This window comes from Nesoenas mayeri (assembly GCF_963082525.1).
Source record: "Nesoenas mayeri genome assembly, chromosome: 2".
Classification (NCBI taxonomy): Eukaryota; Metazoa; Chordata; class Aves; order Columbiformes; family Columbidae; genus Nesoenas; species Nesoenas mayeri.
The window spans coordinates 132,380,718-132,524,896 of record NC_137543.1 but is presented as its reverse complement, the minus strand read 5'-3'; the positions used below and the strand labels follow the sequence as shown (position 1 = coordinate 132,524,896).

The window sequence follows — 144,179 nt, the reverse complement described above, 5'->3', positions numbered from 1 at the left end:
CTACACTTCTACACCTACCTGTACTGCTACTGCCAGCGCGTCTGAAGTCCTGGGCTGCCCATCACACAGACACACAAATAACATGTACCTAAAGCTGGATTTGACAATAACAGTCTTTTATCCAACAGCCAAAGGGCTAAATCACTCCCCCATGTTACTGCTCTCCCTGCTCTGTCAGAAAGGCAACCTTCTGAGCAAGGACTGTAGCATCCTGAATACAAGTCTTCCTTACATGGTTTTCTCAGTCCCTGTTCTTGAACCTATGCCATCTTGTAGGATTATCTAAATGATTTGTGACAGAGAGAATGAAATCCAGATTTCCACTTTCTCAGAGTTTTGTGATGAGCATCATTACAGCACTTTCATGAGACAACAAGCATTTAATTAAAATATAACAGCCCCAATGAGATGGATATATTCCTTCCAGTTGTCTGTCCCTTCCTCTGTAGTTATACAAACCAATAGAATTATTATCAAGCTTATTGCATTTGTATGCAAGATGGCAAAGACTCAAAATTCAGCAACCAGTAGAAGGAAATGAATTTCATTATCTCACATTTGCATGAGTGTCCAAATCACTGAATTATTGAACTAAAGATGGGGAGTGTAGTACCAGCACAGCCACTACATAGGAAACAGGTAAGCAAGAAACATTATCCAATAGCAATCCCCCAGCAAAACAAGGTGTTTCCCTCACACCATATTAAGCATCTATCTTCATAGGAGTTTCCTCCTGTCTAGAATAGTCAGGTTTCCACTGCAAGTTTACTCCAGGTTCCACAGTTCCACTACTCCAGGTGCTAAATCCAACCTAATAAAGGTTTTTCAGATTTTCTTTTAGATTTTTCTATAGTCTATGATGTAGAGGTACCTAGAGAAGAGACACACATCTCTTAGAAAACTTAGATCTTTTAGTAAGATCTTTTAGTAAAACTTTAAAAACTAAAAGTTAAAACTTTTTAAAACTTTTAGTAAAGAGCAGGTGTCCAAAAAGTTATACCTTCAAAGAAAGCAAAGACAGATCCATCATTGCCTCAACCCAGTCTTGAGGTTAATTAGTCTAGGTATCATACAATGTTTATTTAGCTACATTTCTGCTGAAGCCCAAGATAGTTACTATTGATTGAGCAAGATATAGTATTATGCCACATAAATATAACTAGTTTGGTTATAGTTTCAGTTTTCTAACATGCCATTAAATTATTTCAGCCTAGCCCTAACCTTGCTAAAGTAATCAAATATCAGAGACTGTGGTATTTGAGACTCTTTTTATCAAATTCACCATCTTCTGAGCAAGTTCCCAGAGCGAAAGTTTGATAACATCACTGTTAATACCACACTACCTGACTGAAAAATTGCATTTGGCTCCTGCATCATAAGGAATCACCTTCAATCAGCATAAGTAACAGTCCATCTTAGAATAAGATCACTGCAAAAATCAAACAAGAAATCACTCCTCAGGATATAACTATTTCAGACAAATGCTGGAGATCTAAATTCCATACTTACAGAAGTTAGAGTATTAAATTTTTGAGCCATACAATTCTATTTCTTTAGAAATCAGCCTTAAAAACATAAAGATACTGCACAGATTTGTAGAATGACATGGAGCAATTTTTAAGTTAAAGGAGAACATGCTGAATATCAAGTCTGATCTCCTGCAGGTTTTTGGGGGGAAGATTTTTTTTTTTTTTAATAAAAGGATTCTTGAAGCAATCTCAAGCAAATTCAACTTTTTGTTTCACACAGGGATATTAAAATCCAAGAATAAAGCTAAGAAAATTCATGGTTATAGTTTACAGAATTACATCTTGTGGTTCACAGAAGACCAGAATGATAGCTCTCATGTAAGCTTTTTACATTTTTCCCAATTAAAATAGGTCTAGCTTTCTCATAACTCTCTGCTGGTGGTCTGGTTATGTGACCACAAACTCATCTCATTCTCTTACCTCATTGCTGTGAGTGCCAAGTAAAACTAGTTTGTAGGTCTCTTGGAATGCATATTACATTTACTGCTGGACTGCATAGTTTTTTAGTAATTAAATAGCTCTCTCAAAGCTCACTAAAACTGGCTTTTCAGCCAGAGGGAAAGTGAGTGAATGGCATGTAGCAGAAAATTAGAATGGCATGCAGCAGCCCAAGGAGAACTATTTAGAGCAGGAATGGGAATAGGAGAGATGTTAGATATAGAAAGAATATGAAATCAGTTAGGAGAGGGACTGGTCCCAGGAGGCACAGAGTTGGCTGAAGGTGATGGAGAAACAAGTTTCCCCTGTTTTAAAGGATGTGTAAGCAGATCAGATAGACCAAAACCACCTCCTAGATCATCCCAGTAGGTGTCTAAAACATACAAGTTTAAAAGAAGTGGAGTAGTTAGAGATTTCTAAAAAGGACAGAGAAAAGTTTAAATCTAAAAACCATTAGTTGTGACAGAAAGGAGCAAGTTGGCTTCAGCTTATTCTATACAAGCTCTCAAATACAACACAATACATAGAAAATTAAAATTCATTATTGTCAACGTAATGAGGGATAGTTCCCTTTCCAATTTGGATTTTTTTTTCTCCCTCTTTTTTGTTTTTCATTTTCTTAAGCCACAGGTTTAAAAACATGCAAAGCTGAAAAAAAGAAAGACAAATATAAAAAGTTAAAGATTATTAATATAATAAAGATTATTAAGAAAATAAAGTGAAACATAACCAAACATTGGGGGCATAAAAAGCATACATACTTTCAGATTAAAAAAAAAAAAAAAAAATCAATATAAAATGCTTTATTTCTACCAGTCCATTATTTTTTTCCCCTTTTTTTTTTTTTTTTTTGAGTGGTGTATGAAACCTCAGAAGAGCAATTATAAAACATAAAATAACTGTATGAGGGTGAAAACATTACATTTCTATGATTTACTATGTATTTGTAGACAGAACTGTTGAATATTTTTGAGCTTATAGCAATAGGTGCAGATACTGCAAAAAGCTCTTTCAAGAGCTCGTCAGGGAGGAATTTTCAGATTCAGCAGGTGAGATTCTAGTCAGCTTATTTCTAACATCCAAATCCAAGCCATGGGGGAGCTGCTCTCCAAGGTTCTCTTGGCAGCTGAAAAGCAGCTGTATTAAAAATATTAATGTGATGGACATTCCTTCTCCTGTACTGTCACCAGTGACAGAAGTTTTTGCAGCCAGGCTGTGTAATGCCATCCAGCTAAGTAAATCCATAATAGTTCATGTTTTCAATGGCTTCTATTCAATGTCATTGACAATTCCAAGTGATTTTGCAGTTCTCACTTAAAGCAGAACACCCTGCTATAGAGAAATAATAGTTTAATTCAGTAAGTTTGTGCCAGGGAAATAAAATAAATAACAGAAGACAACAGCTACTTTTAAGTCGCTGTGATTTAGACCATGGCTGTTGCAGAGTATAGCAAAAAGTCCATACTTGTTTGATAACAGGATTTGAAATAACTACAAAATGCTCTGATACTGAGAAGAGATTGCAGGAATATATCTGAGTTTTGAAAAGGCAGTTTGTATCTTGTTGAATGTCACCTCCTAAGCAGAGTTCTAAAACTGGCAAGAAGAAATTTTTCAGGAAGAAGCAGCAAATGAGTTCCCAGGTCTGATCACCTCTGCCACCCTTACGCTTTCTCAGATGGCATTTCTCCCAGAAGTCTCTCAACAAAATTCTCTCTGACATATATTTTAGCACTTCCAACCAATCTCAGGATCTTTGCACCTTAAAAATGTGGTGCTCCTTTTTTACGTTAGAAAACGAGAAGAAAGCTTCAACGGCAAAACCAGAAGAAAAATACAGACCTATGTATTTTTAGACTTCTGCTATTATTATAGCGAAGCACAGCAGCACAGCTTGCAGTACTTTATAGGCTTGATCTCCTCAAGGGCTTCTGGCTGTTTCCTGGATCTGGAATTCTGGGTGCTCAGCCTCTCTCAAAACAAGATCTATTTTTATGCCTTGGAGTCCTCCAAATCAAAACCTTATCTCAGCTCTCTGTGTCCTGACCTCCTTCACTGCTTTGTGTTGTCACCACTCAAGAAATGGCTTCTTGCTTTTGTGCTTAAAATCATTTAAAATTAATTGGGCTTTCATGGAGTGCCTTGATTCTGTGCTGACACTCTGGGCTCAGTTACCTCATGGACATACTAAATCCCAAACAAAAGCACAAATCTTACTCTCTTTAGTTGCTTAAACAAAACCACTCCCAGAGGAATTTTGAAGATGTTCACAGCCTTTGCAACTGGGAAGGATGGACCTCCCATGAGCTTTTCTCAAGCCTGAATCTCTGGCTTGAGCACATGGGGGCCAGCTGGCTGTCATTGATAGCAGGAGTTAGTTTTGCATCCACTTTCTATAATATTGGGTTAGATATTTTTCTGAAGGACATCTTGGCATTTGCAAATAAATACCACATTCAAGAAAGTCTGTGTGTACACAGTCATTTATAGAAGAGCAGGATGCTTCTGAAAAAGGTGTTAAATTTAGACTGAAAATTCTCATTCACAAAAAAATCTATTCAAAATATTTTTTTTCTTTTTTTCCCAATAATTTTTACATCTCTCCTTTTGAGTTTACCAAACATATATGATCTTCTCCTTGAGTATATTAGCACAAAGTTTTCATCCAGAACCAAAGAGAAGGTAAGCAACAAATAGATACTTATTCAAATGATTTTTTTTCAGCCGAGATGTGTCTTCTGTTAAGTACTTTGAAGTTTTCTACTGAATACTAAGGTGTTCAGTGTTCTTTGAACTAACATTCGTGTAACTTTGGGAGCAATTAAATGTTTGCTTGCTAAACAGGTCTTTCTAATGCCAGACTATAAAAATTAAGAAACAAGTCATTAAATGTACTAGAAGATATACATAGCCAACAAAGCAAAAAAACTACTTTATTTGAAGTGAGCTTGTGTTTTTCGTTTCTCTGTCACACTGAAAGCTTGTATTTTCTCACAAAAAGACCTTCCCAGTTGATGTAGCACTATAACTGGTTATTATACTTTTATGTGTTTATATTATTATTATTGGATATATTAGAGCATATAAGCATAAATTGCAGACAGATTTTCTGAGGAGAAACAGATGTTGGAGTGACAGGGACGGAAGGGGACTAGGTAGGTGGAAATAATCTCTATAGTATTTGTGCAGAGAGTGCTGTGTGGAATCAGACTGTTCCATCAGGAACATTGGCGTTGCAAAGGCATTGATTTTAAAATCATGCAAAATATGACATACCATTGGCAGTTTTGAAGTCTTAGCCTCTCTTACTAGAATGTAGCCCCACAGAAAGAAGTTTTCAGTTCCTGTATGCTAGTAGTGAGTTTAAGCACATATATGTTTTGAAAAGCAGAAGACAACAAAGACGTGTGTAGTGCATTGCATGGAAAACATCAGCCCTGAAACTGTGATGTGGGGAGATCTGCGTGTATCCACTATGATCAGGTTGTGCTAATGCTACTGTACAATCTTCTCCCCTTCACCTGCTTCTCAGACAGAGCACATCCTACTTCCCAACACGAAGCTCCTTTGTGCTCCCTACACAAGCTTACAAAGCAGAATAGAATAAAATAAAGGTATTTTTTGGACCTGGAAACAGAAGGTATCAGTGCTGAGAGGGTTCCAAGATAAGATTTTTTTTTCATCCTATTGCAGGTATCACTGAAATTTCATGTATGTATTGTAAAGCAAGATTCTATCAAGTCTGACTCCAAGAAAAGAAACCATAGTAGAAAATAAAAATAATATTCCTCTGTTACAATGTTTCTTTTTAAAGATAATTTGATCTAAATATAAATAATAAGATCAGTCAGCAGCTGATGTGGCATTTCACTTCAGAACAGTCAAGCCATCTGTATATCAATGCCCCAGGCAGCAGCTGTAATTTCATTAGGCAAAAAATAATTTGGGTTTACTGTCACTGATAGCTGAGAATAATTCTAAAGAAAGTAAACGGACAAGCTGTCCTTTAATGAATGTATTTGTGTGGCAAAGAGGGTAGAATTTAGCTGACAGATGACATGAAAAATACACTGATTCTTTTTGGTTGTAAATAGTGACTCTGCAACTTCTGTAACAACATTTCTGGAGTGAAACTTTGCATGTTTGGTGGCAAATGAATAGGTAGGATGGTGCCCATCTTTGCGTCCAAGACACAGAGATACAGGTACTGGCAGTGCTTTGTGCCAGAGCTGTGGGGAGGGAAGGGCAGCAGATTTTTCTCTACAGCTACACTGTGTTATTGGCTGGTGTGGCCATAGCTTGTTCAAATCCCCATGACTTTGATCTCAGAGGAGAGGAGTCAGGGCTGCACTGGATCTGGCTTTGTGGAGTGATGAGCCAACCAAGAAGAACCCCTTTACCTTTGCCTTTCCATTTCCATTTCTTAAACAGAGAGCCTGGAAATAATCTTATTTCTTCCAGGTTTTGTTCCCTTCCTCATCCTAATCAGCCATTGTAATTGAGATCTGCTGTTGTGTTCTTGAAGATGATGAACAGAAATCTCAACTCATTCAAGAACCCATTCACTTTCCTCATAACACCTCTAGAGTCTAGATAGCTTCTCATGAAAAAGAATTTGACTTACTAAATCTAAGGTATGAAAATATAAAGAAAAAGAGTCTTGAAAATAATTCTCTTAATGCTTATATCACCTATTTATATTATTAAGCGTAATACAAAATTTCACAAAGTTTTTTTCTTCTGGTGTATAGGCATAATTCCAGTCCTTGAAGAAATGCTGCACTGTTTGTAGTTAGGGATGCCAGACTTTTAGGAAAGCCATTGCATGCAGGAGAGTTTGCTTTCTGCTTTCATGTCTGTAATAGGAATTTAACTCTTGAGGCAGAAAAGCTCACCGTAAGGCAGACATTGCAAAACAGGATGACATTCCTGGGGAAAAAACTCTAAGTCCTAGCCTGTTTGTGCACAAAATAGATGGGGCTGAAATATTCATGCTCTGTAACTCTTGCAGTGGAGGATGGGCATTTAGGCCCTTTATAATCTGGTGCTACTCAGGAAAGGGGGCCTAACGTAAAGTTTAGTTGTGAGTAAAGCCTACAGTAAATATTTGCAATGTTCTTCAACTCCCTTCCCACAGTTCTGTGCAACAAACAAAACCGTAGCAACATCAAGTTTCAAACCAAAATACAGAAACACTGTTTCAGAGATAACTTAAATGTTTATGTACCTAATATAGTCTCACCACGGTGTTTTCTGTTTTAGACAGAGATGGCAAACTTACGGCTTACTCCTCTGCTACCTGAGTTCTAGTATGCTTTCCCAGTGACTTTGAAGAAAGGAGAGTCCAGCTGTCATGACTTGATTTTGCATTATCTTGACACCTGGTAACATTATTTTCCTCAACATTTCATAGAGATGCTTCAAACCTTGAAGAAACTGCTCAACACCTCTTAGAGTCAAACACAGGCATGTTTTTTGGCAGCTAGATGGAGAAGCAACACATGAGTTAGGAACATATGGCGTTGACGGGTGCATATTTAGCCATTTTTACTTCCTTGAAATATGAGATTGTATCTGAGCTGATAAAATAGTGAGTTGTTCTCTTACTTTTTTTATTTTTGGGACACCAGGAGATATCCATGGTCTTTACAGTCTGATGATATTTGTAGTAACACCTGGAAGCCCCAGATAACACATAAGTCTTACTCTAATACAATACATACAGATCGATGTCGAAAAGGATATTCATGTAATAGTCAAGGCTTGTAATCCCACATCTGCAGTCTGAAAACTTGTGCCTTGCCATACTGAACTTATTGAGATAGCTTACCTAAGCAATGTCATGAACATGCATGTGAGCATGACTCACTCCTCTGATAGACATGTAGGTGGAAAAAAAAATGTTCTGAATAAATAAGACAAAGGCGTAACAGCCAAAGGCTGTAGACCAGCCCATTCTCCAGGCACTCCTTCTCTTTGAAAAATCATCATTATTGATTATAGCGGAGCACGTGGAGCTCTTTTTGAACAGGCACCATCACTGGCATTGTGGGAGAATGACTGACACCTATTAGGACAAAGCAGAGATGTCGTAGCTGTGTCAGTCATCAGGAATGAATCAGTAAATGGTAAAGATAAGAGCAGCAAGAAGGCTTTTTATGCTATGTGTTTTGGACACAGGCACAACTCTTTCAGTACATCAGCTAAAATGTATGCTCAGATTGTAATGTCACCTTTGTGACCTCAAATTCCTTTTAGGCTGAAACTTCACTGAATGCATTTCATTTAATAAATTCACCAGTAAGTATTCATTTCTTATAGCGGTTTTGCAAGCTTTCCTAAATACAAGGAATGTGCTTGAAAATTCTCACAAAAAAGAAGTTTTAGATACATTTGCACAAAAGCTTCCTTTGTTCATCAAATATGCCTAACAAAAAAAGCATATTGTGTAAGACTTTTTTGTAGGGGAAGATGTGAAATAATTCTGAAGTAATTCATTTATGGAGCCATAATTTTCCTTTAAGTAAAGAAACCCAATTTAAAGAGGCCCCTGTGCTGGTTTATATACACTGTCCAGGAGCAGGAGATTCCCATGGTTGTGTGTGCTGAGCGGATTCTCATTTCACAAGTGTTTGTGTGGACACAATGGAGAAAACAAAGCTGTGGTGATTTATTAAATGTTTTCAGGGTATACAGAAAACATCCCTCCCTTCCTCTCTTTCCTCTGGTCAGGCAAAGGTCAGGAGGAAAACAGGCATGGTGTGGAAGGAGGAACTGTGTCAAGAGCAGCTAGATCCTCAAGCAAAGGCAGAAACACTATGGTTTGCCTCAAAAGCCTCAACCAAAGCCAAAACCCCCTCAGATACGCCTCCTCAACATCCTCCACACTAAGGGGTCGGGCTGGAGGATGGCTGTCCAGCCTTGGTTCTCTGGGCAGGAAGGGCACTCCATGAACAAGAAGCTTATTTGCTTGCGAGAGGAGAGCTACTAAAAACAAAAGCACAGTTTCGCCATGGAGACCGAGAGACTGTAATCCTTCCCACACCCAGTTTGCCCAGGTACTTACTCATACATATGTACACTCACCTCTGTCCTGGAATATTACTTAAAGAAGGATGAAAAAAACCCAAACCCATACAAATCCCAGTTCAGCAAAGTGACAAGCATTTAATGCTCTGATGATTAAGCCTTCAAAATAAAAAGAGTGAGCTGAACAGCATTCTGCATGGCACAGACAAAAGGTTTTGGTAAAAACTATTAATTTCAATCAAAACCCACATAATTCTTATCATGAAACAAAACAGCAGACAGTGATCCTACATTTGAGACATGGGAAATTTAAAAAACCCAACCTGTAGGTAATCTTCCCTGTTGCCTTCTGGCAGTTCACCAGGGAGCAAAGCACGTTGCTTCCCCAGACCAATGAGCAGTCCCTCGTGCATTTGCTGTACTGGGAGGTCACATAGCAGTGCCGAGAGGGAGTAAACTGTGCTGAGATGTGGCAAGCTTTCAGTGATGAACATTTTCCATACAGTCCTGTTGGTGTCTATAGGGAGCTTAGGTTACTGCATTCTCATTTTGATAGGATACATGACACCGTTCCTGCTTTCACTGATATGTTGCACGTACCCACGCACTTGGAAGCTCTCCTGAGCTGTCAGTTTGAAGAAAAATGGAAAGTTCACCAATGGTCCAAAAATGCTTTTTGTGGGCCATTGTTGTTTATGTTGGGCTGTTCACTCCAAGGGTTATTTTGGAATGTACTTGAGTTTGGGTTTGAGGTTTTTCAGAAGAAAAACTGCAGTTTCTATTTACATTTAAAATACTCTTTTTTAGAAGAAAGGGCAAAATAATTTGTTTTGTATATTTATCCAAGATGTACTTTATTGTCATATTTTCAATTCTTTATCCTGCTATGCTATATCTTTTTGTTTAAGTCATTGTTTTAAGACGATATAGGCCACCAAAGGATTTTATTTGTCCTTTTCCCACCTCACTCACACCTCCACACAAAAAAAAAAAAAAAAAAAAATAAAAAAAGGAAGTTGTATTATTGTGAATGAAGGTCATAATCTCAAGGGAATTAAATGATAGTGTGATATCACTTCCACCACCTACAGAACTGTTTTGGATCAGAAGACTTTAGAAAACAGTGAATTCAACAATCAAAATAGCTTTCTTAGGAAAAATAAATTATTTTAAATATCATGAAAATGTTTGTAACATTTAGAATTATAACGTCATTTACCCAAGAGATTATACATCCCACTTCTGCACTGTTTAACCCATGGACTGGAGAGGTAAATACAGTTCTTCTGGTGAGTAGCAAGGAAGTCAGTGGGCTGTGAATCAATACAGATTTGTGGTCTTGTCTAGCAACAATAAATAAAAGACATCTTAGTCATTCCACAGTTTCTGATTCCCTGTGAAACAATTTTATGCATGAATAACTTTCATTTACCAATGTATACAAACTTTTAAGTCTAATATTCATGAGTTAATGTATCTAACTACTGTAAGTAGAAACAAAAATACAGATTTCAGGCAATCAGAACTATATAAGTAGTCTAAAGAGTCATTGTTAAGTAATTACAGAAAATTTATGACTAAATAACATCTCTACTTGAAAGCAAATGCTTCAAATTTTCACTTAAAGGATTAGAACTTAGAAAATGTGAGGATTAAACCCACTATACTAACTTCTCTGGCATTTCTGGTGGAACAAAATCCCAGAAAAATAAGAAGGAGCACAATATCTCTGTGTTGTCCACTTTGCAACCGCTGTATAGAAGACCTGCAGTAACCACGCTTACGGCAGACACAAAGTGTGAGGGGTATTTCTCTGCTTTAATGTCTTCTAGAGAAGACCCAGCTAAGCAAAATTTAGCAAAGCCCTGAATAAGGTTGTTCTTACCTATACAACAGAAAAAAAAAAAACCACCAAAAAACGGAAGTAGACTGAAATATTCTTGCTTTCTGCTTTCTCCTGCACTTCTGGGCAGAAAATGGCTTGGCCAGAGCAGTGGGTCAGGGTCAGTGTATGCTTTTATTTTGACATGAAACACCATGACCCATGTAAGCTTAGGGGAAATACATTGCATTCAGACTGATTTTCAGCAGAGACCACAGAGAGGCTATTCTGTACTTAAATTAACAAGCACATGCCTTCCAAATTGTGCTCTGAATGGGATCTGGTTTTGGTGAGGAGGAGAGGTTTGTTGCTCCCACACCAAGGACTTATGAAACATTTTAATAAACAATAAGGCTTTGTTTGAAGAGGGAGTCTTGACAGCCAGTACGCAGAACTCAGATATATGCACAATATGTTCAAACTGAACCACTGTTGTATTCAGAGAAACCATGGCAGACTAGTGGATGAAGTCCTTATTCGCACAATTGCACGCTTATTGAAGTGGCCTTTCCCATAGTACTTTCACAGGGGATTTAACTCCATGCCAGCCATGTTTCCTCCTATGTTCTATCCTGATGTGAGCATTTTTTAGCCTTTAAGTAACAGGCAATCTTGTGTGGGAAAACGTTTTCTTATTATACCTTTCAAAGAAAGGATCTCTCACTCTGAAAGATGTTGTCATTAATTGCTCTAATCCCATGTTCTATGTGTATGCTTATTCCGAATATACTTATTCTAGATAATTGTGCCCAGCAGAGGTGGAGAGTCAAACTCGCAAAAGTTTATGAACCACAGTTTTTCTTTGCTCAGCTTGCTGAAAAATCTCTTAGGAAAACATTTACAGTATAAAAACTGTAAAATTTGTTCCTAGCTATATTAATACAAGACAGATACAATGGGGACCATTCCAGGCTTCAAATACCCACATCCGTGGCCATACAAGCGATATATCAGGCTCAAAAAGGCTGGAATACAGAATCGGAGATCTGGATACAACGGTGTGGGCATTTACTTAATGGTTCACATATGAAGACGTAGTATGAATATGTCAGAAGACACTGCTCTCTGTCTCAGCATTCTCCTAGAAAAGGAGTAAAAAAATTCTGTTTCATACACTCACATGGAGACTGAGGGATATGGAGACTCCCTTGGAGTTTGATTCTAGATTTCATGACTCACCAATGGCAACTTTTTCATTTTGTTTTCCAAACTATCTCATTGTTTACTTCCACTGAAGTTGCAGGCAAAATTTCCATTGACTTCAGAGGAAGTCAAATGGCGCCAGTGAGGTTCTTGTAGTTTAATAATACTATCCAAATTTGTCACTAGCTTCAAGAATTTGGTCTGAAAAGTCCTTTTATATGTGGGTTAATTACTGTGGTAATAAATACAGCCACTTGAATGTACCAAGATTTTTTAGCTTCTCTTCATACTGCAATTATATGTATTATCTTACATCACTAATTAAGTTCAAATGCTCTCTTCTTAACCCTGTAATTAATAAACTGTAAAAGAATGTCCAGAACAAAACTAAAGAAAAAAATCCACTGTAAAGACCACTTGTGAGAGCATAATCTATTTTTTTTGCAGCTGGCTTTCAGATACTGCCTCAGGGACTTCATTTGGGTGGTCAAGTAATTCTGCCTGATGAGTAATAAACAAATAATTCTACACCCAATTCTGTTTTATTCCCACTGAGCAGTAGTTCCTTATGCAAGTAGTTCCACTTCAGTATTTAGGCATGCAGTTAATCCTAGCTATTTATATGGCTGGATACCACTCCCTGAAACAAGGGATACAGTATTAGGCCATGTGTAAAAAAGTAGTAAATTGCCCAATAAAATGCAAAAAAATCCTACGTTGAAAAGATAGACATTATGTTCAGGACTCAGACACCAAAGTAATTACAATTTTCAGTTAAAAATAAAACTTCTGAATATCATGTCTTCATATTTTTTTTTGTCTAAAATTAAGAGGGGCATTCATGAGATTCACATACCTGTTTTTTGATTAACTGGATTATCACTGCTGTCCAGAGCTTTCACATAGTCAGATACTAATGTTAACAAGAGCTTTTTTTCATGCTACAAATATTTCACTGAATGTTAACTGTTGTTTTACATTATATTTCAGTAGTAACTATTTAGTAATTTTAACCAGATCTGCATTACTCTTTTGTTGGTTGGTTGGTTTGGTTTTGTTTTCCTGCAAAAATCATTCATCAATAACTGCATTACATCTGCTGCCAACATCCACCATAGGAACCGTAGGACACACAGAGCTTCAGGACACAGTGGTGCTGCAGGAACTGAATTTCTTAAAGACCTATCAGGCTTTGCAATTTCATGGAAACAATATTGTTTATTTGTGGGAGAAAAAAAAAAGAGAAGGAGAAAAAGAGAAGGAGAAAAGGAGAAGGAGAAGGAGAAGGAGAAGGAGAAGGAGAAGGAGAAGGAGAAGGAGAAGGAGAAGGAGAAGGAGAAGGAGAAGGAGAAGGAGAAGGAGAAGGAGAAGGAGAAGGAGAAGGGGAAGGGGAAGGGGAAGGAGAAGAGGAAGGAGAAGGGGAAGGGGAAGGGGAAGGGAAAGGGGAAGGGAAAGGGGAAAGGGAAGGGGAAGGGGAAGGGAAAGGGGAAGGTGAAGAAGGAGGAGAAGGAACAGGAAGAGGAAAATTAAGAGGAAGAGGAAAAGGAAGAGGAAGAGGAAAAAAAGGAAATTACTGTACCTTCTGGCACTCATTCCAAAACACTTTGGTGGAAAATCTAGAAAACATTCCTTTATTAATGGTTTAACTAAAAACAGAGTTTGGCATCTAATCTTCTAAACATCTTAGCATAATCAACTACTTTCCTCCTCCTTTGGAGCAAAATGTGTACCATAATTTGGAGACCAAAATTAAGGATGTGAAATACCTATTAATACATTTTGATATATACGTACTCTTGTAAGGTTTTTTTAGACAAATATCACTGCAGTTCAAGTTCTATAAAAAAAATGAACAGTTCAGTCTAGGAGTTTTATCTGCTAGTCTTTAGGGGGGAAAAATTGACTCCCTTGTTGAAGTTAATCCATCAGAATTATCAGTGAGGTTTAGTCAGCATCAGTGAAAGCTGGAGCAGGCAACAGAGGCCCCTGCATCAAAGCACCATTGAAAACAAATTGTTTGTGAGTTTGGTTACCCCTGTAGCCTAGTTGGGTTATAACTGCAGGTAGAAAACACAGTCAGCCTCACTTTACTTTATGAATCATAAAAATTTCTACATCTGAAGATTATTTCCAAACACTGCCCCATTTCGCAGTGCATGCAAGTACACACTCGTATACAGTTACATGCCTGTATACACTGACAGACAGCACAGTCTCAAAGGGTCCTGCTGCAAATTTCCTTTTATTTGGAACATTCTTATCATTATTTTTTTCAGATATTGGCTCACTTTAATCAGTTTACTTAAGAAACAAAGATCCTTACTGCCACTGCGGGCAAATGAGATAACAGCATCTTAACCTCTGATTGCAAAACCAGCATAAAGAATTTTGGTTTAGGCAACTGCCTGTCTTGTTGAATTTCAGCAACTACATTCTGCTCTGCCTCTTCTCAAGTGCTATAAAAATCAAATTTGGTAAAGCTCATGCAGCTGTGTCTGGCACAGTTTTGGCTCTGCATTGTGAGACTGCTACCATCTTGTATTGGTTACTTCTAATAAAAAAAATCCCAGAATAAATCTCAAGGACGACTAGCAAATGTGATCTAAAAGCAAAATATGACAACATAAAAGGAAATGAAGTGTGTTTTCTTGTACCTTAAGATAACTTTCCATCAGAGTAAATTTTTTAATAGTCTTTAGTGTTTCAGGGCAGCAGCAACTTTGAAAAATATGTTGTTCACACTCTTAATAATCATAATAACATAAATATTAGGAATGAAGTTTAGGAATGACAGCTTTATGTCAAACAGGATAGGGATAATTCACAGTAGGTACATGCATTTGATGACTACTGTAGTAACTGGCACCTCTGCATTAGCTCTAGAGATGCCATCCTCAGCCACAGAAAATACACATTAAAGAGATAATGAAGATCCTGTGTAATATATCAGTAATAAAGGAAGATAGAGTAAACCAATGACTCTCCACATTTGCTGGGCAGGCAATGTCTTTCTACAGCATGATTCTCTAGAAGGGCCCCTTCTTTGTCATCTAATGAATTGTCTCTGTGGAATGGGGAACAGCACAGCTACCAACCTCTGACACCTGCAAGATATATTCTTTGGTTTGGGATCTACCCAACAGTCTGTTAAGCTCTTGTTCTGAAGCTTTAGTAGTCTGGTTTATCCAGTGGGAGCCCTATCCAATATTTTGAAGGTTTAAAGCACAGACTGTGATTTATCTGTGGGTTTGGGTTTTTTTTTTGCTCTCAAGTATGAACTGAGGCTGGGTGTGGGAAAAATCTTTCCTTTTCTAGTGCTCTGTTTTCTTGCTGAATTAACTGGGAACAGCATAAGTTCAGAAACTCTGAAAACGAGCCTCTGTTATTTAAGCCCCTTAAACTGTTGCAACTCTGAATTTTGTTGTCAAAGTGCATTAACTCAAATTAGCATAATAAATTGTACATTTTGGGGTTTAGCCCAAGAGACCCTTTAAAGTCTATTTTGCATATGGATTCCTCAGATGCTTACTATTACAGTTTGTTTTCCTGTAAAGTAGTCTATGAATAGAACAGGAATGAAGAGCACTTGACAAGAAACAGAAGTATATCATACAAAACACCAAAATGCTCACATTCTCCCTCACCTCCACTAAGGGTTTCATCTTACTATTTTTTTCCCCCAGCCAAGAAAGCAGAATTCTGGAGCCAGCACCCACAGTCCTTTATAAGCCTGTTTATAAGGGTAGCTCTTGCTTCATTTAGGACAGAGAACAGAAAGACTTCTTTTTTTTTTTCCCCAGATATAAACATGAATCTCAATAGAAGGCATCAGTTCCAGTTGACTGTGCCACAAGGCTGACTTATGCTTTTCGTTGGTTTCTTTGAAGTGATCTGGGACATAGCTGTGCCCTGTGATGAAACCCATTTTTTAGAGCTCTGAAGGCATCCTTGTAGAGCGTGTGAACCAGTTACACCACTCATCTGTTTATTTTAGACAGTTGTTCTTTTTTATAAGATGCTACTAATGTCTTGAGTGATCTATTCTGAACACCTTTTTTCCTAAAGAAAAAGTTTCAATGTGTGAAATAATTTGAATTTTGATGTCCACACCTATTATACAGGGCTGCTGTCAGCTCCAATGGGAGTAGAGCTGTTATAACCACACTGCTCTGTGAAAGAAAGGCAACTCTACTTTAAGGTCTCTATACAGGATCACCAAAGCATGGCTGTACTAAAGAAATAATTATATATAAACTAACCAAAACAACACAGTTGAAGGACAGGTACCACACAGTAGTTTTATTTCCTGGAGATTCACTTGGGTGCTGTGGAAACTAAAACATCACATGACATGTTTACTAACAGAACAAAACAAATGAGGCTGGGAGAGATGCACAGATCCTGAACAAACAGGGGTAAAATCCATAAATAGGCACCCAGCAAGCCAGGTGCTATGTCCTAATGTCCTTCTTTAATAAACAGTGGAAGTACAAGATGCAGTCCATTACTAAGAACAATCCTGCTATTTTATCTGTCCTGGGAAATGTATGATGTTGAAAGACCCATGTAACTACAAATACAGCTTTTAACACAAGAGAGTATTCTCACATAGAAACATCCAAAAAGAAAGATGAAGGGAATATTTGTTCAGCCACTCAGACTATCTGTATCCTTGATAAGGAAGAAAGCTCTGCCCTCCTTCACATAAATAAATAACCATCCTGATCTGGTGCTCAAAATTCTGTCAAAAAAATAAATATTTTATATTAAAATGTTTCAAGACAGCTGGTGTTTCATCTAAAAGTATAAAATAAACGTGATTTTATTTCAATGGACACAAAAACATAACAGAACATTAAAATGAAATTTAGAAAATTATTTGGCGAAGCTGCTTCATTTAGAATGACATCAAAGAGCTCATTATTGTATCTCAAGTTAAGTAAGCATGCTGTTGCTCTAACAGACTGGTTTTAATTTGTTCATACTACTCTGTTGGGATGATTTATATTCCAATATTTCTGGAAAACACATTTCAGAGAGTTAATTGTCTTTCCTGAAAAGCCCGACAAGTTTTCATTGACTGAACTGAGGTGCAGAGTATCTTCATATATGTTCAATAACTTTGAACAGGCTATTTAAATTTGATGTTTTAATTAAGCACCCCAAACACAAATCAGAATCTACCATTTCAGTTTTAAAAAGACCTTTTAGCTTTCTTTTTTTCTGATCTTGCAAGTTCCTTTCACTGCTTAGTTCTGGAAGAAGTTTGTGGGATAGACTGAGAGTTTCAGTGAACCCACAGGAACAAATACTCCACCATAGTTTGTTGCCCCTTCAGCTGCACCAATTCAACCCTTTACAAGAAGAGGTTTTTTTGTTGTTTTTGTTTGTTTGTGTGTTTTTTGTTTGTTGTTTTTTTGTTGGCAGTTTGTGTTTTTGTTTGTTGGCTTGTTGTTTTGTTTGTTTGTTTTCTTTTCAATGTAGATGATTTCAGTAATTCAGCTGAGTAGCCCCACATGTTGCTGTTCTTGTGCAATGAGGATGAGGTTTCTCTACAGTTTAAACCCATCTAAACTGGCTTTGCCACCATCCTCTCTCCCTTTTTCTTGCAATCTCCACCCCTCTTACACTAACACTGATGGTTCCCAGTGACTCGGAGCTGGTACAAAGAGCTTTACAGAAAGCTATCAGGGCTTTGTGGAGGGTTTCCTGGCACTCTCAGTGCCAGGGGTAGTACAAGAAAGGCTTTGGGCAAGTTAGAGCGAAATATTGAGATGAGACCACAGCTGTGCTGACTCAGATTGGTTTAATTTGTCACAGAACTGCAACCTGAGGGTATGGTAAACACTAGCGAGGGGATACAAGGCACCAGGGCAGAGCGGGAGACTGGAAACTTCTGAAGCCAGCTTTTCCAGCAATGTCAATGTCTTGAGTAATTCCAGCCACAGGGCTAAGACTGGCATAGGTGGAGCCTGAAGCTCACAGTGTGTCCCGTCACAGCTAGGCCTCCTGCATGTCCCCACACTGCTTATTGCAGTAGGGGAGGCAGTGGTGGGAGGCAGAGGACTGGTGGACTTGCCACAGCTAGGAGACTATCCTCTGAAGGAAAACTCTACCGACCATGTTCAGACTGTTTAGATTCTTTCCCACTCTTAAGTAACAAACTGCCTATTATACCACTTCATGAGTTGGGTTGCTGCTTGTCTTTCTACTCTTCCACCCATTGCATCTGCAGTGTATTAATGGCTAACTCTAATATTTAGATTCTTTGGGTGATTTCTGACTTGGGTCATTTTTGTTCCTTTTTCAAGCAGAACTGCAGATCAAAGTGAATATTCAGGATCCACATTTACCCAGTAAAGGGTAATCATGTTCAAGCAGAGAAAATGCAGTCAAACCTGTAAGGATAATGTCATGTCTGGTCAGTGGAAGAGGATCACAAATTCCCTTTACAGACACAGTACTGTTTGAAGTGTTTCACAATGAAGTTTTTAAACGCTCTTATAAGCACCACATTTAAAAGACGGGTTGCCCCATACTCTGTGTTTATGCCTTCAGGGAATAGTGATTTGAGAAGCATTTCAGGATTGGAAGGGATTCTCAGAAATTTCCTAGACAAGTCACCAGTGACAAAAACAACAGTATCATGGACAAATTCAATTATGTTCCATACAAATTAATCTAAAAACATAGGGAAGAATAAAAAGAAAATTTAAAAAAAGACACCGGTATTAGTTGTTTGTTTTGACAAACAACCTGCTCTATGCAATTCCATAGGAGCTACCAGAGAGTTTATGGAAGGTTCAACATTTTTGTTTCAATCTTTTTGGCCCATTTCAGAGTTCAGTGACCTGTGGGAAGTACTATGGATGCTTACTCAGAAAAATGCCTGAAATACCACTGTATGCTCTGATTGTTCAAATGACAAGGAAGAATGGCTTAACTGCTGGCCATGACCAAACGTGAATTACAATAGTTAATGTGGGATTCTCATCTCAGTAGAAATTTATTTCAGCATCTCCAAAATACAACAATAGAAGGAAATAGTGGAAACCAATAGCAGGATTTCCTTTGATAATTCACTTTTATTCTTTCTTCCCTTAAATTCCTTTATTCTTGCCTAGTAAAAATTGTATACATCAGTAGCAGCTGGAGGGAATGCAACTTCAGGCCCAAAAACACCTCAATCCATCAGCAAAGAGGCGTGGCAGCTTGTCAGTTTACTGTCACATAGGAAGGAAGTCATAGCCTTTGCTTTGAGTCATGAGAAACAGCTAAGGAGGGAAATATCAATAGTGGGTAGATGGTGGATACAGTAGGGTCAAGCTCTGGAGGAAACTTGTGCATAGAAGATACCATCATGCAAAGCTGCTCAGTCACCAAGTTCCATCAAACACCAAAGTATATCTATGTTCACAACAAGAATCTGAGATACTGTCTGCATCTGCATTAGCAAGTGGTAGATTGTAATAGGATCATATCTTTAGACAGAAAAAGTTTTCCCGGGTACTCAGCTTCTGCATGTTGCTCATTACGAGGATTTTATGGCAGACTTGTTCTAGTCTGGTCCGATGGGTCAGAAGTGGTATGAGGGCACGAGGACCCTGTCTACATTTCATCTCTTAATTTGGAAGCTCTTCAGTTTGGTTCACATTGTAATGTGGTCTTGGAGCAAAACGCAAAAAGTGGGCATAACAGGCAACTTGTTTCAGAAGTTAACTCCTGATGTAAACTAAAATGATAATGCTGATGGTCTTATAGCAGCTGGTTTTCCCCTACTTCACTAGCGAACAAGTTGAGAGATCAACATCATGATAACAGGAAGAAAGGAGATATACTGACCTTGGAAAGGAGCTACCAGCAATGATCCTTAGAAGGACAGATCCTATCATTGCCCCTGGGGTCACATCAGAGGGGTGACTTCCGCTCATGAGTTGTGAGATCACAGCAAATTACTGCTGAGAATACCCAGGCAGCTATGAGATGACACAAGCTCTCCGTGACAACCTGTGTGAGAGGATATAAGCTTAAAACACATAATACATCTCCAAAGAAAATCTTCCCTATCCATCACCTTTACAAGCTTTTTTGAAGTTTCTAAAGAATGAAGGCTAAAAAAATTTTCACCAGACAAGAATATAGTGTTCAGACCAGGTGAAAACAAATACTCTCTTTCTGTTCCTTTCTTGTGCAGAGATCATTGTGGTGCGTCATAGTAGTAGAAGCACAACCAACAGCACTTGGTTGTACAGGGAAGCTGAAGGATACTGGATCAGCTCTTTGTTGGCTGCCTTGGCTCCCTCTGAGTTAGCGGCAGGCTCCAGAGAAAACACTCTGAAGAGCTGAGAAAGACTACTGTGAAGAAACAGATCATATTCAACAGCATCTTCTACCCACTGTCAAATAGTAATAAACACAAATCATTGGAAATGCAGGTCATTTATCTTCAAAGGACTACAGGAGAAGATGTGCTTTTTGGAGCAAACATGAAAAAGCAACTTGGGAAAACTCATGCTGTGCCTATTGTGCTGACACAGGCCATACAAGAAATAAAAAGAGAGTCTGATCTTCTTACATTCTGACCTGGCTATGTTTGATTATGTGCTGTGCAAAACATAGCCAAATACCCAGAAATGTTACAAAAACACTGTTAGCATTCTTGCTTCTATATACATAGGCAGAAGAAATCTAGAATTATCACTGAAACTCCAGTCTCAACACATATTCATAGACTTCTTTTAAAACACTTCTGATGCTTATATACTTAGCAATATGTGAGCCTAGTTAATTTTAAGAAATCCATCCAAATCTGCAAGCTCCTAAAGTTGCTGGGTGTTTTAAATTTCTTTTTTTTTGTTTTGTTTGGTTGGTTGGTTTTTGTGTGTGTGTTTTGTTTTGTTTTTTTCCACACAGATGATCAGCTGACTAATCAACATCAGGGGGTTAGCTACTGTTGTTATTTCTTCACTGAATGAATGTAAAGATACAGATTTAAGTTCTTCCTGCATCGTACATTGCAAACAAACAAACCAGGATCAACTGAATTCAGTATGAAACCCCACTGATTTTCCTAGAGCTGAGATTTTCCTGTGGTCTAACAGCAGAACAGGGAATGAGACCTGTTTTTCAGTGTTTTTTTTCTCTTGCTTACCAATGTCTTGGTATTTGACTGTTCTGTTAGGGTCTAATGTGTTTCAACTACTAAGAGTTTCACTTAATAATTTTTTTTTTTTTTTTTTTAAGAGGGAATTATTATTATTATTAAATTACTATCATTGTTATTATTTTAGTAGAAATCAATTTTACAACATCTATGAAATTGCATCACGGTTCTCTGGCCCTTCAGAACTGAATGTTATTAAGGTAATACTTGAATGACCATTCTCATTCATTTTAATCAAAAAATCTTTCTCTATAATGCTACAGCTCTTGCTTTTGATCACTTCCAGAACTGATGGCTTCTGAAAATTTCCAAAGTAGAATTTAGTAACAAAAACGGTGAACCTGTGTTCAATATCTATTGATATTCATAAAAATGCATGGAAAATTAACTCACTGGGACTGAAGCAAGTGTATGAAGATAAGCACACACTTGACTGTTAAGTCATCCTCTGCATTCTAAATTTGATTAATGAGAGCTGTTTTCTTCTATCAATGGTCAAAGCTTCCATTAAATAGAAATGGCTTATGTAAAGTTGGATGAAATCACAGTTTCAAAGAAAACCTCCAAAGGCACATGCACACATGTATACTTGCACACACCATCACCTTTCAAAATATTTCTAGCTGGCTGATCTCAGAGCAAATCTGTGGATATCTCAAATCTTGTATGACTGGACTGAAATTGGATACCTCATAAAAGGGCTTAGAATGAGCAAATCGGAACATATGGCCCACCTCTCCTCTCAGACTCATATCAGTGCAAATTAAGACTAATACTGGATTAAACTGTCTGACAAGTTGCAGAACTTGTATGAAATAATGCAGTTTCTAGGAAACCCAAGGTTTTTGCAAAGTTGTGTTTAGCCTGACGAAACACTTCAAACAGTAAAACATTTTTGGCATTTTGCTCAGAAATAATTTTCATTTTGAAACTAACTTTTTTAACTTGAAAGTGTTCAATAAATCAAAAGTAAATCCAAACTTTATGGATAAATTATTTGTCCTTTCTGCAAATGGGAAAATGTTACATTACTTCTTGAGTTCTTTTTGTCTTTGTGAAGTATTTTGAACTCCATCTTCTATGCTTATTCTTCCCTGAAAGACAAACAATTTAAGGGTTAAACAGCCCCATGAACTGTAGCATGGACTGCTCTCTGGGATGTTTTAGGAGCTGGTAAAATAGCTCTTCCCATAGTGAGTTCATTGTCTTAGTTACCTATCTAGTTTAGATAACTAGCTATTCAGATTAGACAAAGCAATATCTAGGATGGCGGAAGGGAGACAGTAAAAATATCAGTACTAGATAGGTAGGACAGATTGATGACATTACTATTGGTTAAGTATTTGTTCAGTTTGCGTACAGGAAAAACGCTTAAAAATCCTCTCTGTCTTTGATGGAAAAGTTGAAGAATGACTGTGGTTTCAAGATGCTGGTCAGCTTCTGAATATTGTCTTCACAGATAAGCCACTGGGAAAAAGTAGGAGTGAAATCATAAGGATGAGTTTTGCCTTGCCAGCTCTTGTAAGGAGAAAAAGGATATTGCCAGGCCACCGCCGTCAACAGGTTCTCAGGGCCTTCCCGCACACTCTGAAGGACTAGGTCATTGTGTGGAAATGCAGTGCATTTCCTTTCCAAACCTGAGAAAGGAAACAGGAGCACAAGGGAACAAAAGAAGAAAGAGAAGTCCAGAGATAGTTCCATTATAACCACATGTGACACTGCAAAATATTTCCCCCATAAAAACATCTAAATTAAACTGAAGTATGAACCTGGACAAGAAGTGGTCTTCAGTCCACCTTGGAGTTGCACTCTTTTAATGCATGTTCAAACTTTTGTTATATGATTGGTGTTAACTTCTTTTTTCCTTTCCTGCCCAGCAAAAAGCCTGCAGTGGCTGACTAGCCAGTCAGGAAAAATGCACAGATTGGTAAATTACCAGAAAACCTTCCTGATTAGCTCCTTCTCATTTTAAAGGGGATTCAACAGATTTATTGCTTAAAAATACAATTTAAAAAGAAAAAAAAAAAAAAAGAAAAGAAAAGAAAGCTATTCTTTTCCTCCCTTTCCCTGAGCAAAACAGTAATGCTCATTCTTTCCTGGAAAGATATCCACCCTAGTCTAGCAACAGAAGATTAATAAGTCACTGTTATTGCTAAACCAAAGGCACTGGAAGAATGCTTGCACTTCAAGTCTCCATTGAGTCCAGTAGCTTTTGTACTGGGACCTCTAGGGGAAACGTAATATGGGATTAAACAGGTTTTCCAGTAATTATAGTTATTCATTCTTCCTAGTGCAATAAGACACAGCAAAGATCACTCATTATTAACCAAGAAACTTTTTAGATTTCCAAATATGTTTTTCCCCAGCTAAATTCATACATCAACAGCTTGAGAATACAGTTTAATAATTTCCCCAGTATTCATTATTGACACACAAAAAGATTCATTCACACTTCCACTGAAACAGTTAAATGCTGAAATTTAAAAAGGATCTTTCCATAACAGGATTAGGAGTATTACCTCTAGGCTAATGCATAGAGTAAAGGAAATTAAAAGAGGCTGCAAAGCAAAAGTAAAAGTAGAATTGGCTCTTACTGAAGTCAATGGTAAAATTCCTTTCAACTGCAGTAAGACAAGACCAAGCCCCAGCAGCCTGGATTCACTACAAAGCCAAGCGAGGCTTTAAAACATAAGTAATAAAAACAAGGAAAAGCAAAACAATTATGAGTACTACAAAGTTAGAAATCACACTTATTAGTATTTGAAAAACATTTCCAAATGAACACTTCAATTTCTTTTTAGGATTAGTACTTAAGTTATCAACACAAAGCAAGAATCTATTTTCTTAGTCTAATTGTTGTGGGGTTTTTTTCTTCACAGTACATATGCAGTGTAAATGCATTCGTATTTGTATATATCTTTACCATTTGTGCCTGCAGAGAGGGAAGGACCAGAGTTATATGGGCAGGAAACAGAAAATGTTCCATTTTCCAAGCTTATCCTTGCCTTCAAATCATTACAATGCCAGATTTTATCAGGAACGCTGCTTTAAAAAAATTAAAGACAATTTCAGTTCCAGATGGATTCTACAGTGATGTTACAAAGATAATATAAAGAACAGAAAGTGGAAACAGATGTGACATTTTTGCAGAGATGGATTACATTAGCATAAAACTCTCCAAATGTTATGTGAGTTGTGACATCTGCAGCAATATTTTCAGACCTGGGCAGATCTCTTCCCCTCCTCCTGTGGATTTCCTGGTTTGCATGGTCATTTCTCTCTTTGCAGCTTCATAGACTGCAAGGAACCATTTAGCCTGACCCTCTCAAAGGCTGCAGAACTTCCCAGAATTAATTCCCAAAACCTTGAATTGCAGCAATAGACAACCCATGACTATACTTTCTAGATATATTCATGAATTTTTTGTTGCTAGACCAAAAAGCTGAAACAAAACTTCTCAGAAGAGGCATCCCCTGGGCCTGCTCACAGGATCGTCACCACTTTTGCACAATCATCAGCTCCTGGTATTGCATTACTATAACTTTTCATTCTTGGATGAACAACCTTCCTATATGAAAACAAATTCTCTCTCTCTCTCTCTCTCTCTCTGCATCAGTACCCTGGGCTCTTCTTTTTGCATGGTTTATTTCATGCCCAGTCTCAGTGTCTCCTGAGAACCCTATCAGGAATAATTTTCATGTTTTGTTTTGTATCAGTGATGAAAATATTACCAGTGTAAAGGCCAAGAACCACCTATCCTTTTATTAATGACAACTCACTGAGATTATTACAGTTGGAGAACTCATGCTGAGGTTTTACTCTATGTTGTTTACTGATTGTCCCTTTCATGCCTTGACCAGAATGTCAAGGGTCAAAATGTTTGTGTCATCATCTTTATCAACAAAACTTGTCTCCATCTTTTGAAAATAGGAAATCAAAAGCTGTTTTCTGTAAATCTATGTCTATTTATGCTGACACTTAGGAGACTTCTTTCATTATTCATATAAAAGTTCTTTAGCACCTTCCCACAATTGCTCCAGCTACTTGAGTTACCCAGTTCATCTTTATAAATATTAGTACAGGATTAGTTTTTCCCAGCTCTAGATGAGGAAAAATATTTAGAGGGAGGTTTATCAAGCTAGCTGATTTTAAAACACATAGTTTGAATGGTATGCGTTCAATGTCTTTCTTAAATACTGAATGACTGGTGTGACTGTAACTCTTGGCTCTTTCTCTGTATTCAGGACATAACTACTTGCTGAGCAGTTCTGCCCCTTTGTGTCATTATAGACAATTACCACTTTCCTTTAGTAATGGAGCAACACAATTGTAAGATTTCTCAGTATATTTTAAAACTTCCCTCTTGCACTTTAGAAATTATCTGGAGTTCTCTCTTTGTGTGCTTTTTTTTTTTCCCCTTAACAAGTGTTGAATGATTCTTATCTTCTGACTTGTACCACTATGAAATCTGCCTTTCTTCCATTTTTATATAAATTCACATTTTCCCCGGTTTTGGTGGTTTTGTCTGTGTGTGTTTCATATCTGCTTCAACTTTCCCTTTGAGACAGGATTTTGTTTTGTTTTGTTTGGGTGGTATTATTTTTTAAACCAATACAGCCTTCTCTGTGGTTTTTGGAGCATTTGGTAAAATATTCCTAAGCAGCTCCCAATTATCATTCACATTTTTCTGTTTAAATGCTTTCTCCCAAATGATTTAGTTCTTAATTGTTTTCAGACTTATGAAGCAGATCTTTCAAAGCACTAAGAGAGTGGGGGTGTGAATTTTTATTTTTACTATTTTTGCTAGTTTGAGCACTGTTTTGTTTTCATGTACCAAATATAATATTGCTGAAGATATAGCTAAGCATTAACTATAGTATTTACACTAGGTTGTAATTTCCTTTTTATCTATCAAGTTAAAGTTCAGTAGCGGGCTCAATATTCCAGAAACATTTTCAGAATTAAGAAATGGGTAAAAAGAAAATCCTGCAACTTTTATAACATCAAATACAGGCATTTAAAGCACCAGTTATCATAACCTGTCCTATCCCTTGACAATGTAATGTTCTTATGAGAAGAGAAAAATTAAAACTAGGGTTTGATTTGTAATTTGCCACCAGATAAGTAGATAAATCTTCTTCCTGCAAGACTGGTTAGATCTTTTCAAGAGATGTGCTCACCACTGCACTTCAGATTTCCTTCATTCCTCTGAAATCTTCCTCAATTATCTTGACTTTTGCTGGATGCTTGGGGAAAAACAAGCAGGCTTTTCAACAGAACACTGATCTCTTTAGGAGGGAATGGATTTTGAGAGACCAACTCTCAAATCGGTTTCTATATTCAAAAGCAATAAGGTTTATGTATTCACAGGAAGGACACAATAAAATGTTTGTTTTTTTGAATGCCCTAAGTGCTCAACTACATCTGATCAGCAGGTCAATAGTCAAGCTGTTTCAAGCTGAGTTGAGAGATACTTTGGTTTACTCGGAATAATTACAACTAGGTGACAATATATGTTTTTTAGAATCCATCCAATCACATATACTTAGATCAATTCACTGGTAACATGGGGGAAAAATAAGGAACAGTGACAAAGAATAATGTCCTTCTTTCTTTTTCTAATCAAAGTTAAATACATTTCAAACTGATATTCATTGCTGACCTGCTGGAACAAGCACAGAAATTTCTCCCAAGTGTTACATAATTCAATTATGGGCTTTGTTTAATGATTCAGAGCACACTTCAGATCATTTTTCCAATGAGCTCCTTAACTAAATAATCACTATTCTCTTCTTAACAGGATTAGAAGATATGTAGTAACTCACATGAACTACAAGAGAATTAGTTGAAATAGTCACTTGAAGAGATCCAGTGTAGAATAGGCAGAAGTAATTTGGACGCCAAGATCAATTTTCCTGTTACTGCAAGGGAGTTGGTGCTTCTGAAATTAATGATACTGAATTGAAAGACCGTCAAGATTATATTACCAAATAGTTTTAATAAATTAATTGGAAGGGGTGAGGGACGGTCACTTATTAAGATGTGCCAAAACAAGTAGCCTACAAGTTTAGTGACATATTGAAAGTGTTTCCAGACAACTTCTAAGTATGTCATTTGGAATCCCCTTTTGACATAATCAACTACATATCTTAATGCTGATGGGTTTTGCCTGTGCCTAGTCAGTAATAATGCTCAGGAGGGGACCTGGGTAGCTGGGAGGGACAGTGTTTGTTTTATAGTGTAGGCATGCAGATATTTATTCTTCTGCAAACATGAATGTTACCAGTCACAAACTTTTTTTAAGAATGAGCAGACTTACGTGGTCAGCCATCTCCATTTTCTGTATCAGAAGAAAGGTACAAAATTTTTCAAAGTAGTTAGTCTTCATTTGACTTATCATGTCAAGAAGTGAATGATTGAAACAGGTAAGCAGAAAAGTTGAATTAATTGCTTTTCTTAGTTCAATTACTGATTTGAAGGAAACAAAACAGCGCAGAAACAAAAATGTTTTTCTGGCTGAAAGGAATAAAATGTTTTTAAAAAGAAGATGTCACAGACCGAAAGGAAATTTTTATTTAGAGAGAGAGTACTTCCTTCAAAGTGTCTGTAGTAAGAGCCTCAGAAACAAAAACTAGATTTAAGGAGAATGATTAACACTTTCACCAAATACCTCTACAAGTAAAATAATGCCCATACCTCTACAAGTAAAATAATGCCCACACCTGTAGGGACTTTGGCTCCATTTATTGAGGAGTTTTAAATCTACATCACCTTAATAAATGTCTGAACAATCAACCTGTAGACTTGTATTGGAGAGAGTACCCTCAGACTCCCATTGCTTTTCCTCACTTCATGTTAAAACACAAGGTAATAATCAGAAATAATAACAGAGCAGAAATCTGTTTTCCTATCTCCCAAGGTGATGGACCTAATTATTGGGCTGGAAAATAATATTTTCTGTCCTTCCAAAAAATATTTAGATCACTCACAAAAAAAATATAGAAGAGGGCAGCCTGTACTGGGATACTTTAATAAGGAACATTAGAGCACTCTTATGAGTGCAGATTATCCATTTTATGCGTGCAATGCTCTTAAAACCCTTTAGAGTTGAAAAGTGATTAGGATTTAAATCTCCCAATGTCTAAATAAGTCCTCTGACTTCTGGCTATTATTCACAAGATTCTTCATTCCTCTTCTCATAAATACACCCCCAGCAACATGTTAAGATGAATCTTATATCATTACTATGTATTAGGAACCATAGAAATAACAGCCACAGAAATGAAACTTCCAAAGAAGTAAGGCAAGGGGAAGTCTAATTTCTTGACCCCAAACATCATCAAGCAGAAGGCAAGCTACTGTCGGAGTTTAGTCAAACCAGACGACCTTCTGTGCACACCCAGTTATCATCTCAAGCGACTGGAATGGCTTATTGCCAGTCATCAATGGCATCTGTTATATCAGGTATGCTCCCAGGGGCTGGATCAGATTTCTTGCTCTCCATCTTCCACATGTTCAACAAAACTTCAACTTAGCTGTTATTGAAAATCTTTCCCACCATGCATTTACCTAAATTTTGCAGTTATCAAAGCCAGTTGCCATTCTGCATACACAAATGTGTTGAGAAAGACCCAGTAAAACCATGTAATATTCTCCCAGGCTGGATTTCCAAAGACCAGCTGTCCAGTGGAGCTCCACCTTATGCTGAGTCTCTCCATGACTATGGCCAAGTGCAATGCTTGATGGTTTTCTCTTCCTCCAGCAACTAGATTATTAATACCAGCTCAGGAGTCATGTTTTACACTGTCCATTTCCATTTTATAGATATCACTGTCAGTCCTCAGCTCCCTGGTGAACTACCTTCCTTGCTTAGCAGATGCATGCTAGATTGTGGTAACAGGAACTACAGTGTTTCAAAAAAGAGGAGTAAAAGGATGCTCTTAAGCATATTTTGAGGTTAAAGTCACCTCCTCAGTAAGAGACCGGCAGTATGATTAAGGACAAGAAATGTGATAGGGGAGGGAAGGGAATAGAAACTTCCAGTGATGGAGCCATACGAAGAGCAGAAGAAAAAAAAAACATATATATGCATCCATACAGATGGACATAAGCACATTAAAATGTAAATCAATAAGAAAACAAAATGAACTGGAAATTGAAGGAAGATTCAAATAAATGGTAATGGAAAGAATAAAAAAAGAGCAAGAAAATAAAAAAAAATTAGAAACCATTCCAGTCTACCTCATTTTTCACAGTCAGGCTAAACCTGAAAGTAAAAAAAAAAAAAAATTCTTGGGAAAAAAATACATTATTAAATAATTTATGCTTATTGCCTTTATAAAAGGTATAAATGTTTTTGTCTTCTTAGCACCACTGAAGTGAATGGCAAAACTGGTTACGACCATTTTGGTAAGGAAACATCTTCCATGCTTTTACAAAAGATACAAGCAGAATATTTCCAACCTGATCAGGCCACTAAGGCTTGAAAAGCTATAACAAAAATGGGAAAAATACAATAGATTCAAAGAGTTTAATTAGGAGATCCCAATGGATTGTGTCAGCTTTCCCTTTATTCAAAATTTAATCTGGTGTTAAGTCTGAAGCTGACATGGATAGAGCAATAATGATTAGAAGAAGATATAGAGCAAATGCCTTTCTCATTTAATTCTCATTCATGTATTTTTATGAGTCAGCTGGCTCTCAAACAAACTGGGCAGTGAGAAAGATTTAAGAGAAGAAGCAACTCATCTGAATGGCAGCAGTTTTCCAGAATAAAGAGGAAAATGCTTTTTATTTACAAAAACTCAGCTGCTTCAAAGTGGCAGAATATGTCTCCAAGAAAAAAACATCTATGGTGAACTTAGCTGAGACACTGAAGTTTTGCAATTGAAAAAGCCTCCCCTCTAAATGGATAAGACATATATGAGATCTCTTTCTTCCACTGGTAATGGGCACAGACAGCGGTGCAGTGTCACAGCTGCCCCTCTCCCCTTGCCAGTGACAGCAGCGATGCTGATGATGAAAATTAGATTTCCCTGGGTGCACACAGTGTCCAAAAACCAAATCGGAAGAGACAGTGTCAATGAGGTTTTTAATAATCATGGGAATATGGAGGAGATTGTCAAGGAAATGAGGGTTGTGGGAAGAAAAACTGCATTGAAGACGGAAGGTAATATCTTGAAATTCAGGAGTCAAGGGCAAAACTTCTGCAGGCACTCACCTTCAACATGTAAAACAGTGAATGCAAAACTTATTAAAGAGACTGAATCATTTCAACATCAGAAAAAATTCTGTCAAGGATTCACTCCCCCTTATAAACCTGCTATGATGATTTAGAAGAAAATCTGCTCATTGCCACTAATGGTGATGTAAATGAAGTTTAAAATGACCATGAGAAAGAAGCTTCTGAAATTATGGGATGCTTGTTATGGCAGCATGTTAACTTGTAACAGGAGTCACAAGACTTCTCCCTAAAATGAATAATATGAAATAAATTTCAGAGCACGACCAAGGTATGTCAATTCACAGTGGAAAACCTCCCTACACACTCAGGGACCAATATGTGTGACGGCCTTCCTATGATCAAACAAAACTGAATAACATATCCATAGCTGGCCTTGGTCAGAATGCACACCTTAATCATTTTACTTTGACTATAAATAAGAGTAACATTACAACTGAAATAAAATTTATAAGACGGCAGTTAACAACACCAGCAACCCAGAAGACAATTAGCCTGGATGAAAAGCTGACATCCCAGTTTCCAGAAGTTAAAATCTAGTCCAGTTTCTTCCCTCTCTGTTCATTTTCCTCTGGTGGAAAGTGACAGTGATTGATGTCTTCTCCCACCAGAAGTATGCTGCGGTTATTGCTCCTTATGGTTAGAATTAAGCTAACAGCCCAGCTCAAACACTCACCCATTTAGATGAAGTATTTATTAGCCACGAATCTCTCTGTTCTTACACCACCTCAAAGTTCTTGTGTACGTCACTGAGGAACACAAAGGGAAGGACCCTGGTGTTCAGTCAGAGGCTCCAGCACCAAACCCTCTAATAAGGCAAGCAGGCATGGAACAGCTCCGAAGGCCCAGATGTTTAAACCATATGAAGCTGCAGAATAAAATAAAGAACAGCTGAATTACAAAGGAGGGAAGGATACAATGTTTGTCTATGGTTAAACTACTGTAAACTTTGAAATCTGTATTATGGAATCCATTAGAAAACCCATAACTTTGATTTAAAAGTAATAGTCATAAGATTCTTACTTCGCCATTATTTATGGTATAATGAGAAGGTATGTTACTAGAATCCCACAAACTAAATAGATGGATTTCATTAAAACTGTCCTCATGAAGAGTAAAATTGAAGGAAAAAGGAAATAACAATTTTTATTTGATGCCAATTTATTTTCATAGAGCTCTTTGCACAGCAGAAACCTAGGAAGATGAAAAGACAAGGAAATTTTTTTCTTTTCTTCCACAGCACAGTGGAGCTTTTTAATAGTATTTGAAGGGCGGAAATGACCTACTTCCAGTTGTTTCTATATTAAGAATCTGGCTACATATCCAAGACTGCCTGAAGAATCAAAGCAATGTACAAAATCAGATCAGGATTGATTTGTCAACACATTGGTTAAATAGAAAATTTGTTGCTAAGAGGGTGTTATAAAAAGGAGTACTTGAAAGTCCACCCTGGTAGGGTCCTTCAGGGACATACCTCAGATGCTCTCCTTGTCTCCCGCCCTGCTCCCGCTTCCTCTCTCTGCTCTGATGGCTGTCCTGGGGAAGCAGAAATCGCAGGAATATTATGGCTTTGTGCCTCTATTTCAGGTCAGCTTTTCACTTCAAAGAGCCCACAAACCAAGTCTTCACAAAGTGGAACCAGGCCTGCCATGGACACTGCACTTTTCACGAGAATCCTCTCCCCACTGGACTCAAAGGAGCTCCATGAGCTCACCCACTCGCCCCTTCCCCAAAACAGCTCCTGCCAGAGTGATTTCTCACAAGACAGCACTCTTCTAGAAAGACTACCATGACTACAGCAAAGAGACTGTTCTGTCTTACAGATTCAGATTCAAAATAAGCATCAGGTGAAGTCTGCCTGTCTCTTTGGTGCGAAACCAGCACCAAGCCAAGGTCTGCCCAGGGCATGCAGCAGAAGGGCTGCTCTTCTCTCCCTCCTCCCCAAGAACATTACGTAGTGGTTTATGCTTGTGGTATCGAGACAGACGATACATCATGTAACATCATTTCTGGGGCTGCACCCACCCCATGCAGATTGCAGGTGGGAGGGGAATGAATGATCCAGTATTTGCACATTATTATCTCACAGAGACGTAGGAAGGATACAAGCTTTCCTGAACTACGTACTCAGAATTAAAGACATGGTATAGTCTACAGTTGGTTTTGTAGTAGAGGGGGTTCTCTCCCCAAACCCCATCTCTCTACTTTCGAGCTCAAATGGCCACTTCCCACCTACTAGTTCTATGCTGCCACTTTCCTGCATTCTAGATCTTTTTTCTGGCATGCTACCATTGGCTTCCCCTGGCGTGTTAGTGCTTGTTCACTTCCAGGCCACACTCACCACTACCCAAGGCTGGGTGCAGCCTTCCAGGTGAGTGCTCAGCTGGCCCCAGGCCAGAGGTGCCAAAGTTCTTCTGACTTCACTGGAAAAGACTCTTCTGTTTTATTCTAGATCACACTTAGATTTTTGAATGACAGAGTATATCAGTAGCCCATTAGTCACCACCATAACTCAAGCTTTCTTTTCACTTGTTGCCTCATGATGTACTTTTGGCTTACTGTTCCTAGATGTGAGCCTTTGCATTTTATTTTAATATGTGTTTCTCCTTCGGATGGCTGGAGCCCTCACGCTCATCCACCCTTGCAGCACTGTGTTCCAGTCCTTACCAACATCAGCAGCACTTCCCTAATCTGTGTCACCCTCTCATTTTGTAATAGTCTCTGGTGTGTTGTGCTGAGACCATAGCCCAGCTGAGCCATAGCCTTCAGAAGCTGAAGTCTGAAAACAAACCACATCTCACTGAATATCTGGAAAAAATAATGATTTTTTTGCAGTTTTTCATAATAAAGTTGCATCTGCTGGTGTACACATGTGCTTCTCACATGTACTCCTGTGTATACATACAGAATACAAGAATTAAAAGACTGGTCTTTAAAACTGCTCGGTCATTTCACACTCTCAGTTATTAAACTAATGGCCTGAGCAGCTGAATTTCTTCGGGATGACATGTTCTCAGATAGATTGTAAATCCAAATTTTGAAGAAACTTCGATGCTCCCATTTCTTGTTCCTACTCTTATGTTTTAAAGTGTTGATGTTGATTTATTTGAAGTTAAATAATTGGAAGAAAATAAGAGCCATGGAGTCCTTTTCATTCGTTTATTTTTAAATCTGCAGATTTTTTTTAGCATCATTGCCTTACAGTGACATCTTCTGGAAAAAGCTTGGAGAGCGGAAAAGCTTCTCTGTGGAGGAATGTGTGTGGGACGAGCATGAATGAGCAGAGGTCAGCTTTGGAGCACTCATTCCTGGCAGACTTCTGATGTTAAAATACCTGTGTAGTGCTGTTATAGCCATCCTTCAGCTTCAGCTGTCTTTAAGAGAATTAATCTATTACTAAGTAATTAGTCTCATCATATTTGTTTTCTTCCATAAAAGAGTACTCAACTGTAGGATGGCAGTAGTATCACACTCTGATTAGCATTTCATAGAGTCAGGAAAAAAAAGAAAAACAGAAGAATGTATTTATGCTGGATATAAATTTCTTCTGCTTCAAATCTTCTCTAAAAATATTGCTGTATTTAGTACTTTTGAGAGTAGTCAAAGTAGACCTCTAGCTTGGTTAGGCAGACAAAACGGCGCAGGGGTGGGAAATCTGTTAAAGGAGAGTAGCAGAAGACATGAAAACACATTATCCATTTCTAGACAGCAGTTCAGCTGCTGACAATCCACTGTCATGGCACAGCTCCCAGTTTCATCCGCTGCTACCTCAGTTTTTAACTCCGAAGGGAATTACATCGGTATCAAGGGTAGTTTCTGAGGCCGCTCACAACACACTGTTACAGAAGTGCCACTGTTGTGCCTCACTAGACTTCCAAACAAAAAGAGCTTTGAGATTGGTTGCTGTTTAAGCAGAAACAGGTTTTACAAGTAAGGTCTAGGACCTGAGGATGGCCACGTTTGGTTCGTTAGCAGCTCTATGCTGAAGTATAGCTTGTGCAGGAATGGTGTAGAAGTAGAAAGAGTGTATTATGAAAAGCTGAAATCTAATGGAAAGCAGAGCTCGAGGCCCCCGCAAAGAGTACGGAAGGGTGATTTTCCAAATTCTCAGCTATGGACGTCACAAAATGTCTCAACATCCTTATTCACTTTGTCACTGATGACCCAGTGCCATGAGTCTCCATCCATTTATATAACAGTGCTAGCTGTAAATTTCCAGCTCTTGAGTTACTTTACGTAAGCATGTGTTAGAACTTCTCTAACACATGAAATCAGCATAGTCATCGTGATTTAAACCAGATGAGGGTCTGACCTTTAGTTTGGACACAGGATCATGTAGGAGAGGAAACTGTATTATATGGGAAAGAGCCATTACAACTACCAAAACAAGGCATTGGTCAGGTGAGCTCAGCTGTACTTGTAGGGGACTGAAGCTTGTACCCAAAGCCACCAGGCTGGCTGACACTGACTCAGCCCCAAGTACAACAGGCTGAGTGCTGCTACCACCAAGCCCTCACCCCTGAGAGATGAAGCAGGCTGGCACCATGTCATGATAAATCCTGGCCTGATCTGCCACCTGTGCAGATAGGCTGTACTCTGACATACCTGCCGTGGGGACATCCCAGATTTCTGATCTCCAGAGCAGTTCAGGCTGTACAACTGGTCCATCTGGTCCCAACATGGAACTGACACAGGGCCAAAACCTGGATTCAGGCTGAAGAAACTGGAAGTCATCCCAGTGCTGCCAGCAAGAGAGGATTCAGTCTTAAGGAGTTTGCTGAACTCACAACAGAGATCTTCCCAATGCTGATTAGCACAATTATTCTTTTATTTCCAATGGTTTCCCTTATCGTTTGTGTTTTGGCAGTTCCTTTTTTCTGGTTCTATCTTAAAGAGGACTTTACCAGTTCCAACAATAAATTGTACTTATAACACAAAAAGAAACCAGGGAGACTTTGCTATGCACATACACTTTCCAGAAGAAAAAAAAAAAAAAAAAAGGAAAAAAAAAATCCAATATAATCAGAGTTGAACACAGATTTGACCTAAAACCCCTGAAATTTCCAGACTTCTGATTTCCGTCCCTTAAAACTGATTTAGTTAGGTCCTCCAGCCTCACACAGAAGGTGAGATCCTCAGGTGACATACCTCCAGTGGCTGGTGATTTGAGAAATACCAGGTACTCTGGAATTTGCAATAAAGCAAAGAGTAGACAACCCTGATTTTATTCCTATATAAATCTAACCTCGTTGTATCTGTGTTGTTCTTCCAAAGGCTGTGCCCTCCTGTACCAACCCACTACGAAGGAGAACACAAGGCTGGGTATAAAAGGTGTACTATGGAGAGTGTGAGATAAAAGGACACATAACGTGTACTCACTGGAACTTGTTGGAGCATAAAGAGGAAGGCAGAGAAGCAGCAGGAATGAGATCAGCACAGTGATTTAAATTAAGGGGCCTCAAAGCTGGAATGCAAGCAGATGTTTTTCTCAAGATTTGATTTTCTCTTAAAAAAAAACCAACCAAACAAACAAAAACAGGTAATCAGATTTTCACAATAAGCCCAGACCATTTTTTGAAGACTCCCTTACTGAGAGTCTAGAAACGCCACTGCAATAGAAGCATTAGAGGAACTGAAAGAAGAAAAATCTCTGGCAAAGAACAGCTTAAGACGGTGACTATAATATTTCAAGATACAAAGGACACAGGTATTTTTCACTGATAACTGTGGGAGTCACATGGCTACAACAATAAGTTTATTTCAGCCTAGATGTAAGCCACTGGTCTTGAGACCACAAAATTAGAGAGGATGAGAGGAAAACTGAGACACAAAGAGAAAGCGTGTGAATATTTGCAAAAAGATACAGTATGCTGGCTGGTATTGCTCAGCAAAGGACAGAGAGCCTTCTTTATTGTATATATAATTGTGATAAACTGTCCCTCATAAAATATTGAAATGCAAGTTTCTTTTCAATTCAAGAAGCAATCTTCAAAAAGGACCATTTTACTGCAATAGTAATCCATATTAGTTTACTACAACAATAACAGAAGTTTGTCAGTTGGTCTTTGCTTTTACTATAAAGCTTGAAATGGAAACTGTGGCCTTGGTGAAAACTGTAAAATTCCAGTAAATGGGATTAGTCATCCTTTTATGTGCCCCAGTTCCATGTATCAAATAACAAGCAGTGACACCCTCAGCTACCAAGTGGAAGCAAACATACTTCAAAGAGGGAAAAAAAGCCACAGAGAGGATGAGTAACATTTGACATTTTTACGTCCAGATTTTCTGTAAATGTCTCTTTCCCAAGGGAGAAATATCTTCCAAAGTATTTAGTTCATTGTGGTAATTCTCTTTGATAGAGTACTGTGAAATCAAGAGGTGGGAAACCCTTAATAAAAACATCTTAATATTTAATTAACTCTTTGCAACCTGGGACAGTTGAAGGCATTTCAATTCAAGGTTAGTATAGCTGATGGTAAATGGGAATGAATTTCAATCTATAAGATTCCTGATGGTCATGGAGAATTTCCCTGCCTGCCCTTTCCCTATCTGACAGGGCCCCGAGGCTTTTAATTTCATCCTCAGGAGAAGAATTTAATCAAACAAGAAGCTATTTATCACATAAATATGGTACACCTAATCACTTAGGTTTTGATGAAATATGAAAGCCTTTAGAAAGGATTAATATTTCCACCCAGACCTCAGCGTCCCCAGTAGAAACCCTGTATATTCATCTTCTGCGCATCGGTCACACAGTATATTGAGCCAAAGCCTGATACATTCTGCTGCTTATGCAATCCCAAGCAAAGCAACTGTATTGAAAAACTTACATATATAAATTTCTGAGTTAATTGTCTGTTGTTATGGAGTAAAGCACCCAACTTTCCTAAGATTTCAACATGTTGAATGGATCTTAAACAGGTTTCCAATGCAAACATGCTGCCAAGCATATTGTATAACAAGGGTTTATTATTCTGATCCATGGCCAAATTACAGGACAGTAAAAATACATTTTAAAAACATAGTTACAAGTTTCAACAATTGACTCAAAATGAAACTGACTGTAGCAAACCCAAATCCTTGCAAGCGCTTAGTGCTTTTGTAATTCTAACTTCATGCCATGGATCAGAAATAAAAATCCCAACATAATACCTCACTAACATCAGTTAAATCCTCACAAATACTGGTAACTCCACAGCACTGGAAACATCCCAAGCCATTTCTCTCCATCTTGCAAGAAAGCCATGCTCTACAGCAAGCCTGCTCTTTAGTTCAATGAGGTGTCCGCCTTCAGAAACTCAGCCCTAGATGCCTTCCCTTAGCAGTATTGGTAAAAAAGCCAGAATAGGAGTGCTCCAACCTCCAAGATGGCCATGGTCTATTTCTATTAGTAAGTTGGCATCTGAAGTTCAGAAAGTGCTGTCTCCTCTTCTGCAGTGGTAGAATTGGCCATAAAGGGATACTGCTACACCTCAGTCTTTCCACCCTGACCAAATGGACCAAGAAAGTGGTGTACAGGTGAGGAGAAGAATAAAGCCCTTATAAAAACCACCTGCTCTGCTTCTCTTGGGCACCCACAGCTATGGCAGTAGGTTTACACCTCAAAATGCTTTATTTTAAATACTGGTCCCACAATGGAGATAATTCTGTCTTTATAGCTGATGTAGACATCAGTTGCACCACACTCCCATCAGGAAGAATGAAAATTTACCTCCCCTTTTGAGATGAATGGGAGAATCCATACTACACAACCAAGTCATTCTTCTCACATTGCATATGAGCATTTTGTGGACCTCAGGTTGAAATCCTCAATATTTCACTGTTTGGTTTTCACAAGTTTATGTCATACATTTGATATCAGCTCTTTCTGAAGGAGCAGTAAGTTAAATGAAGATGATTAGTTGCCCTTCACTGCATTCACTCACAGATCATGCCAGGAAATGCCTGTGGATGAAAAGACAGCTGACACAGGCCAAGGTAGTTTGTACAACAGTAGGAGAAGGCTGTGTTCTCCAGGCTCACAGCAATTACAGCAGAGGGAGTGCACACGTGCTGCATAAAGTCCAGCAAACCCAAGTGGGGCTACAGCCAGAACTGGAAGCGATGCCAGCAGAAAATCCCAAACGCACTCAAAATCTCCTTTTAAGCTACAGCTGGCTGCCAACTGTTCAACAGCTGCAGAGGAGGGAGAACAGGGAACCTTTAATAGTATATAGCTTTGATAGGAATAATTTCAGGGAGAAATGCTAGAAGGAAGGAACTACACGAAACATATTGCCCTCCCCCCTGTTTGAAAAGGCAAACATCAAGGCCATTTGCAAACACCAGGTTTCTGTACCAGCTGAAAGACCAGTAATAACAGAACAGCACAGACTATACTGTTTCCTAGCTGGAACAAGGACTGGAGTTTAACTGGCCTACAAATACCCAAACGAGACTCTTCAAGGTCTACAATATAAATAAAATGTAAATACCAATGCACAAACCCCAGTATTTCAACATTTAAAGAAAGCAAAGGCACATGAACAGATGGCTCAGGACACTTGAATCAGAGCATGGTTACCAAATGAGACACAAGACCTATCAGCACACTGCTCTATGCTCATAGCATCCGTTGGTGAGATGTATCATCCATTAAGCTAAATTAAGATGCACAAAGGAAGAGTGACTTCTGGGAAAGAATTTCCAGTAAAGCCGCACTGGCATGAGCAGCACAGAGCACGTAGTCTGACACAGCAGATCCACCACAGAATAAAAATTAGTATCAGAGCTTTGAGGTTCCCCAGGCTGCCTGCTGAAGGAGGCCAATAGGTACGGCACAGAAGAGAAAACCAAGAGCAGCATGTCACTACTTTTCTAAACATACTGATATTGGAGATTTAAACTCATATGCTGATGATTTCCTCAATAGAACAGCACTATTGCACTATTTGCAGACAAAGTTACTACGCAGCATGTGCGATATGTCCCTAATTTGGCCCTTAATAGGAACATATTGATACACGCTCCATCAGATGGAATGCATTAGACATTAAATATGAAAGTTGTTTTTGTTTTTAGAAGTCTATGTAACTTCACACACACATTAAAAAAATATCCCACAGACTATATATTAATCATGTTTACTGATCTCTGGAGAGTATTAGTACACTTTGAAGTGAGCCTACTGTGCCAAGCCTCTGTCAGTTGAAGGCATAAATTTTCTTCTTTGCTCCTTGTGTAACTTTTTCTTTCTCTCTCCATTCCCACCCCCAATGAAGCAAGGTTAGACTGGAACTAGATATATTTTTATATTAGCCTGCAAGAGTTTACTAGATGTGTGAATGAGTGATTTCACTTTGAAGGTACCTGTTCTACTACCCAAGCCATCTTTTCCACCCTGTAAACTTTTCTAATAAGCTTTTTTTCTTTTTTGAATCATTCTGTAACAGAATGAAAACTTGTCATAAGTACAACTCTACCCGTTAGCACCTCATTAGCCAGCCCAGCTTCAAACCTAGGGCTGCGAGTTACCTTTAGAAAGCAGTGATTATAAATAAATCCTCTGAGATATGTTTTTCCCCACATTATGAAGCATAGTAATAACACACCTCCTTTACAGGAATAGGCATTTTGAATTGGAATACCAATTAAAAAAAACCAAAAAACAAAACATCTGCTAGGACGTAATGAAAAGATGTGCTGTTAAAACCAAACAGTCATACAAAATTTCCTTAAGACACAATGCCATCTAGCAGTGGAAAAGGAGTTATCTTTCAGCCATCGGCTCGTGTAGGCGTGCACAGATATGGCATCAACATGTCAACATGGACATGACATCAGCACAGATGTGGCATCAGCATGGACATGGCATCAGCCAGGCAGCTAATGGAAAATGCTCTTGGCATCTTTCTGCAAATCCTGGTACAGTGGGAATATCTCTTGAGAATCTCTCCACAAAAGTGGACGGTACGAAAGCACTTACTGGATGCTAAAACATAAGTACTGCTTGATCAAAGCAGGTCAGGAAAGTCAGTCTAAACTATAAATGCTTCAACTATTCACACCATCTTAGGCAGAGCAAACAAGTAAATGCAATACTACAAAAATATAACCCTGTTCACTCAGAAAAGAAACACGTACTGCATATAGAAAAAGGGCACAAAGACATCTCAGCTGTAGCTAGCATACATGACAACATTAATGAAGTAAGATGAATTTTCCTTGCAGTCTCATCAGCATAAATGATTATTTGTGGCTGTGCATAGTTGATATCTGTATCTATCCGCACTGCTTTTGAAAACAGGATTCTGATTTTGACCCTCTGAACGGTACTCAAGCAAGCTGCCTACAGCAGCCTGAAATCAGTGATGAGAATACATGATCCTCAGTATAGTTTTCATAGCAAAGAATTACTTCAGTCATGAGTTGCCATCTGACTGCAGCTGCTTAAGATCAAAGACACCTATCTCAGCTGGAAAGGACAACGATCAAGTGGCCTTAAGAAAGCATATTGGGAGTCTTTTTCCTCTGCCTTCCAAAAAGTCGGTTTGCCCACAGCTAATCAAACAAAAATTGAAAGACAGAGTGCACAGAAAGCAAAAGTGCCTCTGAAGATACTGGTAGCACCAAAACCAGCAAAACACAATAGAGCATTTTGAACATATTAACAGTCAAATTTATTTATTTATTTATTTAATTTTGGTGGAAGTGGGTTTTTTTGTAGAGCCAGCGTTAAAAGCCAACTTGCAAGAAGTACTGAGAAGCTCCTCCCTCAGGATGGTCCCAGACCACCAAGCAGGGGAAGAAAAAAGAGTCACCCCTCTAGATAAGGGCTCATATCTGCCATGGTGGGAAGTGGCTCAAATACTATTTTTCTCAGCTGCTGGTAGGTTGGGAATGTATAACAGACAAGAACGGAGCACAGGAGGGAAATTTAGGACAGAGATGTGACACAAAGTATTGCTGCCTCAGCCCCAGGAAACTGTAATTAGCTCAATGACATCTGAAAAGTCATTGGTTTGACTCACCAATAGGCAAGTAAATGTCTTTTATCTGACTATGCAGCCAAATAAACATGGTTTTTCTGAGCGTCTGACTTGTGAGATACCACGGCAAGGGCTGTGCAGGTTCTCAGAAAGAGCAGTTTTGAAAGGTATCTATCTCCATCACCTTGGAGCTGCCTGACCTGTGCTGTGTCTGTGAACAGTGAGTGCCAAAACCTTACCCAGCCTGGGACGCTCACCAGTTTCTACTTTGCTTTTTTCCATCATTTTCTGGGGACAAGAATCTGATATTTTAGTAAATAATTGTTGAAAAAAAAATACAGAAAAAATGCTACATTCATTTTTAAACTCTAAATGAATCATAAGACTTGATAACCCACTGTCTTCCTATTACACCATAAACACACATACATTGAAATGAAAAGGTTATATGAGAAGCAAATCAAAAAATATATTAGTAGGTCAGAGTAGCCCAGGTTACATGATTGTGTCACAAAAGATCCTGCTATCAAAACAAATGCACATTATTCACAAGGGAGTGTTATTAAGGTGACAACAAGCCACCTTAACTCTAAATTCCCAATTTTAAAATCATATATCTGAAATCTAAGCTAGTAGGAGTATGATGGTCCCTTGGAGAAATACACCCATCAGCATGCTTATTGCTGCACTGACACAAGTTCTCTCTCCCTATTCTTAGTATGCCCAGAGTGCACATGCTCTTTCCCACATAACCCAGTATGAATAAAGATAGAAGATCAGAAACTCTTCAGAAGGCTTTAGAATTTGTTCCTACTTTGAAAAGGTTAGTTATCAGGACTAGAATACAGTCCAGAGGAGGTTTTATGATGAAGCTGAAATGGCCGCTCTCCTGGGCTGGGAAAGGATGTTACTCAAAGGGCCTCATTAGTCACCAAAGCATTTTTCTCTTAATTGTGCAAGTTTTTAACTTTGGAAGTGAGCAACAGACTGTATGTTCGTTGTTGGTTGGTTTTCCTGAAGACTCACATCTCAGCACTCAGGATGATGTTTCCCTTATTGCATTTCCTTTCTAGAACAATTTGCCGTGGCTCCATTCAAGAAGGAATTCATCCAGCCTGGAAGGGCTTTTTGAGGCACTTGGGACAAAGTCCGCTCCATTATCTCTGGCCAAGAAAGATCTGCCAGGCAGAGCAATCACAGACCTTCACATGGTGGTAAAACCAGCCAAAAGGATCCATTCAGAGCAGGGAAGAAGGGGGGATGGAAAACAACAACAGCAAAAAAAAAAAAAAAAAAAACCAAAACCCAACCATATATATATCTATATATGTATATGACTAAATCAGAGCCATCCTGGAACAGGGTCCAGTCAGCATGTACCAGGCCACAAGGGAGATTTTATTTGCATTCAACTACACGCAGGGAGCTCCTAGTGTATGAACAATGGTATAGGAAGGAGAGCGACAGCAATTGCTATCAAAATAAAAAAAAAAATTAAAAAGGCAAAAATAGAATAAAGACATGTTTTCCTAAATAATTCAAAAAAAAATGAGTAAAACTACAAGGAAAACTTTTCTCTTTAAGAATCTCTTTCCTTGAAAAGACAAATACATCAAAGAAGGAAGCAAGCAGTTACAATGAAGGTTATTGATGGTAAGTGTTCTTGTTTCCAGTAACTATTTTGATCTCAAACATGTGCTTCAGATGGCTTAAAGAGAATATATATATAAAAGAAACTCTTCTGACAAATGCAGAGAAGCAACTTTTTTTTCTTGCTTTTCTTTCTATGTTACTTCCCTTTTATGTGTTCATATTTTAAAGCAAATACATTCAACAATTTGTTTGCATTCACCCAAGCTGTGATGTAGAAGAAAGGCAAAACACTGCGTATCCTGTCTATATCTTCTGCAGATGCGTAAGACTAATGTTTTGCAGTGCAAACCTCTGTGCAAACTTATACTATTGGGCTATGATAGAGAAACTCGTGTTCTATTTACCCTGCCAGCTGAGCATGTTGTTAGTAGTCAAGACTGCCTGAAATCACTCAGAGTTCCACCATGTTAAAACAGTCCCTAGAGGAACAAAAAGCAGACCCCAAGATCACCTTGGAGATGACAGATACAACATATGGATTAATATTTTGAATCAAAGCCTGAGATTTCAAAGTTCCTTTTAAAAAAAAAAATAAAAAAAAATAAAGAAAAAGCAGTCCAGCTGCACTTGATTTCCTGTTGTCATATCCTTAAACCCTGCCGGTGAAAATGTCACTCAGGAACAGCATTAAATGCACATGCTACCCTTGTGTGCGTGCTTGAGCATAAAACAAGTTTACACAGCCACAGAATGGAAAACTTTTCAAAGAGGTCATGAAAAATAACTCACACTGGCTTCATGAGAAATTACATATCTGAAAAAAAACAGCCTGTGATGTGACGTATATCACTTTGTGGCAATACTTTGCCAAATAGACAAGCCTTTTCACAGTAGCATAAGTACAGTGTGATATTTAAAGTCCAAACATTTCAGAATTGAAATTCAAGCAAAATCTATTTACTTATTAAAGCTACTCTTTTACACGTTATGATATAGTTGTAGAAGTTGTAAACTCATTTGGTAGAGGGTTGTAGACGTTTGTTAATTCCTCTTCATTCACTAGGTGGCACTATTAGACCATCACTCTTACGGTAATGAATTTATTTTTTCCCTACAGTTATTGCAGACGTCTGTCTGAAAAGCAGCGTTATGCTTTTAAGTCTTTTTAAAGAGCTCTTGTGAATTTTAACTTGATGTGTTGTCATCTTATGCAGGAGAGCAAATTTCCAAAAAGACTGTAGAAAGCAAAGACACAAAATGCATCCTATATCTATCTATATCTAATCTATATCTATCTCACTGTATTTACAATGCTCTGAATGGTGATATAACCACATAAAACAAAAGATCCAGCATGGAGGGGGAAGGAGCAACTGAAGTGTGTCTGAAGCTTCGCTTAAAGTGTTTATGTTTTGCACAAGTTTTCTGTGAAGAAAATATTAAAGGAAGAAAAAAATTCTGACGCAGCAGAAATTTTTTTCCATTTCTAAATGTTCAGTTGTGGAGCCTGAGCTGTAATAATAATACATTATAGTAATTCTGTTTGTAGGCATTTGGCTATTGATTACTAAAACTTAAAGCAATCACCCACATGGCAGAGGTTGCCTGATCTTTATTGAGAAAAAATTGTGAAAATGAGGGGAACTGGAGCCTGTCTTTTCTTAATCTTAAGAGCTAATAATGCAGGACACAACACGGAGAGCTTTCCAGCAAGGACCATACACTAACAGGGAGGGCAGATGTGCCAGCCCAAGGGTTTCTTACTAAAGCAAGCAGTAAGACACTCTGAAACCCAGCTGGAGCTCTAATGTTGGTTTGGTCATTAGGTCAACAATTTGAAAGGCTGATTAGAGAGAGGAAGAGGGAAATAAAAAAGCTGATTTTGGCAGAGGAAAACAGCAGCCCCTGCTGTATACCTCTGCTGTTTCTCCAGCATGCTTGATAGACTGCTTTTCCTGGAGAACCCTGCAGCTTGTCCATGGACGTGGCAAGCACCAGCCCATGGAGCAGGAAAAGACAGAGGAAAGCCAAAATAAGAAATGGCTGTGGCACTGCTCAGCCCAAGTGAAGACTCAATGGTTGCCTGTGAAAGGCCAGTGCCTGTTCCCCATGAGAGTCTTCTCCTTGATGCCAAAGTCTCAGACAGGCTCTGCTATGAAGCTCCTGTCCACTTCCATAGCAGAAAGGATCTGTGTGTACAGGAAACAGCTTTTAGGAAGTGGTCTGTGGTCTAGCCACAAAATAAGGTCAATGCCAGAGACCGCTGTATGGGAGACCTGAAGAGGAAAGGCCCAACTGGCAGGGCAGGTCTGACAGGTTCCCAGTACCCAGGGAGGAGCTGCACCAGCTCTTGCAAGTGCTGCTGAAAGCCATGATATGTGTTCAACTGGTGCATCACAGAAAATAAAGGTCCATTCGGACATGTGTCCCAAACTTCCCAAAGGACAAACTAGAGGCTTGCTCAGAGACTAAATCATGCATCAGCTTTCCAAATGACCTGTAGGTCTTTAGAATTCTGTTTTCAAAAGCACTTAGCAGTTTTTTCTGAAAATCTGGATCTCAAGAGGTGAAATAGGAGGTGGGATAAATCTGATTCTTAGAAGGTGTCAGAATAACAACTATTAGAGGTGAAAATCCTTACTAAATCATCCCTTCCATCTTAAATCTTTTTCCAGTGCTTCCATGTGGAGCATTTATTTTAAATCATATCTTGAAATTCACAAGAATGGGCACTTTTAAGTAATTCCTGAGGTCCTTTAAAAGTATTTATTTCAATGTTTTTCTTCTTGCAATTTGTCACTTGCTCAGATATCAGAAGTTTAGAAAAAGGCACAGAGCACCACTGTGCTCACAACCAGCTCCCTGAATAGTCCCTCTGCAGCTGTAACTCAGCAGGAAAGCTGAGCTGCTTGGATGTGTTAATTAGTTGGCAGCTCTCCTCAAATTTTCAGCAGTAATGCTTAGTGCTACAGGTCTGTCTCCAGGCATACACTTTCATTTTGCTGTTTCACCAAGCAAATCCTGCAAAAGGAAGAACAAGCACTGAGTTTAACAGGAGTTAATGCATTACTTTACAAGCTCTTCATGGTTAGAAGTCTAAATTCTTCCTTTCAGTGAAGTAACTGAGACAGCTGTGAAACACTAGTAAGGTCCTCCCTTAAATAAGCCAGTTGGTTCAGTGCAACTCCCAGCAGATAAATAATGGCAGATATATCTACCCTTCAGCTATTTGACTAAGCTTTGGGAAGGAAGCGGTGAGGTGACCCTTGTCCTGTTTTAGCTGCACAAAACCAGCTGTACCCAAGTGAGCAAGTGTGAGGCTGACGCTGTAACTGCAATCTCACAGCCACTGTGAGACTGGACAACCCTGTCACATGAACCACCAGGGAGCATTAACAGCCTATGACATGGCATCAGTTCATTAAACATGGAACCCAGGCAACTTTTTGTTCTGTTTCATGTTGTCAGTGCCTTATCACATTGCCTCAGCCAAATGCATGATCATTCAAGACTCTAAGATGGGGATTTTACCTCTTTTTTAAACTCAAAGTAGCATCTGCAATGAAAAGTTAGCTCAACTGGTTCTTTTTCAAAGCAATATTTTAAAACTGCTTGCTTTATGCATTTACTGAGTTAGTTTAAACACATGCTAGAGTATCATGCTTGATCTCAACACTGAGGGCGCTTTCAGACGCTGCATTATTCAGCACTTTCCACACTGCAGGAGGCTATTTCAGTTTTCAAAAACAACATAAGGCAAAACTAGAGTCACCTCTGAGCACTGAAAGAGTCCAGGTCCAAAAGCTGGAGATTTTTCCTTTTGTCTGTTTCATCAATAAACAGCAAGTAATTATCACTGCCAGGATTATTTTTTCCTCTGTTTTCTGGAAGTGCTTAACAATGTATAGACTGAAAGGTTTCTTTCATGAGTAGGTTTTTTTCAGCATCTTTTCCTTACAGCAGGATAACATCATAAGAGGACTTCAGTCAGCTGTATGCAGTGGATATGAGATCAGTTCACTTGAAGTGACATATTGTAACCAGCAATCATATATAATTATTTGTACTGGTGCAAAATAGATGCATGAGCTAAAAATAAAATACAACGCACTAACATAGTCAGAGTTCAGTTAAGGTAAATGGAGTTTATATAGTTTTGTTTGGACAATACAGCATTTAACCACTTCTCTAATATACTGGATAAGTGGGTTTCTCCTGAGTTTGGATGTGTGGCTATACAACTTCCATACTGTTTGCCTTCTCACCCATTACAGTTGAAAAAAGATCAGTAAAGCGACTTCAGTCGTCATAAATAATTTTACATTGTGATGGTATGGCAGAAGGGCCATTTCTGGTGGCATTTGAACAGCAGAACAAAACCGACAATGAGGTTCTCCACACACAGTGGTTCCACTCAGGCAGCTTTGAAAAGTACTCCCTTTAAATTTTTTACAGACATAGTTTATTTTTAAAAAATACTGCATCATAAGGGTCATATAAGGTCTTTAGCTTCACTGTCTTCAGAATGACTTATGCCAACTGTTACATGCATGTTTTTAAAAAGAATAACTGCAGTAAGAGACTAAATGTGGTGCTGCTTGCTCCACTGGAAAAAACAGGATTATACACTACCTGATCAGTGAAGCGATTCAGTTCTTATGTTGAAGTTTCTCCTTTTTAAGGAAGTCCTATATAGTTTGGAACTAAATAGAACTGCAAGTGCTTACCCATACAGCTATACATTTAACACTGAGACATTATCACAGTGCTTGAAAGAAACTTTGCTAAACACATTTCCAGGATTTAAAATAAGGAATTTAAAAAAACATATGAAAACAAAGCATTATTATTAAACATCTACATTTCCCATCATTGTATTCGCCAAGAGATCGTTTAAAAGGATCAAATACGAAATATTTGTCCTTTCTTATGCCCACAGAAATATTTGAGGCACTACAATTTTTTTTGAGTTTTTAAGGCAGCAAAGACAGCTCTCATTGGTTACAGTTCACAAGTCTGTAATTACTTAATACCTTCAAATTGGTTATTATGTATGTCTCATGTATTCTAGGGCTTTCAAGGGGCAGCAGAGGTGGCTAAAGCTGATGAAGAACACCGTAATTGCAACAGCTTTCCTGCATCGCTCTCTCAGGGTATCATGGACTCATCACAGTGGAGGAACTCAGGCTTCAACCAGCCATGCAGTTTCCTAGCACATAGTCAGAAAAGCAGACAATAATAATGACCACTATCTTAAGATTCGTTAAAATAAATAAATAAACAACATTTTTAAAAAATCCCTCATTGCAAAGCATCCCTTTCCACTCAGTTTCCAAGGCCTTTCCAGAAGGTGGCAATCTTGTTTCGTGTTCATGCCGTTTCCAACCAGACTCCTGCAGCAAGAACTGCGACCTGTGCCCCTACAGAATAAATGGAAACAAACAAACCAACCAAAAATACCACCCCACCACTCGATTTTAAACTGGCAGCTACAGGCTTGTTATAGGCACAAAATCAAAGGAAAGGGGGGAAAAAACGCTTATCTTTAGAGATAAAGATGTTATAAAGTTGAGCATTTCGACTGAAAGCAATATAATTTTTAAAAGTTGTTCTTGGTAGGTAGATTTATTTTCCAACTGTCCTTTTATTTATAATTACTTTTTAGGAGTGAGAAACTAATCATAGGCTCTTTTTACAGACAGAACTTTTTAAGTGGAAGTACATGCAATGGAAAGCTTTTGTTCCTCACAAAATGAGCACAATGGAGCTCTGTACAGAAAAGACACTGTGAGTTTTGCTTCCTGGAAGAACCTGGAGTAATAGAAAAGTAATAGGTGTCTGAACACACAAAATACTTATATGAACAGTAAAAAAACAGACTATGAACCAATTCAGCCCTGGTTTGCAGAGAAAATAATTTCCCAGGAATAAAGGGGAAGGAGTTATTTCTTGCACAGGGCCTAATCACACCTGCAATACCTTACTCAGAGAAGGAAATGGGAGATTCACCAGAGAAAATTCTGTGATCTGGGGCAAACATGAGGCCAGGATGATTTTTCGCTCCCAGGTCTACTCTTCTTGCACAGCTTTTCTGTGTATTTTGTGACAGTTTTGGCCAGTCTGCCCCTCTAAGGTCCTTGGGTGCAGACAGAGACACACGACGACACAAAAGTGTGTCACAGAAAACAGTTTTACCGGGAACTTTCACAGGCATCACAGTCACGAGCCTGGTTATGACTTTTGCCAGTGCACCTGCTCTCTGGGGGATTAGTGTAACACATGCAATACTGCGCATAATTTGGTATTTTGTACCCCAGACTGAGGACCTCTTGAAAAATAACTCCTTCTTACAACCTGTATGTAAGACCCAGAGCTTGGTCTCTACAGAGATCTGATCAGGTAGTAATAAAACATTTCTGATGTTAAAAATCTCAAAACGTGTAATGTTAAAGGAAGATTTCATCCACAAACAGCACCAGAAGTTGAGGTTTCTTGTGAGCATCCCACAATGTGCCTGGTATCAAGATTTCCCGTCACTGTACCTCGGAGACGTGCCAAGTCAGGCTTTGGGTGCATTAATGTATTAATAGTTCTGTACCTACAAAGGCAGCAGCTGAAAAGGGATCAACTTCTCTATCCCCTGGGAGTGGCTGTTGCTCTGGACATCAGTACGGCACAGTAACTGTAAAGGACAGAAGGTAAGAGTTAGGCCAATAAATTTTATGTTCCAGAGCAAAACAATCATTATGTTGTGCACAGACATTTGCAGTTAGCTTAATGAAGTGAGAGTGAAGGCCCCAAGACCAAAGGGTGTAGAAACCCTTCAGTCTCCTGCAGACACATAATAGCAGCAACCACCCAACTCAACATAAGGCCAAAATAAATCACCAAGATAAGAGAAGATTTCTTCAGGAGACTGAAAAAAAAAAAAAAACCAAACACAAAACACAAGAACATCTGGATAGAAGGAAAAAAAAAGGAAAAGGAAAAAAAAAACAGTTGAATGTATGCTTTGGACGCTTTGTAGGAAAAATATCTGCAAGAAGACTGTCTTGTCTTTAAGCACTGAACGTTGAGACCTGTGACATTTCCTGGGGATTAATAACTACCTAGGAAAGTTAATGACCTAGAGAAAAGCTGAGGGTCAGTAAAACCAGTCAGTCATCAGCTCATTGGGAAGTGCCCTCTGCTGAAGTTTGTTACGGTTTCTGCAAACATCCCCTCCCTCTTGGTAAATAAAAGAAAGAAAATGAGCACACTTTCTGCATAGCCAGAAAGGCCTGCAGCCATGTCTCTGCAAGGGGAAATGTTGGGGGCACCACCATCATGCTAAGATTTCAAAAAAAGACAATCAAAATTCTCCCCCTGAATTTAATTGCACCTCATAGACAAAATAAATAAAATAACACTTTTTAAAAGCATTCAGCTGGCAAAGTACTGATGAGCTATCAACAGAAGAATGTCTCTAGCATTGCAGCATGTTGATGCACGACAGAAGCTGTCTCTCTCTCCTTGCTGTGAGAAGAACATTACAGTCTACAGGGAAGGGATGGAGAAAAATTGACGCCAGTTTTCTGTGCGTCCCCAAAAGTGAACACAACACAACTGAAATTAGGGCCTAGAAATAAAACATTTATAGACCTGAGAGTGGTTTCTCCCTTCCTTACTTTTGCTTAGCAATCCGCTGCCTCACTCTTGCTTCAAAGGACTCCCTGAGCCAAGCTGTGCTGCCCGTCAGCCCACGTGTGGGGGATCCAAGAGATGCCCCAAAGCTGGGTCACCCCCAGCAGCTCCATCTCACCCTGGCAGCAGGGCACACGTGTGAGACAGAGACCTGCCGTGCCACAGCAGGCACTGCACGGGCTGGGGTACGTCCACTAACACATGCAACCCCAGCGGAGCCCTACGAAAAACAGCGAGAAGTAAGAATAAAAGCATCATGACAGTGTACATTTCTTGCAAAATTTTGTGTAACCATTGCTTTCTTCTTCAATTGCCTTAACTCTGGAGTGTGGAGATGCACAAGGGGAAAAGCAATGTTACGTTGTGAAAGAGATTGAATACACCAAGTTAGGCAGCCAAGCAAAACTTTGCAAAATCAGGTATTTCATCTATAAAATCTGCACATTTCAAACATGAAAAGTAGTATTGTTATATCATATTTCAGTGCTTTTAGATTAGGTATATTTGCACCCGGAAAACCTCAGACATTTTTCAGTAAATACTAGATATCCGTTAGCTTAAGTATTACTTATTTAAGAGGTTCTTTACATAAAATATTAATTTTATTAATAAGTGCACTTAGTTGTCAATAGCACTTTTAGCTAAACAAGGACAGAGCAGGTTTCTGTCTTAAGGCACCCAACTATTATCAGTTACTTGAACTCTCTGATTTAGCAATCAACACTGGGAGAAATGTGCTTATCTGAACATTTCATTCCTCTGAGGGTTCACCAGCAACAAGGGTGAGTACAACAACAGGCAACAACTACAGTCACGTATTTCCTACCATATTTATATGCCATGATACCATTGCAGGAACCAGCAGCCAAAAGCGAAGTCACAATTGCTCTGAAAAAGACATTCTTTCAAGGAAATCTGTGTTTAAGTTAAGGTAGTCAGCCATAAAAAAAAACAGAGGCAGCAAAGCTTCTTTTAACAAGCAGATTTGATAGCGAAGCATGTCTAATCTAAAAATGCATTGTTACAAAACTTGAACAGTAAGAGGCAGGGGGATGCATTTAACAAAGACAGCTTGAACAAATAGCACTCATCAGGTACAGCGATCAAAGGACCTTAAACACCAGTTTTCATTCTCAGCTGTGCAAATATCCAAGTGGGTATAGATGGCCAAGCCAGTGGAATAACATGGGTACTACATTCCTGGGGTCCTCTATATTGTGCTTCGGGCAGACAGCAGGGCAAGAACAACCAGGGACTGCCCAGGCCATCTCCTTCAGCAGCAGAGGCTTCAGATAATAGTCAAGAGAATCATAGAATCATTTAGGTTGGAAAAGACCCTTAAAATCGAGTCCAACCATAAATTTAATACTGCCAACTCCACCACTAAGCCATGTCCCTAAGCACCATATCTACACGTCTTTTAAACAGCTCCAGGGATGTTGACTCAACACTTCCCTGGGCAGCCTGTTCCGATGCCTGACAACCCTTCCTGTGAAGAATGTTTTCCTAATATCCAATCTAAACCTCCCCTGGTGCCACTTGAGGCCATTTCCTCTTGTCCTACCACTTGTTGCTTGGGAGAAAAGACCAACACCCTCCTTGCTACAACCTCCTTTCAGGTAGCTGAGAGAGCAATAAGGTCTCCCCTCAGCCTCATTTTCTCCAGGCTAAACAGCCACGGTTTCCTCAGCCGCTCATCAGAGGACTTGTTCTCTAGACCCTTCACCAGCTTTGTGGCTCTTTTACCACATGGTAAAAGGCCTACTGCATCCTTCCTCACCATGCTGGGGTAGGCAGCGGAGCTGTGTATGAGCAATTTAAGAAGCACAGAGCAGGAGCTGTTCATCTCAGACAGGAAAAATCATACAGACACTGTAGTATCTGTGCAGTAGGGACCTTCCGGAACTAAATTATCCGGAGCAGATAAAATAAATTCTGTTCAAAATCTTGCTTCACTTTCAACTGGGAAACCTTCTTGCCTCTCTTGACTGAACATTTGGCTCCTCTTAAGAGAAGCGTTCCACCAAATTTCTCTTCCTCCCCACACCTCACAGGAAAAAGATGAACCACTGCTCCTTACAGACTTTGTTTGGACGTTACTCCTCATGACTTTTCAAGATGTGCTGGGGCTGAAATACTTGGGATAGCAACTTCTCTTTTCCTGCAGGAAAGGGAGAAAGCTTATTTTTAAATGATGCTACTTTTGAGTCAAGCGCCCTAATCTTTGGACTTCAGTTGTAGAATTTCTCTGCGCTTAGAAAAAATAAAAGTTAATCAGGAGATAGGATGGTCTTAGGAAGTTTAGTTCAGCCCACTCTCAACAATGCTAATTAGGCAAATATATTTCCCCCATGTTAACTTCCTTTCCAAGCTTCATTTTTATTTTCTCTGTTTCAGTGTGACAATCTTTAGCAGCAGCAGCATTCTTCATCAGAGAGAATGGAAAAGAAATTCAGCAGCCTCCACAGACTAGCTCACACGTGATGGAATTTTAGCAGTCATTTCTTTGATCGGCAATATACACACAAGTAAAAATGTTTGTAATATCAGCCCAGTGATAACTTTTAAAGGGGTATGGTTCAAAGTAAGGGTTGAAATAAACACAAAGAGGGAAGACTGCCAGCAAGTCAGAAATTTCTTCCAACATTTTATACAAACCTTTTGCTTTCTGAGTTTAGCTGGAAATCTGTCAAAATAGGGCCTTACCATTGGCACATTTTTTATTTGAAATAGTGGCAATCAGCATGAAATGTAAGTAAATACAGGCACATAAACAACAAGAAAATGTCAGCTTAATAGTTCTATTATCACAAATCTGCAAGGCTAGAAGAGAGGAAGGAGAATATATAGAAATTCAAAATGCAGAGACAAAACACAGGGAAGCCTCCAATTTCACTGACATAGTATCGTTAGATATCAGGCACTACATGGAAGATGAATGTCAGCAAAACAAACCCTTATCACACAGTAGGTGGATGCCACACATCACAGTGGGGTGATTAGGAGGGCGCTGCCACGAGCAGGTCCAGGTCTTCAGTGGCACCAGCAGCCGCCAGGCTCCACCTGGGGACCAGACTCTTTGCTCCACATTTGCTTGAAGAAACACTTGCTGTACACAGAAAGAAGGTGTAAGAGGAGAATAAAACAGTACAGCTGGGACAGGTTCTTGGGGAGGAAAAATAAATAGTTTACTGCAAATCAAAACGAGTATGTGGAGGCTTTTTAAATAACATATGCCAAACACTGGCAAAGAGGACTTTTCAGACTTTGTTATGGGATCTCTGTGGCTTAATTTTTCCTGTCTCAATTACTGCTTCTACAGGTTCCGGGGGACTAAAAAGACCAGGTACTCTGAAAACAGTTACAGAAGAAAAGGAGAAAATTATAATAGCCTAAGTTTAAAATATGGTCTTTGTGAGAGCACTCTGGAGAGGTAGGATTGCACTTGCCAAGGCCAGGGGAAAAAGCAAGCTACAATAACCTGTATGATGATAGCCTTGACACTTGTTAAGTTTCAAGCTTTAAGCAGTAGCCGGCTGTGACAGAAGTGACTTTTCTAAAAATTCCTCTTTAGTCAACATATGCAAGCAGAGACTTACTAAAAATCAAAACCTGAAGACTGAAAGATTGCCTCTTCTCAAATATCTGTCCTCCATCCACAAAATACTGGTAGAACGAAAGTAACATTTTAATAGATGTTTGTTCTCTTTCCCACCAGGAGCTTTTACAGACAGATGGAGGCAAGAAACACAGAGAAGAGCAACAAAGAACAACCTGCTGAAACTAAGCAGGTTATGGGGACACCCTTAATAAAACAAGGTAATTGTTTTGGGGTTGTGGAAAATAAGAAGAGTTTCTAGACCTACCTAAGCACAGTCCCTGCGAGCTGGCAGGGCTGACAGCTCAGCCACAGCTTCCACCCAGGTCCTTGCCTTTTCCACCTACAAGATCGTGTGTCTGATGACAGCTCTGCCAACATCGTCTGCAGCCACAGATTGTGCCAACCAAGACTGCTTCTAAATTAAGTGTTTTTCAAATTTTTCCCATGAAGCCACAATGTTTCCCAACCCTCCCACTAACAACAAAACAATCAAACAAACAAACAACTTCATGTAGCTCCTCAGTTTAGGACCCATTTTCAGAAATACATTTTCAATCTAGCTTATTATTCAAAGACAGCTGTTAACATATTCACTTCTGGAATAACTTATGGAAAGAAAGAGGAGCCATATCATTTAACATAAAGAATGTGCTACTCTACAGGGCTTTTCCCAAATTAAAACAGCAAAACGTGGTAACAGCACTCATATTCTTGCAACAATAACAAACTACTAATAGTGACAATGAGCTCTATAATAGAAAGAGGTTATAAGGACGGAAAAATCCTGAGCTAACAGGTTTTAGTGGTAGTCAGTGCTGGTAACTTGGATTAACTTCTGCAGAGCAAATTAGCAGCCTATTTAACAATATGCACCACCTCATACAAACACTGCAATTTTTAGAAATTGTCAGAGCTGGCAGAACACAAGAAACATTTGCTCAGGGAGAACAGGGCTGGGCAATTTGCTTCTTTCTTGACCTGGAACGCTGAGATCCTCTACAAAGGGAAGCTCTGGAGATAACACCGGCTTCTGTGTCTTGCAAATTCCTTGTCTTTTAGTCTGTCCATTAATTTTGCCAGACAGCCATGCCTCTTATTTTTGAAGATAGCTGTTCTTGAGAGGAAGAATTAAGCCATCATAGCCTGACGTCCAAGAAATTAAATTTGCTACTTCTCTGAACGTCACTTTGGGACTGCCTTAAACTTTTCTGGGGCATGAGGGTGGGATGTTGGATTTCTCCAGCCCTGCTGCTTTCTGTGTACTTGCACATAGGAGGGAAGGAGAATGCAGCCCTTACACGTGACACCCTCACAACTGCCGTGCAGCCAACCCTTCTGCAAATACCATTAGGAATTTTTCTGTTCAAAAAAGCAAACTTAAATCAACATTAGCACAGTAATTATTGCAAAGCTGCTGAATGGGCCACTCTGTTACCTAAAGTCCATTTTAATCCCAAAACAACATAGTTAGGATGGGAAAGACTTTTTAAAGGTATTTGAAATATGCATGCTCCATTTCAGGTCCAGGGAATCAAATTACCGGCCTGTAAGTGAGATAAGGAAGCAGAGAGTGCTGAGACCAGGGGCAGCAGTGAGACTTGGGTAATTTCTCAGCTCCGTCCTTGGGCTGAGTTCAGCCCCCAGTAACACCAGCTGGAACCTGTGCACTGCGGCCCCGGACAGCTGGGGGGAGAAAACGCCAGTCACAAATTAAATTAAGAGGTGTAATATACTGTGAGAAGAAAAACAAATTGAGATTGTGAAAACAGGTGCCAACTGACATTTACTCAATACTCAGTCACACTTTCCTTTCTCTCTATGTGATTAGTAGCTAAGCTGAATTAGGATAGATTTCACGCTTCCGTGACCTTCCAGAACCCCACTATGGAAAAAGAAAAACACCTGTAGCTATAAGTTTTTTTTCAAGAGGGTAAAAGTGTCCAACTGCTGTGGAGCTGGGTTGGCCAGACTCATACACTGAGGCAAAAATACATGTATATGTTGGGTGACTGAAATTGGATTTTTTTTGTTATTATTATTCTAATACGTAGCACTAAACACGAGGCTTTAAAGTAGCATCATACTGGCAAATTAATGGATTTAGTTATCTGCATCTTCTCTCAAGGCTGTCTTAATAGCTGTTATTCAGAGAATAAGCTGAAACTCATGGGCACTATCCTGAAGTTCCTGGGAAGGACTGAAGTGAAGAACAACAGGCCTGGTGACTCCCTGCAGAGATCGGCACTGTTCCCCCGCCTCGGCAAGCAGGGCTGTGATTTCTGGATCAGCTCCATTTGGGGTGCTTGAAAGAGAGGGTTTAGCCGGGATGGTGCAAGAAATCACCCCAATACAACTACACTTGAACATTGTTCCTCCACTGGAGCTCTAGCTGGTCACACCACAAAACGCCCCTTCCACTGCCCAGGCAGCTCCTCCTGCCCAAGCATGGAGGCTCCTGCAGGCTCAGCACTGAGCCTGGCTGCTCCTCAGCTGGAGGGATCACCTGAGCTTTCTCAAGACTTCTGCTCAGCACAGGCTCTGCACAAGTGGGTCCTACTCTGAGCTTCTCTCCTAGCAGGGAAGCTACTGCAGATTTTCAGCAAATCAACCTGCAATCAAACTGCTCATTTCTCTTGAGCCAAATTCAGATGCCAAAGAGGTCCCTGACACAAAGCTCTCTGGGTAGGGTAACATTAAGTAGATGTGCCAGGTCTAACTGCTAAATCCAGGACAACCTCCTCATACACCGCCAGCCCTGGCAAATGCAGAAAAGTCTTCTTTGAAACAAAATAATCTGCGGGTCTGTTAAGTAGGGTCTGTGGCCACAGGGCAGATGTTTCTCTTTTTCCCAAACCCACCAGAATTAGCAGAAAAAATAATTTTGGTGGAGCTTACCACCAGCAATGCAAGGATACACCCAACCTGATGACACCTGGCTCCAGCAAACATTCAGCCTGTCCTGTAGGGTCAGTACCACACTCACTCCCACTCCCCAGTCTAACTGCAAAACATGCGCCACCCACAAACACGCTACGATGCACAGAGCCCAAGTGCTTCAGCAAGAAATTCTTCAAACTACACCTTCCGCTTATTTTTATCTCACTGATTTCATGTGATAACATGAAATGTTGGGGCTCTGTTAAAAACAGCAGCATTGAATTAACATTTTCTTTTTCTCAAAACTCGCCACAGCTGAACAGATGATGGCAAGCGCGTTCTGTGAGACCACTTGATGAAAACGTCAGGGGCCTTAGAAATAGTTTGCATTCTCTGGCCTTCAGTTTCATGATCATTATCGTAATAAAATGTTTTTGCTTATTCCTCGCACACCTGCTGTGTGTCAGTTTTCCCCCATCGCAGCTCCATTACCGCAGGCACTGCTCATACTGACATATACAATCACTTTCTTTATGCCAAGCAGATCTTAGGCACTTTTGGTCCATCACACACTGATAAAAACCACAGCACATAAAAAACGCTTTGTAAAGAGAGAGGAATGTAGACGGGGAATGTGGTTCAGGGTTAGATTAAATGAGAACAGAAGTCTGGAACTTGCTGTCATGAAGTTTTGGATCAAAATTCATAAATATTTCTAAAGCATTTGTTTTCATCTCATACGACCAACTATTGTGAAATGTCAGCAGCAAATCAAGCCAAGAGACGGGCTCCTTGAGTTTTGAAGCCATAAACCAGAACCAAAACACCCTGGCAGGGAGCGGGAAGGATGGATAGAATGGGTACAGATCCAAGAACTCCACTGCCTGACTTCTTTTAAACCTCTACAATTCCAGGAGACATTTGGAGTTTCAGCTCTTCTATCCCACATCATCCTAACTGCTCTCAGTAAGCACAAACAAGACTAGAAATGTCTGGTTTGCTTAAAACACATTTTTTAAGAAAATCAATAGAAGAGCCTTTATTTTTTTTTAACTTGACCTGTTATACTAAGCAAATGTTGGAAATCTCAGGTAGTTACTCTTGCAAGATTTTCTTGTTAGCTCTTGTGAACTGAAGTTACCTAAAAGATGCCGCAGGGTATCAGTATTAAGTAATGGAATTTATCTTACATGTGGAATTGTTTGTAATAAAGACAAGATTCATTTAAGTGACATTATTCCAGGCCCATTAGAGACATGCCCAGAAATAAAAGTCCTAAGAGAGATTTCTTTCTCAATTAACCTAAGGAATTGCCATCATGTAGAAGGCAAAAATGTACACGGCCAAATTGGCCTCAAGGACAGAAACTCATGAACACAAAATTTGTATTACTGTTTTGTTATCGGCTTCTGTTAGCCAAGATTTCACTCTGTGTCCCTTCCTGCATTTATATCGAAAAAGTGTTCTTTAACAATTTAGGTATCTCCATGCTCTGAACATCTGTAATTGCCACAAAACACAATTCTTTGCCCACATCTTCTCTACAGACACAACCTCTCTACCTTTAAGCTCGTCCAGTACTCTTGCAATGCGCAGATCTATGGCACCACTCACCATAAAGGTGCTTATAGCGTCTATAATTCAAGAGCAACGTCACAGAAAACATTTCAAGTATCAGAAAACACTCAATATCACTGAAGAAGACATGCAAATGTATAGCAGTTCTTTTAAAGCCTCTTGTGATGTAAGGGCTAGTAGCAAATATCAAAGTACTATGATAAGACTAAAAAAAAATCTAGAAATCAATCAAAAAGAAGTCTTTGAAATTAACATGGTCATTTTTTAAATGAAAAATCAACAGCATAATGCTTTGCTTCCTCATATTCAATTTCAAAATTATAAAGTTCCTAAAAGATTGAAAAACGATCTGTTTGTACTTAATACTTTACATTAAACACATTATAGAAACATACAAAATTGTTGTATGAAGTATAAAACACCTAATGTTACAAAAGGTGGCAATGGGTGTATATTTCAGAAATCCTTGTTTTATTTTTCCTTGAAAAAAGGAACCTGGGATTCACAGATTGGAAAAAAAATCAGTGAAAAACTGTACATTATCTCTGGCAATTTCTAGTGGTGCTTATTAATCCATTTCATCTTCTAACAAAAAGACAAATATTTTCTAGATAAGCTGACTGGCCAACACAGACTGAACTGATTTTTTACATGGTAAACAAACAGAGTTTACAAAGACTATGCAGTTTATGTGAAGAGTAATTCTCTCAGCCTGTGGTAAAACCTACAAATAGTTTATAAGAAAGGAAATAAGTATTTCTCATGAAATAGTGTTTCTCTGATGTGAAATGTTTGTGTCAGAACCACACATGCACACAATATTAGAGATGCACAAAAAAATTAATAGACCGATAAAGAAAATGCCATTCCAAACCTGCAAATTTCAATTGCTTACAGTGTATTCAGCATAAGCAATGTGAAAGCTTAAAGTGTTGGGGTGGGAAGGGAGGTGGGTGTTTGTTTGTTTTGGTGTTGGTTGCAAGACACAGAAGCCGGTGTTATCTCCAGAGCTTCCCTTTGTAGAGGATCTCAGCGTTCCAGGTCAAGAAAGAAGCAAATTGCCCAGCCCTGTTCTCCCTGAGCAAATGTTTCTTGTGTTCTGCCAGCTCTGACAATTTCTAAAAATTGCAGTGTTTGTATGAGGTGGTGCATATTGTTAAATAGGCTGCTAATTTGCTCTGCAGAAGTTAATCTAAGTTACCAGCACTGACTACCTCTGAAACCCGTTAGCTCAGGATTTTTCCATCCTTATAACCTCAGTCTATTACAGAGCTCATTGTCACTATTAGTAGTTTGTTATTGTTGCAAGAATATGAGTGCTGTTACCACATTTTGCTGTTTTAATTTGGGGAAAGCCCTGTAGAGTAGCACATTCTTTATGTTAAATGATATGGCTCCTCTTTCTTTCCATAAGTTATTCCAGAAGTGAATATGTTAACAGCTGTCTTTGAATAATAAGTTAGATTGAAAATGTGTTTCTGAAATTGAATCCTAGACTGAGGATGAAGTTGTGTGGTGGGTTTTTTTGTTTGTTTGTTTGTTTTTAAATTTTTAAGCTTCCAAAATAATTCTGAAGTTAAGGGATATTTCTGACCCATCTCAATTTTTCTTCTGCAGTGCTTTATTTTCAGTTTATTCAATTCCCTAAGGCAATGGGAACAGTGAGAATATTGTACGTCGCATGCTGTTACTAGGTCCAAATCTTAGTGTTTGTTTTCTGAAGAAATTGGTTAAAGGACCCATTATGAGAGTACATCTCAGTTCAGTAAACTACCACTTGACTTTGCATAAACCATCAGTACAGTATTTTTCAGTTAAAATAATTTTTAAAATTAAAATGTAGCTTCTTATGGATTCGTACTAATTCCAGTCCACAATACTAAAAAAAACCAAACTGTTAAGGTGGCCACAATGGTGCACAATTTCACAATGAAAATCAAGTTAAAGATTTCTTTTCAATAGACAGCTGAAGCTGTGACTGTCAAGTTATTTACGTACGAATCAGCCAACTAGTTTTCTTAACTATGAGTTAGTAGATTATTTTGTATATAGGATTATAACCTGCTCACATTTTCTTGTGCCATTTACAGGGATTGTGTACCTATTGCCTTGTCCCTTGGCACAGAAAACACCACCAGAATGGACAGAGAAAGCCTGGGCAGACCAAGGTGTGTGGTAAGAGAAGAAACCTGTGTTGACTGATAGCGTTTCACCTGATGTTACACAAGTTTGCAAGAGCTCTCCCCTCACACAGATCACTGCAGGAGTAACAATCGAGCTCTGGTTTAAAAACTAAAACTAATGCTGATGTGACTTAGCCAGCTGAATTCAGCCATGTTTCTGTTCTGTCCTTTCTCCACAGAGACGCCAGTGAATTAGAAATTTGTCCCCCTAGTGTTGTCAAGGAATGACACTGCTCCTTAAGTCAAATGAATGTGCATGTAGTACAACTGATGTTGATGTCATTTTGTTGAAAACTGTCCAAGATCAATCCCACTTTTTAAAAATTAGAGTAGGTAAAAAATAAAGCAAAGCAATCCCTCCTCCCTCTCGTTTTCAGACTGCAGTAAAGCCCCTATGATACACACAGGCTCTATTGGTATTACAACATCCCCCATTATCCAGTATTCTCAATTCAATATATTACATAGAATGAACAGATGACAGAGTCCAACTCAGAGACTTCAGATTATATAAATCCCAGTAAGACAAAGAATGAAACTAGTCACATGAGACCTCACACTGCTCATATTGATTCTTTTAAATTCTTCCCTTGATTACAATAAACTCAATTACAAAGGAAATTGCTGAGAACAGTTTTATGTATGAATTCTACAAATTGTAGTGAATTACACTGGAGATTAAATAGTCATGCTATTACTCTTCCACCCAGCAAGTAAATCATGAATCATTTCAACCAGTGCTCCATCAGTAGTGGCCATAACAGCAGAGAGAGAGAAAAAGATATTTTAATAAAAGTTTAAAGAGTCGGATTCTTGACAGTGGCATCTCTTTCCATACTTAAATCAATTTATTGCTGTTGTTGGTTGGTTTTATTTTTCTGTTGGTGAGTTGGACAAAAATGCAGAAGTTTGTCTCTGCCATCACAGTCAGAAAAAATTTGGAAAATGCTTTCCTGTCTGGTGTCCACCTGCACTCTAGTCCATACGAGGTAGTGATGATCTGTTGTGACAACCTCCTATGATTACTAAGAGATCAATTCTAGCTTTTGAATCATGGTACAGCCTTTGCCACAATTAAAATCTTGCCACATGAGGTACCAAAAATTGAACTTAAGAAATCCAATGACTGCTTAGATAACCCAGTTTATACATTATTACTTCAAAAAACTACTGCTTTATTTGGAACAACTACTACTTGATAACCTCTTTAGCATCATCCATGAATTTTACTCCTGATCCCAATACTGTTCAAGCCAGAAGAGTCCACCGACACAGTTGTCTGCTGAACTTTACTATACAACTTATGGCTCAAGACGACACACTCTCTGGAGACCATATTCTTGGTAGTATCAATACTATTGAAAAAATAAAGATTCTGTAGCAAATGAAATAGCACAAATGTTTAGATGTGGAATCACTTGGAATCACTCAGGTACTTCAAGTTCTTCCACTGGTGAGAGCCCGTGTCTCAGTTCTAAAGAAAACCCGTTGATAAACCCACACTCTTGCAGGCTGCATCCATGTTAATAGAGTTTTGCTACAGCACATCCAAAGACATTTAGCACAACTGTTAACTGGAAGCCTCAGCATCACTTACAACCTTCATATATGAAAAATATCCTTGTTTTCCTTTTATATATGTGATATGCAGGAGAACCCTGGGCCCAAGTTTCCTTTACTTTGCAGTGCACCAAGTCAGAAAAAATGGTCAATTCCAAATTGCATGACATTCCAGTTTCACTTTGCACAGATAAGATTATCCAAGATAGAAGAATACCAAATGAAGTTTCCATCCTTGTCTCCCCAAAACACCTGTGTTTTAACTGTTAGGTAGAAGCAGGCCTTGTTTGTTTGCAAACATGAAGTTACGGATTACTGGCAAGCTAGTGATTTAAATCAACATAGAGAATACAACATTGAGCAGGTAAAATGTGAAACCAATTTTTAAATAAGACTATAAAGGAATGTTTTCTATTATGTCCTTCAAATCAAAAAGGAAGATGTTGTCATTGATAACCAAGTTCTAGCTTCACCTTCAAACTGAAAAATAAGAATCCTGTAAATGTTCAATGTGAGATGACTTGTGTAAAGAAAGTTTTGTACCTACCTGAGTATTAGCTGGCTATTTTAAGACAAAGAACAAAAAGAATAAAAGTTTATTTTGAATTCTGGCTATTCTGTGCATGGAATCATGAGGTAACTTGTACAGTCATCTTCCACATATTCTAAATGAAGAAGAGTTCCCGATTCTCATAGTTTTATCAGAATCTCTTACCTAGAATACCAGTAAATTGGTAACAATAAATTGGTATCTCTACTTAATTCAGATTAACATGTTTTTAGAGCTCAAGATGAGAAAATTACGAACACAAAGACTCAAAAGACTACTCGGGACTTGCATTTAAAACATTTCTGAAAGCTACATTTTTTACTCCCACTAATTAGCTCTTGATTGCAAACAAACTCAATATAATCTAGTTTTCTACTTAAACCCAATCTCAGAATTAACTTATGTCCTCTTCAAATTTTAACGTCAGAGGAAAATTCCAGTTAGCCCTTTCTGAACCAGGTATCAAATAATTTAACTGACCCATGCAGATCATCTCAACCCCAACATACCATAGTAATTCAAAGAGACACAGCATGCATGGGAAACAGTTATTTGAGATAGTTGAATAGTAAAGTATTCAAATACATTTTCACGCGTGGGTGGTGGAAACTGCAGTGACACAGACGTTTCACATGTTTCACGAAGAAGAAAGCTTAATTTCTTTCTAAGTAATCAACAGAAGTGAACTTATTGTTTTCATTACAGAATTACTTTTCTTCCAAGAGGTAAATAATGAAATTTGTAGTCAAATAAATGGATGCAGAGTGATGCTGATTACCAAACTTTACAAAAACTTTATCAATCCTCACACATTCACTAGACATCAAAACCAGTAAAAAACAGACAACATGATAGGACTGGAGAGTTAAATAAGCACCAGACACATGTTATCCTCACTTAGCAAACAGCAGATATTTTTAAGTCTTCTAAAGGAAGTTGATAATGGAGTTAATTTCTTTCCTTGAAGTGATCCTAGGATAACAGCTTCAACAAATAAGAACTTGCAATCAGCTAGTGGATGAGATGTGTCTATATCCTCTAGCAAAAGCATGAAAGTTAGTGAAAATAGTAAACACTTTACGCTAGGGTCAAAGAACTATTATAACATCTCTGCAGCTCAGGACATCTTTTTGATGAATGTGAAACAGCTGGAATAAATACATCAAGGGTAACAATTGTGCTCCCATGGTAGATCCAGCTGCTGCAAAAATAAACCCAGGGGGAAAAAGCCAAAGAGTAAAAAAACCTCCTATCCCATGCAACTCCACTATTTTTGCACATGTCCTTTTAAAATACAGGACTACCTGCAAATACGGCTTGAAAATGATTGTAGGTATTAATTTATTAAAAGCAAAACCAGTTTATAAACTGTTTTAAGAAAAAAAAAAATCAAGGAATGATTGTTTTATTTAAGCAGCACTTAAGAGTAATACTTTAGGGATTTTTCCAGACTTGAGGAACACTGGTACCTGCTAGTGAGAAAAGTTATTTTAAAAGTAAACAGAGACTCATAATAATCCTGTTAATACTTTATTAGTGTAACTTTTTAGCTTTCTATTGGACAGAACATAAATGCAAACTCCAAAAAAAAAAAATTCAGAGTCCTCTGCCATTCAGTAGAAGTGACCATGGCAGCCTGTTTCATGTTCATTCTTTTGTTACAGAAACGAGAGGGGGGGGGGGAGAAGGGAGGGAAAAAGCATCAAGAGAACAATTAGGCACACAGCTGACACTTACTGTACAATGATATGCACAAGTAATTTATAACAGCTAAATTCATGAGATGTGCTCTTCACATTTTTCCCTTGAAATGCATGAGCTTTGCTCAGATGAGCAAGGATCATTGAGAACAAGGGAATTAACAAAGGAGTAACAAATAAGACTTTTAAAACAAGTCCTTAAAAAAACTAACACAACAACAGAATGCAAAATTGTTCAGCTGAGAAGACATTTTTAACCTAGACTTCAAAACATTAAAAATTCATTTATTTTCAGTTATTCAAATACACATGCATTAAATGAAAATATTGCACAAAATTAAAATTTAGATTGTGGAATCCACGTGTTTTTATTTTGGTACACATTCTGGTAGCACTTAAAAGTTACTCTTTAGGTCTAGCAAACACCAGCAGCACAAGCTTGAGGATGAACCAAATGAAAAATTCAATTGCTCGTTTTCTCTTAAAAATAATTAAGGCTAAAACAAGTGCATTTGTTGACAATGGCACAATTTTCAGTGGCCAGTCACAGCACCCAAAGGCCAGAAGATACACCCAGACACTTAAGTGCTGTAGATTAACATTCAGTTGTGGAGAATTTCTAGAATAATAGGCTGCATGGGTTGACTGGACAGGTATTTTAAATCGTCAACAGGAAAACCATTTAAATAAAGATACATACAAACTCTTTTTAACACAAAGTATTCATTTCTGATGATTCTTGCCAGCCAACAGGCACCACTGAATTATGAAGCCACATTCTGTAATTAAATACAGAAGACAAAACTTCAATACATATATACATATGCACACACATGTATATAAATGTGTGTATAGGTATATATATGTAATAAATTCGTTAAGTAAAATGACTAATAAACATGGCATATTATGTTCAGTTCACATTCCTAGAGATATTATTTTATTTTTGTAAATAAATGTACCAGATAATTAAAAAAAAAAAAAATTCCCAAATCTGCACATGATCACTATTCCCTTGAAATTTTTCATGGTACCTACAGATAAATAAAAGGTTCCACAGATGTGACAAAACAGTATTTGAACTTCCACTTTCATACTGCATAACAAATTCAGTGATTTAAAAGACATAAATTAGATTGGGTAAGGATCTATGATATATTTACTATATCGCCATGAACAAGTGCTGAACGATCTTTCATCAGTCAGATGTCAGGTACGCTGGAGCACTCTGACATCGGAGGAAGATACACGCATGTAAACAAGAGGAGCTGGCTATGTTGTTTACTTCACACAGAACTCAAGAATTTTGTTAAACTCAACAGCATTTCATCATCACACTTCTACAGAATCTGCAGAGAGGAAGGGCGAAGGGTTCTTACATATTTACCAACTTGTCTTCCTAGGGATTATAAAAGAAAAGGATTTCAATTACAGTATTTATTTCTGCAATATAGAGAAAAAAAAAAACAAGTGCACTTGAGCCCATGCATACTGTATGAGAATGTTAACAGTACAATATGATCATCATAAGTAGTATAATAAAAGGCTACATTGCACTAATAGAGTCCATGAGAAAAAATGATCTATATAGAGGCTTCAGTCAATTTAACTAGGTCCTTTGAGAGCCTTCTATCTTCTCTTAGAACGCTTTCATAAAAGGTCTATGTTCCTCCCTCACATTAAAGGATCATTTGTTCCCATTTAGACACAGATTACTGTAAGGATCCTTGATCAATAGCTGTATCTTACCCTGTGTCTAGCATTCAGAAAAAAACGGACTCTATAGGATTAACTTTCTATTCACCCAGATAGCGGTGCTCAAACAGTAGGGAACTAGGAAAAGGAAAACACAAACTGAGATATGCTGTGGCCAAAAAGGATGATTCAGTTCTTACTTTATTTTTAATTGGACAGAAATTCTTCAATGAAACTAACCAGATGGATGTGGGGCCTTGATGTCAAACTTTTATTAAAATTTTACACTATGCAAAAAATAAAAAAATTATATAAAAAAATATTGTCGTTTTATCTCCTTTTTATTTTCATATATACAATGAGATGCATTCAGGAATTTCCAAGTGTTTGCATATGACTAATGAAATCTTTTACCTGTGAGGAACCAACTAATTCTAATATTTTTCCATATGAGGCTTACACACTAAGAAGGAAGGAATCTTTCAATTAAGTAGGACATAGTCTTCTACACCCAGAAAAAGTTTCAAATTTTAGTGGGGAGTTGCATGTAAACTGTGTCTTAGTGCAATTTCCTCATCTTCTAATACGATGTCTATCCTCTCTGAAACATGTACCCCCTTCCTTCTACAACAATCAACTTGACATATGGTCAAATACGCCAAGTGAACATAAATATCACGCCCCTTCTCCACTGAGGTTACATGCAAAAGGTATGCCAGGTGCCATAAGAGCAGAATATGCCTCTTAAAGCTACAAAATAATCAGAATAAAGGGTTTATTTCTACCGCACCTCTGCCTTTACTGAAACTTCCATTAGATCTAATGTTAGTTTATTTTTCAAGACATGAAAGGTGAAGTAAATGTGGCATAAAAGCCACATTACCTCAACTTTTCTTTACTAAATGTACTTTTTTATGGGGCTGTAACTATTATTCCCCTCTCCTATGAACCTGCTACTCTAGAGGCTGCTTTTCCTGTCAGCTCAGCCTTTACAGGAATGTTAAAAGAGCCCTACAGAGCCTCAACAGTCGTAACACAGAACCAGTTCCACCTGATTCTCACACATTGCACTATCTCCCAGTGCCAAAACATCCTTTTCTTCCATTGTATCACCGCAGTTGTGCTTTACTTGAACAGTCTGGCACTTTTCATTGCTGGCAAAACATCGACTCAGGAACAGAAGGAATCAGCATTCTTGTACATTGGGCCAGTATTCTTCTCAAAGTTGCATGAAGACGCACCAAATCATTTAAGACACACAAACCCTTCTGGTAGTGGTTGAATTACAAGTGAAGATGAGAAGATCCACAGGTCTTACAGATGCATTAATAATCTAATATGTGACACTAGAAGACTGGTGCAGAAATAACAGCATGTGAGTTTGAAGCCCCAGAGAATCTGCCCAAGTAATTAGTCCTGGACAAACATACACCAGCTTAATAGGTTTGAAGTGTCACCTTTTCTGCAAGGAAGGCGCTTGAGTACAATGTAGTCTCTGCTTATACCTCTGCATCTGCTTTGACCGTGAATGCAGTTTGTTGAAGAGCTCATGGAACTTATTTTGTGGAAATAAGGTTTCTAGGAATCTCTCCAGAAACACGTACACCATTCTCTTATTGAGCTGAGTGTGCTGGAACATTTCGAAGACCCGAAGAATGCCTTTCCGTGTTGTCTCAGCACCTATGATGTGCTTCAGTTCATCTACAAAAATGAAAGTTACACAGAAGCTTAAGCTAAATTCTGCTTCTATGTTAACGAACATAAACTGAATATTAAGTCTTTCAAATTATGCAGCTTGGAATTTGAAGTAACAGTGCCTCTGTTATACAAAACATAACTAAGCTAAAAGATCTCTTACAGCAGAAAGGATTTCTGAAAATTACTTCACTTTTACACTATATATGTGCAACCATGTTATTTTACATGAAACCATGCTGCAAAAAACTTCAGTCCTCTAGTGAAACTAGATACCAGGTTGGTTCTGAGAGAATTACAGTTGCAAAGTCACAGTACCTGAGAAAATGTTGAGTGCTTTAATAATTAAAAACCTTTTTATTTAAACACAATTTGTATCTCAAGATTTCCTTTCAACAATCAACAAGAATACTGACACTAATTCCAGTAACAACGTATAGTAACAATTATTAGGCTTCAACCCCCGAATCACTTACCTGGCATTACCTCCAGTAATTTGGTCTTTCCTGCCACTCTTGTTCTCATTCTAATAGCTTTGTCCCTTCGTGGAACGGTTTCTGCTAAAATGCCGTTGGGCCAAAAAGCATCTCTGTAACAAAAGCAAATCTGTCAAAATACATTAAAATTTTATCAAGTGAAAGGCTCTTTTTAACCCCTCAAAGCTAATTCATAAAATACAAGAAAGTAATTTACACACGACCTAACACACACTTCAAACATTAGAAAAGAGAAGAGATTAAAAAGAAATCAAAAGCAAGAAATACAATACACTCAACCTATTAATAGTTACCATATACTTTTTTGGTACAAGGATCACATGAAAGAAAATTTTAAGAAAAACTTAAGAAAATATTACACACCAAAACTATTCAAATACCACATGGTCGTTATATAAAATGTATCTAATATTTGCCTTTACCAATCAGCCTCTATTGCCACTGAGAGACTCCAGGCTCTTTAGATCTCTGACAGCAGTTAACTTATCAACAAGCTAAAGCTGAGATGAAGTAGTTCCAGTGTAGTATAAAATCCATGGCATAAGACATGCCTTTGTCTGAAAAGGTATTTAGCCTCAGTGAATGACGTTCTGTTTCTGAGTAAGAAGTGTACATTTTGGTTTTATTAAAGAATAACAGAATATCTTTGAAGCATGACCCTTTGGCTAATAGGCTACTTTATCTCTTTCACCCCATCAAAAAAAAAAAAAGGCAAGGGCAGGAGTGGCTTTTGCTCAACAATATTGCAGAAACCATTAACACTTTTAGAAAAAAGACCGACAGAGCATTTGATACATTCAAACTCAGACTTCAGTTCTGTTGTATCTGCCCACATGCAAAACATATTAGCTTAGAGCTGTGGGGTTTTTTTCCATAATAATTGTTTATCTTTCAAGAGAAGGCAGATACATGCCTTCAGCAAGGTAAACAAGACACTTCATCCAGTAATAAGACGAAATTCATAAGTATACCCATACTCTAGCTCTTTTAAACTGGTTAGCAAAGAACCTTCCTTTCTAAGGAAGAGGAGAAAACTCAAAAATATTCTTCATGTGACATTACTCTCTCTCACTTTATGCACATAAAAAGCAGTGTACAGTCCAACTAGAATTCTGTAATAATAATTTCCTCAGATAAAAGGAATAGGAAGGATACACAGATATTAGACATGGATTGGCAAGTACTTCATGTTTATCATCTATGATAAAAGACATACCTGAAGCGTTTCACCGCATCTGCTACTTGCTCAGGAGATGTCATCCAATCAACATGATCAACTATTTTTCTAAAATCAAAGCAACAAGTCTCTCATTTAATTTTTAAAACAGAGATCAAGTAAGTATGGCATTTTAAAGAGAACTGTAGGGCAAAATAAGTATAATTTCACCTTTCTCCAACTCCATAAGTAGGTTATACAAAACTTCACAATCATAAGGCAAACACTGATTGTCATGATAAAAGTCTAAGCTCACTGATCACTCTTAAAGCTAAAGTGATTATAGCTTTTTTTTTTGTTTCTACTTTTTCTTTTTAAGCAAATGTACTATGACTAAGCAGTCTGGAAAATTGATGTTGCAACTCAATTCAGAGAAATGTTCTGCTTGTAGAGCACTCCTCTTCATGGAGCACTCTTCAAGTTCTGCTTCTATAAGCAAAGAACCTACTTAAAATCTCAAATTACCATACTTATGTGTGCACTTCATAATCTTTAACAGGAGATACAGACTGGTCATAAACTTTGACCTTCATTCATCAACATACACACAACTCAATAGACAAATATAGCATGTTTACAGAAACAATATACACATCTGTGTATCGCCATAATCCCAGTTATTTCCCTAACCATGATTTGAATTTAGCTTTGTAAGAAACAGAAAAACACAATTTTGCTGCAGAATGCCTTTAAACCCCAAGAACCTGCTAGGAATGACTGATGGTCTGCTGAACCAGAGGAAGCTGTGAGCACCTGAATAGCTCCAAATGCACAACAGTTCTGCGCACATCTCTGCAGAAAGAAAACACCAGCCTGTGCACAAACTTGGCTAGTTATACTACAGTCTGAAAACAGCAAAAAGGATTCAGAGTTGTTCAACAGGGCAGCATGTTTTTGGAAGCTGCTGTTATTACATGGCTGCATCACTACTGGTACCACAAGAACTGTCTATATGTTTAACAGTGATGATGAAAACATCAAAAATTTACTTGTGAAGGGTAAAAAGTAATGATACAATGAGGAACGTTCTTCAGAAGTAATAGGAAATCACTTGTCGCCTGCCAGAAATTAAGTTTTTGATTCACGGCACTAATCCAAAGTGACAATTTAGTGCTAATCCTGTTTCAAGAATTTTTTTTGTTCTACATTTTAATTTACTTTTCAGAAACAAATTATTAGAAGGGAAAGCCTGGAAAAAGTAGATTTCTAAGCTGTAGGCAAGAAACACTGCTTATTTAGCACTAGTAATTTGCTTTGCATTTGCATGAAAAAGGGCATATGTGAATTACAGAGAACATGGGTGGCAGAACAGACCCCCAGTCCTTTCTCTTCTTTTCAAGTATGACAGCAAAATCTTAACACAGCAGCTCCGAACAGTTCACATAATTTGATAGTGTCAGCATATTATTTGTGGCATCAAAGAGGTGTAAATAGAAAGAGTGCAGAAAGCAATAAATATAATTATAACCAAAAAACATAGTGTAAAACACAGAGCAAAAAGCACAGACACCATCAGTATTAAGTTACATTCACAGAAACGTGAACTCTTGTTGATAATGTGAAAGCTCTCTCGGAAGCTCTCTAGCATAAAAGTTACTGGAATTTGTCTTTAAGGAATGTTCTGTGTTTATCTCCATTTTACACCACATTTGTGCTTGGTTTATTGACCCTCTTCAAAGGGGAGTGCATGCAGATCTACACCACAATAATTCAGTAAGACCAAAAGGGATTTATACACACATTCTACACAGTCTCACTCAATCGCTCTAAGAAAAGCATTACCTATTAATTGTGTCACCATATGTTGCTCTAATAAGTTGCTGAAGCAGATTTTTTATATTTCTTCTTAACCACTGATTTCTTTCCTTTAAATCAAAGACTTCGTCCATAAGGAGGAGCATTACTCTCAGTGGAATATTGTCATCCACCTGATCAAGTGAATAAAAAATACAATTAGTAAATTTTTATTTAAGAAAGCTACAGTTTTAGCTGCTACTTGACAGGCCAAATGCTTCAGTATGAGGACAACAATGTCAGAAATACTTTGTTCTGTATTTTACTGGAAAATGAAATCTTCACTAAATCTTCTGTAACATCACTGATAGCAAAGAAAGATTAAAAATTAAAAGATAAACTAGGCTCAAATCCATTGAAGATTTAAAATAAGACAAAAAGAAACAGTTATTTCAAAGCTGAACAAAATTAATATTAATACAAGTAATAGGTCCTAAAGAGAGCTTATCCCTGACCTCTTCCTTTGGTAGCTGTGCTTTCCATTGCCTAATATTAAATCTCTGGAAAGAGCTTCTGTTTGGCATCTTTTTCTTATGGATGCACCACGCCAAATTCAGAACCTCCTAAGAACAATGACCTTTTGCTGCAATGAACTGCCCTTTATTTAAATATTGTACCAACCAGCATGGCTATTAAGTGCTTTTGTGCTTATAGATGAAGAAAAGCATCACCATTTTACTACTTAATAGAAGATGTTATATATACTGGCGTACAAAACCTAACTTTTGTGGAAATCCTGAACCAGAGGATTCACTAACTTTGGATGGCGTAATATTTTTTCAAATATTAAAATATGAGCAAGAATTTACTAAATTCTGTCGTATGAGATTATTAGATTTTCATCTTAGTTGTTATTAATGTTTCTCTTATAGAATCAACTGTAGTTTCTCACGAACTGCTTATATGCCAAAACAGAAGCCTACATATTGTTAAGCTATTGCATAAAAGATAGCATTTGGAGTTAAAGTCATATTCCACAAGACACCACAAATATTTATGTATTCATATACATTTGTATTCATATACAGCATATTAATTTGATATTTTGACTGATTCATTATTTAAACTTTGTGTTTACTACTAAAAACCTTATAGAATACCAAGCTAAAATTAAGATTTTACTATATCCTCAGCAAAATGTATTTAAAGAGCTTTTTGCTTGTTTTAATTAGGATTTTTAAATTCTAAGCATAACATTCAGAATTTTGTTTTGCATTTTAAACCTGATACAGCTCTACCTGGAAGAGCAGTAGTTTGCACTATATTGTTAATCCTACACTGGAAGAAGTAGCAAGATCTCATAGCTCTGTGGACTGCACAACTACATCTATAAATGGAACACAGACAGTGGATTCATAATTCAGCTGTAGATTTTACACATCCATGTCTCACTTTTATAGTGCTTCTCCACATTTAAGAAACAGGAAATGTAAAATTCTATTCAGACTGACCTATTTTTTGACTGATTTAATGACTAAGTTCTGAACGTGCCTTAAAAGAGCAGCTTGAGAGTTGAAAGCTTTTAAAACAATTGAAATCCAACTTTCAGAAAGCTGGTGTGCTAACTTAGAAGCTTTCAAGAATTGTAGTTTCTATTCATTTTACAGAAGATCAATGAGAATATTTGCAGAGAAGGCATTCATATACTTCAATGACATTGTTTTGTTTCGCCTCTGAAAAACAGAAGCCTTGGGACTACCAAAGATATACATTTGTAATTACAAACTTATGAATACAGTGAAAAATAATGGTGAAAAGGACTCCAGAAGAACCGAAGGCTGTGTTATTTGAGCAAAACTACATCTATCAAGTCATCACGCCATCATAGCAGTTATACACAGAAAGACAAACTGGAATGCTTTGATGTGACCAAAAAACCCAAAATGTGAAGGGTAGAACAGGTGCAGATTTAGGACCATAACAAATTGCACATAATCACTGGTAATCTCATGGCCTTTCTGTCCCACTTAAAAGTTTTTTTCCCAATTGTTTTCACATATATGATCAATAATTCAATCAAAACAACAGCAAAATACCACAGCTTATGAAAACAGCAAAAGCTTAAAATTCACTTTCAAGTTTCTAATGCCACTATTTTATATATTTTAGGTATCCACATAATAGAAGCTTATTATTTAGGAAAACATTTGGAAGGTTTTTTTCCATAAAAACACAGCAAACACTACTTCTGATCCATTAAACAAATGCCCCCTAAAATGTCACATCAGAAATCAGAATCCATAAAATGCCAACTGAAATGATGCTAACAGTCTGGCATCGCACATTCTTTTAACAGATAAAAATAGGAGGAAGGAGGAAAAAACCAAAACCAAAGAAATCCCCACCCAGAAAACACAGAAGCAGTAGCATGGACACTCTAAGTTATTCCACTGTTGTGCAAACCATTTTAGTACTAATAAAATGTTAATTTTAGAAGGAGGCATCTAAGTTTCTTTTTAAAAAGCTAAAAAACTTGTAATTGCCTGGCATAATATCAGAAAAAAATAAATATGTAGCTTAACATAAAATAAGTAACACATTAATTTGGTTTTAGAGAAGCCAACTTTGAATTTGTCCGACTCACATTATCATCAATTGGTGCTGCAACACGGCAGTGTTCAGGATCTGAGTAAGTTTTCTGGATCAAAGGAGGCACCTACAATGAATAAAAGGTAATGTTTATGAAGGAAAATATACTTTAGGATGCCAATAAAAACATTGTTTTTCCTAATAAATTTGGTTAGGAAAATGGAAACCAAACATATGATCAAAAGTCTACATACTACCACAGATGAGTATACAGCAGTCCTTTCATCTTGCAGCAAACCAAGCCTGTACGTATTATCCTATAGCTATCAAAGTTATCAACACCTTTAAGACAATCCACATATATTTTCTCAAGTGCCTAATGTTTCAATTGAAAAACACCCGAGAAATTCATATGGGACTGATATTTCTTTTGGTATTTCCTCTTGATCTTAAGTACTGCCCAGTCACGGACTTCCCAGTGAATATAACTGCAGATATAATATATTGTTAGTCACACCAGGGAAATTACGAGGAACGAGAAAGTCCAGAGCCAGTCATTTTATCTCACAAGTAATAAAAAAAACCCAAACAACAACAAAAACAAAAGGAAAAAGCCCTCCCCCACCCCACAGGTTTATTATTCCATTTCATGGTCTAAGGGTTAACTCAGTTGCTGTCCTACATCTGCCACATGTAAGTGTTGTGGTCACACCAAACAGAACAATCCCCGACCACAGACCTTCCAGCTACACACAGAAAGTGGAGGGTAAGGGAAATGAAGTTAAGATGGACATATTAGGAAGATTACTACTTTCATAGGACTTCTAGATAGCCTGCCATGCAACCACTCCCCACCTCTAAGGTATTATGTTTTAGGAATATAAGATATGAGGAAAGATGACAGGAAAGACAGAAGAAAAATTAATTAAAAGTTCAGCAAAGAATAAGCAGAAAAGAAGATAACTCCTTATTCTAAATTTCAAAATATATATTTTTTTCTTTTTGTAGTGAAAGCAGTAGATGCAGCAAACTAACTCTGTGAGAACGGTTGGTTAAAAAGAAAATCAGTGACTCTCATATTCTCCTCAGTGGCTGCACTGAATTAAGTGAAGGACCACTGTAACAGTCTGCAGATGTCATCTTAAAATGTGTTACTTAGTAGCAAAAAAACTTCCTGTTCATAATATAATGACTGCTGAATCTTTTTTAAAAAAGGGTGTAAGCATAAACCAGATTGCTCTCCTGTCTAATGACTTGACTCTTCATTATAGTATGCAACGTAAGTTTAAGCGAGTTGATAGCTAACCTCCTATTAATTTCCTAGTATGTTTTAACTACCAAATATATTCTTACCTTGAAAAATGATTGCTTTATGTCTTGTCCCAATCTCTCTGACATTTTACCCATGTTGTCTGACATTTTAGTCATTCCCTCTGCCAGGCTGTCAGGGAGAGACTTGACTGCATTTGATACATTTCTCATAGAGTTACGCAGTGGGTTTACAAATGTGTCCATCTGAAGAGGAAGATGTTTAACCAGAATTGTATAATCTGAGGACACTAGTACATTAATACACTATGAGAAGTATCATACTGTTCCAGAGAACAATAACATAAAGAACAACTCAAATTGCTTAACTTCATTACAAAATCCAGAATAAAGTTTTAGCTTCACTTTGATTTCTACTTCTTGCTCCTTACAGCCCTACTGTAGCTATCTTCAACTTTCAAGAGATCTTTTTCCTAAATCATTTCCATTTCCCACAACTCAGTTTTTCTTAGCTTGAATTTCTTTTCCTTTTCTTCTCCATTCAACGCCATGTCTCCCTTCTAAGCTTCCTGCTTCCAGATGTTTCACATCTGCTTTCAACTCTTCATCTTCGAAACATGCCTCTTAAATACCACTGCAGTAGTATGTTTTAATATCATGGCAAGTATAATTAAAAAATACAAAGTAGTTCCATAGAAACTGTTAGAATTTTTCGTGCAGTATGTACTCTAAATTCAGTCCAAACAGAGGCAAAAATACTAGTGTGATGACCTTTAAAAGTTAAGTTTATGAAGAACATAGAAATCTTAGTCATTACATAAACCTTGATAAATATTTAACTGTTTCATTATTAAATATTTAAGGTATATAGGTAGATCAACAACTTGAAGTGACAATACAGTTGCAGATGCTTTTTATATCAAAATCACTAGAAGTTCAGAAATAGCAATTTTTGCAAAGCAGATGCCCACACAAACTGGTCAACTAAACAAAGAATCACTTGTCTGAAGAGAGTTCTGGAGGCTTAACAAAAAGGGTGCACAGCTCAGGGCTCCATATTTGACCAATGACTCTGCTGTTAGTTAAAACAGCTAAATACATCACAGCTACTTTTGAAGGGAAATGCATTTCATCTTTTTGGCTGAAGAGTGGAGAGCACGGTAACAGCAGCAACTACAGAGAAAAGAACTGAAAAAAGAAACTAGAGGGAATGAGACTACAGAAAAAAAATCACGGGTGTCCGACAGAAAGTAATTTGCAATGAACATATTTTAAAGTAGTCTGATTTGAAAATTCTATTTCCGTGTCATATGAGTAAGTTTACCTGGTATAAAACCAGTAGATTTTTGGTTCCATATGTCCTCAGATACTTCGTCACTCACAAAGTATTAAAGCAAGTCACTCGCAAGTTGTTTTCAAAGTGTCATACAGCTGTTTAATATCAGTTTAACATCTCTGTTTAATGCAATCATTGCACTAATGAATGTTCTTAAGTTTCCTTGACAGTGCAAAACATTCTTACCTTCCGTGCAAAATCTCCCTTCCCTTTGCTGTAGGCTTTATTCTCCAGGAAGTCAGACACGTAATGGGCTAAAGCTGGAGAAGCTTTCATCATTTCAGGATTTAACAAGAGCTGAGGAAAATCATTTTTAAAAGCCACTTTTTAATAAATAACGAAAAAGGCCATAGCAGTCAGCCTACTAAAAGTTTAGCAAGTTTAGTCAAAGACACTACATCTTGCAATGTATTTTTTCATTTATTCTCTGAATTTTATAACATTACACTATTCAAGATGAAAACAAGGTGCTTCTTGATAATTCCCATAATTGACTAGTATGTTAATTATAGCACCTCACAGAAAAATACACACACTTCTCACCACTCAAACTGCTTCTAACACTCCAAGAAAAAAAATAGCTGTGACTGAAAAAATATTTCTATTAAGATTGGGCCGCATATGCCACACAAATTAAAATAGCCATGACTGAAAAAAATGTTGCTATTAAAAATAGGGCACACAAACAAAAAAATATATTAGTATTCCAAACAGCACAATCAGATTTCACAATTTCTTATTCATTTTCACTGTTTATTGTTAACATGCCCATTGTGTTGGTTGACAGACTTAAGTGCTAAATGACCAGAAAATCGCTATGAAAAACACAGCTTCATTTAGTCGGGCTGATACAGGCCATATCCAAAGGGAGAAGCTGTGTGGTTTGCTGCACGGCCAGAATGGGTGCCACGTCCATCCTTATGCAACGGCACAAGGGAAAATAACCACAAACACAAGTGTAATGTAAGAATGAGTTAATGGCATAGAGCTCCAAACCAACACAACTGGAACATCACCAGCTCAGAGCTGCGACAGAACTCATTGAGAATAAACCAAAACAGCAAAAAAAGGCAAACTTATAAGATAACATGAAGTTCTTACAGTATAATATTTAGGATTGTGTACCACCTACAGCACAGCTGCTTTTTATCTACCTCAGTAAAAAGAATTACAACCAAGAACACAACCACAAAAACATAATGGCTTACCTGCAAATATGCATTTAAATCTTTCTTCCTCTTTTCCAAAAATTCTCTGTCCATATTGTTAAATGTCTTTTTGCCAGGAAGTTTCAGTATATTTGCAAGGTTTTCAAACTAGAAAAAAAGGAGAAGATTTTTTGTTCTTTTAAGAGTTTCAAATCACAACATAATCTCAGAAATGACAGGGGTCATTATATTCACCTATTCTTATCTACCATGTAACACCTGAAAAATAATTTCTCCCTCAAGCCCAGAACTCAGATTCCTTGAAGAAATGAAAATAAAAGATAGATCATCAAGAACAAATGCATGAAAATTCTCAGGCAACTGCCAAAGGTAAAATGTAATTTCCGAACACACACATGATACTCACTTTTGAAATACAGATTAGTGTAGTGTGCAAAAGGTTTAAACTCTATATTTATCATTACTATTTGGGCAGAAGTTAGGAACGTTATGAGACTACATCAAGAGAACTTGCAAATCTTTCTAAAACATCTTCCCTTTCCTCTCCCGATCAAACCTACTAAGGTAATGATTAAGCTTTTATCCCTGGAGTGGACGGCAGCTCCCAGTTTACACATAGTTTATCACACCATGCTTGACAGGCCATCACCTGTGCCTCTTCTCCAGGTAATGACAGCAATTGGCACTGGTTGACATGTCTTTCGCTGTCCCAGTTTTACAGAAAGAAAAGGTGTTCCACGCAAGTAGGAGGGAAAAAAGAGGCCCTAACACTTAAGAAGGTTGAAAATTTTTGCTACAATGCGCAAAAAATTAAGAAGTGACAAGAATAAAACTCAAAGAATCAGGATTATCCACATACAGAATCCAGACTTCCTGTAAATAATAAATAATACTGTTAAGGTGATAGAGAGAAGTATAGTATCTAGGATCTATGAAACAACCTGGAAAAAGGTTGTGTCCTTTTTTTCTCTAGCAGAGACCACAAAACTACAGATTTAGTGAGAGATTGATTCCATTCAGTCCCTGCAAAGTGCCTTTTTGCAAAGACATCATTGAACTTGGGAAGGTCACAAAGCTCATATGACATCTACGGCCTGTAGAAGCACCAAAGAATAACTACTTCCAAATTCACAAATCCCATTCCCTTACAAAAAGGTCATAGCCGCTATTTTAAATATAGTATCTACTTCAAATTATATTTCTTACATTACTGACTAAAGAAACTGGTATGAATCTATTCAGTACTTCAAGGAAAAAAGCTCATACAGATACTATAGACAACTAACTTCAATTCCATTTTGAATCAAGTATCTATTTCATCTGAAAAAACCACTAACAATAATCTCTGCCCTTCCTATTAATTTTAAATAAAAGATTCTAACCTTCACCCTCAGCATGTCAACAAAAATGTCTCAGACAAGCACACCAGAAGGGTGTTCAGTGTATCGGTGACATTCCTGTGCCCCTAAACCCAGTAGAGATGTCCATTTTCTTGTTGAAACAAAACAAAGTTGTTGGGAGTATCTGAAATGCTACAGTAAATCATGGGAATCTCTTCACCTTTCACAATCTTAGTGTTCTAGAATAACATTTCTATTTTCTGTAAATCCAGAGTCGTCATATTACAGTAACAAGAAATTTCTGAGCCTTAAACTTTGAAAATTTTTGCTTCTGCCACTTTTTTCTAGTCATTTACTGGCAGGTCAGTTTTAAATGACTGCCCCATACCAGTAGAACATTAACTCTACTATAAGATCCACAAACCCGTACCTGTTTCAGGTCACAAATTCTTCAGTGAAATGATTAAAAAAAAAAAACACAACAAAAAAAGAAAAAAAAACAAAAACAAAAACAAAAAAAAAAAAAACAAAAAAAAGAAAATCCATGCAAAAAGTCATATTTCAAATTTACTGACAACATATTAAGATAATCAGAAATTAAAAGAAAAGTCAGGCTCTGCTTATAATTAATACAAATATTCAACACAATGTTTGCCTAGTTTTAATAAATCCTCCTTCATTTTTACTACTGTTATGACTGTGCTAACCTATCTGCACAGAATTTGTTCTCTGTGCCTCTCTATTAATAACACGCCAAGGGATACAATCCAACACTTCTGACTAGTTCAAAGGTTACATGCAGTCAAATCTGACTTCTCCAAAAGCTTGGTTTAAAAGCATTTCACCTTCCTCTTTTAAAAGTACTGCATTTTCAACACTTTTTCATGTCAGCAGGTTCTACGTTGTACCAGCTGCTGAATTACAAGTCTCTGTTTACTCTTCTTTCATCTTAGGAGGCTTAAGAGTCTGAAAATACAAGTACAGCAATAAAAGGCAGACTGTCTAGCCGCACACTGAACTGCCAACAGCTGTCTCTTTTGAGACCCCAGCGCTCCTTAACGTTTCACTTAAAACCTAAATACTTATTTTCCAAGCTCAGTTTTTATTTCTTAATCTCTGTGACAAATATAACAAATAAAACACACCACTGCTTGAGACCAGTAGCACTTCCATACAAACATTTTAGAGTAAAATTAAGCAAATGAGGGCTGGGGGAAAAGCTTTCTAAGTTCCATTTCTATTTGTTAGAGCAACTATATAGCCATCAGGTACTGAACTATATACACATGCACCTGTAAACTGCTCAGTACAAATAACGTATGATACAAACAGTACAAAAAGTACACTTCAATGGCAAACAGTGTAGTGCTGTAACTCCACATCTTAAGGCACGTTGAGAAAGGCAATACTCAATGCCATACCATCACACAGAAAAAGCACCTTCCAAAGAAACAGTGCAAGATTTCTGAGATTAATTACCTGCTCAGTGATCCTCATGTGAAAGTCATGGAAATCACTGTAGCGTCGATATGTCTTCCACGTCTCTTCGCCGTTTGGATTTCGCCGATGGACTGTGATAGCGTACAGCGCGTATGTCTTGCCATGGTCATTACACACTCCTGCCACAGCATATGGGTCATAGTCAGCATAGACTAGTAGTTTAAAAACAAAAACAAAAAAAGGAACAAACAGAAAAAAGGAAGACGGAAGGACACAAACGTGAAGTGAAGAAATGTCTGGAATGACAGACTTGAGAGACAAAAATGGACATGCAAGCAGAAAAATAAGCCATCCCTTTATCCAAAACCCTGCATAAGCGATAACCTTCAGAAACTTATTACATCAACTTAAATAGATTAAGCAGCCTTAAAGTTGGACAAGTTTCACTACCATGCAAAACACAAAGCATAGCAAAACGTTTCAACTTATAAGAAGAGCGAATAGAGCTTTTAAAAAATAATTTTAACCTAAAAAACTCAAGATAGAGGTGAAAGCTGTAAAATCAGAAGAAATTACAGTCAGTAATAATGTTGAATAGTGCACTAATAATATAGAAAAAATTGTTCCATCAAAAAAATCTGTAAATACAAGACAGTGCAAGCAGGCTGTAAGCATTTGGTTTTGTTATCAACACGAGCTGTTTGTTATTAACTGTAAGATAAAAAACTCACCCCACACTATTTATATATAACTATATGTACACATATATGCATTCTGCATGTGCATTACATTTATATAATGTATTTTGTATGTGCACACACACATTTTATGGAAAGAAGACATCCATCTTAAACAGAAGTAAACATCTTTTAGTTCTCCACTGAATATTTAATTTCTCCTGGACATTTGTCAACCACAGAATTCTCCCAGTATAGAGTTTGTTTCAAAAATTTTCATTTCATCTACAGAATAACCCAGAACCAGTATTGTTTACACTGCACAACATGTTACCAATTTAAAGAGTGTATCTCAAAGTATTGAGCCAATACCCGGTAGCAGCAATTTTGCAGTGGCTAGATTAAAGTGATTTTTAATCAAGTTCTGTGAAATTTTCAATGCACCCATGCTCCATAAAATACATTTTTACTGACAGATCATCAGCTACAACCTCTGTTGTGCTTCCAGCTTTGATTTCTCTCAAGTATAATGCCAAAGTCTGAGCAGCCAGGGAGTGGAGCCTCTAGAATAGGGGGGAGCTACTGACAATGTAAGAATTACTCCCTAGCAAGGTGCACAGTGGGCACAGAACTTCTTTGCCATCTGTCCTCTATAAGAAGAATGTTAAGTGCTGAAGCCCAAGAGAAAAATCAGGCAGCCAGGATGTTGCTAAAAGACTGCCCAAAGAATGGAGCTGGCAAAGCCCAGTCCCAAAGACAGGGAGCAAGCCCAGTTCTCAGAACTCCCATTGACCACCTTGCTGTGCAGCCACCAGACCACATCTCAGGGGCGCTGTTCAGCTGCACCTTTAGCAGAACCAACCACTTCAGGGCAGGAGTGGCAGAAAAAGAAAGAAGTTGTCCCTGCCATCGCTTATGTTACAGCTGTTTAAATAGTGTTTGTTTTCAAACATGAGACAAGGTGAATCCTCAAAGACATGGAGCAGACCTTGTTTACACCCCTCAAGCACAGTAAAGGGTAACCATCAGCAGAGGAAAGGAACCTGCGGACAGATGCAAGATGCACCTACTGCCTGTAGCATCCAGAGAGCAGGGACTCATATTTCTTGTTCAAACACGAGGCAAAGAGCACTAAGACTGCCAGTTTAAACTTGTATTACAGCATGACCTGGTATGTATTCTCTGGTTCAACTGGAGTATTAAGGACTCACAGAGTCCAGTTTATAGTTATCAATACACACTGCCATCAAGATTATGAATTGAACATAATTTGTGTGGTTCTAAGTTTACCTTTTTTCTTAGATCAAAACAATGACGCCTCCGAGTTTTATTCAGAAAAAGGTATCAAATGCCATTTTAATTAAGAAGCTAAATTGTGATTCTTAGCTTTTATTTTTCCCCTTCTCCAACGACCGACTACATGAGACTTTCACTCACACTGGTTCGGAGGAACAGAATTTAATTAAAATATCAAGCAGCTGAATTCTTACTCACAGCTCCTGTGTCCGCTATATAAATACATAGATTTAAAACTCTATTGCATAGTAAAATCTACCCCAAATAAGTATCTGAAGATTCATTCACAATTTGATCACCCAGTGCAATCTCTTCTAACTAGAACATTATAAATAATAACTGAGAAGATTTTGTTGTTTATTCTCACATAGTATTTTTTTTCATTTATTACTAGGCCATTTTTTTCAAAAGACAACCAAAAATGCCACCACTGTAAAGACTGAAGCCACTACCTTAAATGAACCTAAGTCAATAAGGAAGCACAAAGAAATAGGTGAAAATATTCTAGTAAGAGAAATAACAGTCAAGAGTTAGAATTGTGTGACTAGAAAAAAAAAACAGATGGCTTTTTGAATTTGTTCTTTAAATAACTGTTAAAATAAATGCTACTCAAAATTAAGTTTAATGAATGATTCTCCAGAGATACAAAATAATAATCCCATAAACAACAAAAATTAAATCACATTTTAAGTACAGATATACATTTTATGACCTACAGCACCAATTCTGTAAGGATTTCCATTACAAGGACTTTATGGGAATTATGAATTTAAATGTTTTATGAGGTTAAAAAAAAAGTGAAAGTATTAGGATTTCAAAGGCCTGTAAATATCAAAAAACTGAAAACAAATGGAGGAAAACAAGTAAGCAGCCATTGTAACAGATTCACTTACCAGTATCTGAGATGTATGCATGGAGCTGAACTGTCTCATCAGAAGGGACATTTGAAAGGTCATCTAAGGACTGCAGGGTTGGGGAGAGAGGGGAGAAGGAAGAAATGAGCAAGAGAGAATAAGACTGCAGATACATCTCATTTGAGAGATGCTTTTTGCTTGATCTATTTTGTTTTCAAACTTTCCGTTCACTACACTAATAGAACAGCTTAATGCACTGTAACATTGCAAACAAGTGTCGCTATTATCTGGTTACTAAAGCCTTTTACAGAGTGTATGGTCCCTCATTTCCCCTACCAGTTTCACATAGTTCTGTGATCACTCTAACGTATTTGCCACTTTTGTTTGATTTCTCAGTTCCAATAGAAATACAAATAGTTTCCTACTGAGCATAAAAAAAGACAACAAAAAACCCACACACACTGTGGAGATACAGGTGTTGTATACTAAATCTTTTGTATACAATTCTGTTTTCTTTCAACTGACTTAGAGCACTACACAAAAGTTACAGTGCAGCAGAAGTTGAATAGTTTCTCTGCTGTATATAAAAAGCAGCACACTCTTTTCTCAGAAATGTTTTCCCTCATAAAAAATGAACAGGTACATCACCAGCTGGCTAAAATCCTGTCTCCCTATTCAGTGATTACTGACATCAAAAGAGGCCCAACGGGTCTTTTATAGCAGCATTGCTACTATTTAAAATTAATACATTCGACTACTAAGATTTAACAAATCCCTACAAGATTTTTGAATGAAAAACTTGGAGCTACTGAAGTAGAATTCATAAGCATTGGGATCCCAGCTTCTTTATGTATTTTACTCCAAAATTCTAAAATTCTTCAGATACAAATTCAGAATGAAAATGCAGCTATGAGCCATCTTTTATAATTTAACAAAGCCAGTTTAATAGCAAATTGCTACAAAAAGTTACCTAGAATGGGACCTACTGGCTAGCAGGTTAGTCCACCTGTGTCGAACTAAAACCTCAATATGGGAGACCTCATCATGGCTACAGCTTCCTCACAAGGGGAGGAGGAGGGGCAGGCGCTGATCTCTTCTCTCTGGTGACCAATGACAGAACCTAAGGGAATGGCAAGAAGATGTGCCTGGGGAGGTTTAGGTTGGACATTAGGAAAAGGTTCTTCACCCAGAGGGTAGTGGAGCACTGCAATAGGCTCCCCAGGGAGGAGTCATGGCCACAAGCCTGACAGTGTTCAAAAAGAGACTGGACAATGCCCTCGGACACACGGTGTGAACTTTGGGGTTGTCATATGCAGGTACAGGAGCTGGACTTGATGATCCTTGTGGGTCCCTTCCAACTCAAGACATTCTATACACGTCAATCAAGTTTCCAAACTGTTCAGTTTCCTTGAACTTAAATCAATCTTATGTGATAAAACATAGGTTGTACTTGAAACCATAAATTATTTAAGACTCTGCTCTTGCCTCTTCTTCACCTGAATCTTTCTCATCTCCACGATGTCCCAACATAATATTCCACTCCTTCCTTCTCAAGCTCTCTAGAGGGAACAACTCTTCTCTGCCTCAACCACCTCAATCAGTCTCTGCCTAAATATCCACCATGGAAGGTGAGGGGAATAACCTTTCTGTTATAAAGTCTAGATACTGACTAAATGGCATTGTTAAAAAGGTCTGAATGCACTAACTATGCTTTAACATGTATTGCAGCAAGGTGTCTCCTAAATACCTTAAGAGACAGCTTGTAGACTTACAGCACAAATTCCCAGTTTAAAAAAAGGCAGAAGAAAGAAGTCTGCTCAGGGAATCTGTTCTGCCACCACATGCTATAGTGTTAAAAGCTTATGTCTGCTCCATGGTAGAACTATAGAAATCATGCAAAAATATTTTGTGAGCAAACATCATCTTTTCCTCAATGATTCTCAAATCTGTAAGTTACTGGATGCTGAAGACTACTCTGGTAGAGTATTGCCATCAGCTGACTGTTCCTATCATCTTCATTAGACATTTGCTTTTGGTCACTGTTGGATACAGGGCTTGACATTCTCTGACCTAGTCCATTCTTAAGCAACTCACCCATGGACAGCAATAACCCTGGGCAGTGTTCTCTATACTGCAGTGTCTAAATTTAAGAGCAGAATATCACCTGAAACTGATCAACAGCAGGAATTTGTGGAAGCTTGGATAAGTGCTTGATATTCTGAGAGCTCTAGGATTTGATTATCAGTAAAGTGGAAGGGATATTATTAAAGAAGACAGGTAACAGTCAATTGCTCTAATATTTTGTTTGCTATGAAATACTGACATCAAACTGTTATATTTTCTAAAAGGCATCAGTATTTCTTGTTTTCCTGCCTCTAATTCTACTCTGACAGTTCAGTTTTCTCTTTGATAACTGAATGGGGTTCAAGCTGACACACTAATGACTGTCAGAAGTTCAACCCTGTCATTTCTGCTGCCATTCAAGGTCTTGGATACGTAACACCTGTGTAACTCCTATATACTCAATGCAAAAGGAATATGTATAGCTCATATTATGGATCCATTTAGATGAAATCTGCAAGAGTCTATAAATATTCTATAGTGGGTTTTCTACCCCCAAAATACACCCTACTGGTTTAATATACTAGATCAATGTATCAAATTAAAAGGCAGAAATTAAGATATATCTGTAAAGTTACTTTTCCTCAAAATAGTTTTGAGTCTCTCTTCCAAATAATCTTAAAACACATTCTTACAGTGAAAGTATAAACTGCAGGCAATGTATTTTATAATAAAAACTTGAAGAAATACTCAACTGCTGTGGCAAGGCATTATGCAGCCACAATTAATAACAGTAAATGAAATGGTTAAAACTTGAACAGATAAAACCCAGACAGTTGGCATTTAATATGATCAAATATCTTTGACTTTAGGTGTATTCATCGGAACGGAAGTTAATTAAAAAGCAAAAATATCACACCACGACCCAATGTTATTTAATGCACAGTCATTAGCTACAAGTACAGAATTTCCCTGACCTTTGAAGTAGCCTCTCCAAGGTCTATTTTTCTTCATGCAACTGACTAACACAAGGGACCTCAACTATGTGTACAGAAATTTACACTTGACATGGATTTCAGCCAGGAAAAACTCATCTACCAGTATTCAAACACCTGTAAAAGCACTGAAAACCCTGAACAATACGGACTACAGAAAGCAAAAAGTTTTTTTGCATAAACACAGTTTTATTACACATTTCTCCTAGATTCTTCCTCACTCTCTACAAAAATAGTGCATATAGTATTCTAATAACTCCAAATTATGTGTATTTATAAAACCAAACGGGTAACAAAAAGTATGCCTTGCATAAATTAACTGTAGATTATTACTGTTTCTGTGAAAAACAATTAAAAATTTCATTAAACAAGGGGGAAAGTCAAAAGGGAGGTTTAACTTACAGATTAATGGATGCCTTACGTGTGCTTCAATTTGATTCCAGAACTTTTTCAGAAATTAAACTGTACTGAAATAAAACCTCTATGTTACATAATTTCAACTATTTTATCATGCTTTGCCCAGTGTTGAGGAGAAAAAGTAATAATAATTAAAAAAAAAATAAAAATCCAAGCACTTACCAGATTTATGCTGCTAGTTGGAGACCCATTAAAAGATTCTGGAAACAGTGAGGAAGGGGAAAGGAAAAAATAGGTAAGAAATTTTTTCCAATGTAGGGCCACACAAGAAATAAAAATGCAAATACAAACTATCATGGAAAATAACAGAGACTGTGGCATTGGGCAAAATGTTACACCTAACACATAAGCACTTCAAGATCCCGATGAGGACACGTAAAGAAAAATGTATGTAAGTTTATGCAACTACAGACATGAAATAACACTCCAGAGAACATTCCTTTTTAAGCTTCATGAAATTGCTTCATTAAGGCGTCAGCTGAATAGTTAAACAATTTCCATTAGATTTGTACTTCAGTTAACAAGAAGAAAGATTTTAATTGCCTTAAAAAGCCACATCTCCTACATACTCTGAATTTCTATTTCCAGGTGAAGAATATAGTTATGTATTAAAACAACCCAGCATGTTGAAGAATCTCAAAAAAATGAGAATGAAACAGCCACCTCCTTATTTTAGCAAAACACTTGTTGCCTAGATGTGAGAAAAAATTTACATGAGATGTATAAAGTTACTACATAAAAAACTATTTGACTCCCTAAACAATTTACAAAAAAGCACAAAGAGAAAATGTTAATTTAAACATCAGAGATATTACAGGAACTTTTTTATTTCTCAAAAACGGTGTGGATAATTCTCTTATTTTTATTTTAAAGCAGAAAAAATACTAGGTCCAGGAAATCCACCTTACAGGTATGCAGCTCACCTCCTTCACCATCATCTGATCCTCTGAAACTGGGATCCTTCAGCATATCCAGCTCAGCTAACATACGTATATACAACACATTCTGTTTGAACGAAGGGTAGAATCTTTCATCTCGCAGCATTAATTCATACACCTTATTGAAATAAAAATGCCAACCTTAGCAAGACTTATTACATTTTTTAATAAATCAGGCAAGCTTTCATAAATTATACTTGACCAACACCTATCTGTGTATCCTATTGTGTGTTTCTGGGTTTTAAAGGAAATGTGAGTCTGCGAAATTTCAACTCATGCTTACTCTTAATGGAAAAGTTACGAGGACTATTTGTGCCAGAAGTATAAAAATACTTCTCTAACTAGTGAGACATGCACACATGGGAAGAGAAGCAGCATGTTAGCTGTAAATATTTCCTTCCTCTCCTCTTAACCCTTCCAATTGCACTATAAACATATTTGGTCTTTACACATTTCACAATAGGTTCTCTATCAGTCCTTACTTGTTGAAAAACTATAAACTTGGACCTGCAAACACTTAGGGGGAGAGGTGAAAAGAAAGAAAGGAAGGGAGAAAAGATACCACATACTACTTTCCTGAAAATTTCCAGTTCAGCCAATACAGTATAACCCTAACTCACGAAGATTCAACCACACCATCACAAAAAGTTACCTATGTAGCCTATACAGTGACAGTATATATACATACACGCATCTATCTGTAGTGCAAATTAATTCATACTAATTTTTAGCATGAAAGAGAACATTAAGTTTATGACCTAAAATAAAAACACCTCTCAGATTGGGTATATAATTTACTGCCAGAATACTAATAATTCACTTTTTTTTTTTATTGGACTTGTGTGATAAAGTCTATGTATGCAGTTAGTAAAAAGTCTGGTTTATCTTCAGTACTTTCTGCTGCTGAGTGCCACACTGTGCAGGCTTGAAAAAACAGAACAGTCAAAATAACTTCTGGAAAGACCTACAGAATTTAACACGGTAACACGGTTACATCCACCTTTAAAAAAGAAAGCTAAAATTGGACCAAAATTGTATCACTTAGTTATTCTACATAGGCACGTGTTCGCAAACTGGTCCATTAACAAAAATAATGATCCCATAAATTCTAAATTGTGCTTTGTAATTAATTTCAAATCAGACACCTACTCTTTCTGTCTATAGCTAAGCAGTTGGAAAATGGTAAAACAGGTTTTAGGGTTCAGATATATGAGTTCCTCCTTTTCCAATAGCTGTAGTGACAGTTAATACTCTATAGCATTAACAGTTCTTATGAAATACAAGATTAATACAGTATACCTTTCTCTGAATGTCATCAAAGATTTCAGGTGTTGGATCCTCATGGTTCAGTGTTTCTGCCAGTTTTGCTACTAAGTTGTCATCAATATTAACTCTCGGAGATGCCTGTAATAAAGATCTAAATCAACTTTTGCAGCATAAAAATAAGAAAGCTTCTATTTTCACAAATAAAATCCAATACAATTCTGCAATTACCTAAATAAACTAAATTTCTTCTTGATGAGTATCTCTAGAATCATCTAGAACACACAAGAGGATAATCAGATCACCTCCTCCCCGCAAAATGTAGTTCAGAGTTTGTAGTAAAACTGAGAAGTTTCAGGACTAAACACTAAGAATCACCTCAAAAACAATTTATGCGCATTATTTTGAAGCAATATCTAACCCAGATTTACTCAGACTTAAAACCAGATTTGATTTATTTATGAGGAGAAACATCGAGATTCAGAAACGAAGAATGAGCTGGTAAGAAAGTCAATGGAAGTTCTGAAGCATTTGAGGAAAGGGTAACAGTTTGTCAATTCTGTCAACTTCCAGAGAGATTATCAGTAGTTGTATGCAGACTTTATCACAGCTACCAGCATCCTAACTACATCAGCCATCAGACTCCTAGTCATCCCTTGGTATGACATATTTCAACCATTCTTTTAGATAGGCCCAAGTTCACACATTTTCCCCATTTTCATTAACAGAGATGGGGATCCAGCACCGAACCAGATCCCACATCACTTGCTCTACTAAGCACAGCTTAGAGGCTGTATTTCTTGGCTTTGGAACAGCTCTGGTTTTAGGTGGCTGCTGACTTCAACCTGGTGAGCATTCAGTCAACTCAAAAACCCATCAGAGCAAGCTCTGCACAATCTACCATGTCACTAGACTACCGAGGTGGAAAAACAAACTGAAGGAAACTATACAGAAAGAGCAGTGTCCTGTAGGCAATCCAGGAGACTCCTGGAATACACTGAAGATAACTTCTTGAGCCAGGTAACAGACAGACCTACCAGAGGGAATGCGGTACTGGGCCTGTTGGTCACCAACACCAGTCAGCTAATCAGTGACATCAAGACTGGTGGCAGCCTGGGCCGCAGTGATCATGCACTGGTGGAGTTTGCAGTCCTTAGGGATACGCGTCAGGCAAAGAGTACAATCAGAATGCTGAATTTCAAGAAAGCCAAATTCCAGCTCTTCAAGGAGCTAGTCAATAAAACGCCCTGGGAAACTGCCCTCAGGGACAAGGGAGCAGAACAGAGCTGGCAGATCTTCAAGGATTCTTTCCATTGAGCACAAGAGCTCTTGACCCCCAGGTGTAAGAAATCAGGTAAACAGGGCAAGAGGCCAGCATGGCTGAGTTGAGACCTGCTGGTCAAACTAAAGGGCAAAAAGGGAATGCAAGAGGCAGTGGCAGCAGGGACAGGTATCCTGGGAAGAGTACAGGGCCACCGCCCAGTTGTGCAGAGGTGGGGTCAGGAAGGGCATGGTACACCTGGAGCTGAACTCGGCAAGGGATCCAAAGAATAACAAGAAGAGCTTCTACAGATAAGTAGAAAGACTTAAGACAGAAAAAGGTCAAAGGAAGTGTACCCCCCAAAGAACAAGACTGGCAAACTGGAAACAAAGGCCAAGGAAAAGGCTGAGCTACTCAACGTCTTCTTTGCCTCAGTCTTCACTGGCAAGCTCACTTCCCACACTGCTTGAGTAGATGGACCGCAAGATGGGTTGCATCTTTCTGCAAACATTTCTTTTTGGGGCTAGGGAGACACATGTGGGGATGCTGACAGAGGACAGAGTAAGAAGAAGTGAAAGGGGAAAGGACAGCATACAAAGGGAGAGAATTTCTTATTCTGTCTTCATATTTGCTCTAGCTTTTCTCCATTCTAGAAAGTCAGCTTCTACAGAACACATTTCACAGGAAAGTCAGTACCAGAGCCTTTTTAAATGGAGAGGAGAAGAGGGAGACATTTTCTTAGGGCTTGACATAAGGAGAGAGAAGATACACGAGTAATAGCTTTAATGTCAACTTGTAAACAACTTGTGCTACACTATATCTGTTTCATATTATTGTAGCCATAACTAATAAAGAAGCACCTGTACAAAGAATAAATTCCAAACAACAAAGAAATAAGTTATTCCTACCTTTTCTGATAAATATTGCTCATAAACTCCAAATGCAGCTGCTCTTAATAGCCCCTTGGTTTGATTAGTCTGATGTTTTCCATCTTTCTGTCGGCTTTGAAGTACCTCCAGCTGTTGCTGTGCTGTCACTCTGTATCCTTCCACTGTCATCCAGAAAAACAGATGTGCTTGGCCACCAGTCTGCTGCATGTAATCTACAGAAAACAGCCACCAAACAACCATAGTTATTGTTGTGCATCTTAGAATAAGAACTCTCTGTGATGTTAACCATATATGAAACTCCACGATCCGGTTATACATCTGGAATACTTATCATCTATAGTTGAAAAATAAAAAGTGCTATACACATATTGGCAATAATAACAAAACTGAGAGCAAAGTCCAGGAACTAAGGACTGAGTCCTAAAATGCACATGTAAAAAGTGAATCCACCTTTACTTGTGTGGATGTAACCGGCTTGTACAGCATGATACGAGAGGAACTTCAAACTGGAATTCTAACAAATCATGTGCATCTAACTGCATCAACAGGACTATCACCACCACCAAAACAAATTTACATTCTTAATAATGACCATCAGCAGCCCAAATAATTTACAGAAGAGAGTAAAGCATTAGAAAGTATTAAAAATTAATTACACAACTTTAATCCACCTATCAATTTTTTAATTATATAATAAACCTAAAATAGTACATAAATTACTGCTGTATTAATTAGAAAGTCTTCAGTAGCCTTGTAATCCTCTAAACTTCAGCCTAACATCTATAGTCATTAGTTCCATTAGCTTCATTGAGACCAGCAAAAGACTAACAATTGCAATAAGTTTCAGTGTAATTCCAGTTATAAACCTCTAAGCAATTCTTGCAATGATTCTGTTCTAAACAGAACAAACTTGTTAAGTGACAGACCAATAATCATTGCAAAAACAGTCTTACAAAGAGATCAGTATTAAAACAAGCTTGAGACAAGCTTTTGGAAGTACTGAGTATCGTGTTCTGAACAGTTAATTACAGACTGATTTGCCAAAAAGGTTTTGGTTCCCTCTGGCAAGGGGCTTATACACATTTAGCTCTCAGTAGACACCTATATTTAGCAATTTCAACTGTACAGCCCTGTGAGTCAGCATATTCTTTATAAATAAAAAAGATCAGATAAATTAACGCTCACCCATAAAAAACTGTAGTGCAACATTGTCTACCAGAATATGGTCCAGAGGGACTGTGCAAAGTTTTCCAAAGTTTGCTGCCAGTTTCACAGTATCTATTTCCTGCAAGACACAGTTCAGCAAGTTCACAGGCCTTATTTTTTTTATTAGCTTTTAAAACTCCTCCTTACCAGAAAGCAGATGTAAGAGAAAATAAATTACATTACAGATAATAAGGCAGCCTCTCAGTGATTAGTTATTTTCACAGTCACTAATAAGTGAAGATCTACATCATAAGCTCACGGTCTCATAACTACTTGCCTTCAACACAGATGATCTCTGCTACATGGGAAGCTGGCTTTTAACACTGTCATTCATGTAACACTATACAGGTCAAATTAACACCAAAATCCTCACCAACAGCAGCAGTGGCATGAAAATGAATTCACAAGATGAACTAATTTCAGAATTTGATGGGATGCAGGTCACCACAACTTAAATTCATCTCTGCCCAACTTTCTTCTGCTAATATGACATATCTTGGTCTTACAGTATTGCTTCCAGGTCCAGCTGTAGAATACTTGAAATTTTAAAAGTAGGCACAAGATTACATAATCTTGGAGACAGATCTAGGTCCAATTAAGAGAGTCAAGAAACTAAGCAAAGTCAAACATACTGACTCTGTCAGCCTCAAAATATGTAAAACAAAATATAAAAAAAAAGTAACAACGTGAGGTTCTTAAATTTAACATCCAGTTTGCCTCAGGCTTTTCGTTGAACTAAAGAGGCAAATATGTCTGACAAAAGGCAATACATTGGGTGTACAACGCATTGCAAATATTCAGCAAGTGGTGCCCTTATCCACAAGAGATCTTGCCAAAGACTAAGCTTGAAGCACATAAGGTATACACTGGAGCAGCAAAACAGAACTGGATCTAGGTATATAAACCCAAAGATGCTGTGCATCTATGTAACATTTTGGTTTAACTCCTGTATTAAGAAGATAAGAGTAGTTTTAAGATATACTGACATACTTAAACTCCTAAAGCCAGAATCAAAAAAACTCAAAACGTGAACCTTTAGAAATTATTTCTATACTTAAACTGCAAATTCAAGACTAACTTCACCTATATAACACATTCCTATAACTGCATACTTCCGGTAGTGTTTCAAAACGCGAGAATTAAAAAGCAAGACCAAACTAGTAAGTCATCTGCAACTTCACTCTTCCAGAATTAAAAATAAATATAAACCACTTACTTTTCCTGACTGCAACCTCTGAATTCTTGAATCACATACTTTAATAACATACAATAAACTGTTTATTTGATTTTTTATAGTGTTGATATCTGAAAGCAAAACCAAAGAGGATTAGCAATGCAGATAAGTAAATACATTCTTGTTTCAAAATGTTCTAAAATGTAACACAAAAAGTGACATACCACATATAAAACATATCAGCTTTGAAAATAAGGGGTTTTTTCAGTTTAAATACCTTACTGATAAAAGTGAACCAGAAAAAAGATTTTTCTTTTTTGTTTTTCGAAATAACTGTTAACTGACTATCCATTAATATGTAAAGTATTACTGAAATTCAGAACTGCCAGTCAGACAACGTTTCAATCCAGTGGAAGTATACATACCTAACCAATTTGTCTACAATTAAAAAAAACAAACACACACCAACAAAACCAACATATGAAGATTCAAGTTTTAACACTCCTATTTTATACTATGCCGCATCAGTTTTTATTTCCTAAATTGTTTTAATATTCTTCAGAGATCATACTGATAAATGCATTTCATATTTTGCACAATACAGCACTAACCATCTCCTGCTGTATCTAGAGATCGAAGATATTGCAGTTCTTCACTTGCTTTATCTTTCACTGCTTCCAATTCTCCTATATTATCGCTTAATTTAATAATATTCATAAAGGCCTCATAGTTACAGTTGGAATCACGAATCTGAAACAAAGTTTTACAGTGTGAAAAATACAAAACAGGTAAAAGCACATGACATGACTCTTCATTGATTATTTTGATACAGCACTGCGAAGTGGCATTTTGAAAACACTCTGATGCTTCTAAACATTCTTTTTGATGCTAAAATTTTACACGGACTGAGAAAGGCGATGCATGCATACAGTCAAAACCTATTTCACACCATCATTTTCTGTTTTGATTAAGTACAAAGACACATGGAAAGTGCATTAACATCCTTAGCGAAGATCTTGTCCAAAACCCAATTAACCTTCCTCTGCTATTAACCAGCTCCTTAGCTAAGTAGGCAGAAACTGGTGAAATCACTGAAGAGGTTCCCTGCAAGAGTACATGCTCCCAGTGTAATGGCTTCTTAAGATACAGGATTACAAAAAGAATTAAACTATTTTACAATGTAACCTTAACCTACTGGGGAGAAAAACAAAATAGGAAATGGCTGAATTAATATAATGTCTGAAACACTAATTCAGATACCCGTGTAACTACTATTAAGCTATTTCAATACATCCTATTTTCCTACTATTGGCATAGGGTAAACCTGCTCTGGAGACCCAAAGGACTTTATACAAGTGAAGAAAGCCTGCTGTGCTGCTGAGATCCTGAACGCTGTGCTGTGAAGGCAGCACGAAGCTCAGGGGAGGGCTGGCGGCTTCACAGCATGGGCACCCAGGGGCAGAGGGTTCAGTTCTAATGCTGCCCTTGCGATCCCAAACTGAAAATAGTCACTTCACCCACATCCTTCATAAACGCTCACTGTGATATGGAAATGTAATACTCAGTCTGCACCGCAGAAGTGCACTCACATAAGCTGTGTGAGCAGGGAGCAAAGAGTGGATATTCTTTAATGGAAGATCTACCTAGAAATCTGCTTTAAAGAACATAACAGTACAAGCAACACTTGAACGTCAGACATTTTGTGAATATGTGAATTTCACAGCAAAGAGACAAGTTTGGATTAACTTCTAATTTTATATTGAAGCTTCCTAATTTATTGCACGAAAATTAGTATTAAACTAAGGCGTTCCTAGAAACATGGAATTAAACTTCTCATATTCAGAAACCCATTTTTTTCATTCAAATCTGATTTTATGTCAAAGATTGTAAAAGGAACCAGATTTTGAGTCATCTCTACTTATTACTTTAATTCATGCAACAATCTTCATTTCATAAGTCTTGTATTAAGTTTTTGAAAGCATTTACTCTTTCTTATTTTTATCGCAGCACATTTACTTCCTCCTGTCAGAAAGCAATTATGAATATTAATATTTGGGACACCACCATTATAACAGAAAGCTTTATAAAAACCACAGAACTCTATCTTTGGATGCAGCCGGGGGCAGTACTCAGTAAATAAAAAACGAGGCCAAGTTACAAATAAAGAACATGTGTGGGAGGAAAGGGGAAACAAAAATTGAAAAGCTTGGTCCATACAAGCAGCAGTACTTTTTCATTTTAAAGCTAGATTCCTGTAAGAAAAGCTGCATGGAAACTTTTACATAAAGTAGAGGTGGCTGGAGTGCACAAAACAGTGTACGCGTACATCTGAATTCATTCCACAGATCAGAACTTCTACTGTGAACTCTTCAGGGTGCATTCAGCGTAGTACTTGAATGCACCTTCTAAGACGAAAACATAGAGAGAATGTGGAGAAATGAAAAACCAAGCAAACAAACAACAACTCAAACCCTGACTCATGACCTACAAAAGATAATCAACTGTAAGAGTAAGTTTCAACTGGCTTTGCAAAAAAATTAATACCATTAAAGTGTGAATGTTCTATTTGTGTTGATTTTACTACATATATTTCTGTAAAAAAATGTCTGTTTGTTTTGTTTTTTTAGGATGCATTAGAAAGATATTGAAGACTTTGTTTCTTCCCACTCAGCTAAATTATTAAGGGTTACTACAAATATCCCTAAAGAAAACACACCTTTCCAGAGGCAAAAAGAAGATTAAAAAAAAACCTTATTACTTGTCATCCTGGAGGTCTCTTAAGCTTTAAAGGACACACTTAAAAAAAGGAGTCAAGGGAAAAAAACAACAGCTTTGAAGGTTACTGCTATACTTTCCACACAGCTAAGTAGAAGCCAGAGGACTCAACGTTACACTTTGCCATACATCTGTCCTCAGTCAGTCAAGTTTTGCCAAAAAACACAGAGAGTACAGATAATACAGACAGTGCGTGTGTATGTACCTGTGTGTGTAAATACATATATAGAAAAAAATTCAGTACAACACCTGTAGGTTCATCATCTCTGCCAATATACCCACTGGTATAACTTTTCTACCAGACACCTGTCTGCCATGATTACAGGAAACACAAGTAAAGCTTGTTTTAAATTTTAAACATTATAGATCTTACCATCCATATGACATACTGATTAATATAATCAGGATCACTAAGCTGGTTTATTAATGGAAGAAGAATTCCTCGGGAGAGGATTTCCTGAAAAACAAAATAGAATAAACCATTTTAATACATGTATTCATAAAGCTAATATAACTGCAACAATTTAAAAATAGTTGTGTAAAGCCTAAATAAAAAATGTGTAATTACAGAAACCATTCAGTAGGCACTACTGCATTCCCTTCCAATTAACACTAGAAGATGTTAATATCAAGAAAAACAACAACCATTTTGTCATGCTTTTCGAATGTTGCTAGAGCTAAAAGAAACTTCAAAAATGTTTCACACAAACTGTTCTTTGCTATTAAAAACTTTTCAAGACTGAACTGTATTTAAAATCATCTAATATTTAACTTGGTCCGTTTTACAAAACAAAATAAGAAGAACAGCTCAGATATAAAATTTCTGATGGCATTAAACCAAAGAATTGGGATGGTTTTTAGAGTCTGTACTTACCCTGACAAAGTATCGCATGATCTTGTTCTGGAAGTCTCCAGGAGGTAGCAATATATACAGTAAAACCTCACACAGATCCCTTAGGAATCCTACAGAGGGAGAACAAAACAAACAACAAAAAAATACTCAGCACAAATATATATTGTCTTATTACACATCTTATCTCATATCATAAAAACCAAGAGATAAATCCTTAAAATGAAATTCAAATATGCAGTCATATACATCCTTACAGTTCAAGCACCCCAATAACACCTTTCAGACTGAATATAAGCAGCACGGATATAAACCAAAGTGAGACAGATCTAGAGTTTCAAAACCAAGACAAAAGAAAGCCAAATTCCAAGAATCAAAAAATTAACTCCAACACATAAACGGTTGGTTTTTTTTTTTCCCGTCCTTGACACTTTGTCCAAAAAGGTAAACTGCTTTTTTCAATTAAGGCTATGGAGCAGTGATAACAAAGGCAGCTCTAACAAAAAGTAATAAGAATCTGTGAAACCACCCCCTGCCTCCCAGAAAACATATTTCTACCTTAAAATTGTTCCAATGAAAAGAGAAATAGCTATATATACACATAAAGACAGTATTGCTTTGAAAGTCATATGCTACAATTTCAGTATATTTCATACTGTTAACAGGACTGTTAGTGTTTTTATTTAGTCTGCTATACTAAAATAACTTCAGAGGATAATATTGAGAGACCTTCTTCATCTTTGGGAGAAGTGCAGACTAGGTCACGACAGACTTCTTTTTCCATTTCAACTTCAACCTCAAAGAATGTATCTACAAGTTCCTCAGCTTGGTCTATACAAAAGAAAATAAAAAGAAACATACTTTTCTGTAAAGATCAGAAACTTGAGAGGAAGCTCGAATTATAAAACAAAGCTAACTACATTCCATACAAGTAAGATACCTGGCTACTTGGATCCAAAGCAAAAAGTATTTAACTCATTACATTACCTTTCATCTGATCACCTTTCTCTGCTATTCTTTGCTGAGCTTTTCTGAAAACTCGAAGATGAGTGCCAAAGTCATCAACAAGTCGTGTAGTGAAATAAGGCTGCCAGTCTATTTCCTTTGACCTATCAGAAGAGGACATCCATGAGAATGAATTATTTTATCCTGAATACAAAGAACAATAATAAATTTCTACTTCTCCTTCAGCCCTGCCAAGAGCCATACTGATACCAAACATGGAAAAACAAATAAATCAGTTTCCTAATCGCCTATTCACTGAATACAAATAAAATATTGTAAAACACCACTCTTGCACCACATTAATATTTATGCTTGATTTACTTTAAGGTAAACATTCATATCTGGAAATAGTGTTCAGATTCATTATATTGTCAAATATCTGTGAAAAACCCTGATATACACAGCCTACAACATCTACCATCTAAAACTAAAATACTCCTCAGTCATCCTTTCTATCATTTTGGGAGGCACCTAAACAAAATAATTGTCCTCTGAAAATTCTTCTCAGCTGTCTCAAAAGGCCACCAACCAAAACCACCAATAATCCAGACCAATCACCTGTTCAATCAACAAATCACACACAAGCACTAGGTGGCAGCCTTACATCATTCTTCCAAATGTGCCAATCAAAGAAAAAAAAAAAATAATATAAAAAAAAAATTATATATATATATATATATCTCCCTGTATTCATTCTTTCTTTCTCTCCAGAAGCTTGCAAGATACATGAAGTTAGACATGCTAACACTAATCTAAGACTGCCACAGCTATATCCAACTACAGTCATTATAAATACACAATATGATTTTATCTTAATAATAACAATGAACTGTTGCAGCCCTATGAAACAGATTTGATTTGTGCAGAACACCACAATTGCACAGGAGTGGTGGCTACTTCTGAAGAGCTATATTACAAGGAAAAAAAACCAAACCAAACAAACAACAAAACAACACCCCACGAAACAAAACAAAACCCACACACCCGTTTGACCTGCTTTGACACAAACCCAGTGGTCGATACTCTTCATGAAGTAACTTTGTCAAATACACAAGAACACTGAAATTGAGTAGCCAGGTCCATTTCATGTAAGCACGGGATTGTTTGCTGTAAGGTACTGTTTATTTAGCCTTGTTTTCACTATTTCCAATACTGTTTCCTAGGATTTCCATTATTTCATAATTAATGAGATATTATGATAATGAATTTTTCCTAGCATTAAACCTTGCTCTCAATCTTGACCTTTCTTGACAGAAAAGCACACTGACCTACATTTTCCAGTCAGACGGAGAGGATAACAAAACCTCAAAATTGCTAAGAAGTTTACTATAATTGGATGACCCACGAACTCTTTTGAAGAGACAACAGATAACAATCAGCACAGTGGGACAAATACCTGAAATCATTACTTAAGAAAGAAAAGAGGAATATAAAAGCATGAGATACCTGGGCTAAGAAATCAGCCATACTAAAGAAATAAATAATTTCCCAGGCAAGTTCCCTGACTTCCTGCTACACAATTAAGCAACAGCAGAAGAAAACATGGGACAATTAACAAACTATCCATCTATTCTGAATCAACCCTATTTTTAGAAAAGATTTACACTTGTGACATATTATTTTGTTCCCCAGATTACAATTCCTTTAAAAGGACTCATTGCTGTTACATATTGAAGAGCAATACGACTTTCAAAAGTTATTTGAGTTGATACAGACACTTGAATTAAAGGCTTTCAAGTTGACTTACCTTGGGAATAGCCCTGCTGTTTATATGAAACACACCTGCATATAAAAAGGTGATGATTCATGCAACTCAATGCTTCAGTTGCAGAAAAAAAGCTATTTGGTAATTTTAGACATTAATCTAAATTCTGAAAAGGCCATTTTGCAAAAGACCATGACCACAAACATCATTCTCCATTCATTCCTTGAGGGATCAGCAACAGATTGTAGTTCTTAGATTATGATCTTAAAATTTTACATGTTCTTCCTGTAAAATGCACTGAACTATGCCAATAGATAAACTTAATCATTTATCTGCTACCACACAATCCACAGAGGTATTTGCTCACTTGCTTAGACAGCATATTGATGTAAATACACATAATCTTACCTGGCAGAAAACTGAACAAGTGCATACTGAAGAGCCTGCCTGATTTCCAGAAGAAACGATTCATCATCACTTAGTGTGTAATACCAATACTGCACATAGTCTCTCAGGGAAAACTGGATTACCTGAAATTGAAAAGGGAAAAATAAAGACAAACTAATGAACAAAAGACAACAAAACATAAAATAGCTTTTTGTGCCTGATAATGCAACATCACGTTTTTTAAAATGTTAGCATAGTGAACTATACTCCCCTACCATTATGAAATTGTGAGTGAAACAATAAAACTCACATACTGAAACCCCTTTTTCGCATTGGTTTACATGCATCCATTACCGCTATGCTGAGAAACTATAATATACAGAAAACAGACTCAAATGTTGCCCAATATCCTGGCTCATCCTCCATGTTTTTTCACTTACCACTCTCAAATGTAATAAAATTTTTCAACTTCTATTTGTATCTCAACTACTTAGATATTATGTAGTCAATACTTGCAAAAATAAAAATAAGTTGAACAGTCCTGGTTAGAGCTTACCTGTTGCAAAGGCTCATCGATTATATTCGCGCCTGTCAGTCTTCTGTCAATCTTAATAGGTCTGGCTTCACGTTTCATTTCTTCTATGCACTTGAAAGAGATTAGGAAATGTAACTTTGAAGTTCTTCGCTAAAATTAAAAACCAGCTTGACTGTTTCTGATATATGTATACCTCCAGTAACAACTTTATAGAACATTCTCCCCATTATTATAATTTATAGAGTAGATAAGATATAATCATATGATGGGTTGGGACCATTAAAGGTCATCTAGTCCAACCTCCCCTGCAATCGGCATCTTCAACTAGGTCAGATTGCTCAGAGTCCCATCCAATCCAACCTCAAATCCTTCCAGGGATGTGGTATCTGCCACCTCTCCGGACAACAATAATATCTTTAGTTTTCACTATGTAGTAAATAATGATGAGGAACTAACCTGAAAACTTACTTCTTACTTACCATAAAAGGGCAAGTTTGTTAAAATACTAGATCAGAAAGAAATAAAACTCAAATAGTTATAAAAGGAGGCAGGGGACGGACACAATAGCAGCACAAGAGAATTTGTATTTAAAAACCCAGTTCCATACTTGATTATCAACTTCCTGTGCAACTTCAGGCAGGTAATTGTTCAGTAGATTTAGGGGTTTTTTTTGTTGTTTGGGGTTGTTTGTTTGTTTTGTATTTTTCTTGTTTTGGTTTTGTGGGGTTTTTTGTTTCTTTGTTTTTCTCTCAGGTTTTTTACCCATTGCAATTTATGCTGTATGTCAGAAGAGAAATCACTCTTTTATACCACCACTACTTGACAGATGAGTCTTTAAAAAGTAGTCAACAACGGGGCAAAAAAATAATTTTACAGAAGGACTTGCAACTCAAAGCAGTTAGAATTACTTCATCAGAGCTGACTTTTGACAAGTGACATACTGAAGAAGTAAACTTTTTATCAGTGCTTCTCTGAGTAGACTAATATAGTGTCTTTCTACAAACTTAAGACGAAATCTGCAATAAACCCCTTTATTTTCACAGAAATAACAATGCAACAACCTACAGTATTGTTCAAAAAATCAAGTTATTTTATTCACTGATCTAGAGAGAAAGTTATGCCTCTGTCAGAAACAGAAGAACTGCCAAAAACTATAAATGAAAACATTTTAAACTACATGTTCAGTGTTTCTATTCTATGTGACCTCCCCTAAGTATCTCTCATTCAAACCAGTTAACAGTGAATGGCAGTGAAACACCTGAGGCCAGAAGACATTCCTCCTACTACTTACACCAAGTGCGTATCACAACGCAAAAGTATTTTGTTGCAAAATCCTGTATGTTTTTTACTTTCAAGACAAGACAATGGTTCAATGCTACTTTAATATGAATAAAGTTCACTCATATTCAAACAACACTCCAGCTTTAGCAAATTTGCAAAGTACCTTGCCTTGACAGTGTCAAAAATACCAAAAAAAACCCAGAATGGAATTATTAAGTATTTTACTAAGCTCAACATAGTTCAAATTTCAAAAAAAACAGTTAAAAGAGTCTGAAGACTGCATGTATAAAACCACATTTGGAAAACACGGAAGAAAAAGCAGCAGCAAAAAAAGCAGCAGCCAAGAAAATAAAAAAAATTAAAAAATAAATTAAAAAAAAAGGCAATGACACAGAATACACAAAGTTACTTTGTAAAAAACTTGGTAAAAATCTGAATGTTCATAGGCTCATGGGTTTCGAGTTTGGGTCTGGACTTCAGGAGTTCATCTTGTCCAACCTCCTGCTCAAAGCAGAGGCAACTACAAGGCTAGATCACTCTTTCATATTCTTTCTTCTCCAGTGAAATACTTGTACGTGCAGTACAATTTCATTTGCTTTTGGTATGTCTAAAGGCACCTAAAATTTAGAATAGCTGCTTTTATTTCATTGCAGCTACCACAGCTGACCACAGCTCTAACTTGGAAAGCACTGCCAGTTTTAAGCCAGACCTTCCAGACACCAAATTAGAAGATGAATTTAAAAGAAAGCACCCAACTCGCATGATGAAAACTTTCCGATTTGACTGTCACTTCATACAAAACAGTAGTCTGCCATACTCTACCAGTAGTAAATCACTAGTTAGGAAAAACTAATATTATTCATTATTGTTAAATTTGACACCTACTCACTTCATGTTGAGCAGGCAGGAAGCACTTAGGAGGAACGTGGGATGTACACTCTGCAAAGTGCGATACAACAGCATACAAGAAAACCAAGTACCTAAGTGCAGTGACAGAGGAGACTTCAGACTTCTCCTTCACTGCATAATAGATAGTTTTTAAGTCCTTTTTTGAAACTACACTAGGTAACTGTTAAATATGAAAAATGCCCCATTTGGACTGTGCCACTATTTCCCAAATCACATACTTGCAGTCACAGGTCATGGGCTTTCATGAGTGGACAAGACACAGGGGATTTACACATCTGCATCAAATTGATAATAGAGCATATGACCAAATGACACAAAATAAATAGATTCACAGACTTGTCAGGGATCAAATATGCAAATAGCACTTACAACAGTGATAACTTATGCCATAGTAATTTGGCAATATTGTATCCAGCCTACAGAAACTCCTTGTCTTTCAGATGAAGCATAAGAGACATCATTACGATAACTCCACACTTCTGGTAAAGATGGACTGGATCTATATTTTTTTATTGAAAATGGCATTCCAGTTAACAGTTCAGAAGGCTCTAAACTTGCTTTTCATTCAACATTATTTTAATATAAACCTGCAGCCAACTGTGTATTTAACAGAGCCAGTACATTATAGCATCATCAAATACATTCCTGACACAACAGTTATATAAAACAAACTTGCAAAAGGAAAAGCAGGTTTAATCCTAATTTTTAACCTCCCTACATGTATGCAAACAAACAAAAACCAGCAGAAAGGTAAATAATCTTACATCAAACTTACATAACTATATCTCTTTAACATAAGGCATTAATTATATATTCACTAATAAGTACAGTAAATGGCAACAAGGAAACCTACATGCACAAAATCCTGTATTGCAACTTAAGAGTCTGGTACATTCTACACATTATTTTCATCCCCAATTTTGGTGCTCTGAATTATAATCAACACAACTCCGACTGTCTTTGGGGAAAAGAGCTTCTTATAAAGAACCTACATCATCAGATTACTTCTGAAAATACAGTATCACAAACCAACTTAATCTTGAGGTGAGTTTGGTTTGTACTTGGTTCATGAAAGAAGCATATCCTATACATTAGCCCCTTGAAAGAATATTCATTATTCAAGACCAATTAGGACCACAATGGTTTTAAACATAAAAACGATTTCAAGTTAAAAATGTTACTTTCCAATAAAGGTGAGTCAGCAGAAATTTAATACAGAAATGGCAAATACAAATACCAAGTGAACCACACATTTGATTTTGTTTAGGACTCTTCTTGCACTGCTACTGAAAAGCTCAGCTAAACTATCCAATGCTATTTTAATACAGTGGCAAAAATGAAATACAAAATGCTATTGTAGAAGACAAAAACATTTTAGCTGGAGAACAACTTCAAACAGCATTTGGTAAGCCAGCTAAAAATAAATACCTTTGTACTAAAAAACTTAAATCTAGAGACTAGTCGAGACAGGCCAGTTGACAAAAGTGATGTGTCAATAATCCACACTCAAATCAGAAGACAAATTACTGAATTTGTGAGGATTACACACACAAAAAAACCCCAAATATTTTATTGTTTTATAAAGCAACCAGAGCAAACATATTTACTGAGCTCAAAGAAGTAACATTAATGTAAAAAAAGTTTCAACAATGTAGAGAAAATGAAAAAGACAGTAAAACTTCTTATAAATCTGCTCTCAAACATGAGACATAAGCAACACTCCGCAAGCTATATTATGTAAGACCTAAAGTCTATCCAGCACTAAGAATCTAGACCCCTAAAATGAGGTTTCATTAATGGAAGAGAACCATTAGTTGATGGCTGACTTGCCCTTTTTCAGCCTTCAACTTCGTGTTTTTCAATTGGACCAGTGACGTTACTTTATGGTTTAAAATATACTTAAGTTCCAGATTTATCTTAACAGATTCAAAGACTTAAGTGAAAAGTCACAAAAAAAAAAAAAAGGTATTAGAAAACATACTGCTGAATCACAAAATAACTTACTTTCAATGTGCTACTGATAAGAAAGTTTAACATTCCCCCTGCTTTCACAGACCACATGAAGTGTGACAGATAAGAAAGGGCAGGATGTTTCAGTCAAAACAGTAACAAGATTAAAAATAACATTAATGAGGAATCTTTGGGTTAAAGTGTTTTCTCTGTTAGGATGAGTGCAAATGGATTGGGCCAAGACATTTATAATCTTCTGAGCTACCAAGACGTATTGTTGGTTCATAAACAAGAAATTCCAATAAATTCTACCTCTTGGCTATTAATAATTTATTCTGTACTAAACAGATGCAGATTTATCTAATTAGGAACCCTGAATTTAGGTCCATCAACCGCAATTATGTGTTTGTTAACAACTCAGAAAAAAAGGAGCTGAAAAGGGGATCCCACTCCTGCTCCACTACTTTGTATACATTTCCAGGATTTTTACTTGGTCTTAAAGACAGTCAAAGACAATAACTTCTACATGCTTGGAGTACTGTAAATCTAGGCTTAACAGTTTAATCTTCCTATCTAGGCAAGCAACTTTGTGACCACAACCAAAAGAATCAGAACTGGTGAGACTACAGATCCATCGATGGAAGAATCTTAAATATTCGCAACAATTGCACAAGAAAAAGCAAGAAGGAGCTACCACTCTCCTCTCCAAAAAACACACATAAGTACTCTAGGAAGGAAGGGTTTAGTAATTGCCTCACAGATAATATTAGGTGGTTACATCTTACTCATTTCTCAAAATGAAGCCAGAAACAATACTTTCCATAAATGCTTAAAAAGCTTTTATTTCAAAAAGAAAAATTCTTTCATTTCACTTGCACATTGCAGAGGACTCAAAACATAAACCCAGGATTCTTTACCATGGGAAACAGGTACAATTCCCAGATTAAAACTCATTATTAGTGTTATTCTACTTTTCAAAGTCATAAAATCCGATCTAGGTGTTTAGATCAGTAAACTCTCCTTACCTTAGGGATCCCAACTGATGTACAAGGAAGAAATGAATGTTCACACTGCTCAAGGTATTTTTCTGAGTTGCTTTTTCCAAATAAAAGAGTAACCACAAAACCCCTAAAATGGAAAAAGAAGGGTCAGCTAGAACAACAGTTATCTTCCCCGCCCCCTCCCCAATATTTCATTGCAAGTTACAGAATGGCAATATATGCCAGTTCTCACTGTTTACTCTCCTAGTACAGTGGTCTTTCACGGTGCAGCATGCTGCTCAAAATAACTGACACAAAGCTAAGGACGAAGTTTCCCAGTTTTTTTATTATCAGTCTCAATATATTCTTATCACACAGCAGAACTATATAGCACAGTCTATACTAGGGAGCCTGCTGCATGAGAAGCAGGTGATGGTATGCTACCTGGGCTCCGGGTACACAGAAAGAGGGGCAGTACATACATAAGCTGCTCTGGTTGTATTTATACGAAGATTCTTTTCCTTCAACACTATGAAGAAATAAATCCTTTACAGATACATTTAGGCCACTGCACTGTAGCACACACAAGCCACAGAAACACAGAACAGGAAGAAACCGATACACTAAGTATAGTAACTAACTACTGACTGCATGTTTAAACAAGAACAAAATTTTAAACTGGGAACTCCTTTTAAGCTGCAAAGAAAAAATAACAAAACAAAACGAAAGCAAACAGTAGTCCTGTCAGGCTGCATGAGAACAGAATCAAGGAAAACATCAAAAACAAAGTTTTTGGGGGGTTTGTGAGTTTTCTGGGATGTTGAGGGTTTTGTTCTTGTTGTTTTTAATTAATTCAGCATGCAAAATCTAAATAAATGCACTCCTGGATCATTTAGAATGTTAGATCAGAAATTCATTATCTTCTTTCCTCACAATTCTACAATGATATTTAAATTATGACTTATTGTTAGGCAGGTCAGCAGTTAATTTTATTATTGTTTTCTTTATGATATAACGAAGGCATAAGGAAAAAGCAACCATTACAAAAATTCAACTTTGCTACAACAGCATTAATTAATTTACAATTTACGACACTAGGATACAAAAACACACAAACAGAAAGCTGGTTTTACTAAGAAATAGATGAAAACCTAAAGGCTGTGCCAATTATAGCAAAACCAAAGTATGTAGTCTTTGAGCAAAGTCAAGCATTAAAAAAAAGGATAATATGAAGCTACTGCTGCTCAGACTAGCCTTGGGATGGCAAAATACACACAGCTTTTTACACAAATTTCAAGCAGCCAATTCGAAGGCCAGCTGACCAACATTCATGACCACAGGAACTCAAAAGTTATTTCAAGCTTGAAACATGACAAAACAGTATCTTCTATTAATAATCACTGCTGATATACAATACTCTTAAATGATTAGAATAAAATTTCTCACTGAGGTAAAATACACTGTTTGAAGGTTTTAATTCCCATATTGGCAAACATTCTTTATAAGTACCCCAGAGGCTCAGTAATTAAGAAGCAGGGAGGTGGTCATTTATACTGGAACAATGCAAGGAGAAAGGAAAAAAAAAAGGTACATAAAATTATTACTGGTAATGTGAAAATGCATAAGAAAATTTAACTTGATACTCTGATTCTCTCACAGTCATCTTGACCTGCCAAGCACATGTACTTCCTTCGTATGAGGACAACAAATAAAGGTCTAATTACTCTTCTGCTCCAGATACTTCCAGACAGCTTTAGGATTGTAACACCAATGGTGCTAGTAGCATCATAACTCAGATCAAGGACAAAAACTCTCAATATTATTTTCACTATGCTTAGAAGTTAACTAATGTTTTGGCTTGGAGAGACAGGTGTTTTGTTGGTTTATTTTTAATTATTAAAATCTTTCAGTTTTCATTATCTATCACTTTCCTATTAGAAACATCAGTCTTCTTTTAAAGAAAAGAGTATATACCTTTTTTTTGGGCTAAAAATAAGTTTTAACTTCAAGCATGAATCAGCAACCTAGGGAAGAGGTCTTTCTCTTCTTCTATTTAAAAAGAGTGAATCTTGGAAATAGCTGGCTATATACGATATATGTTTTCTCTCAAATATGACATTTCTAAAGTCAATAACTTAATTAAAAATACTAATATGCTACCAAAATAATTTAAGTATATGCTCAGTTTCTTAGATGCCTCTATGTATTTTCATTCTTAAGCAAGGAATGCTAGGAGCATTTGCCACTGTAGCAGAAATTAATACATTTTATTCTCTAATTTAAAATCTTGGGCACATTAAAGAGGTATATACAGCCTGACCATTCAGTACAAATTGGTAGATGAATTCATCAAGAGGATATTCAACACACTAAATGAGAAATCATTTTAGTCTTTCTTCTAAATGAACAAAGCAGAAAAAAAGAAAAATATTGTATTTTACTTGAATTTTTGTTGAGTTTTTCCAAAGATTACTGGAAGACCAGATTTACATAGAGGCAGACTAACAACAGAACAAAGGTGACAGATAGAAAAATGAAGTCTACATTTTCCCATCAAGTTTAAAAAGTAACAGACTCAGCTGAATGGTTTGTGAAAGTCAAAAAACAGCTTCAGAACCATTCCCGATTTGGTCAGCAGTTAGCATCATCAGTGCAGGCAGCCAGTCACATATATGTGGGTATGATTAAGTATCAATAATTATGGTTTTAGACGACAGAGCAAATTCTTTTAAACAGCAAAGCAGTGTATGGTCCAAGAAATTTCAATTCTCACAACACTGGAAGGCTAAGCCTGTTGCCAGAGCCACGATTCAGACTATTTTTATTTTACTCCCTTAGGATGGAAAGAGGGAAGGAGAGAGAGTAAGGAAAGAAACATACAAGGTACAAAGAAAAGGCAGATGTTAAGACGGGCCCAGCACTCAGGTTAAGAGGTTCGCACCAATACTTGAAGACAAAAAAATTTCATGAATATGAACACTTCACAATGACATTGACTACACAGGTTAAAGAAACAATATATTTTGCCTCCTGCTTTTGGTGGAAAGAGCTCAGCTTCCTAAGCAATGAGTAAATAGATTCCAAACTGTAGAGGGACATACTACAAACCAAAAAAAAAAAAAAAAAAAAATTCTATAAATGAGTCTTGAAACAAAACAAAGACAGCTTTTGATCTAAAGCTTTCATTTGTACACATAAATTATTTCAGTATCCTTCCATCCACATAACAGTACACTTACTACAAGATATGTATGTAAGAGAAAACACACAGCTAAGAGTAAATAAAAAAGAAATAATTAGCATATAACAGAAGGGAAACCATATGAACGGATTGATCATGTTGACAAAGCTATGGCATCAACATTGTTTCCCATTGCAACTCACTGCCATATACTTTAAATGGTCAGGTCAATACTAAAGGTGCAACCAGCCACAATTCAACATTTTCTTTTGTTAGAACTGCAAAATGTGACAGAAGTGAACTCCCAGCTAGTGGAAGACAGAAACTGCTGATATATGCCACTGGTTTTGAGCAAGTAATAAAAAGCTAGAAAACTGCATGCCAAATTGGATAAGGACTCCAACTTTAAACATAAAATTCTAACATAAAACTCCATGTCCAAAATTGTTATTTTGCTCCAGATAAGGGTAAAGTATTAAGGAAAGTATTATAATATTAAACCAGAATCAGATTTTTATTTTCTTAATTTATATAAATGATGTTATGATATATAATTGCTAATCGTAAGTAAAAACTTATTTCATAACATTAATTTCTGCTGCTTTCCAAGAAAAATAGTACCCAGTATTTTGCATAACTTTACAGGAATTCATTCAAAAATAAAAGGCTGGCAAGAATAATTTAGACAAAAATCTATTTGACCTAGTTAGCACTCACAGATCTCTATGCTGAATGTTAAAAGTTAAAGTAGGTGCATCACTTTGAAAAAGATTAATAGTGTAAAAAAAGGGCCAGACCACAGTCTTGGCCAAGAAGATGCGTATGTTAAAGCTGCAAAGTAATTGCATTCTACTGGAAGGGTTGCAACTTTGTATCTACCCAAGTAATGACATAATAGGAAGATGGATACAAATTCTGCTTGAACAAATATAGTACCACAAGACTAATCTATCCCGAAGAAGATCAATGTTCACCGACTAGCTACAAAAATGAACCAAAGCAGCAAAAGAATGACAGCAAAGAGCTATCAGAGGTGAGCTGGGAAGGAGCCAGCTCAGGCACCAGAGGCTGTCACAGCAGGAAGTTGCGGTCGACTTCAGATACACTCCATGAGAGCTGCTGGGACCGTGGGCTTTGGAAAACCAAGCAAATGAAACTGAGCAAGGAAGGACAAGCTTCTAATAAATTATAATATCCCACATTATTTTTCATACTCCAAACGCTAAGGAAGTAGTAATACAAAAGAGTAAATGGAGTAAACTCTTGCCCTTTGGATGAACTCTTTGCCTTCTGCCCTGGACAAAGAGCCAGCAAAATATGCCAATCATGCATGTATCAAGACTTAACAGGACAAAAGCATTGACTCTGAAGTTAGTTTTATTTCAATTAAATCCTCTCTCTGGTAGACTGACTACTCTGATTTCTCAGAGATGGAATTCCAAGTTTCACAGAGCTGAAACCCAAGTGTAGCAGCTCTAATTCTAGCTACTAAACTCTTACATTTTTTATGAGACATATAGGAACACACATATATTCTGTACTGTATCAAATAGGAAGGTTAAAAGGATGTTTCAAAGGAAGAAAAAAAAACTAAAGATAGCCCAAACACCCTGTTAGAAGTCAAGTAGGTGTTTGAGATCCTACAAGTGTTACCATCCTGCAAATCAGCCTTATGAGCAAGAGTAAAGAGAAATGTCCCACTAATACATTTAGACTTGGCATTAAAAATAAAAGTTGTAATGGTTACAAGATAGACATTATAAAATACAATGCAATAATGATGGCTAAAGACTATAAAAATGTCACCTGCTTGCTCCCTTGCTGTCTATAGATAAAATACAAGAAGTCTGCAGCTGCTGAACTCATCTAGTTGTTCAAGATGCAGCATCATTTCCACACACCCAGGAAAACACCCATTCACTTTCCTCATGAATGAAGTGTCTTCGGTAGGAAAATGAGACTGCGGTAAGAGGACATAATTACTTAGAAAGTACTTGGGAAAAGAACTGACACGGTAACAGAAAGTATGAAGTTAAACATTGGTTTTATGTATTTGTCCTCCAACACCTGTTATAAATAGTCTAGGGTGTTGTTGTTGTTTTGGTTTTTTTTAATCAAAAATCTTATTTTTGCCTGGGCAAATGTAGTACAAGCACTATTCAATAGCAAAAAAACCCCACTTTTGATAAAATCAAGATCTCAAGAAAAAAACTTGGCTCATAAAGAGCTGCTCAAAGGTGGAAATATTAATCACACAGAAGACACTTCAGACTTTCAGAGCAAACTACTTTCTAATATACACATTAAAATTATACTTACATAGTGAATTATACAAAACATGAAGTAGTATACTTACCCACCCACAAAGCAGAGGATATAAAATGCTAAGTAAAATATAGCGAAGGGTCCAAAAGTTACTAGAAAAAGCACAACACCAAGACTTCCCCATCCCCATATGGAAAGACTGGCCTGTAAACAAGAACACATGGAAAATGAATAATTAATATGATATTCGTACAACTTTAAGTCTCCAAAGCAGTATTTGTAATTTCTACAAAGCTTTATACATATCAGATACATATGAAACAAGTTTTGCTTGATGCAGTAAAAGTGATCTTAATTTTTAAAAAGCATATTGCTATCAAGTTATATTGTGGGCTAGTAGTCCAGTTTAGCCAACATTAGAACATTTTTCTTTCAAATACTGTTACCCATCTCTTGATTCGGATGCAACTATCGCCCTTTAAAGTATTATTTCTTTCTCTTCTCTGTTCTCATTTAATGTACTTTTATTTCTTGAGATCCGTTTTTTTTTACCCCTGTGAAATTCTCCACTGCTGCCAGGCTTTGTAACAGAATAGGGAGAGATTAATACAACGTAATTTCACACAATTAAACATGTAATTTTCCACAGCCAAGCAAGGCTATTTCTTCCATAGATCAAATCAGTTGGAAGACCAAAAAAAGTGTCCCTTTCTCCAGTCAAGTCACACACAGGTCAGCAGACACACCAGATATTTGGTGCAAATTTACTTTTACTCTTTCCTTAACACAAAAGAGATGGAAACTTAAGAAACTGGCTACTGTATCTAACAATTTTTACCACAGAAATCAGGAACCAGCAGTTCTCTGACATATCTAAATACAATTCTATTTTTAAATCAGCAAATGCAATACATAAAAAAGAGGGATCACAGCTAAGCATCTTCTCTGTGCAGATATTACCATGTTCCTGGAAAAAGATCAGTCTTAGCAGGCAGGACTGACACTTTGGCCATGGGGGGAGATGAGAGTTGTTTGGGAAGCCCATGGTGCAGCTGAAGGCAGCCACAAGCGCATCTGTGGGCCTGGTGGCATTTGGGGGCCCTTGGCTACATAACACAGCAGACAAAACCTTACCTGTGCCAGCAGATTCACCAGGACTATGAAAAACACAGCAAAGTTCAGGTTATCGTGCCAATATAGATTACAGCGTAAGTGCATTCATATACATGAATACATACGCACACACTTGATCTATCTAGATATATACGTGTATGCATGTATATCCACATACACGCAGGGTAAACTAAAGAGTGGGGTAGTGAAAACGTGACTGAACTGAGCTACAATAGTTTTAGACCTTCACAATACTGCAATGCAGTCAACAAAGATTATATAAATCAAATTCAATCTAGTCTCGAGTTCAATATGGAAAGCATGTTTCAGCCAAGTCCCAGGAGTGTGAAAGCGATGATGACAAGTATTTATAGGCCACCAAAACTGTCTCCAGCTCCAAGGTTCTCAACTTTTCTTTTTTTGTTGTCTAATTTACGCCTTTCCTAGCCGTGATCCAATGACACCCTGATGGGAACTCAGACAACTGTGATGTCAACAAGTAACACTAAGAAAGTATTTAAATAAACTCGTCTTGCAGTTTGACATGTAGAAAACAAAGATGGTGTTTGATCTCTGCAGAGAGCCCTGTTTTAGCTTTTAATATGGAGTACAGGGGAAGCTGGACTACAGCTCTTATTTCTCTGAAGGGACTATTTAGACTTCATCTTTCCATCTTAGGCAAGGGATTCAGAAAAATCAACTTCCTGACAAAAAAAGTTTTAAAAATTCTATAAACAATGAAAAATAATATAAATGAGGCTCCTACATGAAACAGCTTTGGTTCTTTACCGAGAGCAAGACATCAGACTTCCCAAAAACAAAATCATATCTCTAAAGAGAGACTGTTTCATAGATGTAAACTGTAATAATCAGAATTTAATTATTCCTATTTTAATGTAAGTTTAATGAAACATTGAGATTAAATTCTATTTTCTTCCTCATTAAAGCTTCTTAGAGAGAGACAGAGAAGCTATAGTGGCTTTTCTCTTAGTGTTTGAAGCTGGAAAAAAATACACTTGTCTACATACTTATGTGTTTAATTAAAAAGTGCTGCAAGTCAAAAACTGGATTGGAAGGGATTCGGTTCTCTTCAAGCTGAAAAAGTGCTTTATTAGATGATATTAACCATACAATCCACACAGCTAAAATGCCAAAAAATGGTGCTACAATAAAGAAAAAACAAACTTGGCCCCAGTTGAATAGAAGATTTCGTTGACTCATAATAAGTACATGCATAGACAAACTGCTTGGGGGATGGGGAGGAGAGAGAGAGCAGGACACCAATCTAAAGAAAACTGTCAAATACAACAATTAACTAAGAAAGACATGAGCTCTCATTATACATCTACATTTCAATACACAAAGAAGATTCTTAGTATTCATGCCCTCAGAAATGCATTTTAACACTTCTGCAGAGCAATACAAGCAAGCAGAAGATATGCACATGAAAGATCACATTTAATGATGGTCTTTTTGTCAAAAAAATCAGACTGCTTAATGGCATTGTTCAAAAAAAGTTTAAGTTCTAAATATGGGATAAGGAATCTCAGTGACTTGACAAAACTTAATTAAACTAGATGGCAGAATGCATATTCAGAGTTGCATGAATGCATAATTAACAATGGAAGTTCTATAATGCTAACAGATAAAACAGTGACCTTTTGTCCTATGCTCTAGTTTTGCAATTTAGCATATGGCTACAGAGATTCAAATCTCATTTGGTATTTTAATAGGATTTCTTAAAACTCTCATAACTTGGTACACTGTAATAAGCACAACAGATACTAGCCCAATTCTTGTATACTTTAGATGAGTGTTTTATAGTCATGGATTCTGAGACATTAAAAGGGATCTAAACATCAGCATGGTTCCATTTAAGCTGACTGTAAATAAAACTTCCCGTAACTTCACATTTGTTGAAGGGACTTAAGCAGTATGACTGCCAGACAAAACTGAAAACTTTGAAGTTCCTTTACCATGTCAAAAATCAACTATTAAAGGCAAAAAAATAAGTCCAAACTTCACAAAAATATATTACTAGGCAGCTGGTCAGTACTGTGGAACTAGCTCAGGTATTTAAATTCAAACCTCACCACTTAAAACTTACCAGTAAGTTTTATTTATAATAATATCACTTTTTAATAGAGTCAGATTTACTGAAGCTCTGCCTAGCCTTGCTAAAGCTAATTGCAGGGTGAACACTGCTCACTCCTGACAGAAAGAACAAACCAGCCTTCTGAAGAGATGGTGTAATGCTGGCATGTAAGTAGCAGCTATCAAGACCCTTTGAAAGAAGCTGAAACACACTACAGTGGGACACAAACTTCCAAACTGAACTGTCATGGTACTATTGATCAGATTTCAAGTATCTAAGACAGTTACCTCAATGCTAGAAAATAATATAGGCCTCAATCCTGTGGTAGGTATGTATGGGTACATACTGTATACGTACATACATGCGCACACATGTGGAAGATCTTTATTCCAGATCAACCACCATTCCACCTCATCAGTTTTAGCCACTTTTGCTTACCATCACTACAGATGCTGTGTGTCAGCCCCACCATTGCCACTGCTTCTCTTTCATGTCCAAAGTCTTACAAATAAGAGTTCTGCAGTACTTTAATAAGGTCATATACACAAAGGCCTAATGTAGCATCATATTCACTCACAGGAATTTTCTGCCCCTGGTGTGGAACTGCTCAAGTGAAATAAATTGCAACTGCAGCAAAGGGCTGCCGGTAAGCCCAAACAGTGCACTGAAGAACTGCATCAGGTGGAAGAGACACACCAAGGTGAATATTCACATGAGCTTGAAGCAGTTGTTACAGATAATAAGACTATCACCTCTTAATGACACCTGCTTTTTTTTTTTTTTTTTTTTGACAAGGCTTTGTCCATTTTTCCCATTGAATGCTGGCAGTATACAGCCAACTACTAGAAGTACATAAAGAACTTGCTTTCTTATATACATTTGCTTTCCCTTTTTTTTGCCTTCAGCTTTCTAATTAATGAAGCATTTTGATGATCCCTGTTGGACGCTGTCATGGCTAACAGTGCTGAGGTAAGACTGACTAGAGGACTTAACATGGCCACATGGCAACTTACGTAAATCCACACAATTCACTGCCTAGAAACTGTGTACTAAGGCCACACAGACAGTCTTAACTCAAATGTTTAAGGGAAGAAAAATCCCACCATAATTTAGTATGCATGCAGTTATGCATGATATAATTTACTAGTTATGAATTAGCTGAAGTATTTTGCAGACAAATCAATGGCAGTGTGGCAAGGATTTAGTGTACCAACCACAACAGCAATGATTTACTCCAGTAACAAACACAACTATGTCCTACTATACTTTAAAGCAGCTTCAATAGGTTTCTTTTTTGCTTAATCCAGCTGACAAGCTTTCAGAGTTTTGCCTCTATCCCATCTTTAAACAAACCCCTCAGCCTTGATACAGCTTTCACTAAAATGATTAACCAAGGTAAATATAGGTGTCTTGTTTGATTTAAACTCGTGCTATCAATTTTAGATTACAAATGGCAGGAAGATACGTGTTTCCCGTTTACTACAAAAGCACTGCTACCCCAGAAGTCCAGCCCACAGGTAGTCCTTTTCTTCCTATGCTCCCCTTTGCCATCCAGCAGCCGACACACACATTCCACCTCTGGAGGCTCTGGATGCCACGGTCCTCCCGCTGCAGGTAGGAACTCCTGCTCCAGACACCCGGCTGTCATCACAACTCCCCCACGTGCTCAGAGTATTTGTGGTTCCAAGTTTGGACAGAGGGCAGGAGGGGAAACAAGGAACATTCCTACAGAAAGGCTGGGCTCTGCAAGGATCCACCTGTCAATTTTAAAGCTTCAGCAGCATGCTACTGAAATCTTACAGCTGTAGCATTCAAAAGGACAATACCACTTCTGATAGTTGCCATTGTGGTTGTTTTCAAATTTGTTACTAAAGAATAATCTGAACATTGAAAGAGCAGCATCATTTATAAACAAAAACATGCTTCTTTGCCCACAATTCTTTTAGTGCATCCAGATACATTTGTCCATTAATATTACAAAAGTGACAGTAGCTGACCTGTCCCTAACTAGACAGTGACAAGCAAACTATTATTTGCCATTTGGGTAGTTCAAACTATTTTTTTTTTTAATATGATGTTTTGCCAAATGTACTTAATGCCATCTCAGGGCTCACAAAAAAAAAAAAAAAGTCAAGGATTGCATATACAGTAGATGTCAAGTTTAATTTTGTTAATTCTACACATCTGCCTTTTAATTTGACTTTCATTTTGAGTGTAAATGGAACATGTTCACGTGGAAATCTTTCTATAATTAAGGTGGGTGTCATTTTTGTCAAGTGATTAAAAACATTATTTTAGGATTCAAATTACTGCCTCTTCACTAGCATGACAAGTAAAATTGGAAAGCTGTATCAACTGGAGAGCCAATTTCATCTGCGGTAAAATTGTTACATTATGCTACTACGAGAAATATTTAACAATTGTGAAACAAACCATTAACACCTTCGTAGTTACATTCTCCTATCTGCCAAAGTTAGAGCAATGAAGTAAAAGACATGTCAAGTGAGGTTTTGAAAAAAAGAGTTCTGCATATCCTTGTTTTCTAACATCACTGAAGGTGTCTTTTTAACCTCCTCCTTCTTTTTGCCCTTTTCCTTCCTTAGACCAAAAAGGTAAGGCAAAGCAAAATCTTAAGCTCCATTTCTTCTTCAGACTAAATAAAAATAATTGTAGTGAATCTATACAACAAATTACTACTGTATCTGCAAGAAAACTCCTGGCAATTTTTGTTTTCAAAGGAATTTTAGGTAGTCTATTTTGGTTTGGATTTATTTTTTTCCAAAGCAAGCCTAAAACATTAAAGTATACAAATATAAACTAATCACCTTTTAAATTAAAAATAAACCCTACAAAATCAATGTTAAGTTTTAAGAAGTCAGACCAATTAAGTTTTTTCTGGCTAAGTGCAGTATTCCTGCTGATGCCTCCTGGTTACAGAGGCTGCAAACCCTCTTCCCTGCTAAGCTAGAGTCCATCTGTCCCCTCCCCAACTCATCTCCTCCTCTTCCGCTCAGTGCACACTTCGTATGTCAAATGGCTTAATTGATTAACAGTTGGATTAATTCAAGTGCAATCATGTCTAACTCTGTTTAGTTTGGATTTTCCTGCTGCTTCTCACACTGCATGAGACAAAAGCCTTCAGGACCATTTTCTCCTACCCTCCTCCACAGTTATACAAGGTAGTCTAGCAAAGCTCTCATGGACAAGTAATAACTTTTCATCTCTATTTTAAAATCACAATTACTGCACTGTTTTGATGATTCATTAAGTTACATTTTAAAAGTGCAAACCTTTAAATGAAAAAACATGCTAGTATTCTCCAAAGAGCAACAAATTCCATTACTAAAAAAAAAACCCTGCCCGTTTCCTATAGTCAGAATGTCACTATTAAAATAAAAACAAAAAAAATATGTTCCATATTTTGACATGATTGGTTTGTGCAATAAAGCTGATGAAGAAAAACAACATTATTCTGATTAACACTCATAATTGTTGTACCAGAAATGGTAAATAATTTCAACACTGAACTTCCTTTTCAAGGGAAAAAAACAGAGTAAAATTCAGCCTGGATTCAAGAGTCAAGATTTTTTTTTCCCTCTCTCACAACACCTGCTCTGCCAGCATTGCTGATCAGAACATGAAATTAGGAAATGGATTTTTTAAATTTTAAACTGACCTTCATTTTACTAACATTTATTTTGAGCGCTAACAGCTATTTTATTACATAGCAGAACTATCAGCAAGGGACAAAAAGCCTCATTTCATGTAACCTTATTCTGAAAGTGAAGTAAGTATTTATCTTACTGCAAAAAACAGGAGACCACCTTCACAGACAGAGAACTCTTTCTGACAACTTTTAAAAACTGTTAAAGTATCTAGTTTAAAAGGATACGAAGTTGTGGTCAAGTTTAAAAGAAGCACTTGAGCATCCTGGATAACAATGGGAAATAGAAGATGCAAGCCCATTTTCAGGTACTTTCTTAAATATAGAAATGAAATACTCAAACTCATTTTAGTAAAATTTCAAAGAGAGCGATCCTTCTCCTTTGTAACAATCCATATTTATTTGTATCTAAGCATTTTGGATCGCCTTAGGTGATCCAAACGAGGCCAGGCTTATTGCTTGATAGGATCACCTAAGGCGATCCAAAAGGAGAAAATAAAGTAATCCCTCTAAGTCTAGCTTGAATTCAAGCCAATGAGATAATCTAGACTGTTCTATGTTCAGTCTCTGGATAAACAGATTACACCTATTTCAAGTTTCACTAGTGCAAAACAGAGGCAAAGAAGAGAGAGGGGGAAGTCCTCAGAATCTTTATAAAGTAAAAAAACCCAAACCAAAACAAAAGTCTGTTCTCCTAAGTAGCTAAAAATAATGATGTCACATGTTCTTTACTCAAGAAACTGTTATAGCGTATTTCATTTGTGATTATCACTTAAGCAGCATTTTAAACTTCTTACTCTCTTGCCTAAAACTGCAGAAAGCAGTTATTGAGAAGTTCCTTTCAGCAATATTTTCTTTCTTTAACTGCTAAATAAACATGATCCCACAAAATAAATTTGAAGAATCATCAAGTTTGCTTATAGAACAATTTCTACCACTTACGACTCCCAGTATTTATCCTGACAGAAATATATTAAATCAGTCTCTCTCCACGGGAGTCTGATGCAGTAGGCTGTCTCTTCATGTTCCATTTAATTAAAAACTTGGAGGCAGAGCTCAGAGCTACTGCAGAAACAGTTGCACGAGACACATTTTTTAAAAAGGTTTCTTCATACCTTAAGAGCTATGCTTTTGAAGGTAGAAAAGAAATCTCTTCAGCTTTAAGCTAATGTTCCATGCTAGTGGTATCTTCAACTGAGCATCCTTTCTGCCAAGCAATAAGCAGTTGCTTATTCCTTTAACTCAAATCTCCACTCTACTGCTCAAATCATGCTACTACCTGTATCAGCTCCTACTTGCTAAGAAAATAAATATTATATATTTAAATGGTGTGGGACCCAGCTTTCTGTTCAAAGGCAATCCATTCTTGTTCACAATCTTTAGAGGGAAGAGAAAGTAGAAAAAGATGGGTTATAACACGTCTGATGAAAAATGATTATTTTTCTTTAAATAAACCCATTATTTCTTCTACAGAGATACCACACAATTTCAAAGCTGTTGCTGTGTGTGAAATAGTTTGTGCCATCTTAAATCGACAGAATTAGCTAAAAAAGAAAGTAGAAAAAAAGACAGGCAACGATACAGTATCTACTTTAGGAAACCTCAGAAACTTCAAAAAGCAACAGCCTCAGAAAACCAGAAAGTCAAACCAAGAGAAAGTTCTTGCATTTTGCAAATAAAGATCTGTCAGGGACACGAAGGTATAAAATAAGATAAAATCCATAAAATTATGAACATCTTAGAACTGCACACTGCAGCAGCAGTTATTGTGTTTTTGTTTTTGTTTTGCCTTTTCCTTAACAACTCATCACATGTCAAACAAGAGACAATACCTTCAAAATTTTCATTGAAAAAGAATAAAGTTTTTTTTTCTACCACTTGATTACTTGCCTAGAAGCAGCTGTAAGCAAATAACTATTCTCAAACTCCTTAAAACCAATACTTTCTCCTAAAAGGACTGATAAACTATCCATTTCAAAGACAAATCTGCAGGATGTGCAGCTCTGGTGACCTCAGCACAGGAAAGACACAGACCTGCTGGAGAGGGTCCAGAGAAGGGCCACAAAAATGATCAGAGGGATGTAATACCTCTCCTGTGAGGACAGGCTGAGAGAGTTGGGGTTGTTAGTCTGGAGAAGGCTCCAGGGAGAACTTACTGCAGCCTTTCTGTACTTAAAAGGAGCCTATAAGAAAGATTGGGACAGACTTTTCAGAAGGGCCTGTTGACACAGGACGAGAGGTAATAGTTTTAAACTACAAGAAGGTAGATTCAGGCTAGGTAGAAGGATGAATATTTTTTACAATGAGGGTGGTAAAACACTGGCCCAGGTTGCCCAGAGAGGTGGTAGATGCCCCATCCCTGGAGACATTCAAGGCCAGGCTGGATGGGGCTCTGAGCAACCTGATCTATTTGAAGATGTCCCTGCTCAGTGCAGGGGGTTGGACTAGATGACGTTTAAAGGTCCCTTCCAACCCAAACTATTCTATGTATCTATGATGTGTGTGATTTTTTTTTACTGAGAATTAAACTTATTATATGTGGTTATGTATATTTCATCTATACATAAATATTATGTATATACATACACACACACACACAAAATCCAGTACTGAAGTTTACTGTAAAAAGATTTAGTCATTAACTTCTGAATAATCTTTTAGTACCCTGGTTTCCTCAGGCTATAAAATTAGTGACCTCGGAGTTCTGTTTATGTCTTTAATCCACTAGTAATATTATTATATCTGCTATTTGCCCCTTGCAGCAAAATTTTCAGAGTCCTCTGAACCACAACATTATCCCACAAACTTTAAGATTAAACTGCTTTGGATGCAGTACAGTATTTTATTGTAGTATTTTATTATTTTAAAAGCACATACGAAATCTACATACTCTCAAATAAGTAACACCCCTCATATAGATGAAAATGTTACTTTAAAAATATTAAGTTAGCAACACAACTTTAGAATATTTTTATCTGAAACCGTTCTAAGTATGAAGAGAGACTCTAATTGCCTTATTAGGTCAGGTTACAAATGTGATGGAATTGAAGTGAAAGAAGCTAAATTGCATTATGTATAATTGCCGAAAAGAGTCCTCCAGTAACAGATATGCTCAACAAGACTAAACATTAATTTCTACATTGTCCCTGGTGATCAAGGCTGTTGTCTGTAACTACTGTCAGTCATGTCATATATCTTTCTGGAGTTATTTTTGTAAACGAAATAATCTGGTTAAAAGATCCCCATCCCTCCCTACCCCTGAAATTTTTTTTTTTTTTCATTAAAAAGGAGGAGAAAAGCTAGGAACAATACTGTAGGTCTCAGAAAGGAAAATGACATTGAGTTTCTCAGCTGTGATGTCAAATGGCACCTTGACTACAAGGCAGTATTGCAACCGATATTATGGAATCCAGAAAGCCAAAACTCAACAGAAAGCCAACATAAATGTTTTCTCAAATTATACTGGCAGCAGAAGAGGATCTGCAAGAAGGAAAGTCCGGGCCAGAAAGGAAGGAAAATACAGGCCAGTCAGCCTCATCTCAGTCCCCAAGAAGGTCATGATCTATCAAAATGGATCTACCAAAGGCAAATCATGCCTGATCAACCCAAAAGCTTTTTATGATGAGGTGACTTATGTTGAGGATAAGGAGAAGGGCTTAGATGTTGTGTACCTTGTCTTTAGCAAGGCCTTTGACACAGTCTACTTATCACAAACTGGTGAAGTATGGGCTGGATAAGTATATGATAAGGTAAGTGAAAATAGACTGGATTGCTGGATGCCAAGACATGATCAGTGGCACAAAGTTCAGCAACTTTGCTGAAATCTTCAAGGATTAACACAGGGACCAATGATGTTTAATGTCTTCATTAACAATCTAGGTGACAGGACAGAGTGCATTCTCAGCAAGTTCGCACAGAATACCAAACTGGGGGGTACTGTGCAGGGGGATGTCAATGGGGCAGAGAAATAGGGTGACAGGAACCTCATGAAGTTTAACAAAAAGAAGTACGGGCTTGCATCTGAGGTAGAATAACCCTGGGCCACAGTACACTCTGGGAGAACTCCCTGGGAAGCAGCTCTACAGAAAGAGAGCCAGGGTGGTCAGTAAGATAAACATGAGTCCGCAGTGTGTCCTTGTGGCAAAGGCAGCCAATCGCATCCTACCCTCTATCAGCAAAAGTGTCACCAAGAAGTCTAGTGAAGTGATCCTTCTTCTCTACTTGGACATATATGACCCCTGGAATCCTCTGTCCAGTCTTGCTCCCCCATTACAACACAAATCCATCTGGAAACCAATGTACAATATTCAATTTCACCACAAGGGATTTTGTGCCAAAACAAAATATATCCATATATTGAGGCCACATACTGGCTGGCTACCCTCGCCACCAAGGGAATGGTAGATTTAAAAAGTGTATTGGTGCTCCAAATTAATATTCTGACTCCTCCTTTATGTGAGTGGGAAGTAACACAACTTTTAAAAGTATTACCTCTCTGCTCCATGCCCCAGCGCTCACCTTTATATTCAAAAATAAGCAAGAGCAGTTGTCTCCTATACACCTACCACCAACATAATTAATGGCATCTACTGCCTAAACACTGGAATCTGAAGAAGCAGCTACCAACATTATATTCATTGATTTTAATATTTTGGGGGGTTGTTTTGTTCTTACAATTCCAAGACCTCAATCAGTGCCACAATTGTGAATCTAGTTTCAGTTTGGACTGCTGCTTGCAATGACTCTTTCACTATATCTAATTTTTCAAAAATTTACTGATAGTTCCCCAACATTTTTTAAAGTATGTAGTGCTTTATTACCAGCATCATAATTAACAAACTACAAAGTGAAATGAACGTAAATAGAGGAAGTTCAAAGATCAGAGTATGCACCATAAAGAAGCGTTTTTCAGTAGTCAAATAATAAATAGATCCCAAGTTGCAAATACAGCACATTTTCAAGAAGAAACATAAATCCACCAACAGAATACTAGCATCTTCCTCTGAAGACTGTGATGTTACCCCACTGTTTCCTTCTTAAGTTTAAACTTGCTGCAGTTCCTTAAATGCCATAACTCTTCTCCAGTTACAAAATACAGAAACTGTGATACAACCACTATTTCACTGCAAATTCCCAGTAGTCTCTGAGAGTACATCTGAATTCCTACAAGGCCAAATTTCCTATGAAGCATGCTTAACGGATGAAGACAAAATAACCATGAAAACAGATGTTACACAAAATGATGAAAACGTTTACAAAGCTACAGTAAGCCTCAAAACTTCCAGTTCCTTGCAACTGTTTTTCTGGACAGAATACCATCCAGTTGCATAAAATAAAGCAAGAAAAAGAGATTAGTTCAGTGTCTCCAAACTATTCAGTGGTATACAATATCAAAAGACGACTGCAACCTCTTTAGTGAGCCATTGATGCCTAACTCTTGGCAGAATGGACAGTGCCAAAAAAAAAAACGAAAACAAAAACCACCCACACAACACCACACACAGTGCTTTGAAGATATGCCTAAAAATGCCTCTACTTAGAGGGGGGTGGGGGGGGAAGTGTTTAAACGTTATGGTCTTTTTCCACTGGGATAAATGCCATAGGAATATTTATAAAAACATTCCAAACCTTTCCCTCTCATGTGCTTCATATCCCCCTTCCCAATCCCTCCTCCAGTCCTTATTTGCTTGCCTGCTTCACCCATTTTGCTTCCAAGATATCTTTGGTTGACCATCTCTTTTGGGAAAGCATGATCACTCTAAGCATCTTCCATGGTCCTCTCCCCCTTGTCTTTTCTGAATAATGTTAATGAGAAAACAACTCTGCTTGCTGCCTCTGCAACCCCTCAGAAACTTCACAAGTGAAACGCTGCTGGACAGGGGCAGATATGTTTAAGTAGAATGGAGCCTCCTACAATTGCTTCCAAGTCTCTGCTCCATAATGTCTGCCCATCTGGCCTGTCTATGGAAGTCAAGTGCGTGTTAAGTATCCTAGATTAATCTTCTACCCTCACATAGTCTTCCTCTCAAAAAACCTCAGCGCAGAGTTACTGTGTCAACTACTTCCTGGCTATCTTCCAGTTGTATACACTACCTCCTGCTCACTGAAGAGGGAAAGCAAGCATGAACATCTGCAAATGAAGTTTACACTGACAGTCAGTTCTATGAACTCAGTAGAAAAGCTCATTCTCAAACATCAGGGCATGGAATATTTCCAGCAAATTTCAATTAATTTGGAGGTGAATGGAGGAAAGAAACCACAGAAACAGTGCAGCAACTCCTGCCACTAGTATTTAAAGATTATCAAATGAAACTATCTACAGATGAAACTAATTAAGTCATTTCAGTATCCAGCTCTCAGGGCAAGTTTACAGAACACATCTAAAAACATCAGTCACTGCTAGTCGCTCAAGAGCAAAAAAGAAACCTAGCAAAAGTGGAGCTAGCTAACCTTACAACTTTTCCTGGAGGCACAGACACAATCAGAAGTCACAGAAGGAATGATGACACTCCCTGTTTTCAAAAGGACAGGAATTATTTTGGATATTGATTAACTTTAGACCTAAACAGAAGGAAGTGCAGGAAAGCACTATGCACTTCCTCACACCGGACCATGCAGCTGTTGATTCGGCAACTTCTCCTGCGTTCCCACCCCCACTCGTACCTCTCCAGAAGGGTGGTTCAACAAGACGAACCAATTCCTCATGTAGCTGCTGTTTAGCTGCTAGACCTGATACAAGAACCAGCATCACACCAGCTTGTGTCTGGTGGGAGGGAGGAAACCTCTTTGGCAGCAGCTGAAACTAGATCCAGTTAAGTTAAATGTGAAATGGCACTTTCAGTGTTTTAAATTGCTTTATGCATGTATGATATGTAACGAAAAATATATGGCCAACTCAGTGACAGCAGCAGGAAAACAAATAGATAAGGAAGAAAAATAAAGAGGAAGGAAAACACACAAGAGCAACAAGGAATAAGCAAAAGAAGCACCACACAGACAGCAAGGTAGAAGCATCCATAGACTAACCAAGGTATACTATTTCACACAGCAGCAATGAAGTTACTTTGATCAGGGGAAAACAGAAAAGTTATTTGCATAATGCATTAAAAAAAAAAAGTTATAGGCAAATGTCTAGAAATCCAGAAATAAAAACTAAGAAGAGTGAAAGCATAATGTTATAGTGAGATTATTAAAATAGAAAAAATGATTTCAAATAGAAAACAAAAGAGGATATTGGTAAAATAAAGCACAATTAAAAGAAACAGTAATGGGCAAGACCAGACCATCATTAATCAGAGAATTCAATAAAGGAAAATACCCAGTTAAGTAATGGAAGAGTTCAGAAATATTCACAGAAACAGGAAGCTCAGCTTTGGTCTCACTATTGCTAACTTGTGATCTTTTCAAGAAGTCTTTAAGCTGCAGTAGGGAAACTGCCAACTGAAGGACACAAGACCAATACTATTTAAAGTCCAGACCTTAAAATCAACATAAGGAAATGAATAAGACTTAATTAAAAGTTTTAGTCACACATGCAAGTCAAATTAATGCAAGCATGAAGCACAAGAGAATTCAGTACATGCAGTTGTAAGACCATAAGGTGAGGTGCTAGAACTACATGCTTGTACACACACAGTGAGGGCAAATTAACACAATTACTGTAGTGTACTCAATTTAGAAAAAAAAAAAGTTGACTGTGCAAAGGAAAACTGTGGAAAGGATGAACATTTAAAATAAAGCCTTATTCTCTTAGCCTAGTATTATAAAGAAATACCATCTTATCAAATCAACAAAAGCTATATTCACACAAAACAATGTTTTCCGTGAGAATTTCAAAATTATAGGTAAGGAACAAAAAGTAGTTTTCTTCCAAGTATGTTAAAAGTGGTTATCTACCCCAATCAAACATAAATTTCCTTAAAAATTAAGGTATCAGTAATAAATATGCCAAGATACATACACACACACAAAAACCACTTGGCATAGCACTTAAGAAGACCAAAAAAAATTTGCACACCAAAAGACATCTAATTTCAAGCATAAATAGTTCCTTCAGTGGATAAGGAACACACATAATTATTAATATTACCGATCCTATTATTTTCAAGATATCACAAATATCATTACGCATACTTCAGAAAAGTAACACAATACAATGTTACAAAACACTAAAACATTTGGGAAAACCAAAAATAAACAAAGTTTTGAGTTACTAAAAAGGACACAAAATGCAAAGGCTGAGATGTAGAGGCTCCAGGCCTCACACAGAAGAAAGGACCTGAGACTTAGAGACATCTCACCTCACCTGCAGCAGCCACTGCTAGAACAGCAGCCTAGCAACCAGCAAAGCTTCCTCATGTCTCTACGCCAAACAGTTCCAAGATCATTCTGACAATGAGCAAAATTTTAAAGCAATCATTCTTTCTACAGTTACACTGCTTGGCTATTTCCTCAAGCATGTACACCACCAGTTTTTTAACTCATCCGTGCAGTGTGGAATGCCAAATGCTGAATAGGGGATGACTGGGAACATCATGTATATTCTTTCCCATTGCTTTCAGAACCCATTAAGAGCTATGAGAGAAATTACCTCAAGTCTGAGGCACAGTTTCATGATCAGTTAGTTCACTGTGGCAAAAACTTCAGCATGAACTTTCCAAGTATTTTCTACTTGGCCTTGTGTGACAGCACCAACAGGAAGAGTGGAAATGCAGAGCATCCTACAGGATATGTAGCAATTTACACTTCCTGCTCAAGTTCATTCCCTTACATCACAAGATAAGCCTAACCCCACTGTCTCCAAGGCACCAGAAGTGTTGAGCACAGCTATTTCTTAGAACTGCAAAAATATACTGAAGAACAGGAATACATGATCTTAAAATAGTGATATTTGTGAAATAACAGCATTCTGACAAAAACAGATTTGATGAAAATAGAACTGGGATCACCCCATTCCTCCCCAAAGCATGGGACTAAGGGAAGAAAGGCAGAGGAACAGACATTAATAAAAATAAAAATCACACTGTAACAAAAGCACAGCTGCATTTTAGCAGTTAGTACTCTTCAAAGTAAGCCCCCAAATTCACAAATATTCTTGGAAAGAAAACTTGTAAAGCTCAGCTTCCTACCCAAAACTCCAACTGCAATGGGATACTGAATTAACCATTTTCAACATTAATGTTATAGACCAACAGATACCTGTGAACTTTTAATTAGGCCATGTTACATCTCACTTGAATAAACACAGTGCTTTTTCCACCTGCTAAATAAAAAGCAGTTCTTGATATTTAATATTTTTTATTATGAAAAAATTCTTCAAACCAAGTCAAAGCATAGAAAGGACATCATACAGGCCATTTGATGCAGGAAGGGACTTAATGGAAAGTAAGCAAGCAGAGATGGGTTTATCTCCTTTCTCCTGCTGGCAACTGGTGAAGTTCAAATTGAATTGGTCTTAACTAATCTTGCAGTTACTGTCCAATAAAATATGCAGAGCAGCAGGACTCAAGAAGTTTAAGGGCCACTGGTGAAATGGCTTCAAAATAAACTACTGAACTAACCACTACGGTCAAACTCTATATTCTGTTCTGGGAAATCCCTGGATTTTCAGAGAATCCCACTTGCTCAAAACTAGTTTAAAAATAGTGGGGCTTTAAAAATGTTTGTAAAACACCCATGTTAGAATACAAGAATGAATTTGACTCACACTGTTTCAACTGCAACACTGAGATCACAGCCCTTCCATATAGAAAACAGAGAGCAAATCAACACAGAATCAACACAGAAACTTCAGAAACCCACCGCCCCGCTCCAAGGATGTTACAGGTTCTTCTGCTTCAGAGCAAGAATAAAATCTTTGACAGATATTCCCAGACTTTGACAGGACAGGAACTGACCTCTTTTCCAAAATAAATGGCAATTATAAAAGGAGTCCCCTAGCTGATGTTTACTCACATTAAAAAGAAATGCCCCTTTCACCTCATACCCATTATAAAAATTACACAGTCATCATTTTAAGGTGTAATACTATAGAAATTCTGTAAACAAGGTTAGAGTGCTCTTGTTCAAACATTTCAATATGTTTACATCATTAAATGATGACTCGTTTTTTCAATTCAGAAATCTGACATTACTTATTGGGAGAGGGAAGGAGGAGAACAAGCAACTAAGTCCAAGATCACAATGCCTTCTACTTCTTGAAGTTTCTCTCATGTAAATGAATGTGCCAATTGCAATTGATTTTTCTATTTTCGTGCCTTGGTATTCTCAGCCAAGCAATGGCAAAAAGTGCTAATGAGTCTTCAAAATATTATTTTTTTAAGTATTGCCAATAACTTACATTCGACACGAACAGTTTCTGTTTTCTAATAATAGCAACTCTCCTAATGCTAGTTCAAATGCTTTGTCATCTTCACAAGGGTGGGGAGAAAGGGACAAACATATTTAAAACAGAGATAATTCCCTAGAGTGCAACCAGACAGAGGAAATCAACATTTGAAGCGCCTTCAGCTGTCTAACCAGAAGACCTACTACTATTTTTTTGAACTAAGGAACTTTACAGTTTTCCTCTTTCACACTGTTTTGGGGAATAGTCCAGACTGACATTTTAGTTGATGCAGAACTCTGCACATTCAGCCTGAGCAGTTTAGGCACAACTGTATGCTCTAATAAGTAGACCCAAGAATTTAAACACTAGCTTTTTTAAAAAAAAAAAAAAAAGAAAGAACATATGACATCCATTCTTTGTAAAAGCCTAATTTTCCTAATTTTTCCATTCCTCATATAATTTTAACTGACACTCCACAAAACACAGTTATTAAAAGAGCTGTCATAGCAAAAATTAGGGACACAAAGCAGACCAGCTATAGCGTAGAATTCATACACAGAGAGAGGCTTTTTATCTCCCAAGGGCTTGCAACTGATCCTCTAACTAGATCTCATCTGGCAAAACACTGACACCAAGGCAAAGACTCAACATATGAGTTCCACAAAAGGACAGAAGACTAATTTCTTTCCACACCCTGGCTAATCACCTACACTCTCGAAGTTGTCTTTACCAGCAAAACATATTTCAGTCACATGAAGCATCAAGAGAAATCTTCCACAGACAGGTATCAAGGAACAGAAAAGATTAACAATGCCATTGTGTATCAATTAGCTAACTGTGAACTGCACCTTTCAAAGGTGGTCTAACATATACATTACAATGTGCTACTGTTTCAGTAAGACTAATTCATTGTTATTCTAAAGTAACTCAAACCAAGCTGCTGTGTCAACCTTTATTCTTAAAAATCAGGCTAATTTGCTTGGTTTTGCTCAAAAACAGTACTCAGTGGTTAGCAGCTATCAAAGCTTAACAGAAAAGTTTCTTAAATACCTCTTATAAATAAAAAGTAGACTGTTTAAAGGAAAGGAAAGACTACATGTAGTTAATGAATTAGCTTGAACAGTTGCAATAACAAGAAACACCAGCATGTCAGAGCTCATTTTGTATGGCTCATTTTCAGCTGTGGACAAGAGGAAAAAAAAAGTTTTCCTACTTTATCAAATTTCAAAAATCTTCTCAACAGTCACTAGTCCTGCAACTAAGTACTCTTGCTAATCTGAGATTAAGTTTCAAAAAATTAGCTGCTGACGAATTCAGAGGGAAGGGCTCACTAAGCATCTCAATGCAGTTTAATGAGCAACCGGAGGAAAAAAATTGAAAAAGAAGTGTACTCCTTACTTTTCTTTAAAGTGCCTTCCTTAGAGGCAACACAGGCTGCAAATGCAGACAGCAAAGGGCATCGATTTGAAAGACATTCTAAAACTTCTTGTAAACTAAGTCCCATTGAGATCCTATTTAATGTTCCCATCAGAATTTAAGACACTGTTGACCAGGAAGAGCCAGAGCTGCAGAACACCAGCTGCCTTGCTGTGGTCAGGGCACAACAGTTGCTATCATATAAGAGTTGAGAACAGTGAGGACAGTTGTCTGAAAACACAAGAGAGGGACCATCGCAACGCGCGTCTGCCATAGCCTCTCAGATGAGAAAGTGCTGAAACAGCCAGCCACTTGGAAACAGGCCACACTGGGTCTTGAAAAGCAAAGGAGACATCTGATAAACAAGAAAAGGGGAGCAAGTGAAAAGGCACAGAATGGCCAATCCAACAGGCTTGGGAAATGATCGCTGCAGCAGGAGCCTGAATGCATGCAGACAGAATGTGACTGCAGAAGCACGTTCCAATCACCAAGATGATTAAAAACTGGGGAACAGTGTTTGCTAAGTAGGTAAATAAGTATATGTGCTTGGCATCCAACAACATGATTTCTGATGCAACCAAAATTAAAAAAAAAAAAGCACACGTGATATTTTTTTCCTGACGGGAAGTGCAATCGTCCCCTGAAATTACTGATTACAAGGTCCTAATCCTAACTGCGTCCACACAAGCCTGGACCAAATCTGCTGCAGTCTGCATATACGGATACAGTCAAATGAAGAAAGTAAGAAACTGGTCTCAAAAAACTGTAGGTTATGTTTTAACTGCAACAATAAATGTGGAACCAGATTCTGTCTTTCCTTCATGCTTAAATATATTCAAGAATAATATTATCTATATCATTAAATTATAAAACTAACCGTTACAGTAGGAGAATATTTCTAAATTTTTAATCACAAAAAAAAAATTACAGTGATCTTGGCTATTTTAGATAGTAGCAAACTACGCAAGTCCACAAGTATCAAGCAATTTTTAAAATTTCATTTAACTATAAGTTCTTAAATAAAATAGTTAGTTTGAGAGAGAAAGAAAACAAAACAAAACACAAAAAACCCCAGACTTCCTGACTGTCTAGTGTTCCCCACTCCTCAAAGTTATTAAGATAAATTCAGGCAGCCTATAGACATGTCAGTTTTCACCATTGCCCTACTCTAATGTCAGTGCTCTCCACATTCTACCTCAATTCGCACATATAAATTAAAAAAAAAAAAAAAGAGAGAGAGAGATGTAGATTTTTATGGAATACATTTATCTGTAGGCTTGAAGCAATCTGCATTTTCCTGCAAAGTCTGGAAAGGGTTCATGGGTGTGACTGCATGCAGTTTTCATGAATTGTTTTAGCCACCAAGTCACCATCGGAGCACCCCAAAAAGCAGACTGGAAAGTCCTCCCTCCACTTCACATGCCAGATGGATACTTTGACAGTCAAGAGCTGTCTGGTTGTTTGAAGAACTCCCCATAACTGCTGTTCAGGCAGGCAAGCAAAGCCTGAAAATTTGCTAGATGCTCCCAAACTTAAAGTCATCTCCTTGGCAGGGACCAAGCCTGGAATACTTCACCCTGAAGCATCTTGCCTACAAATATTTTACATAAAGGAACTAGAAGTAAAGGACATCAGAACCCAGTCCTCCAGTCACCCAGGCAAAGTATCATCACTGGTCATCACACACATAACTGCTAGGTTTTACTTCAAAAGGCCAGTGAAGCAAGTGCCATCCAGCCTGCTAGACCAGTGCTATTTGGGGAAAACAGACAAACAAACAAATAAACAAACAAACAAAATCCACTAAATCCCAAAACAACAAAGTGTCTTGGATAGGCACACACAGCCAAAATCAAACAGAAGAGATCAGTATGGGGCACCGACCCAGAACGTTCTAAGCCACCCCTAAAATAATCTAAATTACAACGCTTAATGCTTATGCATCACACTCAGCAATACTATTTAATGCAGACTGTTAACCCTGACCACCCACCAAACACTGCTTGCACAAAAATAGGTCATGTATTTCTACAGGTTTAAGTCACTCGGCAAATTTTACCTTCCCAGGGAGATCTGAGAGCACTACAGAACCAGTTTCCTAATGCCACAAAACTTCAAATTGACACACACTGAAAGCTTTAGGGTACTTTTTTAGCTATCATTCAGGAAAGCAAAACTAAGTTTTTCAGGTATCAGAAAGCAAGCCTTCATCCGTCAAGATGCTTAAAGTACAAGACAACTCAGTTTTGAACAAATAACCTTCACCATAGGATGAAATAACAAATTATAAAATACTTATCATAGGTAATGCAATCATCATGTTGGAGAACTATCAGTAGGCCAGACACCTTGCTGACATATTAAAAACAGAAAATCCATCGGTCTTTCTAGAGAAAACTGAGTATGGGGCAAAGTCTCATTTCCAGAACTAGAAAACACAGCGAGATTCCCCCCTTGAGAGCACCTCTGGACACAGTGGCCATTTCTAGCCCACACTGATCCCAAAATACCTGCCTGCCTCACAGCCACCCGCTTTGGGACAGAAACCCCCGCAATGGGGAGAGGCAAACTGAGGCAGCTAACTTCCACCAATTACCTACAAACTCCCGCAACAACAAAACTATTCGGTTATAGCCGCTTTAGGGAAGAAAATTTAAAAATGCAAACACGGAGCCTTTATGAGTGTACCGCAGAGAAGGAGGCCAGAGGAGCTAAGTCAGAGCCGGCCTTCGGGGCCCGGGCGGGGACACGTCTCCGGCGCGGCCTAGGGCCGAGCAGGCCCCTCCTCACCAGGTGCGCTCCTCCAGCAGCGGGGCCGCCGCGCAGGAGCGGCCCCTCATCGGGCGGCAGAGCCCCGCTGCCGGCGGATCGCGGGGGAGGGCGGGCCCGCCCCGACCGGCTGCCGCACGGAGCAGCCACGGCCGGGCGGGCTCCACCGCGGCGCTGAAGCGTCTGCCTCCCGTCCCGCCCTGAACGGGGCACAAACAGCACCCGGCCGGGGAGGGCGGAGGGGTGATAAAAGGGGCCCGGCGCTGTCCTGAGCAGGCCGGCTGGCGCCTCTGCTCGCCAAGGAGGCGGCTGCCTGCCTGCTACCTAAGCACGGTGGAGGCCCCGGCTGAGGGCAGAGCCTCCTCTCCTCTCCGCCGCGGCGCGCAGCTCGGGCGGACAGAGAGGCGCCCCCTCCCCTCCCGCACCCCGCGGGCCGGGCAGGGCTCTTACCTCTGCTAACATTATTACCCCGCTGCGCTGCGGCGCCTCTAGCCCCGCAGCATGGTGAAGCCTGGCGGCCGCGCCGAAAGCTCCCCCTCACCCAGCGGGGAGGCGAGGCGAGGCAAGCGCCGCCAGCCCCTGTCGCCTCCCTCAGCGGCCGCCCGCCGCCCCCAGCCCCGCAGCCGCCCTCGCAGCTCGGTCCAGTGAGGCCGCCATCTTGGGAAGCTACGTGCGCCGCCGCCGCTCCCCGCCCGGCGCGCCCGCCCATTGGGGCTGCGGGACGCGGGGCCGCCCCTGCCGGGGCCGGCTCACTGCCCTGCCCGCCCCGCCTCAGCACGGCCAGTCCATCTCCCGCTGCCTACCTGGGTCAGGAGGACCATATCCAGCCCAGACGGCCCGCTGCCCGGGTTCGGCCTCAGGGCTGCGGGGTGGCGGCCGGGGCGGCGCCGAGGCCCCGTGGTCTGATAAATCCGGGGCCCGGGTATGGCCCGGGGTTCAGTGCTGCAGCCCCAGCCCGTGCTGCGGCCCTGGAACACTGTGCAGGACCAAGGGAGAAGTTGAGGGCTGCAGGGCTTGAAACGTTGTTGTCAAAGCCGCTCTGCTGTGTGTTTGGGGTTTTTTTTGCCTTGTCTCCCTTGGGACGCCGGTGTGTCTTCTCTATGAGCTCTGCGGTGCCAGTCAGCTTAATTGAAACGCTTTTTTGAATTTCTGACCAAGAAGCATGCTTGTTAACTGGACTTTAAAGTTACAAAGTTAGCCTAGGGTCCATTGAGAGAGTAGAAACACGATGGGGTTTTTTTCTACTTTTCTACTTTTCAGTTATTACTGAAAGTACACACCAAAGTAGTAATGGTTGGCAGTGAAGATGGAGGAAAAGCAGCGCTACTGTTATCGTGAAGAAAACCAGCCTGCTTCAATTACAGTGGTTTTTCCTCCAAGAGTAAACGCAAAGCCCCTTTTCTTGCAGAGGTGCAAAGGGCAATAGGCAGCTCTTAGGGCTGGTGGGTTTTGTAGAAGTTCTCTAATTTTCCCAGGGGTTGTTAAGTACTTAGCACTTCGAGGTTGCCCACGTCTTAGTTTTACTTGTGAGTATTACTGAGTTTCAGTTTTACTCATACAACTGTTTTTCCCCTGTTGGAGACCCAGCTGTTAGTCATGTGAATCAAAAAAAGCAGACTCTTGATATTCATGATTAATTGCCTTTTCTAGATAATAAAAAATATTAAGTTTTAAAGTATTTAGTAAGCTTTGTGTTTCTGAGTCTCTGTTTTTGAATGTTTCATGTTAGCATTACTCTTTCCTCTAAGCTGATCCCTCAGAGAAAATCCAAATCTCACAGCACACGCAACTTTATTTTAAACAATAGGTTTAACAATAACATAATCACGCAGTGGCCTTGCACATGGTATTTCACTATCTCGATAAATTAAAAATTGTTTTAAAACATTGAGCAATGGGAGTTGTGAAATACCAATTCCATTGTATTGCTTTGGTCCCCTAACATTTATTTACAGCATTCTGTAGCTGCTCATTTGCAAGACATGTATATACACAGCTGTGGTTCTCTGTGCCTTTCATCACACTTCAGTTCAGTCAAACAATGCCATGTACTCAGGTCCGTGGTAGAGGAAACCCTGAAGGGGCCCGTAATATAGCAGAATGATCAGCAAATCATCAGTTGTATAATTATGCAGAAACATCAACACATACTTAGCTGAGTAGGAAATAGAATTAAAATAATTGGAAAAGCTACTGTTTGCCATGTCGCTTAGTCATACATACATTCTCTGGGCAAGGCACAGTATCATGTACTGATAAGACAAGCTGCCTAGTTTATAAAATCTAAGGGGTAGACAGGAGGTAAAAGTCTCATGGTATTTATGAACATGTATAAAAGATAATTAAACCAAGATATTCGTCTAGCAAAAGAAACTGTCTCTTGGCACCATATTTCTTTACCTTGTATGTTTAGACACATAAGGTAAGGTTTTCAAAACAAGTGATCACTTTTGAAAACTTACTGCAAAACTATATATATCTTATATGTGCTGGATGTGAAAGAAAAGCAAATCTTATGCAAATCTCACAGCAAGATGAGGTCACATTTCCTACTTCTTACTTGAATTTGCCCCTACTTCTGCTTGAGATTTGGCAGCCCAACGCCATACTAGTCTGGGAAGCACCTTCTGTTCTTGTACTGCTGGAATAAACCTACCAATACTTCTACTGAAAACTGTTCCATGGTTTTACACCTGTCAGCAGAGCCTTAATGTTGTTGCAAAATAGTTATTCATGTTATAATGCATTGTTCTGGTTTTGGTTAATACCATCTCAGCTTCTAAAGGGAAAGTTAGTGTAATTGCAACAGCAGCAGTGAGGCTGTGAGAAGGACAGAACCAACCACACAAAGGCAGAAGAGAAAGCAGCATTGTAAAGGAGGGGTGAGAAGAGGCAGTAGCTTGGAAAAAGGATGATATGAGGGACTTCTTGAAAAACTAGTCTGCTAGGAGTAGCACAGAGGAGGAAGAGAAAAGAAAGCTGCCCATTACTGAGGAATTAAACAATTATGTTGCCCCTTCCCGTTCTTGGAATAAACTGAAAAAATGTAGGTACAATTTTTTGTGTTGGGTTGAGGTTTTTTTGTCTGTTTTTGGGGGTTTGTTTTGTTTTGGTTTGGTTTGTTTTTTCTGGGGAGGAGAGCATTTTTAAATTAGTACTAGCCGGTCTGGAAACAAGGCTTCAACTGTGATTGAAAGGATCCTCAATGGCAGGCCAGAAGCACTTGAACACTTACTTGTTACTCTGCGCCCATCTTCAAGTGCCAATAACGCCATTAACCTTGCTCAGTCATCCATAGGAGACTCATAGTCCCTACATTTTGTCCTTGTACCTTGGTTACACGTTGGGGCTGGTGGTGCAATGAGCTAGCGTACTTACAGAAGCGGCACAGCTACATTAGCACGGTACTCATCCAGGCAGAGCAGCACACTCGACATTTTTCTTGTCACCTCCGCAAACCCTCAAACACTCTGCAAAGAACTGTGTTAGGGCAAGTATATATATCTGCAGTCAAATGCCAACCTGGCAGAAAGTTTTTGCACCCAGTCTTTAAAATACCCAGAGAATTTTCTTTCTTATGGGCCTAAAAAAATGCTTAATTCAACTAGAATGAGTACCTTAATGCTGATGGCTTCAACTACCTTCATACTTATAAGACGACTCCTACTTGTTGCCAAATGTCTTCGAGTTCTTTGCATTTATTACAGTTTTCACTGACTATAAGGAAAGAAAGTTGTCTGATGGTCTAGATTCACATTTTGAAATCCCACTGCAGATACTGGAAGCTGCAGGAGGTGTCTACCAAAATTATGGGTGAATGCAGCATTAAAATGTGAAATAGAGCAGGAGGAGAGAGGGACAGAACCAGCAGGCTCCCTATCCGGAAGTTTATAAAGATTTTTGTGAAATGAGGCATAGTGAGCACACTAAGTTGAGAAGCAGGCTCAGAGACAAAAATATAGTTGTGAGGGGGTGGACATGGCGCACACAGAAGGGGCACAGGCAAGATTTAGCAGTAAAAGAGCAACTGTGCCAACTTGCAGCGAAGCATAAAAGAGCACCCATTATTTTCCAGCACTGAAAGCAGGGCAGCTCCACAACCTAAATAACCGTTAGCACACCAGCTTATGAAAAATTAAATCAGTGACCTAATTGCCACCAAGGTAACCTCTGAAGCAGCAGTAACCTGCATTTGGAGGGCAAAAGAATATGTTCTTATGGCATATACAAGAAGACAAGTGAAGACTAAAGAAAGGGGAACCAACAAGCATGGCTGGGGGAGGGACGGACTCAATGAACAACAGTCCAATTTTGCTTTATTAAGCAGTTTCATTAGGATGGCTAAGAGATTGTTTCTAACTTAATTGACAAGCCTGGACTTCTGTACCCTTCTCTACAGTCTAGAAAAGATCTTTTACAAAATTCTCTCTATATACTATAAATTATCTCTGATTGTTCGTAAACAATGGATGTAAAACAAAGTTTGGCTTCTGTTCTCTGTTGTTTAAGTTATCGTGGCTCAGGCTGGCGGTATGGTTGGAGTTTGCTTAGGGTTGTTTGGTTTGGGATTAGGTTTTTTTTGTGAGGGCAGAAGGTGGAGTGGAGGAGGTCTGAAGAAGGTCTAGTCATTAAATGTTTCAAGAGTTCAGTCTCACTGTTGAAAAGCAATTCTCTGTCTTCAAGGTTGAATTCCATTGCATTTCAAGTAAAAACAGATGACCCCAAAAGCTGCACGGTAACATGACTGAAAGAGGAATTCAAAGCATCTTTTATTTGTGAAATTTGAATATGATGTTGTTTCAGGATGTTGCCTATTCTAAGCTCCTTGGTTTGAGCTGCCTGATCAGAAGTTTGCTTTTGATCAGCATCATGACTCTATAATTTTCTGTTAAAGAACTCATTCACTTTCTGGTTTCTCAGCACTCACCTGAGATGCAGCACAGACAGAAAATGCAAATATATGTGAAAGGGCCACTCAAGAAAATATGATGTGAATGTTGGGCATTAGATAAATAATTACTGAAGAAGCATCAGGTGTAATTCCTGCTTCATCTTTTGCAATAAGGATGCAATATCTGCCCATTGTTCATGTTCTCAGAATTGTTTATTGGAGGCTGAAATTGCTTTTAAAGCTTTTGCCAGCTTACATTTCTTCACTGTAGTGAACTTTCTGCTATCCAAAGAGCTGTCTCCAGCTAGGACTGACCTTGTTTGCCTTAGCAGCTTAATCCTAGTTGACTAAGCACGTGTTAAAGATGCACTATATTTCTTAACACAAAGGAAGCTGTCTCAAAATGATAATGGTGTCTCTTTCAGAAGTCTATATTAACATGACTAGAGTCATCTCAGAATTCTAACATAGATGTTGGTTATCAGCTGCTTAGTTTCTGGCCATGGATTTTCTGTGAAAAAAATGCACACAAACAGAAGGTTTCCTGTGCTATTTGCACACTACTGCTACAGAGGAGAGCAAGATAGGATATAAAACTCTTTAGAAGAGTCACCTTAATTCTTAAAATTCATTTGGAAGCAACCAATGCAATTCTTTATCTGAATGATACAGCAGTTTGAAGACAAAACTGTTAAATGGAATGCTTTATCTGCAGCATAGTATGTTATTCCATTCCCTCCTTCCAAGTGGGTCAGGAGTTATGAGAACATATCTCTGTGGTTTGAAGATATGTTGCTCTTCAGAGTATTGGCTGTTACCCATGCCTGCTCTAAAGACAGCAACTACCTGTGGCAAAAGGGTTCCGATGGTTTTTCTTCTGAGATTTGAACTCCTGAATGTGTCTGGCAGGTAGATCAGCCTAAGTGATGGGCTCACAGGTCAGAAAAGTACCTGTCTGATGGTCTAGACCAACGTTTTGAAATCCTGCTGCAGATACTTGAAGTCTAGCGCCTTTGTCATGTTTGCGCAAGAGCCAGCGCCTGGCGGCACGAGCTGCAATTTTCTGTGAAATGCTGCAGCTTGCCACAGATTTGGAAAGCCCAGCAAACATTCTGCTTTATCTGCGATGTGACCAACCCTGCTTGGCCACCGCTGACAGATGCAGACGGACGCTGTCTCCTGTGCAAACATGACATTGTCGTGTTTACACAAGAGCCAGTGCCCAGCAGCACAAGCTGCGATTTTCTGCAAAATGCTTCTGCTTGCCCCAGATTTGGAAAGCTCAGCAAGCATTCCACTTCATAAGCAATGTGACCCAACCTGCCTGGCCTCTGCCGCCGGATGCCGCGAGGCGCCGGCTCTTGAGTAAACATGACGAAGTGGCTCTTGCGCAAGAGCCGACACCAGGCAGCAGGAGCTGCAGTTTTCTGCGAAATGCTGCTTGCCAGAGATTTAAAAAGCCCAGCAAGCATTCCGCTTTGTGTGCGATGTCACCCATCCTGCTCAGCATCTGCCTCTGGATGCCACCGGGTGCCTGCTCTTGTGGAGGCACAACTTTGTGTTAGCGCAAGAGCCGGGGCTGGCGGCATGAGCTGCAATTTTCTGTAAAATGCTGCTGCTTGCTGGAGATTTAGAAAGCCCAGCAAGCATTCTGCTAACTGTGTGATGTGACCCACCCTGCTCGGCCTCTACCGCTGGATCCCACGGGGCACTAGCTCTTGTGCAACACAACCAAGTAGCACTTGCACAAGAGCCAGTGCACAGAAGCAGGAGCTGCAATTTTCTTTGAAATACTGCTACTTGCTGCAGATTTGGGAAGCGCAGGAACCATTCTGCTGCATGTGCGATGTGACCCACCTTGCTTGGCGTCTGCCACCAGACGCTGCCAGGCGACAGCCCTTGCGCAAATATGACAAAGTTGTCCTTGCACAAGAGCTGGCGCCTGGCTGCATGAGCTGCAATTTGCTGCGAAATGCTGCTGGTTGCCACAAATTTGGAAAGCCTAGTGAGCATTGCATTTCGTATGCAATGTGACCCATCCTGCTTGGCCTCTGCCGCTGGGTGCTGCCAGGCGCTGACTCCTGTGCAAACACGCATTCATACCGTTAGCACAAGAGTGGATGCCTGGCCACACGAGCTGTGATTTTCTGCTAAATGCTGCTGCTTATCCCAGGTTTGGAAAGCCCAGCAAGCATTCCACTTCGTGTGCGATGTGACCCATCCTGCTTGGCAAGCAGAAGCATTGCAACTCATTCTGCTGGGGCTGCCTTGGGGTGATACCAGTGGGGGTCTCTGGGTGACCTTCAGGTAACACCAGGGGGGTCTCAGGATGACCCAGGAGGTGTCCTGGAGTGATACCTAGGGGATCCGGTGATGACACCCAGGGCGGGTCACAGTGTGACCCTGCAGGTGCCCTAGGCTACACCAGAGCGGAGTCTCTGGTGACCTTGGGTTGACCTCATGGGTGCCCCAGGGTGACACTAGGGGGGGTCCCAGGGTGTCACTGGGGGGGGTCTCAGAGGGACCCCAGGGTGAAACCCAGCAGGGCCTCAGGTTGACCCCCTGGGGGGTCCTGGAGTGACACTGGGAGGGTCTCAGGGTGACCTTGGGTGACACCAGTGTTGTCTAGGGGTGACTTCTTCATGTTAGCACAAGAAACAGCTGCATGAGCCGCAATTTTCTGCAAAATGCTGCTGGTTGCCCAGCAAGTGTTCTGCTTCGTGTGCGATGTGACCCTCCCTTTTCATCCTATGCCACCGGGTGCCGGCTCTCACACTAACAAAACTTCGACATGTTTGCACAAGACCCAGCGCCCAGTGGCACGAGCTGCAATTTTCTGCGAAATCCTGCTGCTTGCCACAGAAAAGTACCTCTTTTTATTGTGCAAGAATTGGAACAGCGTATGGTACTGCTGCTGACATGAGGAGATCAACAACACATCTAAGGTCATGAAGGATCTGTTATGGCGTAATCTTAGATAGGCTTTTGCAGAGTGACTCACACATCTGAGTATTAATCCTTACAGCAAAGGCATATCATAAAGTAGGACAGTGAAATTCTCCATATTAAATCCCATAATTTCCTGATAATTCATTTCTCTCTCGAAATAGTTCCTCTTGAAATGCCAACTTGAAAAAGGATTTGTAAGCCTAAAATGCATGTTTTGCCTTTCCCTTCTTCCTTGATGTCAGGGGATTTAACAAAGGGTATCACTTTTTCTCTAGGCCAAGCATACAGTACTTCAGAATTATTTACGCCTCATATTACAAGCAGAACAGATGCTGCAGTCAAATTACATCCTCACATTAAACCAACAACACAATCACGTGTATTTTGTTTGGAAACACTGCCTATAAACATCACTTAACCTGGACTACTCTGGAGTCAAAGTTGACATTGCAAAGTTACAGACTAAGCTGAATTCTCTGAAACAGCTATGCACAGGAGTCTGCAATACAGTTTTGAGTCGAAATTCAGATCTGCTTAGTCATCATACTGATAAGAAATTTTGGATTCATGCAGATTGATTAACAGCCTTTTATAAACCTGTTCTTGCTAGATTCCCACAAGGATCATCAGTTCACTTTTGAGATATGAAATAACTGTCAGAAAAAGCCTGACTTAGCCCAAATTTACCAGTGATTTGGAGGTGAAAAAAAGGAAAGGAAAAAAAAGAAAAGATGTGTTTTATCCAACTTTGATACATGCTTGTTTTTAACATTGTTATTTCAAATTTTTATTCATCTATTCAATTAAAAACTTGCCAGTTAAGAACCGCATTAGCTACATCAAGTTCTTCCTCAGTACAATATGCAATTAAAAACTTTTTTAATATCTTCACATATTTCTAGACTTAAAACCCAAAAAGCAGCTGTTTCTTTAAGCTCCAAAATATCCAACAACAGTGACAAAGAGGAAAGCTGGAACAGAGATTTGCTAGTTACAAAACATAAATCAACTGCATGAGATCTTTTATTGCACCTTTCCGGAGCAGTCCAATAAACACACAGAAAATATATCAGGGGAAAGAAACAAAACCAAGTTAGCAAAAATACACTTATTGCACAATATTAAGAAAAAAAAATCACAGTCTTGTCTGCAGCTGTGAAAAATAAACATCTGCCCTGCAAAGTCTCCTAATATTCACCTTCATCCACCTGTACACTCTTCTCACTCAATGCCTTTTTTGTTGTTGTGGTCGCTCACCCTACAGTGTCTGCACTTAATACTTCTTTACTTCTATTCCTTCTTTTTCATTTTGGGAATATACTTTCCTCCTCTTTTCTGCTCCTAGACCCCCGGTGTGGCAACATCTTCACATTCCTTACAGAAATACCCCTCTTACTCATGCCTGAGCATGAATATGAGCTGATGTCTTGTATTTTGCACCTGAGGAGGATATGGTCCCAGCGGAACCAGAAAACTGCCAGGCTTCATCCATCTTCTACCTCTCTCTCAAGCCAAAGAGCTTCTGTCTCTGAGGGGAAAGGTGCTCTGGGATGAGGCCGATGGTAGCTACCAAAAGCATTTCTGGATCTAATGTATCAGCCATTCTCACTAATGGGGAAAGGAAATTTCTGCTCTGTGACTTTCAACTGCATTTCAATAAATAGGAAGTACCTTTAAATAGACATATCAAATATACATTGCAATTCATCATTATAGAAGGTCCTGTGGATGGTTTTGTTGCCGCTGTCTGTGGAGTACTGTGTCTGAGCCATGTGATGATGAAAGATTCTGCTCTAGGCAAGCAAGTTTTCTTCCTTCATCTTGACATGGAACTGCTTATGTTTGTGAATCCTAAAGCCTTAGAAAACCAAGCAAGTACAGAAGATGCATTTCTGTTTTGTGATACAACACTCCTTGATTCAAACCCCTCTGTCTTTGCTGCTCTTGAAGCTTTAAGCCATCAAAAACTTTTGTATCTGTTAACTTCACTGCTGGAACTACTTTTTTAGTCATTCTAAGCGTAGAACTAAAGCAAATATGTTTAAATGTGTGTATGATTGTGACAAAAACAAATTTAGACATCTGACACCTGCCTGATTGAGATTGGGCATCTCTATTCCAAACAGTGCTCCACAAGCAGGTTATTATTTCAAAGGGCAAGTCATCAGTATTCTGCTCTGAAAACTGGATATTTCCAGAACTCAGCAGACCTCTTTATCACTTTGGCATTCTGTACCCAAAAATAACTATAAAGAGACAGATCTTTATTCCCCAAGGACATTTATTTCTGGGATAATAAGGAAAAAATACTTTTCTTCTCTTACCCTAGCTAAGAGCTGTGAGTAGAATTGCATTAATTAATCAGAATGCACATAGCTAGCACTGAGCAAGTTAAACAGAAGCTGTCATAGCTTTGTAAACTCCTTCTTAAATCTTTATATTATGTCCAGAGAAAGTTCAATTGTGGAATGAATTACAATGGCTTGGAATGAATCTGGAATGAATTGGATTGCAACACTGGAGCTACAGAAAGCAAATTACATTTCTTTCCACAGAACTTTTTTTTTTTTTTAATTTGTATTTAACATTCTCATAATGTATGTAAAGTACATAGCTGCTGATTAAAAGATTGCAAAAGGGATGAGGAAAAAAATCTTTCTAAACATACAGAATGAAATCGAGTTGCACTTTGTGATTTGTTTTCCAATTAGGAATGACATTTAATTTTAAGCATTGAGCTAGGTTTAAGATAACATTTTTTTGTTTCAGGTGCATATGTCTACTACTGTGATTATCAACTAATTTTCAGGATTTTAGACACAAACCGAAAATTATTTATGGTTCTGGTTTTATTGATTTCTAGACTATTACAGAAGCTGTAGGCTTTAGCTTTTCACTGACTTCATAAGTATTTGAAGTAGGTCTTTCTCTCCAAGAACAGGGGAAAACACAGCTTGTTATGCAGATCATAAACTGTCCTAAGGTCAGTTTTGAGGTATGTAGGCATTTGCTGCTGATTTGACAGGTTTAATCTTAAAATCCAATGGTCAAACTAATAAAATATACTTTCTTCATAATAAATACTGTTAAGTTGCTTAGTTAAAAATGACAACTGTTACAAGGAAAACACACTTTTTGAAAGTACCCCAACTGTATGAAATGCTTCATAGGAATAAGTCAAACTACATCTCTGCTGCAAACTTGCAAGTAAGAGGCCAGCGGCCACTGCTACACACTCGTGTTAACCTGACACGAATTGACTCTGTCTTCTGTACACTCTCTTGTTTGCTCCCATCATCCTCCTCGCGAGGGTACAAGTGCCGAGGCTTCCAAGCGGGTGCAGTCAGGCAAGCCAAATAGCACATGCCACACATTTGGCAGCAGCATTTAATCAGCAGGATTT

The 144,179-nt window shown here is 38.0% G+C and overlaps 1 protein-coding gene across 6 annotated transcripts; it reads right to left on the bottom strand.

Moving 5' to 3' along the window:
* Positions 1-64,257: 64,257 nt before the first annotated feature.
* Positions 64,258-133,534, bottom strand: SNX13 (sorting nexin 13). Of its 6 annotated transcripts, none has more exons than XM_080339437.1 (26): positions 133,387-133,534; positions 111,644-111,756; positions 106,152-106,254; positions 101,008-101,097; positions 100,473-100,594; positions 98,342-98,463; positions 98,084-98,185; positions 97,379-97,467; positions 96,878-96,961; positions 94,341-94,479; positions 93,772-93,860; positions 92,535-92,634; positions 91,368-91,561; positions 89,235-89,339; positions 87,921-88,053; positions 87,160-87,197; positions 83,564-83,633; positions 80,737-80,909; positions 77,957-78,064; positions 76,935-77,045; positions 75,497-75,658; positions 74,199-74,270; positions 71,603-71,748; positions 69,821-69,889; positions 68,584-68,696; positions 64,258-68,113 (listed from the first exon to the last, which is right to left on the bottom strand). In XM_080339437.1, the coding sequence occupies exons 1-26, from the start codon at positions 133,396-133,398 to the stop codon at positions 67,866-67,868; spliced, it is 2,907 nt and encodes a 968-aa protein (XP_080195563.1). In that variant the 5' UTR covers positions 133,399-133,534; the 3' UTR covers positions 64,258-67,865. The 6 variants fall into 6 exon arrangements, 5 of the variants coding, with proteins under 5 accessions (XP_080195563.1, XP_080195564.1, XP_080195567.1 ...); XM_080339438.1 differs by having other exon boundaries at positions 80,737-80,876; XM_080339441.1 differs by lacking the exon at positions 133,387-133,534 and adding an exon at positions 132,856-132,939.
* Positions 133,535-144,179: the final 10,645 nt, after the last annotated feature.

What these genes read in the sequence shown, in the direction of transcription:
- SNX13 (XM_080339437.1), bottom strand. An exon ending in ATCAGATGATGGTGAAGGAG is followed by an intron (nt 87,198 to 87,920) that starts GTGAGCTGCATA and finishes CACTGTTTCCAG; the next exon opens with AATCTTTTAATGGGTCTCCA. An exon ending in AGGGAGATTTTGCACGGAAG is followed by an intron (nt 75,659 to 76,934) that starts GTAAGAATGTTT and finishes CTTCCTCTTCAG; the next exon opens with ATGGACACATTTGTAAACCC.